The sequence below is a fragment of the Oncorhynchus tshawytscha genome, linkage group LG23 (genome assembly GCF_018296145.1).
Source record: "Oncorhynchus tshawytscha isolate Ot180627B linkage group LG23, Otsh_v2.0, whole genome shotgun sequence".
In the NCBI taxonomy this organism is placed as follows: domain Eukaryota; kingdom Metazoa; phylum Chordata; class Actinopteri; order Salmoniformes; family Salmonidae; genus Oncorhynchus; species Oncorhynchus tshawytscha.
In genome coordinates, this window is record NC_056451.1 from 21916063 (window position 1) to 22044691 (window position 128629).

Genomic DNA, 128629 nt, shown 5'->3' on the forward strand with positions numbered 1-128629 from the left:
AAATGTCACGTCTTTCCTACAGTCAACAGAACCATTAGTGGATAGTACATCATGCAGACGTTCCATTGTAAACTAGGGGCCAGTATTAGGGGCCACAGTAAAGGATGGTAGATTATGGGTTATGGAAATCATTGGAATGACTGTATTTTCCATACAGGTTACCTTGCCTATCAACTGTCAGGGAAATCAGGGGTATAGTTAGCATTGACAGTGGAGTCAGATGAAGCAACCATTTAGACACCGATTTCAAAATCCTAGATTGATAGGATCATTGAGAGATGGGTGTGGTAGCCAAAACAATCCCTCCCCAATAAATCAACAGTAGGCTACTGTACTTCATTCTTTTCATAAAATACTTCATTTTTATTTTCTCCTTTTTATCAAATTCCCAAAACATACATACATTCATTCACATTTGCAAAATAATATGACAAAGGAAATCATCACATACAATGAAAAATGTGCATAAAGAATTTATACAGATGTGCTCAGTCAGTTCAGTTCAAACCAAGCCAGGTGCATCTCTCATGTCTATACTCAACATGACAGCAGAACCATTGTCCGTCTATCTCACAGGGCTTCACAACGCATCCCTGGGAGTGGACATCACATGTATGATTGTCTAATTGTCTTCCTACGGAGTCTGTCACTATTATTTACACTGAAATAAATATTTTCACCTAGAACCACAAGACATTTTGCTAGTTTTCTTCCAAGGTAATGTTTTAAAAAAAAAATCCCAGTCCAATTTCCAGTGCATTATTGAGAGAAGTATATTTAAAAACAAAGAAAAGCTACTATGTCGGATATAGTATTTTTGTTGTGTAAGGCACATATCAAGTCATATACAGCGTGATCTAATAACAGTTCAATCATGTTGTGCTCAAGAGAGATTACAAATCCTTATATTAAATAAATGTAACACTTAGTTCGTTAGAAAGTCAGTAGAAATAAGCAACAGCAAATCAAGGGCCATCTAGAACAGATTATTAGTCTTATCATCAACTGCTGAGAGGACTCCTGAGAGGTATACTATATTGCTTCCATATACAGTTTCTGTTATAAAGTATGTGTAAAGACAACTGAATGTCAAATACTCACTCTCTTAACAACTAACAACTCCTTTCTCCATCTTCAGTAGCACGGCAAACTGTAGTTATCACCAATATATTCTCATCTTTGACACTATTCTTGATGAAGCTTCCCAGAGTCTAGGTAATTGTTCTCATATACTGTACAGTACATAATATAAATTTACAGATTCTCTGGTTCAGTTGATTTAGCAGCTGTATAAAAGTTATCTGTTCGCAAACAGCAACTGTAGCAGAAGATTACATAAAAAATTTAAATATCTTTGATGTACAAAACACTAAATAAATACTAAATATCCAGTATTTTTTTCCTTGTACAGAAAACTGTCCCTATACGCTTACGTCATAACTTTGGGAGCGTTTCCTACACAGCCTGCGGAACCACACCCAGTAGAGGAAGATCATGAGGAACCAGTAGCAGACGTACGCCACACAGCCGTAGATCAGAAACCTGGTCTCTAGGACCTTAGCCGGCGTGAACCAGCCCTTCTGGCTCTCCTTGTAGATGGTGTAGCAGGACCCGCCCAGCAAGATGGCCGCCCACACCGACAGAGGCAGCAGGGGGATGTAGTTCCCAACCATCTTGCGGCGGCCTGACGTGCCCCAGCTGCTCTTGTTCATGGTGATGATGGCAAAGTACTTGGCGGGCAGCAGGCTGGTCATGTAGAGGGCAGAGTAGAGAGACATGAACACCATGACCAGGTCACGGCGCAGGATGCAGGCATAGGCTGCCTTGATCAGGCCGATGAGCTGGATGCAGCAGAGGACCCAGAGGATGTCCCACAGGGTGCCTGTCCAGAACAGCTGGATGATGGTGGCCGTGACGAAGAAGGGGAAGACACCAGAGACGATGGACTCGTAGGTCATCCATAGGTGGTGCTTGTGCCACCACATGGCGTTGTAGAGCCACTCACGAAAGTAAGATTTGGTCCAGCGCGTCTGCTGGTTGAGCCACCGGAGGAACTGGCCTGGCGTCTCCGTGTAACACTTGGAGCGGGCTGTGTATCTGAGAGCAGAGGATAGATGATGATGAATGAGTCTATTATCATCTTATCTCCAGTAAAGTGTTGTGCTTCAGTTTATTTGTGTATGAGGATTATGTGTGAAGAAATGTATACTCACTTGGTGGCATAGCCCATGCTGAGCATGCGGTTGGTGAGATGTCTGTCATCCCCAAATGTGCAGTGAGTCCCCAGGAACTTCTGGTTGTACCAGGACTCTAAGAACTGCTGGAGGAGGTCATTCCTGTACAAACCTGAGGATGAAACCAAATAACAAATAACAAATAACCAATAACAAATAACCAGTAACATAAAGAAGAGAAGCAAGGTTATGACTCATGTTTATCGCGGTCACAGGAAAGTGTAATTTCCTTACCCAGGGGGCCGCTGATGCAGGAGACACAGTTGAAGAAGGACTGGCAGGACCTCTCGATGTTGAACGCCATCCAGTAGCGCAGGCTGCTCATGAAGCTGATGTAGGACTCCTTGAGATTGAGGATCATCACGTCTCCTCCCACTGCCCCATATTTCTGGTTACTTTCCAGAACCTTACACAGCTCCACCGTAGCCAGGGGGTCTAGCTTGGTGTCAGAGTCACACACCTGGAGGAGAGAGAGAGAGAGAGATTAAATACAGTATTTCCCTAATCTCAAGAGCCAAACAAAGAGATGTAAGTAAACTCCTCACCTGTATGTAGTCCACCGACAGTCCCAGTGCCTTGAAAGCTGTGTACATCACCTCCCTCTTTCCACCCCACTTCTGCATGATGCACACACACCTCCTGCTGTTGATCAGATCCTCCACCTCCCTCCTCTGGGGGTCCTCTCCCAGCCCATAACTAGCATCCCCGGCAGGGCCTATCACCCCGGGGATGCCCCCCTCCTGGGTCTGGGTGGGGTCCCATGTGTGGTAGTTGTTCCTCCACACGTAACAGCCAGGATCCTGGTCTGCAAACACCTCCCTGAACATCTCCAGCATGTAGAGGTCGTCCTCTGAGTTCCCATCCACCACCATGATGACCCGCAGCAGCTCTGGAGGGTATTTGAGGGCCCGAATGGAGTTGAGGCACTCACGCAGGTATTCTGGGTCTTCCTGGTAGGCTGAGATAGTGAAACCGATGGTCTTGGTGAATGTGCAGGCCTTGCTTCGGGCCCTCATGCGGCGGTGCTCCACGAAGGCGAAAAAGCTTTGGACCAGGACGTGTAGCCCCAGCAGGAGGCCATAGAACCCAAAAGAGATGATGCCGTTTGGGGAGGTGGCCAGCTGGAAGCCCTGAACATAGGCCCACACCATCACCCCCAGCACCACCAGGGCAAAGAGGAATGTCAGGATGGCACGGACTATCGAGCCCACCCGCCTTAGTAACGGTTTCAGTTCCATTTTTCCCCCTTTAGATACCTGTTGTCAATCAATGAAGATGAACATTGAAGATAAATATATTGAAACAGGAACAAATAGGCTAAATTAAAGATTAAATTTCATTTATTGAATTAAGTGAATTGATTGAAAAAGGCTAATCATTATTTCAAGTATTATTATGGCAACAATACGGGGTCTACAAAATGTATTTGAACCTTTAGGATTGCTTATTATAAGATAGAAAAAAATATGTGGGCCTCATTATATCAAGTAAGTTCTAGATAACTATACATACCAAAGACATCCTACCACAAAAGCGTTATCATGAAAAAATATATATATATTTGTTTTTATTTGACCCATCAATCTTCCAAAGATGTCATCAAGAAGTTACCTTGTTTCTTTGTGACGTAGGCAATGTACCGCAAAACGAAAATGTATTTCTAATGGTAAAAAAACAACAACAAAAAACATTTCGATTAAAAATGTATAGCCTTACCTGCCTTTGGTGCCAAATGACTCCACTATTGAAATGCCCCTTCCTCTCTGTCTCCTACTCTCTACTCTGGCAACTTGCGTGAAGTTCGATTACTTTATAAACTTGAGATGCTCCAGATGCTGCCAGATGTGAGCGCACATACAGTGGCCCAGAGCAAACCATCATAGGTATAACGCCCTTAATACTGGGCTTGTGAGTCAGCACGTGCTGCGTCAAAGTAGAAAATAGGTCCATAGTGAATTCGCCAAATGTAAATCAACAGGGATTAGATTTACTCCAGTAAAAGTAGTTATGTGCGTCCATTTTATAGGAAAATCCGTATGTTGGATTTCCTTCAGGAATGCACCATTTTGTAAATTTCTAATAATCACAATTTTGACTCAAATATGTCGCACTGTCAAATATATGCCTTTTGTCAAATGTATCTAATACAGGGTAAACCTCCATAATGACCACAGTAATCCTGAAAATGAAACTATTAGGCTTTCTGTTTGTGTTGTCGACAAAAAAAAGATTGATCTTGATCAATTGTAGGCTACTTATTTACAGTTATTTTTTAAATACAGGCATTAAGATATTATTCACTTAACTATTGAATAGAGTAGAATAAAATAGATTATCCTACTTAATTTTTCCCATAGGGAACTTGTGGCATTTGGATTCGACAATAAATACATAACAACACAATTGGCACAAACCAATTTGGCACAAACCACTTATACAAGATCAACCAAAAACCACTACTCTCGTCTCCACCATACATTTCCATTGAGGAATATTGCATCACAACTACCTTGTCCCTGACCAGTCACTGCCCTGATCTGTCAAGAAGTTGAATGATGCCCTCTGGTGGCACTATAATAACCCTGCATCCTTTCTCTTGTACTGAACATTGTCAGGCAATGCCAGCCACAAGGCTAACAAATGTATATTCATCACCACACATGACTGTTGCATAGAGATGGGCACATCAAGCAGTGTTTATGACCATATGACCATATCTTATCTCATGGATCAACCTGAGGGTCTTTGTTTTGGTTCAGTGACAGTGAAACATGACATACTGTAATACTGCCTCAGTCATACATATTCCTTGGTAAAGAGGCTGAACATACTACAGTAAAACCATGGGAGTATTTGACATTGCCTTGTTTCCAAAATGGTGGTTTGGAACTCGGGACCCAATGGTTAATCACCGCTAACTCTGCTCGGGTTGCAGACCCCAAATATATTGGTTTTATTTGTGGTTTTGCAAGGGTCACAAGGAAACGCCAACAGCCTCAGAGAGCAAATAACTTGGGAACCACTACCATATGTATTTTGGCAGGTTTAATATCGATGACCTCGAAAGACCTAGCTGCAGTGGTTTATAAAGTACCTAATTGTCATACTTGAGTCAAAATAAAGATATAGTACCTTAATAGAAAATAATGACTCAAATAAAAGTGAAAGTCACCCGGTAAAATACTACTTGAGTTAAAGTCGAAAAGTATTTGGTTTTAAATATACTTAAGTATCAAAAGTAAAATAATTTCAAATTCCTCATATTAAGCCAACAAGTCGGCATGATTTTATTTTATTGACGGATAGCCAGGGGCACACTACAACACTCAGACAGCATTTACAAACGAAGCATTTGTGTTCAGTCAGTTCGCCAGATCAGAGACAGTAGGGATGACCAGGGATGTTCGCTTGATAAGTGCTTGAAATGGACTATGTTCCTGTCCTGCTAAGCATTCAAAATGTAACAAGTACTTTTGGGTGTCAGGGAAAATGTATGGAGGATAAAGTCACTTATTTTCTTTAGGAATGTAGTGAAACAAAAGTCAAAGTTGAATAGTTGAAAAATATAAATAGTAATGTAAAGTACAGATATCCAAAAAAATGACTTAAGTAATACTTTAAAGTATTTTTACTTAAGTACTTTACACCACTGCCTAGCTGTCCATTCTACTTTATTTAACCTGACTACATCTTTAAGGACATAGAAATGTGTTGTCGAGATCGTTGAAGTCCCACACCCATAGCCACCGGCACTGTTGTGACGAATCCACACCCCTCAGGTCAGACCCAAATAGGGTGCCTCAGGCCACAGGGCCAACAGAGCCCTTGGCCTGGTCACTATGATGTCATGGTGAAGGGTGTGGTACTTGGGGTATTTTGGATGGTTGGTGGACTTGACAAATCTGGCTATTCTACCGTATTGTGAGAATATTCCCCACACTGGAAGACGGACTAAGACCATAGTCTAAATGAAATATGTATCCTTTGCTTCTCTTTGCTAGACATGATTTGTTTTTTGATGATCGCTTAAGATTGATCAGGGTATAGCCAGCAGAGGGAGCCAAGTGTTCAGTTTTTACCTCTTGTACCCTCAAGCTAGCACCTTCACGATAGCTCAAAAACCCTATGATGTCACTCAACACAGACCAAACGATAAACCAGTCAATAAACAGACACACTTTATTTGATATTGTCAGTTCAAATGGTTAATTCCATGACATCAGGACCAGCCTTTGCTACTTAGCCAGATGCAATGACACGTAGTTGCAGACTTCTGTGTAGACACCAGGCTTCTTCCTGAGAGCACAGCCATGACCCCAGGACACAACACCCTGGAGCTCCCCATCACACACCAGAGGAGCACCAGAGTCACCCTGAGAGGTGGGGGGGTAGAGAGTAAGAAAGAAAGTGACAGAGAGGAAGATGGGGGAGGTGATGCGAGAGATAAAGAGAGGGCGCAACAAGCCGGAGTGACAGGACAAGATAGCGAGATTCAGTGACAGAGCAAGATGAAGAGAGACAAGAAAATATATAACCAGAGATCAGTGTGATTGCATCATGGTAAAAACTGTGAAAACAAGAAGGTGAAATATATGAAGAAGTACAGTACAGACCTATTCTGTCAGTTACCTGGCAGGAGTCCTTGCCTCCCTCCATAAAGCCAGCACAGATCATGTTCTCAGTCATCTGGAAGAAATAGGCTTCCAGGCAGGTGTTACCAGTCAGGAGGGAGACTTCCACACACTGCAGTGTATCAGGGTACCTCACTGGAACAAGAAAAGACGCAGACATATGCTTCTACATCTGCACTGCTTGCTGTTTGGGGTTTCAGGCTGGGTTTCTGTATGGCACTTTGTGACATCGGCTGAAGTACAAAACGGCTTTATTAATACGTTTGATTGAATTTGATTGACATGTAACAAGGCATTAAAACTTTCCATTTGAAGAAAATCAGAAGTGGAAAACTTGGAATTCTTAAAAGACACTCTGTTGTCCTCAGCTGTTAACTGTTTATAACAAAGGCAAATCAAATCAAATCAAATGTTATTTGTCACATACACATGGTTAGCAGATGTTAATACGAGTGTAGCGAAATGCTTGTGCTTCTAGTTCCGACAATGCAGTAATAACCAACGAGTAATCTAACCTAACAATTCCACAACTACAACCTTATACACACAAGTGTAAAGGGATAAAGAATATGTACATGAAGAGATATGAAGTAGTGATGGTACAGAACGGCATAGGCAAGATGCAGTAGATGGGATCGAGTACAGTATATATATATGAGATGAGTAATGTAGGGTATGTAAACATAAAAGTGTCATAGTTTAAAGTGGCTAGTGATACATGTATTACATAAAGATGGCAAGATGCTGTAGATGATATGGAGTACAGTATATACATATGAGATGAGTAATGTAGGGTATGTAATGGGCTTGATTACCAACCACGACGAGAAAGCGTACAGGGAGGAGATGAGGGCACTAGGAGTGTGGTGTCAGGAAAACAATCTCTCAATCAATGTCAACAAAACAAAGGAGATGATAGTGGACTTCAGGAAACAGCAGAGGGAGCACCCCCCAATATTTCCGTAAACACACCAGCCAGCTGGTCTGCGCATGCTCTGAGGACGCGGCTAGGGATGCCGTCTGGGCCAGCAGCCTTGCGAGGATTAACACGTTTAAATGTTTTATTAACGTCGGCCACGGAGAAGAAGGGGGCGCAGTCCTTGTTAGCGGGCCATGAAGGTGGCACTGTATTATCCTCAAAGCGGGCAAAGAAGGTGTTAAGTTTGTCTGGAAGTGTGACGTCGGTGTCTGTGACGTGGCTGGTTTTCTTTTTGTAGTCCGTGATTTTGCCACAGACCTTGCCACATACGTCTCATGTCTGATCCATTCAATTGCAACTCCACTTTGTCCCTGTACCAGCATTTTGCTTGTTTGATTGCCTTGCGGAGGGAATAACTACACTGTTTATATTCAGCCATATTCCCAGACCTCTTTCCATGGTTAAATACGGTGGTTCGAGCTTTCAGTTTTGCGCAAATGCTCCCATCCATCCACGGTTTTTGGTTAGGGTAGGTTTTAATAGTCACAGTGGGTACAATATCTCCAATGCATTTCTTAATAAACTCACTCACAGAGTCAGCGTACAAATCAATGTTGTTATCTGAGGCTGACTGGAACATATCCCAGTCAATCTTGAAGCGTAAATTCTGATTGGTCAGACCAGCGTTGAATGGTTCTAGTCACTAGTACATCCTGTTTGAGTTTCTACCTATAAGACGGAAGGAGCAAGATGGCGTCATGGTCAGATTTGTCGAAGGGAGGGCTGGGGAGGGCTTTGTATGCATCGCGGAAGTTAGAGTAGTATTGATCGAGTGTATTACCCCCGTGCGTAGTGCAATCAATATGCTGATAGAATTTAGGTAGCCTTGTTCTCAAATTTACTGTCTTAAAATCCCCAGCTACAATAAATGCAGCCTCAGGATATATGGTTTCCAGTTTACAAAGAGTCCAGTGAAGTTCCTTGAGGGTCGTCTTGGTGTCTGCTTGAGGGGGAATGAACACAGCTGTGACGATAACTGACGAGAATTTTCTTGGGAAGTAATTTGGCATTTGATTGTAAGGAATTCTAGGAATCGTTAATCATGAAGCATACACACCCGCCCTTACACTTCCCAGAGAGGTGTTTATCTCTGTCGGCGCGATGTATGGAGAAGCCTGGTGGCTGACCCGATTCCGACAACATATCCCGAGAGAGCCATGTTTCTGTGAAACAGAGAATGTTACAATCTCTGATGTCTCTCTGGAAGGCAACCCTTGCTCGAATTTCATCTACCTTGTTGTCAAGAGACTGGACATTGGTGAGTAGTATATTCTCGGGAGCGGTGGGCGATGTGCACGTCTACGGAGCCTGACCAGGAGGCCTCTCCATCTGCCCCTTCTGCGGCGCCATTGGATTTGTTGGATTTTCTGTATGTTAAGGTTTACCCATTTCATCGAAACAGTTCTACAACAGTTGTGGTCTAAAATCCGAATGGACCGTTAAACATGATATTACAAAGGGCAAAGCATAGCATTCTAGATTAAATTGGGATTTTAAGGCCTACACCACCAGAATGTTCATAAAATAAAATAAAGTGTAAAAAAAAACATTTAATTATTTTTGAAATACTCTAGCACATAGTAACTCTGAAGTCTGCACTTACGATTTGTAGCAGTAGGCAGCAGAGAGCACCCATTCACTAGAGAGGAGGATCCTTCCACAGAGGTTGTACCCTGTGTACAGAGACACCTGGTAGGGAACAGAGTTCTTCCTGCTCTCATACCCTCCTACAATCGTGTCGTCCTCCTCAAGAGCAGCTAAAATTCAAAGGGAAATTAAAAATAAAACAAAAGTCTGATTGAGATTAATGACGTCTTAGGTTTTTCATCAGAATCCACTGTCAACATCAACCAGCAATTTCTTATGTTACGTATTCTGTTATGTATTCTTTCTTATGTTATGTATTACAGTACCAGAAGAATGAGAAGTTTCATGTTCTTGTTTCAGTCTGTTTTGCTGACAGGATCAGTGTGTCTCCCCTCTCTCTTTTTTTCTTTTCACTCCTCTTATCGCACCTGTTTCAAGGACTTTCTTTATCTCAATTTGGAGCTCAACTTGTACCAATGACACTCTTGGGGAAAATACCCCCCCCACCCCCCTCAGTTGGAGTCACTGATAATAACATAGACATGTCATGCCTGCATCTAATCATATCTTGCTGTAACTACCTTACTGATGCATGTGTAATAGTTAGACTCTAACTATTACTCATGCATCAGTAAGGTAGTTACAGCTATATATGATTATATGCAGGCATGACTTGTCTATGTTATTATCAGTGACTCCCACTGAGGGGGTGGGGTGGGGGGGGTTATTTTCCACAAATAAGGGAAAATAACTAAAGGGTTTGTGGTGAAACACCAAAGGGATCTCCCCTGTGTCCCTTTTCCCCCTATATCCCCACCTGTCTTTGAGCCTCCAGAAACATCTGAACTACCTGACTGGACACAATCACCTGAATCTGCCACCAGCTCACCTCCTAACTCAACCTCACAGTACCAAGAAACTCCCACTCCACCCCTCAACGACTCCTCTGAAGAATGGGAAAAACTGTTAGACTCATTGTTGCTAGAGTAATAGGCTCTGTCATAAACAGAGGCCTATATGTGCACTGTAAGAAAAGTATTTCCTCATTGTTGCTAGAGTAATAGGCTCTGTCATAAACAGAGGCCCATATATGCACTGTAAGAAAAGTATTTCCTGTTGTGAGATGTGTCATCACCCTTTCTGCTCTGAGGCAATGGGAGGAGCAGCGGATCGGGTGCAGAGAATCAAAAGGTATATAAAGAGACATTTGCCATTACTTTGGCGCTGACATCTTGAATTCTGAATTCATTTAGACAACCATTTGACTTTGGGTAATTGCCACCTGACTCCAATCTCTTACAGATTCTAACTTGCTGGAACTTGGGCTCTTGCCGTTTAGCTATTGGACAGTAGTTTTGTCGTCAGAGTGCCTTTGGCCTGGCAGAATCAGGATGCAAAATATCTTAATTGATTGAGCTCCTCATCCCGGCTAGGTATTTCTCGCCACAGACACTGCGGTAGCTCAGCGGAGAACCTCTGATCTCTCCATCGCTCCAACGCTGGAGGCTCCAGACTGGGAACTGTCGTTGGAGGCTCCGGACTGGGATCCCTCGCTGGAGGCTCTAGACTGCAGACTGTCGCTAGAGGCTCTGGACCGCTGACCGTCGCTGGAGGCTCTGGACCGCTGACCGTCGCTGGAGGCTCTGGAACGCAGACTGTCGCTGGAGGCTCTGGACCGCTGACCGTCGCTGGAGGATCTGGAACACAGACTGTCGCTGGAGGCTCTGGACTGCAGACCGTCGCTGGAGGCTCTGGACTGCAGACTGTCGCTGGAGACTCTGGACTGCAGACCGTCGCTGGAGATTCCGGACCTTGGATCGTCTCTGGAGGCTCTGGCCTGCCGACCGTCGCTGGAGGCTCTGGACTGCCGACCGTCGCTGGAGGCTCTGGACTGCCGACCGTCGCTGGAGGCTCTGGACTGCAGACCGTCACTGGAGACTCCGGACCTTGGATCGTCTCTGGAGGCTCCGGGCCATGGCTCATCACTGGAGGCTCTGGGCCATGGATCATCGCTGGAGGCTCTGGACTGCCGACTGTCGCTGGAGGCTCTGGACTGCAGACCGTCACTGGAGGCTCCGGGCCATGGATCACCACTGGAAGCTCCGGACTGGGAACCGTCGCTGGAGGCTTTCTTCTGAAACTCGTCCGTCTATTCTTGTTCTGAGAAATGAAGGCCAAGAAATTGCCAAGATCTCGTACAACCCTGTGTACTACTCCCTTCACAGAACAGCGCAAACTGTCTCTAACCAGAATAGAAAGAGGAATGGGAGGCCCTGGTGCACAACTGAGCAAGAGGACAAGTGCATTAGAGTGTCTAGTTTGAGAAACAGACACCTCACAAGTCCTCAACTGGCAGCTTCATTAAATAGCACCTGCAAAACATCAGTCTCAATGTCAACAGTGAGGAGGATGCTGGCCCTCTAGGCGGAGTTCCTTGGTCCAGTGTCTGTGTTCTTTTGCCCATCTTAATCTTTTATTTTTATTGGCCAGTCTGAGATACAGTGGCTTGCCAAAGCATTCACCCCCCTTGGCATTTTTCCTATTATGTTGCCTTACAACCTGGAATTTAAATTGATTTGGGGGGGATGTATCATTTGATTGACACAACATGCCTACCACTTTGAAGATGCAAAATATTTTTTACTGTGAAACAAACAAGAAAAAAAAAAAAAAAAGAAAACTTGAGCATGCATAACTATTCACCCCCCAAAGTCAATACTTTGTAGGGCCACCTTTTGCAGCAATTACAGCTGCAAGTTTCTTGGGGTATGTATCTATTAGTTTGGCACATCTAGCCACTGGGATTTTGTCCATTCTTCAAGGAAAAACTGCTCCAGCTCCTTCAAGTTGGATGGGTTCCACTGGTGTACAGCAATCTTTAAGTCATACCATAGATTCTCAATTGGATTGAGGTCTGGGCTTTGACAAGGCCATTCCAAGACATTTAAATGTTTCCCCTTAAACCACTTGAGTGTTGCTTTAGCAGTATGCTTAGGGTCATTGCTCTGCTGGAATTACAACCTCTGTCCCAGTCTCAAATCTCTGGAAGACTGAAACAGGTTTCCCTCAAGAATTTCCCTGTATTTAGCACCATTCATCATTCCTTCAATTCTGACCAGTTTCCCAGTTCCTGCCGATGAACATTTTTTAATAATGGATTTAATGGTACTCAGTGGGATGTTCAAAGTTTAGGATATTTTTTTATAACCCAACGCTGATCTGTACTTCTCCACAACTTTGTCCCTGACCTGTTTGGAGAGCTCCTTGGTCTTCATAGTGCTGCTTGCTTGGTGGTGCCCCTTGCTTAGTGGTGTTGCAGATTCTGGGGCCTTTCAATACTGAGATCATGTGACAGATCATGTGACACTTAGATTGCACACAGGTGGACTTTATTTAACTAAGTATGTAACTTCTGAAGGTAATTGGTTGCACAATATCTTATTTAGGGGCTTCATAGCAAAGGGGGTGAATACATATGCAGGCACCACTTTTCATTTTTTGTATTTTTTTAAACAAGTTATATTTTTTTCACTTCAGCAATTTGGACTATTTTATGTATGTCGATTACATGAAATCCAAATAAAAATCGACTTAAATTACAGGTTGTAATGCAACAAAATAGGAAAAACACCAAAGGGGGTGAATACTTTTGCAAGGCACTGTCTGTTTTTTTCTTTGCAATTCTGCCTAGAAGGCCAGCAACCTGGAGTCACCTCCTCACTGTTGACGTTGAGACTGGCGTTTTGCGGGTACTATTTAATGAAGCTGCCTGTTGAGGACTTGTGAGGTGTCTGTTTCTCAAACTAGACACTCTAATGTAATTGTCCTCTTGCTCAGTTGTGCACCAGGGCCTCCCACTCCTCTTTCTATTCTGGTTAGAGAAAGTTTGCTCTGTTCTGTAAAGGGAGTAGTACACAGCGTTGGATGAGATCTTCAGTTTCTTGGCAATTTCTCGCATGGAATAGCCTTCATTTCTCAGAACAAGAATAGACTGACGAGTTTCAGAAGAAAGTTCTTTGTTTCTAGCCATTTTGAGCCTGTAATCGAACCCACAAATGCTGATGCTCCAGATCCTAAACGAGTCTAAAGAAGGCCAGTTGTATTGCTTCTTTAATCAGCACAATAGTTCTCAGCTGTGCTAACATAATCGCAAAAGGGTTTTCTAATGATCAACTATCCTTTTAAAATGATAAACTTGGATTAGCTAACACAACGTGCCATTGGAACACAGGAGTGATGGTTGCTGTAAATGGTCCTCTGTACGCCTATGTAGATATTCCATAAAAAATTATCAATTTCCAGCTAGTCATTTACAACATTACCAATGTCTACACTGTATTTCTGATCAATTTTATGTTGTTTTAATGGACAAAAAAATTGCTTTTCTTTCAAAAACAAGGACATTTTTATGTGACCCCAAACTTTTGAACGGTAGTGTACATCATTCAAAGTGTCACCGAATAGTTGGAAATGAGTAACAAACTCCAATGTGAATATGACAAGCAATATATATAGATTTTTTACAGCATTGAAATTATGTTATCTTGTGAGTGGAGCAGGAGATGACTAATAAACAACAATATTACAATACTATTTCCATGACCACAACAATCATGTTCAACTGCAGTGCGTTGCCAATCAGAATGAAATCAAACATTCATCATGAAACAGCATTTGGGTTAACTCTGTGGTATGTGGAATGATAATGCTATTGATGATGGTGATTGTAGTGTACCTTTCCATCCCTTGAGTGTATGTTGTGCAGGACAGTGTTCCTCAATCCTCTGAGGAGGGATTAGTGAATTCGCAATTTTCCATTGTGACTTCCTGCAGTCGTCATTCATTTTAGATATAGTGAGGCAAAAACGTATTTAGTCAGCCACCAATTGTGCAAGTTCTCCCACTTAAAAAGATGAGAGAGGCCTGTAATTTTCATCATAGGTACACTTCAACTATGACAGACAAAATGAGAAAAAAATTCCAGAAAATCACATTGTAGGATTTTTAATGAATTTATTTGCAAATTATGGTGGAAAATAAGTATTTGGTCAATAACAAAAGTTTATCTCAATACTTTGTTATATACCCTTTGTTGGCAATGAAAGAGGTCAAACGTTTTCTGTAAGTCTTCACAAGGTTTTCACACACTGTTGCTGGTATTTTGGTCCATTCCTCCATGCAGATCTCCTCTAGAGCAGTGATGTTTTGGGGCTGTTGCTGGGCAACACGGACTTTCAACTCCCTCCAAAGATTTTCTATGGAGTTGAGATTTGGAGACTGGCTAGGCCACTCCAGGACCTTGAAATGCTTCTTACGAAGCCACTCCTTCGTTGCCCGGGCGGTGTGTTTGGGATCATTGTCATGCTGAAAGACCCAGCCACGTTTCATCTTCAATGCCCTTGCTGATGGAAGGAGGTTTTCACTCAAAATCTCACGATACATGGCCCCATTCATTCTTTCCTTTACACGGATCAGTCGTCCTGGTCCCTTTGCAGAAAAACAGCCCCAAAGCATGATGTTTCCACCCCCATGCTTCACAGTAGGTATGATGTTCTTTGGATGCAACTCAGCATTCTTTGTCCTCCAAACATGACGAGTTGAGTTTTTACCAAAATGTTATATTTTGGTTTCATCTGACCATATGACATTCTCCCAATCTTCTTCTGGATCATCCAAATGCTCTCTAGCAAACTTCAGACGGGCCTGGACATGTACTGGCTTAAGCAGGGGGACACGTCTGGCACTGCAGGATTTGAGTCCCTGGCGGCGTAGTGTGTTACTCATGGTAGGCTTTGTTACTTTGGTCCCAGCTCTCTGCAGGTCATTCACTAGGTCCCCCCGTGTGGTTCTGGAATTTTTGCTCACCGTTCTTGTGATAATTTTGACCCCATGGGGTGAGAGCTTGCGTGGAGCCCCAGATCGAGGGAGATTATCAGTGGTCTTGTATGTCTTCTATTTCCTAATAATTGCTCCCACAGTGGATTTCTTCAAACCAAGCTGCTTATTGCCTATTGCAGATTTTGTTTCTGGTGTTTGGTCTTTTCTTGGCCTGGAGTTTGGAGTGTGACTGTTTGAGGTTGTGGACAGGTGTCTTTTATACTGATAACAAGTTCAAACAGGTGCCATTAATACAGGTAACGAGTGGAGGACAGAGGAGCCTCTTAAAGAAGAAGTTACAGGTCTGTGAGAGCCAGAAACCTTGCCTGTTTGTAGGTGACCAAATACTTATTTTCCACCATAATTTGCAAATAAATTCATTAAAAATCCTACAATGTGATTTTTGGGATTTTTTCTCTTTTTGTCTGTCATAGTTGAAGTGTACCTATGATGAAAATTACAGGCCTATCTCATCTTTTTAAGTGGGAGAACCTGCACAATTGGTGGCTGACTAAATACTTTTTTGACCCACTGTAAGTGTCATGTTGAGGTACAGAAACAAACACAAGTTCTTCATTTGGAGGGACAGTTTGTTCGTTTCATGACACAATGTGATTTCACAAGGTTGTCTCCTGAACGTTTCAGCAATCAAACACAAATGAACATCCAATTACATGTTATTGACATGTAATCACATTATTTGTTGATGGTTCATGATCACAGATTATAGAAGAAAATACAACAAACAAACAAACCTTAGATGTAGATTTTTAAAGCTTGCTGGAGATAATACAGAAAATAGCCTGCATGAATATAGTCCAGCTCACTTTACATGCCTCTGAAATAGTATTATTAACATATCTAAAATATCTATCCTGAGTCAATTACTTCAGGATAGTAAGACGTAGACAAAACTTCTACTACAGTGTGTGCCAAGGTGTTTACCAGTACTTAAAAGGGTGCATTTAGCCAAACCCTGTGATTATATGCACTTATGGCTTAAATATAACACACTCCCATCCAGCACAGGCAAGTTGTTCTCTTCATTTGCTGTTTGTCGCATATGTTATGTTTTGGAGAATAATGCCTCATTCATACTTCTCCTCCTTGACTATGTTGACATTGATGGATGGTTTCTCAACTGGATTATTTTCGATACAGAAAAAAAAATTAAAAAATAGAACTACAGCTGAAAAACTACAGCTGCATATTGTTCGGGCCAGTCAAATAGCTCTATCAGACTTTAGATTACAACATGGTTCTGTCAAAAGTTGGGTTGGGTGTATCACCTTTCACCAGAATCAACCAGCAACAACTGCAGCACCTGCAAAATTATACAATTTTTCAATAAGCAGGAAGTAGTGCTTTCCTCTTCTGACAGCAAAGGTGAAAATGTGTGTAAAAAGTCTTATTTAGTCACCCGACATGGGAGTGCACACAGTGGTGTCCACACTGTACCATGTGTCACCCAGATGGGAGTGCACACAGTGGTGTCCACACTGTACCATGTGTCACCCAGATGGGAGTGTACACAGTGGTGTCCACACTGTACCATGTGTCACCCAGATGGGAGTGCACACAGTGGTGTCCACACTGTACCATGTGTCACCCAGATGGGAGTGTACACAGTGGTGTCCACACTGTACCATGTGTCACCCAGATGGGAGTGCACACAGTGGTGTCCACACTGTACCATGTGTCACCCAGATGGGAGTGTACACAGTGGTGTCCACACTGTACCATGTGTCACCCAGATGGGGGAGTGTCCACACACCATGGTGTCCACACTGTACCATGTGTCACCCAGATGGGGAGTGGTGCACAGTACCATGGTGTCCACACTGTACAATGTGTCACCCAGATGGGAGTGCACACAGTGGTGTCCACACTGTACCATGTGTCACCCAGATGGGAGTGTACACAGATGTGTCCACACTGTACCATGTGTCACCCAGATGGGAGTGCACACAGTGGTGTCCACACTGTGCCATTTGTCACCCGACATGGGAGTGCACACAGTGGTGTCCACACTGTACCATGTGTCACCCAGATGGGAGTGTACACAATGGTGTCCACACTGTACCATGTGTCACCCAGATGGGAGTGTACACAGTGGTGTCCACAATGTACCATGTGTCACCCAGATGGGAGTGTACACAGTGGTGTCCACACTGTACCATGTGTCACCCAGATGGGAGTGCACACAGTGGTGTCCACACTGTACCATGTGTCACCCAGATGGGAGTGTACACATGGGAGGGGGTCCACACTGTACCATGTGCCACCCAGATGGGAGTGTACACAGTGGTGTCCACACTGTACCATGTGTCACCCAGATGGGAGTGCACACAGTGGTGTCCACACTGTCCCATGTGTCACCCAGATGGGAGTGTACACAATGGTGTCCACACTGTACCATGTGTCACCCAGATGGGAGTGCACACAGTGGTGTCCACACTGTACCATGTGTGGGAGTGCACACAGTGGTGTCCACACTGTACCATGTGTCACCCAGATGGGAGTGCACACAGTGGTGTCACTGTACACTGTACCATGTGTCACCCGACATCAGAGTGTACACCGTGGTGTTCACACTGTACCATGTGTCACCTGACATGGAAGTGTACACAGTGATGTCCACACTGTACCATGTGTCACCTGACATGGGAGTGTACACAGTGGTGTCCACACTGTACCATGTGTCACCCAGATGGGAGTGCACACAGTGGTGTCCACACTGTGCCATGTGTCACCCGACATGGGAGTGCACACAGTGGTGTCCACACTGTGCCATGTGTCACCCGACATGGGAGTGCACACAGTGGTGTCCACACTGTACCATGTGTCACCCAGATGGGAGTGTACACAGTGGTGTCCACACTGTACCATGTGTCACCCAGATGGGAGTGCACACAGTGGTGTCCACACTGTACCATGTGTCACCCAGATGGGAGTGCACACAGTGGTGTCCACACTGTACCATGTGTCACCCAGATGGGAGTGTACACAGTGGTGTCCACACTGTACCATGTGTCACCCACAGTGGTGTCCACACTGTCCCATGTGTCACCCAGATGGGAGTGTACACAGTGGTGTCCACACTGTACCATGTGTCACCCAGATGGGAGTGTACACACAGTGGTGTCCACACTGTACCATGTGTCACCCGACATGGGAGTGTACACAGTGGTGTCCACACTGTACCATGTGTCACCCAGATGGGAGTGTACACAGTGGTGTCCACACTGTACCATGTGTCACCCAGATGGGATGGTGTTCACAGTGGTGTCCACACTGTACCATGTGTCACCCTGTACCATGTGTCACTGTACCAGACATGGGAGTGTACACAGTGGTGTCCACACTGTACCATGTGTCACCCAGATGGGAGTGTTCACAGTGGTGTCCACACTGTACCATGTGTCACCCAGATGGGAGTGTACACAGTGGTGTCCACACTGTACCATGTGTCACCCAGATGGGAGTGTCACACAGTGGTGTCCACACTGTACCATGTGTCACCCGACATGGGAGTGTACACAGTGGTACACAGTGGTGTCCACACTGTACCATGTAAAACCCGACATGGGAGTGCACACAGTGGTGTCCACACTGTACCATGTGTCACCCAGATGGGAGTGCACACAGTGGTGTCCACACTGTACCATGTGTCACCCAGATGGGAGTGCACACAGTGGTGTCCACACTGTACCATGTGTCACCCGACATGGGAGTGCACACAGTGGTGTCCACACTGTACAATGTGTCACCCAGATGGGAGTGCACACAGTGGTGTCCACACTGTACCATGTGTCACCCGACATGGGAGTGCATACAGTGGTGTTCACACTGTACCATGTGTCACCCAGATGCCCGCTTTCTTGGGGCTCCCGCAAAACAGAGCTCACTGGATGTGGTCAACAGGCAGAGGAAAAGCAGCAAGAAATATGTCACAGTCCTCTCTTATGCTGCCTGAGGGGGCTATTGACCTTGACAGTGGGCCAGCGCCGCTGCTCACATTTTTTCCACAGCCCTTTTAGTCCGACGAGGGACAACAACCCTTATTCTCCTCTTCCTCTTCACCATTAGGGGCTAGCTCCTCCTCATCCTGTTTCACCCTCCCAACCCTCCCTACCCATCCATCCCATCCCTACCCATCCAACCCTCCCTCCCCCTTTCTCCCAGATTTGCTGGGACACAGACTGTCAGATGGTCCTCTGCCACAGATCTGTATGGCACATGTCCCCTTCATCTTGTATGATGTCAATCTCTGCCATGTTTGATCATTCTGTGTCTCTTAGGTCTGCCTAGGGGGGCTGGCATTGTGGTTGGAAGTAGGGACATACTGTACAGTGGGGCAAAAAAGTATTTAGTCAGCCACCAATTGTGCAAGTTCTTCCACTTAAAAAGATGAGAGAGGGGCATGCTTTGGGGCTGTTTTTCTGCAAAGGGACCAGGACGACTGATCCGTGTAAAGGAAAGAATGAATGGGGCCATGTATCGTGAGATTTTGAGTGAAAACCTCCTTCCATCAGCAAGGGCATTGAAGATGAAATGTGGCTGGGTCTTTCAGCATAACAATGATCCCAAACACACCACCCGGGCAACGAAGGATTGGCTTCGTAAGAAGCATTTCAAGGTCCTGGAGTGGCCTAGCCAGATCTCAACCCCATAGAAAATCTTTGGAGGGAGTTGAAAGTCCGTGTTTTCCAGCAACAGCCCCAAAACATCACTGCTCTAGAGGAGATCTGCATGGAGGAATGGGTCAAAATACCAGCAACATTGTGTGAAAACCTTGTGAAGACTTACAGAAAATGTTTGATCTCTGTCATTGCCAACAAAGGGTATATAACAAAGTATTGAGATAAACTTTTGTTATTGACCAAATACTTATTTTCCACCATAATTTGCAAATAAATTCATAAAAAATCCTACAATGTGATTTTCTGGATTTTTTTCCCTCATTTTAATTACAGGCCTCTCTCATCTTTTTAAGTGGGAGAACTTGCACAATTGGTGGCTGACTAAATACTTTTTTCCCCACTGTATATAAGGAAGTGGTTTGGGTTAGTGACGATCAGCTCTTTCATTTGTGTGGTGAAATGTTTTGGAGAAAAGTAACGGGTTTGTGCGGTGAGGGGAAGTTTGGCAGTCATTTTGACTCTAAAACAAAATTCCTGACCCCTCCATACGACACTACAGCCTGATTTCCAAGCAGCACCGCAAATAGATCAACAAACGTTGGCGGTTATAGGACAGAATATTCACATTGTGTGTTGGCTTTATGTCTTCAAGACAACTGGAATGTTATGGGAGCTCCAACAGCTCTCTGCGACATCGTAAGGCTTTCACTCCCTCAACAAACAGATTTGGGAGATGTAGAAAAGCAATGAGCTCACATTTCCCCCCTTTCGACAGCTATGGACACACAGGGTGAATCACAACATGGCTGTGAGCTATGTCATTAGTTTTTCACTACCCTTGGGCTAGGCAATAACACCGTGAATTTAGCTTGGCTCTCTCTTGTTGATGCCACACCTTCTCAATACAGCTGTTGTGAATAATAAAAAACCCAACCCCAGCCCCACCTCCCTCCCCCACATTTCACCACCCTCCCCCAACCTCTACCCCCAAAAATGGAGTTCTCCTCAATTTTTGAGTTCCCCTCAAACTCCTACTGGTTGTTTTACATGCCCAAATTGGTATTTGTGCAGCCCGGCCTAATTACAAGTTTGGTTGGTGAATCAAGAAGTATGGCGAAACATGGTCTGCGAAAGCTTCCCTCAAACTATAGCTTAGGTATAGCTATTAATATCCCCTCCAGACACTGTCGTTTTGAACCGCTTGCTACAGAGCTGCACAGAATGATTAGAGAGCAATCAATTAGAATAATACTTCCAACAATAATAACCAGAGAGATAAGTTGTTATTTTAAAGGCAAAATATATGACTTAAATACAGTATTTCATCTGGTCCGGACATCAGTACAAAGAAATCTACCAGAAGTGTAACATATGGACCACCTCAAGATTAGATAGGCACAGATGTAACAGTGCATTCCTTGAGGATAAATCAACAGAGAATCATTTCCCTTATTGCTTTGAACTGTCCCCAGCAGGGCGGAAATAATTGTTTATGTCCCAGTGTCAGAAATCTCTCCTGTGGTGAAAGGTGCAGACGCTGAATACTTATGCATGAGTGAAAAAAGACAGTGATACAAGAGACATGAGTTCTCCCACACACACAAATGAGGATGTTGCTCTGGCTCAAAGCAGAGGTTGACACAGACATGTGCACACACGCACACAGCCACACCAGCACATGCGCACACAACCACACTAGCACATGCGCGCGTACACACACACACACACACACACACACACACACACACACACACACACACAAGGGGCCTTCATTCTCTTCCCCTTCACATCTGGTCTTTGGTAGTGTGCAGAGTTCCTGCGTGATATGTTCACTGGCTGGGCATACAGTTTGGGTTGGGTAAACACTAGCTTTTGGGTTTGATTGCGTTCAAGCAATGTGCAGACAAGTGTCTGGAATGCAAATGCTTTGGATAGTCAATGACGACAAGCACCTGTTGTGGAAAAATATTGACTCAAATACTTTTCAGAAACCAGAGCTTGTGAATTCAATTAGACTTTATCACAGAGAGCAACAAAGCCGAGTTAGTTCATGAAACAACTGAATCTTCATTCTTAGTGCTGGGTTTTTATACAGTCTTCCCTTTGTGACGACCCTCCCACTCTGTCTGCTGTATTCTCTCTCTGTTATTTCCTTATTAGGATGCTGGTGGGCGGAGTTGGGAGGGTCGTCAGCTACATGGGAAACACCTGGGCCCGGTGTCTCCCAGGATAAATACACCACTTCCCCATTCATGGAGGAGACTCTCTCCATGCAGACACCTTTATGGATTTTGTTGTGTTTCTTGGTGGTTTTTGGGTTGTTTGTGACAACATCTTTCAACACCCTGCATTATCACATTCATGCATGCAAAACACTCACTTACACTACTGATTACACACACCATTGTGTATTTTCCTTAGTTGCTTTAGTTAATAAATCTATCTTTTGTTACTCCTTATCTCCACGTTGTCTCCCTTTTGTTACGGGCTTTGAGCCGGTTCGTGACACCTTACATAACGTCATCACCACATTTTCAGAATCTTGTCTTACGTAGTTTCCATCCTCTTATTAGCTCAGACATTGGGGCATAGATTCTATTGGTGGCATGACATGCATACCTCTTAGCTAATGTTCCTGTCCAAAGGTCTTCACAAGTTCAGACTGACTTTGTCTTATGTATGACTAACCCATGTGCGTGTCCAGTAGACTTCACAAGATCAGATATGGCCCAGACCAGACACATCTTCTTAGTCTACCTTGCCTCATCTACACAGATTCTGCTTACGTTCTGTTTTTTATGTCCAATGTGTCCAATGGTCAATTCAATGTTGGTCCAGCTTTGTACACTCACATGGGCTTCAGCCTTCACTCTGCTTACACATGTCTAATATTTAAACTTATTTTTTCTACTTCGAAAAGAACAGTACATGTACTGAGAATCATCAGATGACTGAAATCTCAAACACACCCAGCAGTTTTGTGCCGAGTCAGAGTGTGTATGTGTGCCATGGAAAAATGTCCAAGAACCTGGTTAGACTGTAACTATGTACTGTTTTGGCAGAGTGAAAGTCCAAACTCTTCCCACGTTCAAACACACACACAAGAGACACCCACATCAAAGCACACCTCCAAGACCCAAGTCTCATTTCCTAATGAGGAGAATTGAAACCGAAGTTCAGCCCCCTTAAAGGATCAGCATAAACTCCTTCTGGTTCCCAAACTCTAGGTCATGATCCAAGTCCAACATCATACTGTCTGCCAGCACTTGTTTAAACACTTTGGACAACTTTCAGTGGACATGGAGAAAGGTCCACAAAGCATCGGCCAAAATTCACAACCGCCCTCCCCCACAGATGTATGCTTGTGTGGTGTGGGTGTAAAATGAACGGTGGGGGGGGACAGTGGGAGGAAAGGAGCCGAATTGGATGTTGATCCAAAGTTCTGTACTTCCTCTCCTTTGGACTGTGTTTGTGGCAGGGCTCGGCTCACAGTTCCTTGGGAAGAAGAGACAGAGGCGGAATCTGTAATCTCAGCAGTCAGCACTCACCCTCCTCCCCGTCTACAGCTTGGACTGATTATGATATTCCCATGTTCCTCTCCCCTACGGTTTAGTTCAGGTGGTTTGTTGAGCAGAGGAGGACACATGTAAGCTACACACAGTACTTCAGGGCTGATCTCTTCTCCCTGGCCTGGTCTGGATTATGTGTGGGTGGGTCTATGGATGTGTGCACTGATAAATCTTATGTGTGATTCACCCCATTTCTGTTGTTTTAAAACATGAGGTTTCTGTCTCATCATTCTAAGCGGTTGTGAAAGAGAGAGATCATAATATTTAGAGAGTGACCCGCCACCAGCTGAATTTCACCCTCACTTGACCAGCACAAATATATATATTTACACAAGCAATCCATACAGATTGGATGAACACAGTGGACATGTCTCAATTTCCCCTCTGGGATTAATAAAGTATTTCTTATTTTATGTGATGTTATCTACAGTACGTCAGCATACTTTGTCAAAGAATTGCGTCTTTCCTCAGAAATAATATGCATGCAAATAGTTAGGGTTCATGTCAAGGTTAGCCTTAATTCTCAATGAGAATTCATGTTGTGCTGTTCTGCACTGTAATGTTCAAACCTAAAAATGGTGAGTCAGTTGTAAAGGCTTAAACATGAACATGAATCAAGTTTCACTGGGTTTGTTTTACAGTGAAATGCCTTTCTTGCAAACTCGATACCCAACAATGCAATAATCAATAACAATTGAATACTAGAAAAAACACACTAGAAATAATATGAAATATGAAGAACACAATAAGTAACTAAATACGCATACTATATACAGGGTCAGTTCCAATACCATGTTTGTGCAGAGACACTGGAGTGATGGAGGTATGTATATGGGTAAGGAGACGAGGCAGCAGGATATAAGATAAACAGAGTAGCAGCAGCTTGTATGTGAGTGGGTGTGCGTGTGTAGAGTCAGTAGACATGTACAGTGCACTCGGAAAGTATTCAAATCCCTTGACTTTTTCCACATTCTGGATTAAACAGTTGTTTCCCCCTCATCAATCCACATCACAATACCCCATAATGACAAAGCAAAAACAGGTTTTTAGAAATGTTTGCAAATTTATTACAAATTTAAAACTGAAATATCACATTTACATAAGCATTCAGACCCTTTACTCAGTACTTTGTTGAAGCACCTTTGGCAGCGATCACAGCCTCAAGTCTTCTTGGGTATGACGCTACCAGCTTGCCACGCCTGTATTTGGAGAGTTTCGTTGTCCTGTTGAAAGGTGAACTTTTGCCCCAGTCTGAGGTCCGGAGAGCTCTGGAGCAGGTTTTCATCAAGGATCTCTCTGTACTTTGCTCCATTCATCTTTCCCTCGATCCTGACTAATCTTTCAGTCCCTGCCTCTGAAAAACATCCCCACAGCATGATTCTGCTTTCACCATGCTTCACCAATAGGATAGTGCCAGGTTTCTTCCAGACTTGACACCTGGCTTTCAGACTAAAGAGTTCAATCTTGGTTTCATCAGCCCAGATAATCTTGTTTCTCATGGTCTGAGAGTCCTTTAGGTGCCTTTTGGCAAACTCCAAGCAGGCTGTAATGTGCCTTTTACTGAGGAGTGGGTTCCGTCTGGCCACTCTACCATAAAGGCCTAATTTATGGAGTGCTGCAGAGATGGTTGTCCTTCTGGAAGGTTCTCCCATCTCCACAGAGGAACTTTGGAGCTCTGTCAGAGTGACCACTTGGTTATTGGTCACCTCCCTGACCAAGGCCCTTCTACCCTGATTGTTCAGTTTGGCCGGAAGGCCAGCTCTAGGAAGAGTCTTGGTGGTTCCAAACGTCTTCCATTTAAGAATGATGGAGGCCACTGTGTTCTTGGGGACCTTCAATGCTGTAGAAATGTTTTGGAACCCTTCCCCAGGTCTGTGCCTCGACACAATCCTGTCTCGGAGCTCGAAAGACAATTCCTTCGAACTTATGGTATGGTTTTTGCTCTGACATGCACTGTCAACTGTGGGACCTTATATAGACAGGTGTGTGCATTTACAAATCATGTCCAATCAATTGAATTTACCACAGGTGGACTCCAATCAAGTTGTAGAAACATCTCAAGGATTATCAATGGAAACAGGGTTTGAATACTTATGTAAATAAGGTATTTCTGATTTTTATTTTTTATACATTTGCAAACATTTCTTAAAAAACCTGTTTTCGCTTTGTCATTATGGGCTATTGTATGTAGATTGATGAATATTTTTTTACTGACATCGAGAGAGAGGTTGTTGCTCTGGCACCACACTGCCAGGTCACTGACCTCTTCCCTGTAGGCTGACTCATTAACCCGGGTGATCAGGCCTACCACCGTTGTGTCATCAGCAAACTTGATGATGGTGATGGAGTCGTGCGTGGCCACACAGTCATGGGAGAACAGGGAGTACAGGAGGGGACTAAGTACACACCTCTGTGTTGAGGGTCAGTGTAGCGGAGGTGATGTTGCCTACCCTCACCACCTGGGGTTGGCCCATCAGGAAGTCCAGGATCCAGTTGCAGAGGGAGGTGTTCAAACCCAGAGTCCTAAGCTTGGTGACAAGCTTGGAGGGAACAATGATGTTAAACACTGAACTGTAGTCAGTGAACAGCATTCTCACATAGGTATTCCTCTTATCTAGGTGGGTGAGGGCAGTGTGGAGAGCAATTGAGATCGCGTCACCTATGGATCTGTTGGGGCGGTATGCAAATTGGAGTGGGTCTAGAGTGTCTGGGATGGTGGAGTTAATGTGTGCCAGCCTCTCAAAGCACTTCATGATTACAGAAGTGAGTGCTACAGGGCGGTAATCATTGTGGCATGAAGCCTTAGAGTTCTTGGGGACAGGAATGATGGTGGTCATCTTAAAACATGTGGAGATTACAGACTGGGACAAGGTGAGGATGAAAATTACTGTGAATATGCTTGCCAGCTGTTATGCGCATGCTCTGCGAACGCACCCTGGAATACCGTTGGGCCTCGCGGCCTTGAAGGTGTTGACCTGATTAAAAACCTTTCTCGCGTCGGCTGCGCAGAGCGAGATCACTCAATCCTCTGGGTTGGTGACGCCTGGCATGATGTTGTTGTCAAAGCGTGCATAAAATACATTGAGTTCGTCTGGTAGAGAGGAATCATTGGGCAGATCACGGTTGGGTCTTCCTTTATAATCCGTAATGAACTGTAGCCGCTGCCACGTGGTCGTTGGAGACTGTGCAAAATTATTTCACATTATTCCTATGTTGTCGTTGTTCTCGTTTTATGACTCTGCGGAGGTCATAGCGGGACTTCTTGTACTTATTCCTGTCTTTGGCCGTAGACTCAGGGTTGTCTACAACATTTCTGTGTTTAGTTTAGTGCCAACTTCGTGTTTATCCAGTGCTTTGAGGTGGTTAGCTCGTCAATGTTATCGGTGGAGTCTTGAAACATATTGCAGTCAGCGATAGCAAAGCAGTCCCATAGCATAATCTTTGATTCTGGTGAACATTTCTCAACAGAGCAAGTCACGGGTACTTCCTGTTTGAGTTTCTGCTTGTAAACAGGAAGCAGGAGTATGGACTTATGGTCTGATTTGGCGAATGGCGGACGAGGGAGGGCCGTGTATGCTTGCTTGTGGGTAGAATAGCAGTGGTCATTATCACCCCTCATGGAGTTGAAGATGTGTTGATGGAAGTTGGGCATCACGTGTTTTAGTGACGTGGAAATAAAATCACCAGTAACCAGAAAAGCAGCCTCTGTTTGTAGGTCTTCTTGCTTGTTTATAGCCTTGTACAGTTTGTTAAAGGCCGGTTTGTTTTTTATCTTGTCCTGAGGTAGAATGTACACAACAGTCACGATAACAGCTGAAAAGTCCCTCGGGAGGTAGAAGGGTGGGCATTTGACAAGCAGGTATTCCAAGATGGGTGAACAGTGGGTCAACACTTCCACCGCTCTGGAGTTAGCACATCAGTTAGTGTTGATGTAGAGGCACCCCCCTCAATTGTCGGCGCCATCTCGCTAGTGATACCCTGGGTCACAGCCCCGCCCTGTGCAACTGGGTCCTGGATTTTCTGACGGGCTGCCCCCAGGTGGTGAGGGTAGGAAACAACATCTCCACCCCGCTGATCCTCAAAACTGGGGCCCCACAAGGTTGCGTTCTCAGCCCTCTCCTGTTCTCCCTGTTCACCAATGACTGCGTGGCCATGCACGCCTCCAACTCAATCATCAAGTTTGATGACGACACTACAGTGGTAGGCTTGATTACCAACCACCATGAGACGGCCTACAGGGAGGAGGTGAGGGCCCTCGGAGTGTGGTGTCAGAAAAATAACGTCACACTCAACGTCAACAAAACAAAGGAGATGATCATGGACTTCAGGAAACAGCAGAGGGAGCATCCCCCCATCCACATCGAAGGGACAGTAGTGGAGAAATTGGAAAGTTTTAAGTTCTTCGGCGTTCACATCACGGACAAACTGAAAGGGTTCACCCACACAGACAACATGGTGAAGAAGGCGCAACAGCTCCTCTTCAACCTCAGGTGGCTGATAAAATTTGGCTTGTCACCTAAAACATTCACACATTTTTACAGATGCACAATCGAGAGCATCTTGTCAGGCTGTATCACCGCCTGGTACGGCAACTGCTCTGCCCACAACCGTAAGGCTCTCCAGAGGGTAGTGAGGTCTGCACAACGCATCACCAGGGGCAAACTACCTGCCCTCCAGGACACCTACACCACCCGATGTCACAGGATGGCCAAAAAGATAATCAAGGACAACAACCACCCGAGCCACTGACAGTTCACCCCGCTATCGTCCAGAAGGTGAGGTCAGTACAGGTGCATCAAAGCTGGGACCGAGAGACTGAAAAACAGCTTCTATCTGAAGGCCATCAGACTGTTAAACAGCCATCACCAACATAGAGTGGCTGCTGCCAACATACAGACTCAAATCTCCGGCCACTCAAATACATTTTATAAATGGATTTAATAAAGGTATCACTCGTCACTTTAAGTAACGCCACTTTAATAATGTATACATATCCAACATTACTCATCTCATATGTTAATACTGTATTCTATACCATCTACTGCATGTTGCCTATGCCACAAAGCCAGCGCTCATCCATATATTTATATGTACACATTCTTATATATCTCTTTACATTTGTGTGTATAAGGTAGTCATTGTGAATTTGTTAGATTACTTGTTAGATATCACTGCACTGTCGGAACTAGAAGCACAAGCATTTCGCTACACTCGCATTAACATCTGCTAACCATGTGTATGTGACCAATACGATTTGATTTGATTTGATTTGATTGACCCGACTCCACTGTCCTGTCCGCCCGGTGAATGGAGAATCCATCGAGTTGGATAGCCATGGAGGGTATCTTGTCCGAGAGCCATGTTTCAGAAAAGCAAAGAATATTGTAGTTTAGAGAGTCCCGTTGGTAGCATATCGGCGATCCTATTGTCCAGTAGAATGGAGGGAAGAGGTTGCTGGTTTTCCCTTCGCCTTATTCTCACCAGGACCTGTAACTCCGACGTTTCCTCTTGGGTAGCCCGAAAATTGAGTCGGAATTAAAGAGAGAGCCCAGGGCAGATGAATTGATGTTAAAGCTAGAATTGGGATAAGTTTTATTTAACTAGTCAAGTCAGTTAAGAACAAATTCTTATTTTCAATGACAGCCTAGGAACAGTGGGTTAACTGCCTTGTTCAAGGGCAGGGGCAGAACGACAGATTTGTACTTTATCAGCTTGGGGATTTGAACTTGCAACCTTTCGTTACTAGTCCAACTAGTTACTAGTCCAACACTCTAACCACTAGGCTACGCTGCCAATCTGATGTTCAAAACAACAAAATAATCACAAAATAGCTAAGTTGGGTCAGAGTTTGTAAAATAGTGGTCATCCAATACTGCACCATCTTTCTTTAAGATGTAAGTGAGTGTAATATGCCGTGATGGTCAATGAAAACATAAAATTTGACCATAGAAGTAGTAGTTCATGAAGGTTCCTGTCAATGAATGACTGCTGGTAGATCAATTTTGGACATTCTTTTACAACGTGTTTAAGGGCAGACATCCAATATGCAAAACTACTAAAGAAAGTGTCAAAAGGTCAGCGGAAGCAAACGTTATAAAACACCACAAAGTCCACACTAATCAGGAAAAGGTGAATGACAAAATGACACATTCGCAGCTGGCCTAAATATTAAGATTTTAATCACACAGAGCAGACAAGGTGATAAAATATATGCTTTTCTATTGTAACTTGATAGTAACATTTAGCTTTTAGTGCACTTGTGTAATTCACTCATCTCAAATCAAATCAAATCACATTTTATTTGTCACATACACATGGTTAGCAGATGTTTATGCGAGTGTAGTGAAATGCTTGTGCTTCTAGTTCCGACAATGCAGTAATAACCAACGAGTAATCTAGCTAACAATTCCAAAACTACTACCTTATACACACAAGTGTAAAGGGATAAAGAATATGTACATAAAGATATATGAATGAGTGATGGTACAGAGCGGCATAGGCAAGATGCAGTAGATGGTATCGAGTACAGTATATACATATGAGATGAGTATGTAAACAAAGTGGCATAGTTTAAAGTGGCTAGTGATACATGTATTACATAAAGATGCAGTAGATGATATAGAGTACAGTATATACGTATACATATGAGATAAATAATGTAGGGTATGTAAACATTATATTAAGTAGCATTGTTTAAAGTGGCTAGTGATATATTTTACATCAATTCCCATCAATTCCCATTATTAAAGTGGCGGGAGTTGAGTCAGTGTGTTGGCAGCAGCCACTCAATGTTAGTGGTGGCTGTTTAACAGTCTGATGGCCTTGAGATAGAAGCTGTTTTTCAGTCTCTCGGTTCCCAGCTTTGATGCACCTGTACTGACCTCGCCTTCTGGACGATAGCGGGGTGAACAGGCAGTGGCTCGGGTGGTTGTTGTCCTTGATGATCTTTATGGCCTTCCCGTGACATCGGGTGGTGTAGGTGTCCTGGAGGGCAGGTAGTTTGCCCCCAGTGATGCGTTGTGCAGACCTCACTACCCTCTGGAGAGCCTTACGGTTGTGGGCGGAGCAGTTGCCGTACCAGGCGGTGATACAGCCCGACGGGATGCTCTCGATTGTGCATCTGTAGAAGTTTGTGAGTGCTTTTGGTGACAAGCCGAATTTCTTCAGCCTCCTGAGGTTGAAGAGGCGCTGCTGCGCCTTCTTCACGATGCTGTCTGTGTGGGTGGACCAATTCAGTCTGTCTGTGATGTGTACGCCGAGGAACTTAAAACTTGCTACCCTCTCCACTACTGTTCCATCGATGTGGATAGGGGGGTGTTCCCTCTGCTGTTTCCTGAAGTCCACAATCATCTCCTTAGTTTTGTTGACGTTGAGTGTGAGGTTATTTTCCTGACACCACACTCCGAGGGCCCTCTCCAAACAACGGAGATAAAATAACCTGTGTATGACGTAGGTCTGGGTGTTCAAAATCAAAGGAATGATAAAAGAGGAAGTTGCTTATAAGAAAGTGACCTTTGCTGTTTGCATAAACTCTTAGTCCCATTGTATTTTATATCACACATCTGTATTATTGTATGTGACACAATAGATTCTTTAGAAGAATGTAAAACAGTAAAACAGGCCCTTGACAGTAAAACAGGCCCTTGACAGTTACTGAGTAAATGCTGAGAATGGGGTCAACTTGATACTGGAGTTTCTTGGTAATTGTGCCTGAATGTAGCACTATATATTTAGCAAATATACACATTAAAAACAAAGACTACATAAAGTATGGCCATTTTGTGATGGATCCAGACAACAGGCTTAGTCTGTGTCACCAGAGCTTCTGGTTTCATTTCTAAAATGCAGAGGCAACATTATGCCCATAATGTCCTGTTCAGGACTTTAGTGGACACAGCAATAGAGGGAGTAACCTGCCATTTGAGAGAGCTGTGGTGGCCGCACCAAATTACTGGCAGATGCTGTGAGTTGCTTGTCACATGCTCGGCAGTGCAGAGAGGAATATAAAAACATGCACACTACCGTTCAAAAGTTTGGGGTCACTTAGAAATGTGCTTGTTTTTGAAAGAAAAGCACATTTTTTGTCCATTAAAATAACATAAAATGTATCAGAAATACAGTGTAGAAATTGTTAATGTTGTAAATGACTATTGTATTTGAGTGTCTAGTTTGAGAAACAGACACCTCACAAGTCCTCAACTGGCAGCTTCATTAAATAGTACCCCCAAAATACCGGTCTCAACGTCAACAGTGAGGAGGCGACTCCGGGATACTGGCCTTCTAGGCAGAGTTGCAAAGAAAAAGCCATATCTCAGACTGGCCATTAAAAATTACAAATGTAACATGGGCAAAGACACTGGACAGAGGAATTGTGCCCAAAAAGCTAACATCCCAGTCACCTCCTCACTGTTGACGTTGAGACTGGTGTTTTGCGGGTACTATTTAATGACGCTGCCAGTTGAGGACTTGTGAGGTGTCTGTTTCTCAAACTAGACACTCTAATGTACTTGTCCTCTTGCTCAGTTGTGCACCGGGGCCTCCCACTCCTCTTTCTATTCTGGTTAGAGACCGTTTGCGCTGTTCTGTGAAGGGAGTAGTACACAGCGTGGTATGAGATCTTCAGTTTCTTGGTAATTTTTTGCATGGATTAGCCTTCATTTCCCAGAACAAGAATAGACTGACGAGTTTCAGAAGGAAGTTCTTTGTTTCTGGCCATTTTGAGCCTGTAATCAAACCCACGAATGCTGATGCTCCAGATACTCAACTAGTCCAAAGAAGGTCAGTTTTATTGCTTCTTTAATCAGAACTACAGTTTTCAGCTGTGCTAACATAATTGCAAAAGGGTTTACTAATGATCAATTAGCCTTTTAAAATTATAAACTTGGATTAGCTAACACAACGTGCCATTGGAACACAGGAGTGATGGTTGCTGATAATGGACCTCTGTACACCTATGTAGATATTCCATTAAAAATCAGCCGTTTCCAGCTACGAAAGTAATTTACAACATTCACAATGTCTCCACTGTATTTTTTAATTGATTTTATTTTATTTTAATGGACAAAAATTTGCTTTTCTTTAACAAACAAGCAAATTTCGAAGCGACCACAAACTTTTGAACGGTAGTGTATATGTCCAGATGTTGATTCAAACAGTCAACACAGAGTTATTACACTGAACCTCAAGCAAACATGAGCTCACCCCACAAAGAGAAGGTGCCTGACACTGTTCCTGGACACTTGGCCAGTCAGCAACAGAACATAGGCTAATTCACTCACATAGAGCTACACTGAGTGTACAAAACATTCAGAACACTTGCGCTTTCCATGACATATACTGACCAGGTGAATCCAGGTGAAAGCTATGATCCCTTATTGATGTCATTGTTAAATCCACTTCAATCAGTGTAGATGAAGGTATGTAGACAGGTTAAAAAAAAAGACATATACTTTTAAGTCTTGAAACAATTAAGACACGGATTGTGTATGCATGCCATTCAGAGGGGGGATGGGCAAGACAAAAGATTTAAGTGCTTTTGAATGGGGTTTGGTAGTAGGTGTCTTGCGTACTGGTTTGTGTCAAGAACTGCAACCCTACTGGGTATTTCACGCTCAACAGTTTCCTGTGTGATCAAGAATGGTCCACCACCCAAAGGACATCCAGCCACCTTGACACAACTGTGGGAAGCATTGGAGTCAACATGGGCCAGCATCCCTGTGGAATGCTTTCAACACCTTGTAGAGTCCATCCCAGAAGAATTGATGCAACTCCATATTGGGAAGGTGTTCCTGGTATACTCCGTGTATATTGTTGATAGGACTAATTGCAACCTAAAACATCTCAACAAACTATGCTGAAAATCACCAACAAATCTATAGATACTCCAATAAGCTATTCAAGTTTGAATGTACCCATAGAAACACCCATTTGGCTTTCAACCATAAGTGGATAGATTGTAGTTAATGAGGTAATATTGCAGCATATTCACTTAGTTTAATAAAGACCATTTCTACCCTCATAGGAAATGGCAGAATTTGATTTGGTTACAGATTCCAAAGCACATTTCCCTATTTCTCCTCCACCGCATGGAAAAGCAAGCGTTCCTTGGTTTTGTGCTGCGTTCATGTGCTAGTCGAAACTAGGACACTTTGAAACGTACGACTTGCTATATAGTTGTAGTTATACACGTGCAGTGTTCAACGAATCAGTTTCCTGGTTCCGAATAGCATGTCAACGCGGCATATATAGCTTGATGCCTGTGTCAAAATGTCAATGAATTTTGTCATTGTGGGTAAGCCATGCGTTGCTCTACACACAAACACTTAGCCAACAAACATTGCGTAAAAATGTATATTTGTTACGTGTTGAATTATGTGTTTCTTGCACAGAATGTCGATATTTTCATTCGAAAATCATTTAATGTGAAGTGGATCTTACAACTTTGTTTTCCAGCGGAACATATGAAGAACTGACGTCACACACTTCAAGATACTTCAGTCTGCGCCCCTCCTGACTACAGCAGTGTAGTCGAAGCCGTTTCGTGCCAGACAACGTCCTTCAAGTCCTTCAAGCCGTTCGCCTGTTCTGATTTGAATATACACGTTATTCAAGGTATGTCTATAACATTTTTCACCATTCATTGGAGTAATCAGTTTACATTGGTATTTGTAGGCTTCTACGTCAATAGTTGAAGGAATAGAACAATATAAATTCTGTACCATCCCTTTTAAAAACTTTGCGAATAAACAGACTACCCGAGCAAAAGTTACATTCATATAATTTGTATGTGTAGCTTGTCTTATGATCATGCTATACCAGTTGAGGGTAACATTAACTTATTAATAACAAATAATTGGGAAGAAATGCTATAATAACGGTATGAATTGTGATTTTAAAAAAATACTGAATTTGACAACAAATTTGAATAAACAATACTAAATCAATAAATTACTCTTACAGGATAAATAGGTAACTTAAACAGTGCATTTAATAGGCATATTACGCATTATCCAACTAGATGAGAAATATCAACTGAATTACATTTTATTTTTCATTCTATATGAAAAACATTCCTACCTCATTCCACAGTTCTATTCCATAGTATAGAAGATTGGCTGTGAAACTCTGAACAAATTGCTCTCCTTAATTACTCACCAAAAAAAACGAATATAGAGTGCACGTTCTTGACTTTTATAATGATCTTGGGGTTTCCAAAAAATTCTACCTTTGTGGCTTGTGAGGGTAAGTTAAAGAGAAATTAAAGATTGCATTCATTCTACAAGTACTGCGTTCTGTGATGGATTGCACTACAAAGGCGGACAGGCTACACTGCGAAATACATATCTCACTTACCGGTATATATGGGGATTGGGCAACCAGCTTTGCACATAATAGGTATTTTTGTTCAGATCAACTCCTCCAACATTCTCTCAATATTTTAATGTAGAGTAAAATTTCACATTATTGCACAATACATTTTTTTTGCTAAATTCATGCATTATCGGCACATTTAAAGTGTGTCAGTGAACTGTAGGGGATGTAAATAAGAACAGCAAGTAGTGGGGGGAATCAATTGTAAGGCAGCATGCCTGAAGAGTGGTGAAGGTCATTTATCCAAACAATAGAACAACATACTAAATATTAAAATATTAAATGTTTTTTTATGCAGATTAGACAACTTTGCACATAATTAATTTACTGCATATTAACAAACTGTCATCTTCCCTGAAAATAAACCAAAAAAATGTCTTTACCCTCTCAGGTTCTCAAACACAATGATGGCCTTAACCACAACTCCTTTGTATCCTGAGATCTGGACAGAGCTGTCTCACAACGACTCATCGCCAAGCAACTCGACAGACGACTATGAGGACTACCCTGACGACCACGCAGAGCTCCGGCAGTCCCTCAACATCATGTCCCTCCTCGTTTACTGCCTGGCCTTTGTGCTGGGGGTTCTGGGAAATGGACTTGTCATCTGGGTGACGGGATTTAAGATGAAGAAGACGGTCAACACGGTGTGGTTCCTCAACCTGGCTGTGGCCGACTTCCTTTTCACAGCGTTCCTGCCTCTAAGCGTGACCTACACAGCCATGGACTTTCACTGGCCTTTCGGCAAGTTTATGTGCAAGCTCAACTCCACGATCAGCTTCTTCAACATGTTTGCCAGCGTCTACATCCTGGTGGTCATCAGCATGGACAGGTGTGTGTCCGTTGTGCGCCCTGTCTGGGCCCAGAACCATCGGAACATACGCAAGGCATCCTATATCAGTCTGGGTGTCTGGCTGTGGGCCCTGGTCCTCAGCTCCCCCTACTTTGTCTTCCGGGACATCGGGGCGTCCTACAAGAACAAAGAAATCGTCAACTGCTTCAACAACTTTGCTTTCTCCGATGACTATGACACAAAGGAGGTGGCAGAGCTGCGAGTATTCCGCCATCAGGCCATGATCGTCACCCGCTTCCTGCTGGGCTTCGTTGTGCCCTTCGCCATCATCGTCACTTGCTACGCTGTCATCATCCACCGGCTCAAGAGGAACCGCAACCTGGCCAGCCACTCCGGGCGGCCATTCAAGATCATCGCCGCCGTCATCACAGCTTTCTTCCTGTGCTGGGCCCCCTACCACATCATGGCCCTGATCGAGATGGTGAACAACGCGGCCGCTGAGTTCAGCTACACGTTAGACCACGTCACCACCATCGGGGTCCCCATAGCCACCAGCCTGGCCTTCCTCAACAGCTGTCTGAACCCCCTGCTGTACGTGTTCATGGGCCAGGACTTCAAGGAGAAGCTGCGCAAGTCCATTCTGACGGTTCTGGAGAGTGCCTTCACCGAGGAAGTGTCAAAGTCCAACCACACCTACACAAACTCTGGACTCACAAGCCGTAGCAAGGAGAAGTCCTATTCTGATGCTGAGGTATAGGGTCTTATATTATAATGAGAAAAACTTTATTGACCACACAATGTGGAAATTTGACTTTGGCTTTACGATAACATGATTGACATCCTTAGAAGCAAAGAAAATACAAACATTAGAAGCCCCGTATCATCAAGGTAATTCAATATTGTTTTCAAACAGCTCGATACTTAGTTTAAGGGAAAGTTTAAGGAAGATTTCAGAATGTGAATGCTGAGCATGTACTCAGTTTTAACAAGGTACATCTCCAGGACTGAATTCAAATCAACAAGTTTGATTTCAATAACCTTTTGTGACTCAGAAATGATGGGGTCTGTGAACACATTTCAGCACTGTTTTTGTATGGGCAATACAGTTACTAATGAGAATGTTGAAAGTGGGGTAGACTGATAATAAAGAATACTGGATAAGATAAGAATAATTTGTATGATACACACATGTCATTGTTCAAGCTGAAGATATAAATTGTCTGTCTTTTCATTCAAAGCCACTTTTTGTACATACTTGTTTTTGTTAAAATGAGGCTAATATTTAACAAAGAGACTATTTTCTGTGATTTAAACGTGTATTGTTTTATTGAAGGAATGTTGTTTTTCCTTAATACTTTGAAGTATATGTTTGCATTTGTATACTTTTTTATGTTTGTATGACGTTATTAAATGCTTGAATAGACGACTACTTATTCATTTCTATTTTCCAGAAATCTCCAGAACGCATAAGCATCTCTGCCACATGGTGGCAGCAAAGCTCTGTCACAGTTAGACAGAATAAATGGAAATGTAATGTTGAAAATAAATCACCTTTGGCTCATGTCAAAAATACATCCCCATCTATTTAAGATTATCAGTGTCTTGTTTTTTAAATTACAGATTGGATATCAATTCATACTGTATTGCTTTGACCTGTCCAATGTTATTAGATCAATGAGGGAGGAAGCAATTAACAAGTTTAACCTTTTTTTCCCCAACCATTCCTCTTACAATTGAACTTCATGCATTTGCAGCTTTAGAACAATAAATGTTTTCATGATGATGATGATCATCATCACCACCACCATCATCAACAACAATGTAATCTAATTGAATATAACTTGACTTGATCAACTCTTTAATCCTTTCACATTTTGTAGAAGTTCAACTTGCTACAGGCAAGATATGATGGTGTCCTTCAAGGTAGCCTGTTTTTATAACTTCAGTCAACCTAGCTATATTTCTGCTTCAGTAGGGTCAAGGCTATAACTGATATTTTGGCCACAATGTATCACAAGAATAATGGTCAGCCCAGCCACAGTGTATGAGTCTACAGGACAGACTGGTGAAATAATAGCTTATGGAGTGGTCATGAGGTGGGAGTAAGATGGGGGGACAGGAAAACATTGAGAAAAGTGGAACACACTTTTGTAGTGTATGTGGACACCTGCTCGTCAAACATCTCATTCCAAAATCATGGGCATTATTATGGAGTTGGTTCCCCCTTTGCTGCTTAAACAGCCTCCACTCTTATGGGAAGGCTTTCCACTAGATGTTGAAACATTGCTGCAGGGACTTTCTTCCATTCAGCCACAAGAGCATTAGTTAAATCGGGCACTGATGTTGGGGATAAGTCCTGGCTTGCAGTCTGCGCTCCAAATCATCCCAAAAGTGTTTGAAGGGGCTGAGGTCAGGGTTCTGTGCAGGCCAGTCTTTGTTCTTCCACACCGATCTAGACAAACCATTTCTGTATGGATCTTGCTTTGTGCACTGAGATATTGTTAGGCTGAAACAGAAAAGGGCCTTCCCCAAACTGTTGCCACAAAGTTGGAAGCACAGAATCGTCTAAAATGTCTTTGTATGCTGTAGCATTAAGATTTCCCTTCATTGGAACTAAGGGGCCTAGCCCGAACCATGAAAAACAGCCCCAGACCATTATTTCTCCACCACCAAACTTTACAGTTGGCACTATGTATTTGGGCAGGTAGCGTTCTCCTGGCATCCGCCAAGCACTCAGCAGTCCCGTTCTGTGAGCTTGTGTGGCCTACCACTTTGCGGCTAAGCTGTTGTTGCTCCTAGATGTTTCCACTTCACAATAACAGCACTTACAGTTGACCGGGACAGTTCTAACAGGGCAGATATTTGACAAACTGACTTGTTGGAAAGGTGGTATCCTATAACGGTGCCATGTTGAAAGTCACTGAGCTCTTCAGTAAGGCCATTCTATTGCCAATGTTTGTCTATTGAGATTGCATGACTGTGTGCTCGATTTAATACACCTTTCAGCAACGGGTGTGGCTGAAATAGCCGAATCTACTAATTTCAAGGGGTGTCCACAGACTTTTGTATATATAGTGTATTGTAAGTAAATTTGGAATGGGGACAAGCACAAACCATCTGGAAGATCGATGAAGGAGAATATGGCGGACAGGAATAAAAGGAGAAAAGTGAAACATGTTTTGAATGAACATGGAAAGGTGGATCACATAGAACTTTTGGAAGAGCTACAGAAGGAAATTGAATGTGATCAGTGTGAGGATGAATTAACCGCGGTGGCAGGTGCGGTGAAGAACACAGAGTTTGATCATCATCGTGATTATGACAAAGAATTCTTGCCCAGTGGAGTGAGATTTTTGGAGAGAATGGATCCTTGCCTTCTGGCAGATCCATATGTGGTGTCAGGTTGGGTGGTAAAGAGGTTGGGGAATGTTGGGTCAGTTAAAGTGACTTGAAGTGGAATCGTGCAATTTTTTTGCGTTCCTGCCTTCCAGAGGGAGCGTGCGCTCTGCACGACTGGGGACAAGAACTGTGACATGTTTTCCTCTCTGGAACAGGGCGCCGTTAAAAGGAGTGATAACTGGAGTGGCGTTAAGTACTAAGTGGATCAACTGAAGTTGAAGATTCGTTTGGTGCTACACAGAACCGTTGGAGAACGCGTTGAAACAAAGAAGACACTGTCTGTACTACTGAGTGTTGATGCAGAGTTAAGATTGATTTTTGCAATAATGGAACGTAAAATTACAGAGTATAGATGTTCTGGTGGCAGCTGCTGAGAAGCACTTGGATGTACGAGATTTTACTGCAGAAGAGTTAGAGATGTTTTGAGCGATAGTTTCCTCTACTCCCAGGCTGCTGGGCCCTATGTAGGATCAGATAGGTCCAATGTAGTGGAGTAGTGGTGAGGTTGTAATGGGTTTGTTGGTAGTGCAAATTTTCCCAGTGTAATAAATTCATCCTACATAATAGTAGGGTGATACACAGCCATTATAGTAGGTGGCGGCATTCACCTATAATATTTGTTTGCGAACGGCCATAATACCGAAGAATAAGAAGAAGAAGAAGAAGAAGAAGAAGAAGAAGAAGAATGGCTGGTGGTCTCCGCCCCTTTCTTGTAATTACTATGTAGAAAAAATGGGAAGAACGAGCGGGGAACCGGTGGATACAACACGATTCGCAATGTAACATAAGTGGAGCGATATAACGAATGGGCAGAGAACGTCTATACTAATCGGACTTTAGAAATGTGGTAAGTACATTCCAGAGTTCGATCCGATACAAGGTATACCTAACCTTGCTAGCTAGCTTTATGAACGGTTCGATAGGCCTCGCGCAATCTACGCTAGCTAACGTAGTAGTCGCGGTGGCATCATTGTTGCGCAAAAAAAGCGAATAATTGAGCTAGCTATCGTGCTGCTGTCAGCCGGTTGTCTCCTTGCAAGGCATTTCACGCACACATGTTCGCATTTCGTTTAAATACATACTTTTTTTCTTTCTAACTAGCTAGCTAAATAGCTTTTGCAGAGTTGGAGGCTAGCAGCAGCCCGACATTTTGTTGGTATCAAGACAGCTGTCACGATGCTTTAACTCTGGCTCTACACACGCAGAGAATAGCTAACTGACTATGGTAGTATTGCCATTGGCCAGACTGTCATAATGGTAATCTAGTGAAATTATTTTATATATCCAAAAATATAGTTGGTCATACAGGGTTGTGAAAGGTACCCCGTTTAGATTATAATACGCTAGCTAGTTAGCCAATTTATTCAAAATGGACACTTCGAGTGTATTTTTGTGTATGGATAGCTAGCTAACTGATTTAAGTAGCTACATATTTTAAAAATCTCTAACATCTCCAGCGTTTTCAAATGTTAATTACTTATTTTTATTAACTATATAAAAGTCCTCATGAGCTGTAAAATTAGCTATTTGATAGAACCCAACCGATATGGCATTTTTGGATCTGATTTTAGAATGGAAATGTTCACAATAACCAATACATCTGCCAACATTTCTATTATTATAACGTTAGCTGGAATAAAACATGTAATTAAATTCTGTAGGGATTGTGCTTAAAACAGCTCTACAAAGGTACTCATAAAGCTGATTTCATAAATTGTGAGGAAAGAACAATGTAAGCACCATATAACATTTAGGAGCACCTGAAAGACACTTTCTATGTTTTGGCATTTAGCTATGTTTTCATCGATTGTAGGGCTGTAGACACTGAATTCTGGTAGTTGTCACTTGAAAGGAAAAGCTTAAATGAGCATGGTTACATGCACACTATGATTATTGTGGCTAGTCATAGTAATAGTTTGTTTTAAAACAATACATTTCTCAAATCCTGTTTACATGGACACTGAAATCAGGCTACCTGATGGGACTCAAATAAATGCAAAAAATTGCTAATAAAAATAAATGTTCTAACACCGTGACAGTGATATTTTTGCAAAGCCTATTTGATTCGGATCAAATGCACATCTGGAACGCCGATTTGAAGCTTGTTTACATGTCCTAATAAATCGAAAGATTGCTCAGAAAACCAGATGTTTTAATTGGTGAATGCTTACTTTGATTTTGACCATACGCCAATTAAGATAAGCAGATACGTTTTGAGTTAGGTCAGGGTTATGGGTAGGGTTTAGCGTAGGGATGTCCCAAGGATACCAGGTAACACTAATCCTCAGTGAACGGTGTCAAGTACTCTGACACAGCTAGTTAGCTGACTAGCACTCGTCAGGGAAATGGGGGTGGCGAAACATGAATATGGACCAGTCCCTGACAAGTGACAACCCATACATTAAAATATAGCTACCAAGCGCTACTTTGTAACATGCTATATCGTTTGTGCCTATGAAAACATTTGGATGACAGAGCATGAGGAATACCCTTTGCAAAGATGAAATACAGTGCATTCGCAAAGTATTCAGACCCCTTCCCTTTTTCCTTATTTTTTTACATTACGGCCTTGTTCTTAAATGGATTAAAATAAAAATCTACACACAATAACCCTTAATGACAGTGAAAACAGGTTTTTAGAAATGTTAGTAAAATATTCTAGAGATATAGAAAACCTTATTTACACAAGTATTCAGACCTTTTGCTATGAGACTCGAAATTGAGCTCAGGTGCATCCTGTTTCCATTGATCATCCTTGATGTTTCTACAACCTGATTGGAGTCCACCTGTGGTAAATTTAATTGATTGGACATGATTTAAAGGCACACATGTCTATATAAGGTCCCACAGTTGACAGTGGATGTCAGAGCAAAAACAAAGCCATGAGGTCGAAGGAATTGTATGTAGAGCTCCGAGACAGGATTGTGTTGAGGCACAGATTTGGAGAAGGGTACCCAGCAGCATTGACCTTCCCCAAGAACACAGTGGCCTCCATCATTCTTAAATGGAAGAATTTTGGAACCACCAAGACTCTTCCTAGAGCTGGCCTCCCGGCCAAACTGAGAAATCGGGGGAGAAGGGCCTTGGTCAGGGAGGTGACCAAGAACCCGATAGTCACTCTGACTGAGCTCCAGAGTTCCTCTGAGGAGATTGGAGTACCTTCCAGAAGATAACCAACTCTGCAGCACTCCATCAATTAGGCCTTTGTCGTAGAGTAGCCAGACAGGAGCCACTCCTCAGTAAAAGGCACATGACAGCCCGCTTGGAGTTTGCCAAAAGGAACTTAAAGGACTGACCATGAGATAAAAGATTCTCTGGTCTGATGAAACCAAGATTGAACTCTTTGCCCTGAATGCCAAGTGTCACGTCTAGAGGAAACCTGGCACTATCCCTGTGGTTAAGCATGATGGTGGCAGCATCAGGCTGTGGGGATGTTTTTCAGCGGCAGGAGACTAGTCAGGATTTGAGGCAAAAATCCCCAAATACCGGTGTGCCAAGCTTGAGGCATCATACCCAAGAAGACTTGAGGCTGTAAACGCAGCCAAAGGTGATTCAACAAAGTACTGAATAAAGGGTCTGAATACTTATGTAAATGTGATATTTCAGTTTAATACATTTGCAAACAATTCTAAATGTGTTTTTTGCTTTGTATTTAGGCAGTATTGTGGGTTGATTAAGTGGGGGAAAATAATGTAAGAAATTTTAGAATAAGGCTAACTTAACAATATGTGGAAAAAGTCAAGGGGGCTTAATACTTTCCGAATGCAAGGTATAACAGACATATTTTCATGGGCTTAACTAAAGGGCTGTAAGGTTACCACTGAGTTTAACGTTCTCAGAACGGCATTTGCTTCACATCCATTGTTTGTCACGACACCCACCCTTCCATGGCACTTCACGTAACAGTATATTGCCGGTGTGCATTTTGGCACTTTACTGAGCTGGCAAGCTTCTATCTATTCAGCACTCAACCGTAGACGCAGTAACAGTTTGTTCACACTAGTTCACTGTCCTCCCTGACTGGTTTAGTTGTGTTGGGTGATATTGTCCAGTCTTGCTGTAATTCACCAAAGCAAGTTATCGCTCGCCATAAGCCTATGTAAAGAGCTCCCTCTTCAGGACAAATAATAAAATGCAAAAAAAGTAATTCTATGAAGAACTGTTTTTTAGTTTATTTTTTGTTGTTGAATTTGACCCCCTTTTTCTCCCCAATTTCGTGGTATCCAATTGTTAGTAGCTACTATCTTGTCTCATCGCTACAACTCCCGTACGGGCTCAGGAGAGACTAAGGTTGAAAGTCATGCGTTCTCCGATACACAACCCAACCAAGCCGCACTGCTTCTTAACACAGCACGCATCCAACCCGGAAGCCAGCCGCACCAATGTGTCGGAGGAAACACTGTGCACCTGGCAACCTTGGTTAGCGCGCACTGCGCCCGGCCCGCCACAGGAGTCGCTGGTGCGCGATGAGACAAGGATATCCCGACCGGCCAAGCTCTCCCAAACCCGGACGACGCTATGCCAATTGTGCTTTGCCCCACGGACCTCCCGGTTGCGGCAGGTTACGACAGAGTCTGGGCGTGAACCCAGAGTCTCTGGTGGCACAGCTGAAGAATGAGGTGTTTTAACGGTTTGTGCTTACTTTGCTTAGGATCTTACGCTGATTTAGATAATCAGAGTAAAGTGTTTACATCACTAATGCAAAATTCTGAGTATTGCCATAATCAGTTTAATGTTGTCATTAGTTGGTCCGGGACGGTACATTTTCGCAATACTCATTGGTATCAAACACGAAGCAGATTTAATTTCTTTAGGAAGACAGCCCTAATGTTGCAAACAAGCATGATTATGTTGTCATTGAGTCACATTTATTTATTTTCCAAGTTATAGCACATTGTATTTCACATACATCAGGTTTTTAAAGGACCAAAGAGTTTGGTCTGCTTTGTGTTTTCATTTCTGCCATGGAAAAAATATTGCGATAGTGTTATTGTGTCAGCCCTAATTATTAGTGTGCATGTAAATGTACTCCATGGTTCTCCTCACTTTTGTCAAGTGATTTTTACAAAATGTAGTTGGCTAGCTAATTTGGATATGTCTCTAAGACACACACAGGCCTATGGGAAGCTGCATTTTCCTCAGCGTAGCTACTGTATATGCATTGGTAATCTGTCATTGCTAACATCTTCCATCTGCATTATTCATAGAGCGGGTACTAAGCTAAGGTTGATGTTAAATGATTGTACTCGTATGCAATGAAGCCCAACAATTTTAACGTAGCCTAATAGTCTAGCTAGGTCATTTGTGGAACTTTAACAATGTAACATGTTTTTTGTAAAAAAAAAACAGCCAGCCACCAAGCTGCTAGCTATGTAGTGTGAGAGAAAGTCTATGGAAATATCCCGACGTGAACGATAGAAGTAATGTGACATGCAGCCAAAATGGATGTGTGCATTTGCCACACTCAAGGGACACAAATGTTGTCATGGACCTGCTGAATTTCTTTACTCTGTGTACGCCATAAGTGTCCCGTTTACCTCACTGTGTAAAGGTGCTGTAAAGCACAAGTCTAAATGCCTTGAAGATTTTGAGGGTGCCCATACTATTCACTTTAGTTGTGGGGAAACTTGTTGAACGACAACTTTTTTTTTACTACAAAAAGTGGACTTGCATGTTTTTACTTCTTTTTAACCCAGTTTGATGCATCATTTTAATCATTAGCATGTCCATTTCCTACAAATCTCTGAAATGTGTTAGATTTTTTACACTTTTTTTTATTTAATCTTTATTTAACTAGGCAAGTCAGTAAAGAACACATTCTTATTTTCAATGACGGCCTAGGAACGGTGGGTTAACTGCCTCGTTCAGGGGCAGAACGACAGATTTTCACCTTGTCAGCTCGGGGGATCCAACCTTACAGTTAACTAGTCCAACGCAATAACAACCTGCCTCTCTCTCGTTGCACTCCACAAGGAGACTAGCTTGTTACGCGAATGCAGTAAGCCAAGGTAAGTTGCTAGCTAGCATTAAACGTATCTTATAAAAAAACAATCAATCATAATCACTAGTTAACTACACATGGTTGATGATATTGCTAGATATTATCTAGCGTGTCCTGCGTTGCATATAATCTGACTGAGCGGTGGTAGGCAGAAGCAGGCGCGTAAACATGAATTCAAACAGCACTTTCAGGCGTTTTGCCAGCAGCTCTTCGTTGTGCGTCAAGCATTGCGCTGTTTATGACTTCAAGCATATCAACTCCCGAGATGAGGCTGGTGTAACCGAAGTGAAATTGCTAGCTAGTTAGCGCGCGCTAATAGAGTTTCAAATGTCACTCTGAGCCTGTGGTTGTTTCCCTTGCTCTGCATGGGTAACGCTGCTTCGAGGGTTGCTTTTCCTGTTGTCGTTGTGTTCCTAGTTCAAGCCCAGGGAGGAGCGAGGAGACCGACGGAAGCTATACTGTTACACTGGCAATACTAAAGTGCCTATAAGAGCATCCAATAGTCAAAGGTTAATGAAATACAAATGGTATAGAGGGAAATAGTCCTATAATTCCAATAATAACTACAACCTAAAACTTCTTTCCTGGGAATATTGAAGACTCATGTTAAAAGGAACCACCAGCTTTCATATATGCTTTCAAGGAACTTAAATGTTAGCTTTCTTACATAGCACATGTTGCACTTTTACTTTCTTCTCCAACACTGTTTTTGCATTATTTAAACCAAATTGAACATGTTTCATTATATATTTGAGGCTAAATTGAAATTTTTGTATTATATTAAGTTAAAATAAGTGTTCATTCATAATTGTTGTAATTGTCATTATTTAAAAAAAAATTAAATGGCCGATTTAATCTGTATTGGCTTTTTAAGTCCTCCAATAATCGTTATTGGCGTTGAAATATCATAATTGGTCAACCTCTAATAGTTACTGTCACATTAAACTTGATCACTCATCAATCCTTACTAGGTGTGGTGAAACCTTATCAAAATGGTTGACCTGAGGGTATTGGAAGCAAACTAAGGTTTCGATCAAGGTTACTGTTTGTCTGCTCTTTTTTAGGCCATTTTGATAATAGGAGGAGCTAGTATCTGGACAATATAGGTGTGTCAATTGTCTCCATCTAATTTGAAGGTGACCTAATTAATTTGTTTCAAAAGTGTCAGCCTTTCTAACAGAATTGAAAGCCGATATAGTAGCGATTTGGCAGCGCAGGAGAGGCTTGGCAATTTGTAGAATCCAATCATTTGTTCCAACTCATGGTGTTATAATTAAACTGTTATAATTAGTCAGGACCAGCACCTGCCCCATATGTTTGGTAAAGTAGTAACTTATTTTTTCTCTTTTTCACAGTTCTGACCAGACAAAGGAAGAGTTCTACAAAACAAGGTGCTCATGAAGAATGGAACTAACCATGTCTAACTTTGATCATTGAACACACCCTAATGGATTACGTAAGCTCCGCTGAACCAGATGTTGATGCCTTCATCTGCACAGAATGTGGGGACGGCTTCAGGCGCTACCTTGACTTGGTTAAACACATTACTGTTCATGAACGACTCAGGACACATGAACAAACAGATTCGTTTTCCCTTGACAGTTTACCCAATGGGTTTCAAGTTCCCCGTGAATATGCTCTCCATGAAAACGGAACTTTCATAGTGGTTGACAGATCTGGACCATCAAACAACCCATCTTCAACTCCTTCACCTTATCAGAATTCAAAGACCATTGTACTCAAAACTAAGCCAGCAAAAACTGATCTACGTGTCAACACAGTGTCTCACTCCCAGTGCCGCAGTGTCTCTCCTCTAAAACAGTACCGATGCGAAACATGTGGAAAATTGTTTAACAACCAGCTGAGTTTACAACGACATCAACAGTATCGTAATTTAGAGCAAGGTTATAAGTGCACCTTGTGTTGCAAGATCTTCACAGATAAAGAGAGGCTAAGGGAACATCTCCAAGAACATGCCCATGAAATATTTTACTGCTGTGGTCAGTGTGGAAAACGCTTCCTGAAACAAGAGACCCTGTATGCTCATCAAAAAGAGCAGCATGGATCGCTGGGGCTCAAACAAATGGGGTCGTCAGATAATGGTACAGAGAATATAATACAGAAAACATATCCCTGTAAGAAGTGTAAACTGTGTTTTTTCTGGCTCTCCGACTTGCAGAGCCACTTACTGAGTCATTCCAAAGACAAACCATTATCTGTGAACTCTTCATCCAAAATCGAGCAACAGTCTCAGAAAGATGAGCTATCACATACCATCGAGTACAGTGACAGCACCCCTACCGATGTGACTAAACAGTACAGCAGCGGCACCCCTACTACCGATGTGACCAAACAGTATAGCAGTGACGCAACTGTTGATGTGAAGACCCACAATGGCAAATCTGATTCCAAAACACCATCCTCTTTCAGACCATACCGCTGTGGTTTGTGTGGAGATCGCTTCCAACAGTTAACAGACTTGAAGGAACATCATCTTACCCATCAGACACAAGAAGAAATTGACAAGTTAAATAAGGATTCAGAGTCACAAAGAGTTGTAAAAAGGCGGCGAAGGTATACTGGCATTGAGTGCATCGTAACAAAAGCACCTGCAAGGAAGGGAGGAAGGCCCCCACTTTATAAAAAAGGCTCTGGGACAAAATTGCATCCATGCAAGCACTGCCACCGTGTATTCAGTCACTCTAGTAGTCTTTCTCGGCACAATAGATCCCACAAGGGGACTCTTCACACTTGTGTTCTCTGTGGGAAACATTTTCCACAACGCTGTGATGTCCGGAGGCATATAGCCATGTATCACAAACCTGAATTGGAGAAGAAGCCAAGTCTTAAGTACTTGGCATTGCATTCTAAACCAGATGGTGGTTCCCAATTGAATTCTGATGTGTTGGAACAGAATGCGTCATCTGAAGGAAAACCCAAGAAATCTTTAGACGGTGTTGTAACAGAATTGGACAGTGACAATGGTGACGATCAACAAACCACATCTACTGGAGAAGTGTTCGCTGCTCCTAAGGCACGGAGGAACTACAAGTGTGACCAATGTGGGAAAAAGTTTGGGCTGCTGTGTGTGTACCAACGGCATTTGCGGTACCACAAAAGGGAACCGGGTAGTGAAATGGTTAAGTGCCCTCGCTGCCCAAGTCGCTTCCGGAGTTCTTCTGCTCTAGGGCGCCATCTTGAGATTCACCCAAGTCAGTCAAGCGGGGAAACGGACATGGAAGGACGGGCATCTCCCACTGCTGACTCCAATCCAGACCTGGACTCTGACCAAGACAATGCAAAGGATTTAGTCGGTCATGGGGACATTGACGATGTCAAGGGTGGGAATGGTGAAAACATTGGTCCAGCAGAGGTGCTGTATGAATGCACTGAGTGTACAGAGACTTTTTCTTCCTTGCAGAAGTTTCTGAAGCACCAGAGTTCTCATGGGTCCGATAACCTTGGATAATGGAAACTGTATGCATGGTATTTATATCCTGAGGTCCGAACCCTAACTTGAGATCGATGCACATACCACAAATTGTTGCACTGTTATGCAGACCTCAATTCATGATTTACGGAAGTCCGAGTTTCTTGCACATGTCTCAAGTTAGGATTCTTTCCTTGATGATGGAGCAGTTAACAAGTGTTTTATGCTATGAATTGAGTAACTACAACCAGTATGGTTCTTGTGGTGGGTGGGTCATTAATTCTGAACTTTGATGTAGCACTGCATAGATCAAGATGGTGACTGGGAATTACTGAGATTTTTTTAATGTATTTTCTACGTTCATGTGAATTTGAGGTCCGTTTTGTATCAATGTTTTAGATTGTTTTGGTTACTTCCAGTTAAACCTTTGACATTACCCCTGGAAAGGCCATGGTGTGGGAATAATGCCTTAATATGCTCTGAGAGCATTATTGAAGCTAGTAGTCGAGCACAATTTGCTAAAGACGAAGTGGAAATAACGTTTTTGCAGATAGATTTGGACCCATGCAAAGCGTTAAGGTGGTCTGAGGTGTCAATGACTGTCCATTTTGTAAAGTAATTAGAAAAGTTTTTTTGCAAGTGCAATTCCATTGGGATTTTGCTTTAAAACAATTTAAGATGTTATTTATTTGCATTTGCCAAGTCTTTACAACCATGGTGTCTTTCTCAAGATCAAAAAAACCTGTCAAGGTCAGATGTTCCCAAACTACCAGACCAGGAATGTTTGTATCATTTTGAAAGGCTTTCTCATGCATCTTTTCACTATATTGTGGTCTTGTCTCTCAATTCACTTAATGGTTCTGTTATCTAGATTAGTGGTTCCCAATGAGGGGTACTTAGCCTATCCACAGGGGGTACTTGAGACGACTCATGACACCATAGGTCTACTGGTAAAATGCACATGGGGGGGTACTTCAGGGGTTGTCTGGGCAGAGCAAAATTCAGTTGGTGGTACAGTAACCGAAAAAGATTGGGAACCACTGCTCTAGATATTTTCTGCTGCCAGTCCTCCGGGTGGCCACTGATCTGTTCACATGATCAGCATGTTTTTCCATAAGGCACGACAAAGTCCAGTGATTCCAATGCAAGCCACATGTAGCATTGTGATGTAAATTAACATTTTCAAATGGTACTGTTGCTTCCTTTATTGCCTACCAAACGAGAACACATGCATTGGCCCTGATTTTATGTTAATTTTGTGCCATTAAAGTTGAAAGAAATGTATATTTTCCTAAAAATCAAATGATTGACCTATTTAAATGACCATCCAGTCATGGTTTTCAACTAATGATGAATGTAATAAGGTGGAAATGTCAGTTTTGTGACTTTCCAACTCGTGGTCAGCTAGATCCTTTTCTGCCCGTACTTTGTGTTGCCTACACTGAAATATTCTTCCTACACAAGTTATAGAAGCACCATGTCTGGGATCCATAGGATGATGGTTTATATCAATTATATGTAAGATGGGATGTAGTTTCTCAACTATAAAGAAACATCATGGCGGGTTCAGACTTTTAAATTAATCTGTGTCCCAAGTGTTGAACACAAGAAATTCAGTAGATCAGACTTGTTCAGAATCATGTAGCAAGGACAGAGGTGTCTTTGGGGGAAAAAGAAAATTGCCTCTGACAAATGTGCTCTTGTTCCCAGAAACTTCTGCCCAAATGCTCAGAGAGTCTGGTGGATCAGCAAGTCAAACTTGGCCTTTGTTAGCCAATACAGAAAAACCGGGAGAAACTCAGTGCATAGGCATTGGTTCAATCTGCTTAATCTACCAAACAATCATCTCCCACAAACACTTCCCCATAACCTCGCAGTCATGTGATTCGCTCAAATTAAATGATGACAAATACTTTACTCAAGTCACTATTCTAGAATGTTATGGTCACTCCCACTAAGGACAACATTGAATCGTTCATATCCCAGGCTTAGATGCACTGTGCGCATTAGCCTGGGGACAAGGTTATGACCAGTGTCACTGTCCTTTGTACTGGTCACTCCTATTGTGCCTTTCCTTCACCTGGCAGGTCTCCCTAGGGCTGCTTCCCGATTCCTGACCCTTCTCCCGGAAGTGGGCACTGCCGTCTATACAATGGAAACTAATGCTTACACTAATCCAATGCCTTGAGGGAGCATGAGCAAGTGCACACTTCGGTGAGAAAGGTAGAGGATCGGATTGTATCCAATGGCCCAATCCAAAATCGACCCCAGACCCTACCTCCTATGCACTTTTGGGGATTTGACTGGTGTTTGCAACATTGAAACTTCCACCTAGCTCATCGGTGAGCAAGTGGAGCTATTGCCATATTGCTTACAGAGCGTTGGACTAGTAACCGGAAGGTTGCAAGTTCAAATCCCAGAGCTGACAAGGTACAAATCTGTTGTTCTGCCCCTGAACAGGCAGTTAACCCACTGTTCCTAGGCCGTCATTGAAAATAAGAATTGGTTCTTAACTGACTTGCCTAGTTAAATAAAGATAAAATAAAAACAACTGTCAAATCTCCACAAGTGCGTGGGGTCGATTTGGGATTGGGACAATGTGCGCATGATTTAGCTCGCTGGATGGGTGGAGTTCACACTTTACACCAAATTGAGTGGTTCCAAAAGTGCATACTCAGTCAACAGGGGGTGCTCAGCTTAAGTGAGTGCATTTAAGCTCAATTTATTGGTTGTGTTCCCTGTTGACTGAGTATGCACTTTTGGAACCATTCTATTCTGAGCAGAGGAACATGGCAATTCTTTCCACAGCCGCGAAGGTCTGCGCACATGACTCATTGACATACCGGATTAAATACAGTCCTGGAGCATTACTTATTGCTCCACAAAAGCAATGTCCTGTGCAAAGCAAGGGAAACCGCAACACTTTCATGATAGCCTCTACTAGTGCACCACCAACTAGCTAGTGATTCCACATCGGCTACATAAGTGTCCATGTAAAGGACGTCATTCTGCTTGCTAAATTCCTCCTGATTAGGCTTGTACTGAGGCTCAGACCACTTACTAGCCTTCCTGAAGTGTCTTACCAGTTGGTGCCATGCAAAAAATGAGCTATTTGCAGGCAGAAGTGGGGACACTTCAGGCTGAAGAGTAATTTTCACACATGCCCAAGTGCTACGCCCACCCATCAAACTTACTCAATAGTGACCCCAGTGCAACTATAAATCTGGGTCACGGAACCATTGTAAAGGATGTCATGCTGCTTGCTTAGCGAGTACCACTTTCGCCTTATTTGGCTCACACGAGGCTCAAACCCAGGATATCTACCTTGCAAGCACACGTGATGCCCTCCTGAAGTGTCTTACTAGTTGGTGCCATGCAAAAAGATAGCTATTCGCTGGCGCAAGTGGGGACAGTTCAGGCTGAGGAGTAAGTTTCACACACCCCCTAAATCCACAAATTAGACTTTCACGTAAATCATTCATTAACACCAATGGGAGACTTACAGAGAAATTTGTTTTAAGGGTACGGATCTCAAGGCTGAGTAAGCTTATTTACTTCTCTACAATCATTGGTTAGCTTGTACGAACTTTGAGACCTGTCTTTACACCGAAGACCAATCGGTAATGAGTCAAGAATGCCTTGGGTTTTCTCCACATGATCAGTCAAAAGCACACTTCATTCCAAGAAGCTATGCTGATCATCATGGACGCACCCACTTTAACTTGCTGTACACAAATTCAATCAAGCTGTTTCATCCATAAAATGATGACAGTTTGCTTGCAGGCCTGTCTCTTTTAAAAAAAAATGTTTTTTTACTGACGTTACATTTATTTGGGTCATTGTTCCTCACGATGTCCACACTCAAGGGAAATGCTGACCTCAGGGTTAGAGCAAAAAACAAATGTGGATAGCAGTTCTACAGCACGATGGCCACCTACTGGTGACGTCATGCACTGTGCATTCTATGATTAGTGTGAAAAGTGCATTTGTTACTTGTGTTGACCACGACATCAGCATCTCCCATCTTACCTGCCTCGTGTTATTTGTCCAAAAGACACATTTGTCATTGAACCTCTTACAGATCCCCCCTTGTTCATGAATATGTCCAATTTGTGGCCTTGTCAAACCAGTTTCTAATGATAGATTGACTCGATTTGTTTCTTCTTAAATCACCCGTAAATAGCATATTGGTTTGCAGAACCATGCAGTCCAAACCATCTCAGGTCATACCACTGGCTATCAAGTTTCATTGGAGGTGCATATAGTATTACACAATTCCTATTGTTTATGCCATACTGGCCCTCAATTTGTATCTTAGGGAGAGAGTCTAGTTTTACTGGCCAAACCCAATAGGCTTAGTTCTTAACTGGATTGATTTGACAGAAGAATGCTTTACATTAGGGGGTAGCTTAGTTGTTGGTTAAAGAGTGGTGTGTACAGGTCCTTGACAACCCATGATGTTCTCAACCCTTAATGTAGACTTTTTATCTTATCAATAGCACCATTCCAACCTATTGCTTGGTTAAATATTGTGGCTTTGCAGTTGGTTTTGGAATAAACATACCCCAAAAGACAGTGAATAGCAGTAACTGGTCTATAGTAAGGCACTTGCTCATAGATGACATGAGTGGTTTCTCTTTTTTGTACAAATTCAACTATAGGTTTGAAATACTGTCCTTACCAGGACATGGCACGTCATTGTGGTATTTTACTTCACTGGTATGATGTAAAGTGGTGCAGTTGCTGGAGCACATAAAAAAATAGCCACCATTTTGTCCTCCAGTCCTTGATTCTTGCAACTAAGATGGTGGCCACGAGGCAGAAGCAATCCAGGGCAGACCTAAAGCAGGCAGACTGCTGATGTTGTTCAGCTATGTAGGCCGATTAACCTAAAGGGCTGCTCTGAAATTGAGGTGGGTTTCCACATTACACATTGGTTCATAACAACACAAGTGAGCAGAGCAACACAGGACATCAGAGTCGTCGCCTGCACTGCCTGCTTTTGAGTGAACGGAGTCATGGCCCTCCGCAGTAGCAGCGGTCGTCCTGCACGCATAGCGATCACACAGAAGCCTTGATGCACGCGGCAGGATGTGCGCAGAAGCTGTACTGCGCAGCCATAGAACGTGTAGGGCGGGTACTTACAAGGTTCTCTTTCCTTTTCATTGGTTCTAATAGCATAGAGTCATAAATGTTCCCGGGGTTCGGGCACATTGTGTGATTCGATAAAGAGAAAAACAAGAAAAAAAGACATTTCTGAAAAACGACAAAATTATCAATATGGTTGTTGTGTTCACGGAAATGTCTAGCTAGGTAGTTACCTAAAGCATCGTGGGACCGTGGACAACAACAGGAGTCCGGACGGCGGCACGCAAAACTGCATTGCCTGGTGAGTGCGGTTCTGAATTGAGTTCTAGGTTAGAACCATTGTAGTTTGTATGGTGGTAGCTAGTTAGCTAGCCTGCCCGGAGGCAGTAGATGACAATTGCCAAGCGAACACAAGCACATTTTAAGCATTGCAAGGGATGCCAATATTTCGAGTTATTTTGTTTATTGAGTGGTTAGTTAAATGCATGCTTCTTCAGACATTCTCTGCTTTCTCACGACATGGCTGGGGCTTCACCCCTATCCACTGGGCACAGACCATACGTCAATTCAGCGTACATTCCACGTTGGTTGAACGTAATTTCAATGAAATTACGTGGGGAAAAAACGTTGATTTAACTAGTGTGTGCCCAGTGGCAGTGGGTACGGTCTAACGTTATTGTAGTTGCTAGAGATAGTACATTAGCAATTCAATATACAAACCTACCAGGGGTATGGTATATTAATTACGACGATTCTGTTGCAATACGTTTGAAACCGTTCACTCCAACTCAACATTTTTCAACTTCAGTTGGTCCATTTCGTTCCGTTTGGTTCTTTAACGGTAAACTGTTTCCGTTGCAAGACGTAATGAATACACCCCCGGATGGCACATTGACGTGATCTGTAACTAGCCAGGTAATTAAATGCATGATATCATGCATAGTTAACGTTAACCGGCACTCAATTCCTAATTCTGTGTATTGTTAAGCAGAGAATAGCTAAATCAATTTACTTAGATCTAGTTTCTCGTTTCCTCAATGTTTGGGAGATGGGCATGGGTACATGTTGAACTGTGCAACCCATTCAGGTACGTGTGTGATGGAAATACTGCTACACGTGGGCTATTGTAGGAAATTCCATTTAATTTTGGCAGTAAACAACCTCATCTGATTCTAGACAAATGATATTGTATTTCTGCATGTGAAAAGCTGAAACATCGCTTTGTTGTCACCACACAGGGTAACTAGGGTAGGCCTAGTTACTAATATAAGTATGGCATTATGCCATATTTATTGGCGTTATTGATGTAATGATGCTAATGTAAGGAAATCAAACACCCCTGCCATTATAAAATTGTGTTTTTGAGTATGCAGCTTAACTCAGATATTGCAGATACTTTCAGGCTGCTTTTCTGCTGTTACCAGTGTTAAACTAGTTGTCTACACCTTGATATTATACTAGGTAAATTGTTTCCATAACTAGGACTGACCATAAGGACTTGTGAAGAGCAGAATTAAAAACCTCTGCATGATCAAGACCTATGCTTTGTACGATGTTAACCATCAAATGTGTTCACAGCCATTTATGTAAATGACAGCTGAAAAGTACCAGTGGCCTAACTAGATGGAAACAAGTCTGAGGCTTTTGTGTAAAACACTGGGGTAAATCCTCATTGGAAATGCACTATCAGTGCTTGGGTGACACTGACCATATACACTGAGTGTACAAAAGATTAGGAACACCTTCCTTATATTGAGTTGCAGCCCCTTTTGCCCTAAGAACAGCCTCAATTTGTTGGGGCAAGGACTCAATAAGGCGTCAAGTGTTCCACTGGCATGCAGGCCCATGTTGACTCCTAGTTGGCTGGATGTCCTTTGGGTGGAATACCATAATTGAAACACACTGGAGCGTGTTGAGCGTGAAAAACCTAGCCGCGATGCAGTTCTTGACCCACTCAAACCGGTGCGCCTGGCACGTACTACCATACCCTGTTCAAAGGTACTTAAATCTTTTGTCTTGCCCGTTCAACCGGTGTATTTTCGTCTTATACGCAGTGGTGAATTTAGAATGTACATCTTGGTGGGGTACACATTTTTTTTCAATGCATGCCAGCAAAGCCACTACAACACTAAACAATGCATTAATTGCACAGAAAGCTGTCCCAACACCTTACCACCGCTATACCTGGCTATTAGCGGAGCCTTGTCTATCAGCGATACAGTTCATTCAGCCTTTAAAAAAAACATAGCTAATATGGCTGATTTGCTTAACCAGATGTGGTTTCTACTGACAACTGAGATGTACAAACCATGGAATAAAGGGACAACGAGCGGATAAGAGGCACTCCGTAATTGCAATTTAAGACATTAATGAGCGAGCTAGAACAGATGTAGTCAACTATTTGTTCTGCATTTTTGAAATGTACAGCATCAGAATGCAGAACATGTGCTGTTCTTAGTGTTCTCCCTGTATACCAAGTCAGAATCGCAGGATAAATAGGGGGTATATAAGCAGACAATGAAATCGCTTAGAATATTTGATGATTACTTTTCTCTAAAACAGGCTATAGGCTACATGTGCACCACCAAGTCTGAACAGTAGGTGAAATTAAGAGGTGGTTAATATACCAACTTATGGGCTACTAACAGGTTACTACACAACATACACTTAGTATTACTTTCTTAGCCACAGTATACATATCTCCCTGGAATATTACAGAATTTATGCAGCAGCATACAATACATTTTTGGACTCAATTTGTTGCCCTGTGCTCACTTGAACAGGAAGATGGCACAGTGGTCCTTCGCGGGCAAATTCTGTCATCAAAGTCTAGTGTTGTCTGGATTTATGGTGTTCCCAGTTGACTTGAAGCACAAGGTTGAATCATGACGTTAGTGATCTTCAGGTTGGAGCTCTAGAGCATTACTTCCGGCACCGACAGAGATGGCCGCCTCGCTTCGCGTTCCTAGGAAACTATGCCGTATTTTGTTTATTTACGTGTTATTTCTTACATTGGTACCCCAGGTAATCTTAGGTTTTATTACATACAGTCGGGAGGCACTACTGGATATAAGAGCAACGTCAACTCACCATCATTACGACCAGGAATACGACTTTCCAGAAGCGGATCCTGTGTTTTGCCCACCACCCAGGACAATGGATAGGATCCCAGCCGGCGAACCAAAACAACGGCGCCGTAAAAGGGGCGGACAAAGCGGTCTTCTGGTCAGGCTCCGGAGACAGGCACATCGCTCACCGCTCCCGAGCATACTACTCGCCAATGACCAGTCTCTTGACAATAAGGTTGATGAAATCCAAGCAAGGGTAGCATTCCAGAGAGACATAAGACTAACTTTCTTTGCTTCACGGAAACATGGCTCACTCGAGACACGCTATCGGAGTCAGTACAGCCAGCTGGATTCTTCACGCATCGCGCCAGCAGAAACAAGCATCTTTCTGGTATGAAGAGGGGCGGCGGGGTATGCCTTATGATTAACGAGACGTGGTGTGATCATAACAACATACAGGAACTCAAGTGCTTCTGTTCACCTGACTTAGAATTCCTCACAATCAAATGTCGACTGCATTATCTATCAAGGGAATTCTCTTCGATTATAATCACAGCCGCATATATCCCCCCCAAGCAGACACATCGACCGCCCTGAACGAACTTCATTTGACTCTACGTAAACTGGAAACCACAAATCCTGAGGCTGCATTCATTGTAGCTAGGGATTTTAACAAGGTTAATCTGAAAACGAGACTCCCTAAATTCTACCAGCATATCGATAGTGCTTCCAGGGCTGGTAAAACCCTGGATCATTGTTATTCTAACTTCCGCAACGCTTATAAGGCCCTCCCCCGCCCTCCTTTTGGAAAAGCTGACCCCGACTCCATTTTGTTGCTCCCCGCTTCCAGACAGAGACAAAAACAGGAAGCTCCCGCGCTCAGGTCTGTTCAACACTGGTCCGACCAATCTGATTCCACGCTTCAAGATTGCTTCGATCACGTGGATTGGGATATGTTCCGCATTGCGTCAAACAACAACATTGACGAATATGCTGATTCGGTGAGCGAGTTCATTAGCAAGTGCATCGGCGATGTCGTATCCACAGCAACTATTAAAACATTCCCAAACCAGAAACCCGTGGATTGATGGCAGCATTCGCGCAAAACTGAAAGCGCGAACCACTGCTTTTAACCAGGGCTAGATTAGGTTAGATTGTTAGATGTTATAATTTATGATTTGATAGAGCAGTCTGACTGAGCGATGGTAGGCAGCAGCAGGCTCGTAAGCATTCATTCAAACAGCATTTTTGTGCGTTTGCCAGCAGCTGTTTAGGCTTGAAGTCATATCAACTTCCGAGATTAGGCTGGTGTAACCGATGTGAAATGGCTAGCTAGTTAGCGGGGTACGCTCTAATAGCGTTTCAAACGTAACTCGCTCTGAGACTTGGAGTAGTTATTCCCCTTGCTCTGCATGGGCAACACTGCTTCGAGGGTGGCTGTTGTTGATGTGTTCCTGGTTCGAGTCCAGGTAGGGGCGAGGAGAGGGACGGAAGCTATACTGTTAGATTGGCAATACTTCACTGGCAATGTTTCATTATTTATTTGAGGTTAAATTGATTTTATTGATGTATTATATTACGTTAAAATAAGTGTTCATTCAGTATTGTTGTAATTGTCATGATTACAAATACATTTTTAAAAACGCCCGATTAATCGGCATCGGCTTTTTTAGTCCTCCAATAATCGGCATCGGCGGTGAAAAATCATAATCGGTCGACCTCTACCTAAAACGCCCCATAATTCAATTTGCGATGGTTGTACATCCACTAGAAATGTCAGCCAAAACGCATTCGTTTTTACATACACTTGTAAGTAGATTAGAAGTTGTGCTACTGATGCACATGACGTTACAAACGCATCGTAAAAGTAAGGATGTTTTTGTTTGGTTAGCTTTCCCCGACATCACACTTATATATTTGTAATTGTTCATTTACCTGATATCGTCAGATGGCTAGCATTTAGATGTCAGAGGATGAGTTGTCTTCTAGCAAAGATTTGAAATGCAGTCATAATTGACTGTTGTGCATATAAAGCACACACAACAGCTACCGGTTGTACCATCATGACTGAAACAAACGTGGGACGAAATGGTGACACATTTCTGGGCATGGGTCCATTGAAAATTCATTCATTCTTCCCTTGCCCTGCAAGTGTCAACTCATCATACGTCATGATATGTCATCAGAAGTGTTAACTTAATTTGAGGGCTGAGGGGAGAGGGTGTGTCTTTTACGTGTTTGAAATGCAGCCAATGCATGCCTCAATGTAGGGTTCAGTTGCAGCTCCGTCTGGCAGACGCCCCTATGAGAGCAAGTGCACAAATTTGAGAGCAAATAGTTTGTTGCAGAAAGTTACATTTTAACAGGCTAGAGTATAGGTCTGGGGAAATACATCAGTTATCTCTTTTTTTTTACTTTTTTTTTTTTTACTCTGCCTGGAAATCCTTATCTCTGCTACAGATTGAGTTGCTATGTTTTCTCATGGAGGCTTCACCGTTCAGAGGAACATTTTTGCATTTTGGGCACGGCATGAGCTGTATTTACTAATGTCTTGTCTGGGATAATGTGGACCAACCAGAGTTCCGATGCAACAATTGTTTGCTTACGGAGGACTAGGGAGAAGAAGTGGGTACTCTTAGCAAACAGATTAAGAACTTGCACAATATACTGTGGAAAGCATGCCTCCTCTACATCTCAGGCTGGATGTCGTTCTGATGTGTTGTGAATATCAACTCATTGACTGAATGGCTAATGCCTTCAAGGGGCCCCTCCCCAAAGAAGTCTCCCACTCTCTTGGAAAATGCAGCAGTACTGTCACTTCTGGTTGCTTTAGCGGATGATACTGTCAACATTCCTTCTGCGTAGGCCAATTGGAGGGAAGCAGGATGTGGGACTTATTGGGCGTTGGGAAGACCGACCCAAATCCAGTTGTCGAACATCTTTGCCCTCCTGGCTTCGGAGGTTCCAGTGCTATCGTCCCCTATCTGGATTCCTTCCCAGGGAGATTCTGCCCGGGCTCAGATCACCGGACCTCAATGGTGTCTGATGTACCGACTCCTCGGTCAGCCACAATGGATTTTATAATCGGCAGCTCTATGGTGAGAAACATCTCGGTTCCCGGGGGGGAAATCCTGGGGCTCGGGTACAGGACATTTTACATGGGTGCTTTGTGCCGTTTTACACCAGAAAAAGGGGTCTGTCACTGTCGTAGTTTGTGGGATTTAATGATATTAGGATGGCTAGCTCGGAATGTCTGAAACCGGATTTTTCTAACTAATAGGAACTCTGAAAGACACGTACAAGCGTCCAATCTTTTCAGGCCCAGTGCCATCACTAAATCAGGGCATGGAAAGATTCAGTAGGTTGCTGGTACCACATGACTGGCTTACGACTCGAGTTACTTTTCTGCATTACTTTTAACACCTTTCGGAAACAGAATATGCTCTACAGAGAGGATGGGGTCTATCCAAATGATCTTGGTGCCTGGACCCTGTCCTCACATTTCAAGGATACGCAAAGACCTTGACTAATCACTCCAAGTCCCACTCAGGTAATCCCTACCATAACAATACTGATTTATCATACTGCAGTCCCTCAAAAGGGAACCCTTATTGACTATTTTTAACCCAAGTCCTCGCTCGAGGCATAGATACAATCCTTCAGTTCAAGACAATCTTGTACCTATACCAATTCAAACCAATAGTATGGTATTTTAAAATAAGGGGTAGCCAACTGATCATAGCATGCTTGTATTAGAGACTCCATCTGACCTTTTAAATCCTACAGCTGTGGTTATGAATTAGTTCATGTAAATACCAGAAGTTTTATTTAAAATATAGATTAAAAAAATAATAATAATCTGGCTACTCAATCTAATGTGGACATTCTGGTAATTTCTGAAAATTGGTTGAATCAGCTGTGCGTGTGACTAGTGATGCACCGATATGACATTTTTGGCTGATACCGATATCCAATATTTTCCTTGACAAAAAAAGCAACATACTGAATTTAAATGTGACTCTTTTTTTTTTTTGCGGCCTTTTAAGCATTCTGGGACAGTTAAATAGTTAACACACACACATGGACGCAGCGATCTAAGGCACTGCATCTCCGTGCAAGAAGTGTGACTACAGTCCCTGGTTCGATTCCAGGCTATCTCACATCCGGCCGTGATTGGGAATCCCATAGGGGGGAGCACAATTGGCCCAGCGTCGTCCGGGCCGTCATTGTAAATAAGAATTTGTTCTTAACTGACCTGCTTAGTTAAATAAAGGTCACACACCCACACTGACCAAAAAGTTATTTTGTTGGCATTTATGTATGTCCCCATTACCAGTAAAACATAATCAAAACCTATTTCTTTCACTTACTTGCTCTGCTGTTTGGTTGTTCAGGCGTTTCATTCTCAGCCAGGATTTCTATAGAATGCCGTTTAGGTCTTTGCGTGTCAAAAAAACATACACGTCAAATAACACTATTTGACCAATCAGGACCTGAATATGACTTCACATCAAATACATTTTATAACGTAGTTATTACACATTGATTCCACTCACTCGTATTTTATATGTCACAACGATTTGTCGATACCCATGCTATGATGCTGGTAAAGTTGTCTCGCGCACCTACAGTGCTGGTCATAAAATAAAAAAGCTAGCTTGCTCATGAATGCAAACAATGTAGTTCTTCCCCAAAAACATAGCTACTGAAACAGATTGTTGTTTTGCTATTGTTAGCTAGCTAACAATATAGCTAGCTAGGTGTCATCTAAAATAACCCTAATAATAACCCTAATAACCCTACCCTTACAAGACCGTTCTTATTTGATTAATGGTTGTCGGACCCATCTGTGAAGCTAGCCACAATAGTGGACTTTGTGGTTAGCCTTAAAAATAAAAGTATGGCATAATTCTACTTTTTGTATTAATTTGCATCACTGTCAATGACACTTTTATTTTGAAGGCAAACTGCAAATGGCATTTATTGTGGCTAGCTTCACAATATAACCTGTCCGGTCGAGCCTCACTAGCCAGATGAAACTAGCTGGCTGCTTATAATGTTAATTTTGGGCAACCGGGTTAAGTAGCTGGCAAGCTACTTATTGTCATGAACTGAAGTTCAATTTCAATAGGCGAACAAGTGGCAACCTAGCTAATACTTACTTACAAGGATTCCTAAATCATTGCTAAGAATAATGAAAATGACTGTTTTCAGGCTGGTTGTATTGGTGTTAGCTAGGTACCAGGCTAAAGCTAGCTACCCTAGAAGTTGCGGTCAAAGAAATTGAAGCTTTATTACCAACGCGGTATTGTAAACACATCGTTCGTGGCCGGTGTTTGCAGACTTTTTTTGTGTACAGCTTTGACGGTCCTACTGTATCTTTTTTGACACGCAAAGACCCAAACGGCATTCCATAGTATGTATGTCGTGAAGCTAATAGCAGTGACGCTATTGATGTGTAACTCCGGTAGGGCAACATCTGAAAAATAGCGCACTTGGTAGTGTGTACCGGAGCTCAACCAGTCAGCGAAAGCCAACATCACCCACGACAGAGAACGGTTGATTGTCAAGGGCAATGAAATCCATTATTTTGGCTTTAATGGATTTCGCCGTTGCGTTGTCTCGCTGAAATTTTCTTACTCTTTCAAATGCCTGCTCGATCCAAGATTTTGTGGGAGGAATGCTGTGTTGCATGTGTAGAGCAAAATTTTACTTGGCGTCATTACGTCCTATCCCTACGTTATATAGGTATGCATGGTAGCTTTGACATCGGTTTTTAACATCGCTGTTAAACTAGACATCAGGCCGATACCGATGTTGACATTTTTAGCTGAGAGAGAGAGAGAGAGAGAGAGAGAGAGAGAGCTCAATTGTTCAGCAGTCTTTTGGCTTGGGGGTAGAAGCTGTTAAGGAGCCTTTTGGTCCTAGACTTGATGCTCTGGTACCGCTTGCCGTGCGGTAGCAGAGAGAACTGTCTTTGACCTTCTTTTTGGTTCCTTCCTCTGACACTGCCTAGTATATGGGTCCTGGATGTCAGGAAGCTTGGCCCCAGTGAAGTACTAGGCTGTACGCACCACCCTCTGTAGCGCCTTACGGTCAGATGCCGAGCAGCTGCCATACCAGGCGGCGATGCTCTGGTGCAGTTGTAGAACTTTTTGAGGATCTGGGGACCCATGCCAATTCTTTTGAGTCTCCTGAGGGGGAAAAGGTTTTGTTGTGCCCTCTTCACGATTGTCTTGGTATTTTGGGTGGATTTTCCTCAGGTTTTCGCATGCAATTCCATTTCTGTTACAGTTTTAGAAACTTCAGAGTATTTTCTACCCATGCTACCTATTATATGCATTTCCTAGCTTCTGGGCCTGAGTAACAGGCAGTTTACTTTGGGGACATCATTTATCCGAACTTCCGAACACTGCCCCCCTAGCCCTAAGAGGTTTAAATGGACCAAAAGCGTTCCAACACCCTGCCTTTACTGAGCCATCTTACGTTGTTGTGCAGCATTTAGGTCTTTTGCCTCTTCTTTCTGGAATTCTCTCAGCAGGTGATGTTGATGAGATGAGGATGCCCTGAGGAAGTTTAAGTTTCATTGTATTCATCACTTCAGCATACTCTTCTGACAGATTGGCGCACAGGACAAACTAATGAATGATGCAGTAGTAAGCTGTGAGATCAGGGTTGTCCTCATTCAGCAGTGCCACAGCTCCTCTCTCTTCCTATCATGGCAGGGGCCCCGTCTGAGGTGATAGACCACATGTTTTAGATCTATCCTCTTTCTCAGCATCTCCTTTATGGCCATGTATATGTCCTTTCCGCTTGTATGTGACTCGAGTGGTGACTTCAGAATTCCTTCTTCTCTGTGTGGTGAACTCTAACATTCACCAGAAGCTGGGCATTATCACTCACATCAGTAGATTCATCAACAGCTAATGCTATGCATGGATCACTCTGAATAGCTTCATTATGCTGCAATAATACATCCTCTGTTAGTATTTTACTCTTTCTTGCTGTTGTTGTAGGTGACATTGGGATTTGCTTGATCTTTTCACCGTCAAGTAAAGTTTCAGCAACAGCATTCATGCACTCCATCACTCCCCTGACCGATCATACTGGGCTTTGAGTTTGTTTATTTTGCGTGCCCTCACCTCGGACTGCTGTGGATATGTTTGCTCAAAAGATCTGTGCTTTGTCTCGTAGTGGCGCTTCACATTGGCACTTTTTATTAGAGCCGCGGTCTCTGAATATATCAGGCAGTGTGGTTTTACACTCGCTGCAGGAAGGATAAAGGCATAATTTGTCTGTCCACTCCTCTTTGAAAGCTTGATTTTTCTGTATCGTCTTTCCTGACTTTTGCGCACGCCATTCTATAATTTCTCCTCTCGCTTTTGCTTCTCTCGTTGTCTTGCTCTCTGACGTCAGTCTCCTAACATGCATTGTAAACATTTGCTTTGGTTGAGTTTCGTGATGTGATTTAAATAACGCACGTGCTTGGACAACACAGAGTAGTATGGGGCGCTGTCTGGGACCTTCCCAGCTGGGCTGAGCCAGCACAGTATGTGCACATTGAGAAAGTTTTGCTTCATCAGTATTTCATTTAACAATTATTTATGAGATGTGTCGAGGTCCAGGTAGAACCTTCACTTGGTCCGACCAAGGTCCGCCAATTGTGCACCTCTGCTATAGGCTGTGTCATCATTATCGGTGATCAGGCCTACCTCTGTTGTCGTCAGCAAAACTTAATGATGGTATTGGAGTCATGCTTGGCCACGCAGTTGTGGGTGAACAGGGGGTACAGGAGAGTACAAAGCATGCACCACAGGGGCCCCAGTGTTGAGGATCAGCGTCATGGATGTGTTGTTGCCTACCCTTACCACCTGGGGCGGCCCATCAGGAATCCAGAATCCAGTTACAGAGGGAGTTGTTTAGTCCTTAGCTTAGTGATGAGCTTTGTGGGCACTATGGTGTTGAACACTGAGTTGTAGTCAATGAATGGCATTCTCACATAGGTCTTCCTTTTTTTCAGGTGGGAAAGGGCAGTGTGGAGTGCGATTGAGATTGCGTTATCTGTGGATTTGCTGGATCTGAATTGCTATCTTAAGTATGGTAACTGAACAACTAATTTGGGGCTGTTTTTGTATTTAATAAAAAAGCATTGTACTTTTACCCCTTTTTCTCTCCAATTTTGTGACATCAAATTGGTAGTTAGTCTTGTTCCATCGCTGCAACTCCCCTACGGACTCGGGAGAGGTGAAGGTCGAGAGCCATGTGTCCTCCGAAACACGACCCTGCCAAGCCGCACTGCTTCTTGACACTGCTCGCTTAACCTGGAAGCCAGCCGCACCAATGTGTCGGACGAAACACCGTCCAACTGACGACCGAGAGTCAGTTTGCAGGCGCCTGGCCCGCCACGAGTCGCTAGAGAGCGATGGGACAAGGAAGTCCCAGCCAAACCCTCCCCTAACCTGGACGACGCTGGGCTAATTGGGTGCTGTCTCATGGTTCTCCCAGTCATGGCCGGCTGTAACACAGCCTGGGATCGAACCCGGGTCTGTAGTGACGCCTCAAGCACTGTGATGCCTTAGACCGCTGCGCCACTCGGGAGGCCTATGGCGGAATTTAAAAAAATGTTTTGTATTAATTGGAAGATGCCAGTGACAATTGCTCTGCGCTAAACCTGACTCGGCTTATTTTGAGAAGTACTCAAGATAAATATGTTGCTAATGGGGTTTTCCCACTGGATTTTAGTGACCATTGTCCAGTTATCATTGTCAGATGTGAAAATGCATACATCTAAGCCTCATCATTACTAAGAGGCAGATTTGTGGACTAAAGTCACAAGACTTGGACTCGTTTGAGTTGACACTCGACTTGATAGAAAATTACTTGACTTGGAGACTCGACTTTGAATTGAGACTGACGAATTGAAATTATCTGGCCAGCATTTGTAATGTTTTGTCGCTCATTTTGTGGCAGTCTTTTTGGATTACTCTACACGTAGCCGGAGTATCACCTTTGCAAAAACAAGTGCAACAGATTGGCTAGTGAAACGCACACTCTGATTGGACCGGCAAACTGTCAACTTATGTCGGGTGAGCTAGCGAAAAGATTTTTAATTTGCTGTACAGGTATAGGATCGGGTGCAGCGTAAACGTCAAATTGTGGGGAGGGGGGATTACCATAAATATTAGAGGTCGATCGATTATGATTTTTCAACGCCGATAGCGATTATTGGAGGACCAAAAAAAGCCGATGCCGATTATTTATTTATTTGTAATAATGACAATTACGACAATACTGAATGACCACTTTTATTTTAACTTAATATAATAGATAAATAAAATCAATTTAGCCTCAACTAAATAATGAAACATGTTAAATTTGGTTTAAATAATGCAAAATCAAAGTGTAGAAAGGTAATTTTGCAATATGTGCCATGTATGAAAGCTGGTGGTTCCTTTTAACATGAGTCTTCAATATTCCCAGGTGAGAAGTTTTATGTTGTTATTATAGGACTTTTTCTCTCTATACCATTTGTATACCTTTGACTACTAGCTATACTGTTACACTGGCAATACTATAGTGCCTATAAGAACATCTAATAGTCAAAGGTATATTTTTTCAGGACAAGATGCTAGAATATGCATATAATTGACAGCTTAGGATAGAAAACTCTAAAGTTTCCAAAACTGTAAAAATATTGTCTGTGAGTACAACAGAACTGATGTTGCAGGCGAAAGCCTGGGAAAAAACAATCCGGAACTGCCCCATATTTTGAAAGCGCTGCGTGCCAATGAGTCCTCATTGAGCTGTGAATGTGCTATGAACCAGCTTACGCATTCTACGTATTCCCCAAGATGTCACCAGCATTGTGACATAGTTTTGCGCATTTATGTTGAAGAATACCCGTAGGGGGCTACATTGCGCAATGCAAGTCACAGCCTTTGGTTTTCTTGCTCCACATGTTTGGCAATGGGCCGAATGTATTTTAGTTGACTGTTTTGTGCATATTTATGTTTGTCTGTGCAATTTGTATTATGCTGTATTTTATTTGGATGACATCTTTCTGTATTTTATGAAATTGTATATGCAGGGCTCCCTTGTAAAAGCCACACTGGTCTTAACGGTGACTCCCTGATTTAAATAAAGTAATAAATTGTGAAGAGAAATTATTGGCAGGTTTCAACTCTAAGCAGGAAGTCACACTGTGTATGATAATGGCTAAATTTAAGATTTGCTTTGCTTACTGGGACATTAGTGTAATTAGCCATATGCAAAGATGCTGTGTATGCAATCCACCTGTTGCTCTTGCTGCGGGCGATTCCCTGATCCACCTCTACGCAGATGACACCATTCTGTATACTTCTGGCCCTTCCTTGGACACTGCTATCTAACCTCCAAACGAGCTTCAATGCCATACAACACTCCCTCCGTGGCCTCCAACTGCTCTTAAACGCCAGTAAAACCAAATGCATGCTTTTCAACCGTTCGCTGCCTGCAACGCACACCCGACTAGCATCACCACCCTGGATGGTTCCGACCTAGAATGTGTGGACACCTATAAGTACCTAGGTGTCTGGCTAGACTGTAAACTCTCCTTCCAGACTCATATCAAACATCTCCAATCCAAAATCAAATCTAGAATCGGCTTTCTATTTCGCAACAAAGTCTCCTTCACTCACGCTGCCAAACTTACCCTAGTAAAACTGACTATCCTACCGATCCTCGACTTCGGCGATGTCATCTACAAAATGGCTTCCAATACTCTACTCAGCAAACTGGATAACAGTTTATCACAGTGCCATCCACTTTGTTACTAAAGCACCTTATACCACCCACCACTGCGACCTGTATGCTCTAGTCGGCTGGCCCTCGCTACATATTCGTCGCCAGGCCCACTGGCTCCAGGTCATCTACAAGTCCATGCTAGGTAAAGCTCCGCCTTATCTCAGTTCACTGGTCACGATGGCAACACCCACCCGTAGCACGCGCTCCAGCAGGTGTTTCTCACTGATCATCCCTAAAGCCAACACCTCATTTGGCCGCCTTTCCTTCCAGTTCTCTGCTGCCTGTGACTGGAACGAATTGCAAAAATCGCTGAAGTTGGAGACTTTTATCTCCCTCAGCAGATGTTTGAAATTGGTATCTGAGCAGCTAACCGATCGCTGCTGCTGTACATAGTCCATCAGTAAATAGCCCACCCAATTTACCTACCTCATCCCCATACTGTTTTTATTTATTTACTTTTCTGCTCTTTTGCACACCAGTATCTCTACCTGCACATGTTCATCTGATCGTTTATCACTCAATTGTTAATCTGCTAAATTGTAATTATTCACTCCTATGGCCTATTTATTGCCTACCTCATGCCTTTTGCACACAATGTATATAGATTATTTTTTTCTACTATGTTATTGACTTGTTTATTGTTTACTCCATGTGTAACTCTGTTGTCTGCTCACACTGCTATGCTTTGTATTGGCCAGGTCGCTGTTGCAAATGAGAACTTGTTCTCAACTAGCCTACCTGGTTAAATAAAGGTGAAAAAAAATAAAAAGTGATAAAACATCTGAAGATCTGCAGTAAAACACGCTTTACTGTATGAGGGTGACCGTAGTTTTGTTTCACAACTGTCCTAATTTAACTAACGGCTCTACTTAACCCTCCAGTGGTAATCAACCATAGCCTTAGTGTGGGTTTTGTCTTTGAGTTGTGTGAATAAGTTACCTACGTTTAATTCTCACCTGATGGGAGTTTAGTTACAAATGTAAAATGTCATTGTGCCTCAGGGCAGGGTTTCCCAAACCCAACATCGAGTAGGCCTACTTTCAAACATTTCACTTAGGCTATTTTATCTACCTAACACTTTGATCAATTCCAGTAGCTCAACTAATCATCAAGCCCTTGATTTGTTGAATCTGGTCAGCTAGTACTGGAATAGACCAGATAAGGGGAATAGCTGGGAGAGGTTTAGGAAACGCTACCTCTGTCATATTACGGAGTCTACCCAAGAAGAAGACTATGACCCTGTCCAGAAACAACCCTCTACCTACCCCCTAGGTCTGAGAGCAGCCTAGCTTATCAAAGGGAAACATAAATTGCACCCATCCGTAACCTTCAGAAGTGCCTAAGCTCTAGGGGGTATAGGGTTGTGCCCCCATTGAATTGGTGGAGGCATGGGCTAGTATACCAGTAATTTCCTTTTCAAATCAGTGAAGGGAAGTGAACAACTGCACGCACACATTGGGAGAAAGGAGAGAGAAATGGTGCATTTGGAAAGTATTCAGAACCTTTACTCAGAAATTTGTGGAAGCACCTTTGGCATTGATTACAGCCTCTAGCCTTCTTGGGTATGACGCTACAGGCTTGGCACACCTGTATTTGTGGAGTTTCTCCCATTTTTCTCTGCAGATCCTCTCAAGCTCTGGCAGGTTGGATGGGGAGCATTGCTGCACAGCAATTTTCAGGTCTTTCCAGAGATGTTTTATTAGGTTCAAGTCCGGGCTCTGGCTGGACAACTCAATGACATTCAGAGATTTGTCCTGAAGCCACTCTTGTGTTGTCTTGGCTGTGTCCTTAGGGTCATTGTCCTGTTCTAAAAACCTGTTTTTGTCCTGTTGGAAGGTGAACCTTCACCCCAGTCTGAGGTCCGAACCCATCTGGAGCAGGTTTTCATCAAGGATCTCTATGTACTTTGCTCTGTTCATGTTATCCTTAATCCTGACTAATATCCCAGTCCCTGCTTCTGAAAAACATCATCACATTCAGGCCAAGGAGTTCAATCTTGGTTTCATCAGACCAGATAATCTTGTTTCTCATGGTCTGAGTTATTCTGGTGCCTTTTGGCAAACTAAGTGGGCTGTCATGTGCCTTTTACTGAGGAGTGGCTTCCCTCTGACCACTCTACCATAAAGGCCTGATTGGTAGAGTGCTGCAGAGATGGTTGTCCTTCAGGAAGGTTCTCCCATCTCTGCAGATGGACTCTGAAGCTCTGGCAGAGTGACCATCGGGTTCTTGGTCACCTCCCTGACCAAGGCCCTTCTCCCCTGATTGCTCAGTTTGGCCGGGCAACCAGCTCTCGGAAGACTCTTGGTGGTTCCAAACTTGTTCCATTTAAGAATTATGGAGGCCACTGTATTATTCAAATCAAATGTTATTTGTCACATGCGCCGAATACAACCGCTGAAGACCTTACAGTGAAATGGTTACTTACAAGCCCTTAACACTTATTTCTATTATAACTGCATGGTTAGTTAAGTAAAAAAAATGGATCAATAAAAGTATCAAATAATTAGAGCAGCAGTAAAATAACAATAGCGAGGTTATAAACAGGGGGTACCAGTGCGGGGGGCACTGGTTTGTCAAGGTAATTGAGTTAATATGTACATGTAGGTTGAGTTAAAGTGATTATGCATATTTAATAAACAAGAGTAGCAGTAGCTTAAGAGAGGGCAGGAGGGGCAATGCAAATAGTCTGGGTAGCCATTTGATTAGCTGTTCAGGAGTCTTATGGCTTGGGGTAGAAGCTGTTAAAACCTCTTGCGTCTACCTGAGACGCAGACGTCCCATCTAGGCATCTGGAAATGCAAATGCGTTACGCCAAATGCTAATAGCACTCATTAAAACTCAAACGTTCATCAAAACACACATGCAGGGCATTGAATTAAAGCTACACTCGTTGTGAATCTAGCCAACAAGTCAGATTATTAAAATGCTTTTCGGCGAAAGCATGAGAAGCTATTATCTGATAGCATGCAACACCCCGAAATACCTGAAGGCGATGTAATAAAAAAGAATTAGCGTAGCCGGCGCTACACAAATAGCAGAAATAAAATATAAAACTTTCATTACCTTGGACGACTTCTTTGTTGGCACTCATATGTCCCATAAACATCACTATTGGGTCTTTTTTTCGATTAAATCGGTCCATATATACCCAAAATATCCATCTATGGAAACTGTGTGATTCAGAAAAAAAACACTGTTTCGAAACGCTACGTCATTTTTTTTAAATTAAAAAAGTCGATGATAAACTTTAACAAAACACTTAAATACTTTTGTAATCCAACTTTAGGTATTAGTAAACGTTAATAATCTATCAAATTGATCATGAGGCGATGTGTATTCAATAGCTCCACGTCTTCAAATCATCTTCCGAAAACTCACTTCCAAAACTTCCTGCTGGAGACCGGATGGAAAGTGGTCTCTCTTCCTCGCTTGACCAAGAAATAACGAGAAGGCATTTGGCAAGAGTGGTGACATCGTGTGGAAGCTGTAGGACTTGCAATCTCGGCCCCATTTAATTTCGTGCCCCTTGAACAATACATGCAAGTGGCGCATGGATATTTTTTTCAGTGATCAGTTTTTCTTGCGCTTTTCGATGAAACAGACGCTCTGTTATAGTCACAGCCGTGATTTAACCAGTTTTAGAAACGTGAGAGTGTTTTCTATCCACACATACTAATCATATGCATATACTATATTCCTGGCATGAGTAGCAGGACACCGAAATGTTGCGCGATTTTTAACAGAATGTTCGAAAAAGTAGGGGGTGGGGATCAACAGTTAAGAAGCCCTTTGGACCTAGACTTGGTTCTCTGCTACCGCCTGCTGTGCTGTAGCAGAGAGAACAGTCTATGACTAGGGTGGCTGATGTCTTTGACAATGTTTAGGGCCTTCCTCTCACACCGCCTGGTATAGAGGTCCTGGATGGCAGGAAGCTTGGCCCCAGTGATGTCCTGGGCCGTCTGCACTACCCTCTGTAGTGCCTTGCGGTCAGAGGCCAAGCAGTTGCCATACCAGGCAGTGATGCAACCAGTCAGGATTATCTCAATGGTGCAGCTGTAGAACCTTTTGAGGATCTGAGGACCCACGCCAAGTCTTTTCAGTCTCCTGAGAAGGAAGAGGTTTTGTCATGCCCTCTTCACTGCTGTCTTGGTGTGATTGGACCATGATAGTTTGTTGATGTGAACACCAAGGAACTTAACTCTCAACCTGCTCCACTACAGCCCTGTTAATGAGCATGGGGGCGTGCTCGGTTTTCCTTTTCCTGTAGTCCACATTGTCTTGATCACGTTGAGGGAGAGGTTGTTGTCCTGGCTTCACACGGCCAGGTCTCTGACCTTCCTAAAAGCTGTCTCATCGTTGTCGGTGATCAAGCCTACCACTGTTGTGTCATCTGCAAACATGATGATGATGATGATGATGATGGTGTTGGAGTTGTGCATGGCCATGCAGTCATGGGTGAACAGGGAGTAGAGGAGGGGAGCACACAACTCTGAGGGGCCCCGTGTTAAGGATCTGCGTGGAGGATGTGTTGTTACCTACTCTTACCACCTGGGGGCGGCCCGTCAGGATCCAGTTGCAGAGAGGTGTTTTGTCCCAGTGTCCTTAGCTTAGTGATGAGCTTTGAGGGCACAATGGTGTTGAACGCTGCTGTTCATTGACTACAGCTCAGGTGGGAATGGGCAGTGAGGAGTGCAATAGAGATTGCATCATCTGTTGGGGCGGTATGCAAATTGGAGTGGGTCTAGGGTTTCTGGGATAATGGTGTAAGAATGGCTTTATAAATAAATTTGATTTTTACATCAGCTGATATCTCAAAGTGCTGTACAGAAACCCAGCCTAAAACCCCAAACAGCAAGCAATGCAGGTGTAGAAGCATGGTGGCTAGGAAAAACTCCCTAGAAAGGCCAGAAACCTAGAGCGGAACCAGGCTATAACAGAACATGGCCAAGATGATCAAATGTACATAGATGACCAGCAGGGTCAAATAATAATGATCACAGTGGTTGTCGAGGGTGCAACAGGTCAGCACCTTAGGAGTACATGTCAGTTGGCTTTTCATAGCCGATCATTCAGAGTATCTCTACCGCTCCTGTTGTCTCTAGAGAGTTGAAAACAGAAGGTCTGGTACAGGTAGCACGTTCGGTGAACAGGTCAGGGTTCCATAGCCGCAGGCAGAACAGTTGAAACTGAAGTAGCAGCACTGCCAGGTGGACTGGTTACAGCAAGGAGTCATCAGGCCAGGTTGTCCGGAGGCATGGTCCTAGGGCTCAGGTCCTCAGAGGGAGAAAGAAAGAATTAGAGAGCATACTTAAATTCACACAGGACACCGGATAAGACAGGAGAAATAATCCAATATATAACAGACTGACCCTAGCCCCCCGACACAAACTACTGCAGCATAAATACTGGAGGCTGAGACAGGAGGGGTCGGGAGACACTGGCCCCGTTCAACGATTCCCCCGGACAGGGCCAAACAGGCAGGATATAACCCCACCAACTTTGCCAAAGCACAGCCCCCACACCACTAGGGTGATCTCTTCAACCACCAACTAACCATCCTGAGACAAGGCCGAGTATAGCCCACAAAGATCTCCGCCACGGCACAACCCAAGTGGGGCGCCAACCCAGACAGGAAGATCACGTCAGTGACTCAACCCACTCAAGTGACGCACCCCTCCTAAGGACGGCATGGAAGAGCACCAGTAAGCCAGTGACTCAGCCCCTGTAATAGGGTTAGAGGCAGAGAATCCCAGTGGAGAGCGGGGAATCGGCCAGGCAGAGACACCAAGGGCGGTTCATTGCTCCAGTGCTTTTCCGTTCACCTTCACACTCCTGGGCCAGACTACACTCAATCATAGGACCTACTGAAGAGATGAGTCTTCAATAAAGACTTAAAGGTTGAGACCGAGTCTGCGTCTCTCACATGGGTAGGCAGACCATTCCATAGAAATGGAGCTCTTTTGGAGAAAGCCCTAAGCCATAATTCTAGGGACAGTTAGGAGGCCTGCGTCTTGTGACCGTAGCGTACGTGTAGGTAGGGGGATATAGAGGGATATACACTGCTCAAAAAAAATAAAGGGAACACTTAACAACACAATGTAACTCCAAGTCAATCACACTTCTGTGAAATCAAACTGTCCACTTAGGAAGCAACACTGATTGACAATAAATTTCACATGCTGTTGTACAAATGGAATAGACAACAGGTGGAAATTATTGGCATTTAGCAAGACACCCCCAATAAAGGAGTGTTTCTGCAGGTGGGGACCACAGACCACTTCTCAGTTCCTATGCTTCCTGGCTGATGTTTTGGTCACTTTTGAATGCTGGCGGTGCTTTCACTCTAGTGGTAGCATGAGACGGAGTCTACAACCCACACAAGTGGCTCAGGTAGTGCAGCTCATCCAGGATGTCACATCAATGCGAACTGTGGCAAGAAGGTTTGCTGTGTCTGTCAGCGTAGTGTCCAGAGCATGGAGACGCTACCAGGAGACAGGCCAGTACACCAGGAGACGTGGAGGAGGCTGTAGGAGGGCAACAACCCAGCAGCAGGACCGCTACCTCCGCCTTTGTGCAAGGAGGAGCAGGAAGAGCACTGCCAGAGCCCTGCAAAATGACCTCCAGCAGGCCACAAATGTGCATGTCTGCTCAAACGGTCAGAAACAGACTCCATGAGGGTGGTATGAGGGCCTGACATCCACAGGTGGGGGGTGTGCTTACAGCCCAACACCGTGCAGGACGTTTGGCATTTGCCAGAGAACACCAAGATTGGCAAATTCGCAACTGGCGCCCTGTGCTCTTCACAGATGAAAGCAGGTTCACACTGAGCACATGTGACAGTCTGGAGACGCCGTGGAGAACGTTCTTCTGCCTGCAACATCCTCCAGCATGACCGGTTTGGCGGTGGGTCAGTCATGGTGTGGGGTGGCATTTCTTTCGGGGGCCGCACAGCCCTCCATGTGCTCGCCAGAGGTAGCCTGACTGCCATTAGGTACCGAGATGAGATCCTCAGACCCCTTGTGAGACCATATGCTGGTGCGGTTGGCCCTGGGTTCCTCCTAATGCAAGACAATGCTAGACCTCATGTGGCTGGAGTGTGTCAGCAGTTCCTGCAAGAGGAAGGCATTGATGTTATGGACTGGCCCGCCCATCTGGGACATCATGTCTCGCTCCATCCACCAACGCCATGTTGCACCACAGACAGTCCAGGAGTTGGCGGATTCTTTAGTCCAGATCTGGGAGGAGATCCCTCAGGAGACCATCCGCCACCTCATCAGGAGCATGCCCAGGCGTTGTAGAGAGGTCATACAGGCACGTGGAGGCCACACACACTACTGAGCCTCATTGACTTGTTTTAAGGACATTACATCAAAGTTGGATCAGCCTGTAGTGTGGTTTTCCACTTTAATTTTGAGTGTGACTCCAAATCCAGACCCATGTGTTGATACATTTGATTTCCATTGATAATTTGTGTGATTTTGTTGTCAGCACATTCAAATATGTAAAGAAAAAAGTAATAAGAATATTTCATTCATTCAGATCTAGGATGTGTTATTTTAATGTTCCCTTTATTTTTTTGAGCAGTGTATATGGCATGACCAAATAGAAAAGATGGGTAGGAGCATGCCCATGTAATGCTTTGTAGGTTAGCAGTACAATCTTGAAGTCAGCCCTTGCCTTAACAGGAAGCCAGTTTAGAGAGGCTAGCACTGGAATAATATGATCACATTTTTTGGTTCTAGTCAAGATTCTAGCAGCCGTGTTTAGCACTAACTTGTGTTTATTTAGTGCTTAATCAGGGTAGCCGGAAAGTAGAGCATTGCAGTAGTCTAACCTAGAAGTGACGATCTTCATTTTTGGACAAAGTTTCTGATCTTTGCAATGTTACGTAGATGGAAAAAAGCTGTTCTAGAAACAGTCTTGATATGTTCGTCAAAAGAGAGTTTAGGGTCCAGAGTAACGCAGATGTCCTTCAGTTTTATTTGAGACCACTGTACAACCATCAATATTAATTGGTGTTGATATGAGCCATGACCAGCCTGTCAAGGCACTTCACGTCTACAGATGTGAGTGCTACGGGTCGGTAGTTTAGGCAGATTAACTTCGTGTTCATGGGCACAGGGACTATGGTGGTCTGCTTCAAACATGTTGGTATTAGACTGTCAGCGACAGGTTGAAAATATCAATGAAGACATTGGCCAGTTGGTCCACGAATGCTCCAAGTACACATCCTGGTAATCCATCTGGCCCTGCAGCTTGGTGAATGTTGACCAGTTTTAAAGGTCTTACTCACACAGTCGTCCGGAACAGCTCATGCTTTCATGCATGTTTCAGTGTTACTTTCCGCGAAGCGAGCATTTAGGTAATTTAGCTCATCTGGTAAGCTTGTGTCACTGGGCAGCTCGCAGCTGTGTTTCCATTTGTAGTCTGTAATCGTTTGCAAGCCCTGCCGACGAGCATCGGAGCCGGTGTAGTACGATTCAATCTTAGTCATGTATTGACGTTTTGCCTGTTTGATGGTTCGTAGGAGGTCATAGCGGGATTTCTTATAAGCTTCCCAGATTAGAGTCCCGCTCCTTGAAAGTGGCAGCTCTACCGTTTAGCTCAGTGCGGATGTTGCCTGTAAATCCATGGCTTCTTGTTGGGTTATGTACGTACGGTCACTGTGGGGACGACGTCATCGATGCACTTATTGTTGAAGCCAATGACTGATGTGGTGTACTCCTCAATGCCATCGAAAAAATCCCGGAACAGATTCCAGTCTGTGCTAGCAAAACAGACCTGTAGCTTAGCATCTGCTTCATCTGACCACTTTCTTATTGACTGAGTCACGGTGCTTCCTGCTTTAGATTTAGCTTGTAAGCAGAAATCAGGAGCATAGAATTATGGTCAGATTTGCCAAATGGAGGGTGAGGGAGAGCTTTGTGTGTGGAGTAAAGGTGGTCTACAGTTTTCTTTTTCCTCTGGTTGCACATTTAACATGCTGGGAGAAATGAGGTAAAACAGATTTGAGTTTGCCTGCATTAAAAGTCCCCGGCCACTAGGACTTACGCCTCGCCTCGATGAGTGTTTTCCTGTTTGCTTATGGTGGTGTACAGCTCATTTAGTGCGGTCCTAGTCCCAGCATCGGTTTGTTGTGGTAAATGGACAGCTACAAAGAATATAGATGAAACACTCTTGGTAAATAGTGTGGTCTACAGCTCATCATAAGATACTCTACTTTGCGCGATCAAAACCTTGAGACTTCCTTAGAATTTGTCTACCAGCTGTTGTTTACAAATACACAGACGGCCACCCCTTGTCTTTCCAGAGGCAGCTGTTCTATCCTGCCGAAAAAGCGTAAAACCCGGCAGCTGTATGTTATTCATGTCGTCGTTCAGCTACGAGTCGGTGAAACAGTTTTTAATGTCCCGTTGGTAGGATATACGTGATCGTAGTTTGTCTATTCTATTATCCAATGATTGTATGTTGGCTAATAGGAATGGAGGTAAAGGCAGATTACTCAGTCGCCGTCGGATCATTACAAGGCACCCAGACCTGCTTCCCCGATATATCTTTCTCCTGCGAATGATGGGGATAAGGGCCTTGTCGGGCATCTGAAGTAAATCCTTCACGTCCAACTCGTTAGCCCCTGTAGGGTATGTGGGACGCTAGCATCCCACCAGGCCAACTTCCAGTGAGATTGCAGAGCGTCAAATTCAAATGCAGAAATACTCATTATAAAAATTCAGAAAAGATACAACTATTTTACATTAACTTCTTTTGAATCCAACCACTGTGTCAGATTTCAAAAATGCTTTACGGCGAAAGCATACCTTACAATTATTTGAGAACATAGCCCAGAAGACAACCATTACAAACAGTAACCAGCCAAGTAGAAGAGTTACACAAGTCAGAAATAGAGAAAATTAAATCACTTACCTTTGATCTTCATATGGTTGCACTCAGAAGACATTCATTTATTCAATAAATGTTCCTTTTGTTCAATAAAGTCTCTTTATATCCGAAAATCTCTGTTTTGTTCGCATTTTCTAAAGTAATCCACAGGCTCAAACGCAGTCACAACAGGCAGACGACAAATCCAAATTGTATCCGTAAAGTTTATAGAAACATGTCAAAAGATGTTTATATTCAATCCTCAGGTTGTTTTTAGCCTAAATAATCGATAATATTTCAACCGGACAATAACGTTGACAATATAAAAGGTAAACAAGAAAGGCACTCTCTCGGTCACGTGCATGAAAAAGCTCTGACACGGCAGGGTGCACTCATTCAGACTGCTCTTACTCGCTCATTTTTTAGAATACAAGCCTGAAACAATTTCTAAAGACTATTGACATCTAGTGGAAAGCATAGGAACTGCAATTTGAGTCCTAAGTCAATGGATACTGTAATGGCATTGAATAGAAAACTACAAAACCAATGACAAAAAAACTACTTCCTGAATGGATTTTTCTTGGGTTTTCACCTGCCAAATCAGTTCTGTTATACTCAGACATTATTTTAACAGTTTTAGGTACTTTAGAGTGTTTTCTATCCAATTATATGCATAACCTAGCTTCTGGGCCTGAGTAACAGGCAGTTTACTTTGGACACGTGTTTCATCCAAAATTCCAAATGCTGCCCCCTACCCTAGAGATGGGTAACTAACTTCTTATCCGGTGAAATTGCAGAGCGCGAAATTCAAACTCCAGAATTATAAATATTTAACTTTCATAAAATCACAATTATAATACATTACAATACGCTGTGTCAGATTTCAAAAGAGGCTTTACGGCAAAAGCACACGATGAGATTATTTGAGGACAGCGGTCCCCGCATACAAAAGCATGAAAAACATATTTCAACCAGGCAGGTGCGCCACAAAAGTCAGAAATAGTGATATAATAAATGCTTTACCTTTGATCTTCTTCTGTTGGCACTCCAAAAGGTCCCAGATACATCACAAATGGTCATTTTTTTTCGATAATGTCCTTCTTTATATCCATAACTCAGTTTAGCTGGTGCACTTCAGTCAATAATCCACTGTTTGCCTCCTTCAAAATGCATACAAAATTAATCCCAAACATTACTAATAAACTTTTCCAAACAAGTCAAACAACGTTTATAATCAAACATTAGGTACCCTAATACATAAATAAACAACATTTAAGACAGAGAATCGTTATAGTCTTTACTGGAGAAAAATGCCAAAGAATGCACGCTGCGCTCTCTTCCACGCGCTTGGAAACACTACTGCCAAAATGGGAGCCACCTAGAAAAACTACAATTTCTGGCTAATTTTTCCAAAAACCAGCATGAAACTCTTTCTAAAGACTGCAGTTCCTAGAGCTTCCACTAGATGTCAACAATCTGGGAGGATTTTGCCTTGTAATAAAAGTGACCGCCATTGAAAAAAGTGGTAGGCTGAACATTTATTTGGGGGATGGTTTGTCCTCGGGGTTTCACCTGACATCAGTTCTGTTATACTCACAGACATAATTTTAACAGTTTTAGGTACTTTAGAGTGTTTTCTATCCAATTATATGCATAACCTAGCTTCTGGGCCTGAGTAACAGGCAGTTTCTTTGGACACGCGTTTCATCCGGACGTGAAAATACTGCCCCCTACCCAAGAGAGGTTAAAGAAAAACTCTTCCAGTATGGGTTGAGTAATCGCTGTCCTGATATCTGGGAACTCTTTTTGTTCATTAGAGACAGTGGCAGAAACATTTTGTACAAAATAAGTTACAAATAACGTAAAAGAAACCACACAGTAGTACAATTTGGTTAGGGGACCGTAAAACGTCAGCCACCTTTTCCAGCGCCATTCTTCAATTATTTTCTCGGGGCCCTTAAATGCTGTGCCTTGATACAATCCTGTCTTGGAGCCCTATGGACAATTCCTTTGACCTCATGGCTTGGTTTTGCTCTGACATGCACTGTCAACTGTAGGACCTAATATTGACAGGTGTGTGCCTTACCAAATTATGTCCAATTAATTGAATTACCACAGGTGTACTCCAAGTTGTAGAAACATCTCAAGGATATTCAATGGAAACAGGATGCACCTGAGCTCAATTTTGTGTCTCATAGGAAAGGGTCTGAATACTTCTGTAAATAGGGTATTTCTGTTTATTTTTTATACATTTAAAAAATGACAACCTGTTTTTGTTTTGTCATTATGGGGTATTGTGTGTAGATTTAAAGGGGGGGTGGGGTGATTTAATCCATTATAGAATAAGGCTGTAACGTGACAAAATGTGGAAACGGAGAAGAGGTCTGAATACTTTCCGACTGAAACTGTAGCTTTTGGGTTGTTTCTGGACATTGCCATCTTATTATTGCTCTTAGCTGGTAGATCTCTCTAGTAAAGACTATGACGGTGTAGCCTAATACCCCTTTCTCTACCGTGCCAACCAAGATTGTACTTTGCTGGCTTAGATATTTTCTTTTCACATTGTCCTTTCCAGCACAGTTCCAACAACTATGGTGGATGCATAATCAGGCCGGCAAAGTACAGCTTGGGTACAGGGCTCCACAAATGCTTCTAAATTGACTACCCTACCTCCACCAAGGAAAATATCTGCAAACTGTGGGGAAAATAAACCGTGCCTATACTGAGCCAGAGGAGTTTGTGAATTTGAAATCCTTTTGTATTTCGACTCATGAACCTCTGCAAGCTCTGTTCCAATGACATTGGCCCGTTCAGAAATGGTTATATGTAATGACGTCCTGACTTGGTGTTACTTTCTATCAACAAAGTTTGAAGACCAATTTTGATTACCTTTTCTGTTTTATTTTCTAGCTTCATGGGTAAATGTAGCCTTACCCACATCAACCTGGACCCCATACACACATGCTAAAGCAGGTGGTGAGTATTTGGTCCAATTGTTTTGCATGCAGAGACAAACGTGACAAGAAATGTAGCCTAACGAATGTAGACATTTGCCTTAATCTTGATATGGTGTACTCTCCTTGTACAGCTAACATTTGATCACCAATACCCACTTCTTCCAAGGTATTTTAATGAACTGTATGTGGTATCAGTGTGTGCGATATTCAATATCTGTCATGTATATGTATTCTCTTTTCAGGATTGGGTTTTGGAAAACAGTGTTCCCAGGTCACCTGTGGAGGTCGAGCATGGCTCAAGGATTTAACACTTGTTTTCGGAACCTTCCGCCATTGTCGGCGGATTCAAGGACTTTGAATGTGCCTTTGGATTCTGAAGATAGTTTGGCGCACCACCTTGAAAGCCTCATTGAACATAATGACCTTTCCAACACCGTGGTTTCACCGGAAAACATTTCCTCAGACTTGAACTTGAGTTCAAACTTTTTCTCAAATTCCAATACTAGTTCTGATTTTGTACAACATAAATACTATGATGACGTCGTTTGGCAAGATGAGGGTCAACCAGTACATCATGAAGGTCAGTTTAATCACACAAGCAACAGCCTCTTTGCCTCAGCTAGAGCAGCCAGTTCAAGTAATTGCCTCTCAACTTCAGGTGCAGACCTAAACCCCCATGATCTTAAACAAGAATGTGACTTATTGAACCCTTCCATTCCAGTGGACTACTCAGATGTTAGTAGCTGCTCAGAGTCCAATGTTGACAGGAAAGGGCCTTCTTGTGAAATGTTAAAACATGGTTCAAATGATTCTCCACTGGTTGCAGATGACGAGAAGGAAAATGAATGTGCATGGAAGAGCCCAAAGACCAACACAGGTTCCCCAGAAAGCATGTCTACAACAGAGAGTGAGGTAGAGGAGGTTCAAGATAAACGACCAGAAAAGGAAAAGGAGACATTCATGATGCAAGAGAATAAATACTCAGAGACCTCCGGTGCTCCAGAAAGCCTATCTGTTTCAGAGGACGAGGGAGAAAAGGATCATCTGGATGGAGAAGCACATGAGAAAGATGAGACTTGCATGGAGCAAGATGATCAACACACAGACTCTCCCTCAGGTGGCGAAAAAAGTTTGACTGCCTCAGTGAATGAGAGAAAAGAGGAACTGGATGATGAAGCACAGAATGCGGAAGAGGGATGCATGGAGGAAGAGGATCGGTACTCAAATGTCAGTAGCCTAGAGGGCCAAAATGAAGGAACCATTGTTCGCGAGAGCTTTAAAGAGGAAGAGCATTCATTATCCCAAGGAACTATGGACTCGCAGGGTATCGATGCATCCAATGCTCAAGATTCTGCTCACAAGCTGAATGATAATACCTGTGCCTTTGAATATCAGGATTCAGTTAATGATAATGACTCTTTAAAGGTTGCTGGTCAAGAAAATGGCAAAAGTTCCTCTGTCATTTGTGGATTAGGCCTAGGGGGTAGCAATCAAACGTTTGAGTCTTGTTTGGAATTCCCTGAAAATCAATCGCTGAAAACTAGATTTCAAGAGATTGTTGGTAGTGGCACTCAAAGTACAAACTCAACCTATGAGGAAAGTGCAAGTGATTCCATTCGTGGAAGTGGAAGGAAAGAGGATCACAGTAGCTTTGATTTTTTGGAGCGTTGTTTAGGTCTGAACAACTTTGGAATTGAACAGAAGTCCTGTATTGAAAATGAGTGGCTAAGACCTATCGATGAGTCAAATGTATCGTCTTGTTTGGAAGAGGACCAGGCATCCCAACAGAACCTAATGCGCCATATCGAGCCACCAGACCTTGTGAGAGCTGGTCTTGAAAACACAAGAAAGACATTTCATAAAGTATTCACAGCAGATGATGAGCAAGAACCCCCAGTGCTAAGTGAATGCTACGGTGAACCATTGTCAAGAGAAGATTGTATGAGTGACACCGAGGGTAATCAGGAAAGGGGGGAGACCGGGTGTATTGATTCAACTGAGTTGAACCAGGGGGGAGGAGATTCAACTATTGATAACATTGAAGACGAGAGGGATTTTGAGGACCAAGCAGCTCAGTTGAAATCCTCACTGTATATGAGGAAATGCATGCACCCTATTGTACTGCTCAGGAACTCTGAACTAAAAAATGACACAGGTGGGGCTTATCAGTGTGCAGCATGCCAACAGGCTACACAAAGTATAGACCATCTAATTGAGCATCACCATTGTAACCACTCTGAGAACAAATTAAATTTCTGTCAGACCTGTGGTACTTACATGACATGTGATTCACTAGCCAAGAAACATCAGTGTGGTATTATTGATGAAAATGCACAACTCTCTTCTAATATGAAACCCCAGAAGAGAAAATCAACCGGGCATGCTTTTCACAAATGTAGATACTGCACACATACATTTTACAGACTCTGTGATTACAACAAGCATGTGCAGAGGCACTCGGGTAGAACTGAACACAAGTGTCATAGGTGTGGCTGTAACTTTTCACAATGTCGTAGTCTGAACAGACATTTACGTGAAAAGAAATGCCAGCGTCGAAGTTCACAAGTTCCTGTTAAACAGATTCAAACAACCCCACGTATCAGCATTTACAAAAAGGGAACTGTACATCCATATGTCCTCCCACCAAACAGCCCATATGCCAATCTTCCAGATTGTTTTGTGAAACTAGTGGACATTTGCAAGGAGCATGTTTGTCGTCTTTGTGGGAAAAGCTTTGCAAGCAGTGCAAAACTCTACAAGCATGGATACAATGTACACCATACAAAAACCAGGTCATATAAGGTTCGGCCTAAGTGTCAGAACACATACAGGTCATATAAGTGTCAGAAATGCCTGATGACATTCAATTATTCAAGCAATTTTAGCAGGCACAAGAAAAGATGCAAAGGAGCTGAGATGAATGAGAAATTCAAGTGCCCTCTTTGCCCACGCCTTTTCAAATATTCCTACAACCGGTCCCACCATTTGCGTGAGCAGTGCATTAAAGACTTTACACAGGGAATCTCAGGGAAAGTTGACATGAAATTTCGATGCCCCTTCTGCACCACCACCTTTACTAATGCTTCTAACCGACATAGACACATAAGACTGGTGTGCCTCAAGGAATATATACACAATGAGACTTCAAGGACCAAAGCTGAACGGCAGGAAAACATGGCCCAGAAAGAAACACAAAAGCCGCCACTGAAAACAGCGCTGAATCAAAATGAGCCGGGTCTCAAATGCAACTACTGTCCGGCCGTTTTTGCTCATTCTTCTGGAAAGTACAGACACATGAGGAAACATAAGTTGTTTGAAAACACTGGAAAAAAGATCAAGTTCAGGTATTCAAACATAATTCCAATTTCTAACAAGTCCAAGGCTAGTATTGAGGAGCCCAAAGACGGTCCACTCTCCAGTGAAGTCAGCAGCCAGCCCTTTTCCTGTCTCTTCTGTGGAAAATGGTTCAACACTTCATATTCCCTGAAGAAACACATCTGTAGTATGCACATGGGTGACAAACCATATCGCTGCCTGGAATGTGGAAAACGTTTTGGGAAAGAAATCCATCTTGTTGCTCACAAAAAAGTGCACCAGCGAAGGATACAGTGTACTGTTTGCAAGAAGATACTTCCTACCATTGGGGACTTGATTCAACACAGGCAATCTCACATCAAAAAGGGCATGCTTCAGTGCCCAGACTGCCCATCGCAGTTCCAGTACCCAGTGTATCTTCTTCGACATATGGCATCACATCACAAACTTCAGCAAGAGCAGCCACTCAAAGAGAAAAAACAGAGGCACCCCTCAAAACATGAGCTGCTTGGGTCCTTGCCACCAGTCAAAGAGCAGGAAGAGGGAGAAAAGCTGGGGTGCCCCATATGCCCAGAGGTCTTTCACAGTGGCACAGAACTGAGTAGTCACTGCCTAAACCATGTATCGGAGTCCTCTTCAAGTCAGTGTCCGTTTTGTAAACGCCTCTTCTCTTCCCGCACATCTTTGGTGCGTCATATACGCATTCATACAGGGGAGAAACCATTTTCTTGTCAGAGTTGTGGAGAATCTTTTCGTCGAAAAGAATATCTCCAGTTGCACCAAGAAAAGTGTCCAGGTCCACAAAGCAAACAAGAACTGCCCACTATCAAAGAAAGTGAAGATGTCTCATCAAAATCTTTGGTGACAAGAATAAGGAAAGTATACAAATGTTCATACTGTCCTCGGGAATTTGAAAAATTGCCCCGTTTATTACTGCACCACAATGGCCACATGCAAAATACAGTAACCCCCTGTCCAAAATGTGGTAAATGTTACAGACAAAGGCGCAAGTTACATGAAAGACTTTGCAATGGCTCAAACATAAAATCTATAGAGCCAGTGAGCACTGTCTGGCATCCTTGTAGGAATTGTGGGAGGAAGTTTTCAAGAGATTATAATCGAGATGTCCATGAGAGGATTTGCAACTCTGTAAAGCCCTTGCAAAAAAACACCAGCAATTCTGGCAACTCAAACATGCATCCTTGCAGGAATTGTGGAAAGTACTTTACAAGGAGTGATAATCGGAATTTCCATGAGAAGACTTGCAACTCTGCCAAGCCCTTGCAAAAAAACACCATAGAAATTAGGACCAGTAGCAGGGACAAGTTGCAGCACAAATGCCCCCACTGTCCAAGCAAGTTCAAGTACAGAAGTTTTCTCCTGAGACATATTGGGTCACACACTGGAGAAAAATCATATCCATGCATGCACTGTGGTCACAGCTATGGAATCCAATCACGATGCTTACAGCATGAAGCTTTCTGTGATGGTGTTAACAGACAAAAGCCACCAAGCGCCAGCCTTGGTGAATATAAGTGCAATATCTGCACAAAAATCTTCATGAAATCCCGAAACTTAAGGCGGCACATCCTAACGCACACAGAGGTAAAGCCATATCGCTGTAAGGCCTGTGACAGCTGTTTCTCCAGACATGATCATCTAAAACTGCACCAGAGTCGCTGCAAAGGGAAAAGACAACGTTTAGAGGTTCGCATTGCCAAAATTAGTCTTGCAGATGTTGGAAGGGGCTGGCAAAATAACCTGAACATTACCGATTCAGGAAAGCAACAAGGGTTTGACTGCAGCATATGTTCAAAGATCTTCCCCTCTCACAGCATTATGTCCCGACATATTGCCATGTCACATGCTATAAGAACCGTCAGTTCATTTACTCATGAAAAATCACTTAAGAGACATATAAACATTGGTGCATGTCAAAGATTTTACGCAAAAACAAAGCTTTCAGAAAAGCTAAATGTTACAAGCCCACCATCTAGAGAGACAAACCGACTTCTACAGAGGATCCAGCTGCAATATAAAGACAAACGCAAATTCAAATGTACCTTTTGCCCTCGCCTTTTCAAAAGTGGTGAGCAATTGAGGGTGCACACCCGCTTGCATACAGGGGAGAAACCTTTTGGATGTTCTAATTGTGGTGAAAGATTTATCCGTAGGGACTACCTGCAGCGCCATTTGAACAGGTGCAAAGGGGAACCTCTTGACAGAGTGCTTTGTGACAGATGTGGCAACGTATTTTCGCAAGACGAACTCGAGAACCATCAACTGACATGTGTTGTCAAGTGTAAATCACCTGCCCGTAGTCGAACTGAGTCCACTACTCGCAGTCCCCCAAAAGGGTTCTCCTGTGCTAATTGCAGTGCCCGCTTCCTGCTGTTCTCACAGCTCCAGCAACACTTTCTCAACACGCATAGAGACACTCCAACAAATCAGGCTTCACCTCTACAGGAGCAGTTGTCTAGCATGGTGAACATAAAAGAGGAGCCTATGGATGAAGGATATGGTGACACTTGGCAGAATAGTGATAACAATCTCATGCTTGATCAAGACAGTGATCCAAACGATATGAGCAAACCCATCAAATGTCCACAGTGCAACTTGCACTTTGGAAATAAGGGTGGATTTTCCAGACACATGCGTACACATTTAGGACAGTACCCATTCAACTGCAAGAAATGCAATAAAGGCTTTTGGAACAAAAACCTATGTCGGAAACATGTAAGGAAATGTAGACTTGTAAAGGTCACGAAGGAAGAAGTTAACACGGACTCTGTAATTACCTCAGAGCTGGATCCTACTCTTAAAGAGACTGTCCTAGTCTTCAACCAAGGTTACAAAACAACAGGCACTGGGGTTTTGCAGACTAATTTCTCCTGCAAAGATGACTTGAAGGATTTAACACTGCAGAATTCCTCTGGAAATCAAGGCAAAGGAAGATCTTCCCATGATAGAAGACATAGTGGTCAACAAGTCCCAGGCAACAAGTACCAGTGCTCAGAGTGTGATAGAAGTTTCACAGATGGGCTTCTGCTCATCAGCCATTTAGAGGACCATGGGCGTGAGGAGCTAGAAAGAAAAAAGAAATTCTGCCAGCCTTGTGGTAAGACGTTTGCTAATCCTTCAGACCTAGCAAGGCATATGAGAGGCCACTGGAATGAGAAGATATTTTCTTGCCCACAATGTCCACAGACTTTTCCCTGCCCTTCTGACCTTGACATCCATAGAACTTGTCATGACTCAAATAGACCATTTGTCTGCAAAGAGTGTCAACAAAGGTTTTGGACTAGTCAATCTTTAGAAAACCATCAAAGCCAAGCTCATTCAAAAGAACTAATTCATACATGCCATGTCTGTAACAAGAACTATTCAATCAGAAGTTCACTTGTTAAACATATTAGGATGAAGCATCAAACCCAGAAGAACATGGATGTTGTTATCCACGTGAAGGAAAAGGAGACTGCAGTGCAAGAGAAATTTGACATGGACGTTGATATGGATGGAGGAAGTAATGCAAGTAATGATGAAGATGAAAATGATGCTAATGAGGACAATGACTCTGACTCTGCAGACTACTTCCCCTGCCATGTCTGTGGGAAAACGTTCACCACATCAGAAAGCCTTGAGGATCACCAACGCTGTCACCTCGGTGAAAAACCTCATGAGTGTGCAGAATGTGGCAAATGTTTTTTCCAGGCAGGGCAACTGCAACAGCACCTTCGGAGCCACAAGTCTGAGTATCAGTGTCAAATATGTGGCAGAGGCTTTGTCTCACTCTTTGCCTTACGCAAACACAAGCATACTCATGGAAAGAGCCGTCAACACCGTTGCTCCAAGTGCCCGCTCAGCTTCACAGGGCCCTCGCAGCTGGCAGAGCACATGGGCACCCACCGCGATGACAATTTCCCTTGTGATATATGTGATCGCACATTCTCCTGCAAGATGAGTCGGGCAGAGCACCGGAAAATCCACACTGAGACAGAGGATGTTCCACCAGAGAGGACTGCATCCCCCTCTCCTACTGCCTCTTCCTCTACAATGAAACACCTTCAATATCGTTGTGGGGTTTGTAATGAACGTTTCAAAGAACCAGAACAACTGTCTGAGCATGGGTGCATGGCTGCCAGAGAGCGACCTTATTCATGCCATGAATGTAATAAGCATTTCTTGCAAGCGTCTCACTTAAATAAGCATGAGCTCAGTCACTACCAAATACCACAATCATACGTGTATCGGTGCAATCAATGCCACATGAGTTTCAACTACCGTCACAATTTTGTCAGTCATTTAAATAAACACGGTGACGATGAGGCTGCAGCAGAAGCTCTGAAAGGAGGCTCAGTGACAAATGCTTGGGAAACTGTTTCAGAGAAGAGAACAATTTACAAATGCCCAATTTGCCCTCACAGGTTTGCTCATGCCATAGAATTGGCAAGTCACCTTTCAATACACTCAGAGAACACATTTGCTTGCAGTGTTTGCAAGTTGACATTTCCCAACAAAAGCAAGCTTGAAGAACATGAGCGGAGCCATCTGACTGCTGCAACACAATACGAGTGCACTGAGTGTGGTCAGAGCTTCTTGGGCAGTGATTTCCCCCAGCACCACTGTGCACGTCGGCAACATGCTGTTATAGACCATGAACGCCCACATCTGTCTAATAGACAGTCAATGGAGGAAGCGCTGGATGTTGGGGAGGACTTCTTTAATTGTACTGTCTGCTTAATGCGATTCTCTTCTCGCGGTAGTCTCCAGCAGCATCTAAACAAAGAGCATCACAATGAACGGCCATTCAAGTGCCAGTCTTGTGGAAAGACCTTTGCTCTGAAGAGATATCTCAGAGACCATGAGCGAAGACAACATAAGTTTGGCACTGAACGAGCCCACCCGACATACAAAGCCACAGACAGTGAGAGCCAGTACAAGTGCTCAGTTTGCCCTAAAACATTAACCTCGGCACACGACCTGTCATTGCATATGAAAGTGCACACCGAACAGGAATCTGGAGGAGACCACCGTTGTGACATGTGCTACAAATCATTCAGTCGACTGTCTCTTCTCAGGCAGCATCAAGAAAGTCATGTTGGACAAGTTGTATATGAATGCACAGAGTGTGACAAAGCGTTTGCTTTCCCACATCTTCTAGAGGAACATCAAATGTCTCATGCTGCTGGACCATAAGTATTTTTCCCACCCTCAAAAACCTCCCACTTAACTAAATGTAAAAAGACAAGCTTGACAATGGACATAGAAAAGACCTCCTGCCTCACTGATTGTGTTCAATTATCCAATGAACTCAGTAATGTCATAGAATTTTTCTTTTTCTGGTTCTGTTTGCAGTCAACAAGCAATTTTATGTTCACACTTCCATCTTAATCGTTTAAAGTTTTTGATTGGCTCACAAGATGCTTAACTGTGTTTTACCCCATGTCTTCTCAAATGTTTGGCCTACAACCTGGTTCGTGGAAAGGTTTAGATTATATTTACAGATTTCCTCCTATTTTAACATTTTATATCTGTTCAGAACTGCAGTTCATTGATACTATTACCTTTCCATAGAGCACTAATTTGTAATAATCTCAATGTTCAATTGTATATAGTTGTTTAAATGTCTTATGTGCCCTGAATGCAATTATAAAAGTTTCAGTTCACATTACACAAAGTGAAATGTAAGCTTTTGACAATGGAATAAATTCCTGACTCTGAAGAAGTGGAATGGGCTGTCATTGACAGTTTTAGGAATCCATATTGACCAGTTACTCTTTTTTTTTCTTCTGCTTGCTAATCCATTACTCTGCCTAACCTTCTAAAGATATTATCACTTAGACTTTAATAATGACGTGGGATACTTTTAGCCATGTATGATCCATGTAGCTCTTCTAAACATCTGAAAACTTTCCTAATCTAAAACTACAGCATTGTATATTATGTAAATATTACATGATCGTAAACCATTTAAGTATTTGACATGAAATTGACCGTTGTTGTAAGCTATTCATTTTCCCTGTGTTAGAATGTTTATCATTCATTCAAATGCCTTAAATATGTGTTTTGGATGTAGTAGTTCAAGGGCAACATTTGTTGACATTTTTTTCCTTATTGGGTGTTACTTTTGTATGAATGGTGTTTCAATCAAAAGACATTAAACAAAATAAACCAGTCAACTGGTCATCTGTTGGATTCTTATTGATAACTTTATTTTTAACTGAGTGTATGATTTGTCTTTTTGATTATAAAGTAAGAGGATCTTGAAACTGTAGTTGTCACAAGCAAAATAATGTTTGCTCATGCATTGGTTTTATATATATATATATATATTTATTTTTAGGTTGACTTAATTAGATTTTACACTACATCTTTTGGAAATTTGAACAGGTAAAATCAATTTTTTATTTCAACTTTATTTAACCAGGTAGGCAAGTTGAGAACAAGTTGTCATTTACAATTGTGACCTGGCAAATTGTGCCATGCCCATGATACATACACTGAGTATACAAAACGATAAGGAACACCTTTCTAATATTACGTTGCACCCCCTTGCCCTCAGAACAGCCTCAATTTGTCAGGGCATGGACTACAAGGTGTCAAAAGCGTTCCACAGGGATGCTGGCCAATGTTTCTATGGGAATCCCAATAATAGCCGGATGTGATACAGCCTGGATTCTATCAAGGAGGTACTATAGTGATGCCTCTTGCACTGAGCTGCAGTGCCTTAGACCGCTGCGCCACTCGGGAGACCAAGTGATACACACGGAAAACTGTTGAGTGGAAACACTCGGCAGCATTGCAGTTCTTGACACACTCAAACCTACCATACCCCGTTCAATGGCACTTAAATATTTTGTCTTGCTCATTCACCCTCTGAATGGCACACATGCACAATCCATGTCTCAATTGTATCTGGGCTTAAAATCCTTTAACCTGTTTCCTCTCCTTCATCTACACTGATTGGAAGTGTATTTAACAAGTGACCTCAATATGGGATCATAGCTTTCACCTGGCTGGTCTGTCATGGAAAGAGCAGGTGGTCCTAATGTTTTGCACACTGTAGATTTTCTGTCCATCTGTCTAATCAGTGATTGTGACAAAGGTTGTGTTTGTAACATATTCAAACAGTTAATGGGGCAATTGGCAGTTGCTACATACATTTTTGGATTAATGATACAGTGCCCTCAAAGTATTTATACTCCTTGACTTATTCCACATTTTTTTGTTACAACCTGAATTAGAGGTCGCCCGATTAATCGGAATGGCCGATTTCAAGTTTTCATATCAATCGAAAATCTGTATTTTTGGGCGCCGATTTAAAAAAAATATATATATTTTTTTTTATACCTTTTAACTAGGCAAGTCATTTTAGAACACATTCTTATTTTCAATGACGGCCTAGGAACGGTGGGTTAACTGCCTCGTTCAGGGGCAGAATGACAGATTTACCTTGTCAGCTTGGGGGAACCAATCTTGCAACCTTACAGGTAACTAGTCCAACGCAATAAGGACCTGCCTCTCTCGTTGCACTCCACAAGGAGACTGCCTGTTACGCGAATGCAGTAAGCCGAGGTAAGTTGCTAGCTAGCATTAAACTTATCTTATAAAAAAAACAATCATAATCACTAGTTAACTACACATGGTTGATGATATTACTAGATATTATCTAGCGTGTCCTGCGTTGCATATAATCTGACTGAGCATACAAGTATAAGTATCTGACTGAGCGGTGGTAGGCAGAAGCAGGTGTGTAAACATTCATTCAAACAGCACTTTCGTTCGTTTTGCCAGCAGCTCTTTGTTGTGCGTTAAGCATTGCGCTGTTTATGACTTCAAGCCTATCAACTCCCGAGATGAGGCTGGTGTAACCGAAGTGAAATGGCTAGCTAGTTAGCACGCGCTAATAGCGTTTCAAACGTCACTCGCTCTGAGCCTTCTAGTAGTTGTTCACCTTGCTCTGCATGGGTAACGCTGCTTCGATGGTGGCTGTGGTCGTTGTGTTGCTGGTTCGAGCCCAGGGAGGAGCGAGGAGAGGGACGGAAGCTGTAATGTTACACTGGCAATACTAAAGTGCCTATAAGAACATCAATAATCAAAGGTTAATGAAATACAAATGGTATAGAGGGAAATAGTCCTATAATAACTACAACCTACACTTCTTACCTGGGAATATTGAAGACTCGTGTTAAAAGGAACCACCAGCTTTCATATGTTCTCATGTTCTGAGCAAGGAACTGAAACGTTAGCTTTCTTACATAGCACATGTTGCACTTTTACTTTCTTCTCCAGCACTTTGTTTTTGCATTATTTAAACCAAATTGAACATGTTTCATTATTTACTTGAGGCTAAATTGATTTTATTGATGTATTATATTAAGTTAAAATAAGTGTTCATTCAGTGTTGTTGTAATTGTTATTATTACAAATATATATATATTTTTATTTCACCTTTATTTAACCAGGTAGGCTAGTTAAGAACAAGTTCTCATTTGCAACTGCGACCTGGCCAAGATAAAGCATAGCAGTGTGAACAGACAACACAGAGTTACACATGGCGTAAACAATTAACAAGTCAATAACACAGTAGAGAAGAAAAAAAGGGGGGGAGTCGATATACATTGTGTGCAAAAGGCATGAGGAGGTAGGCGAATAATTACAATTTTGCAGATTAACACTGGAGTGATAAATGATCAGATGGTCATGTACAGGTAGAGATATTGGTGTGCAAAAGAGCAGAAAAGTAAATAAATAAAAACAGTATGGGGATGAGGTAGGTAAAAATGGGTGGGCTATTTACCGATAGACTATGTACAGCTGCAGCGATCGGTTAGCTGCTCAGATAGCAGATGTTTGAAGTTGGTGAGGGAGATAAAAGTCTCCAACTTCAGCGATGTTTGCAATTTGTTCCAGTCACAGGCAGCAGAGAACTGGAACCAAAGGCGGCCAAATGAGGTGTTGGCTTTAGGGATGATCAGTGAGATACACCTGCTGGAGCGCGTGCTACGGGTGGGTGTTGCCATCGTGACCAGTGAACTGAGATAAGGCGGAGCTTTACCTAGCATGGACTTGTAGATGACCTGGAGCCAGTGGGTCTGGCGACGAATATGTAGCGAGGGCCAGCCGACTAGAGCATACAAGTCGCAGTGGTGGGTGGTAAAAGGTGCTTTAGTGACAAAACGGATGGCACTGTGATAAACTGCATCCAGTTTGCTGAGTAGAGTGTTGGAAGCAATTTTGTAGATGACATCGCCGAAGTCGAGGATCGGTAGGATAGTCAGTTTTACGAGGGTAAGTTTGGCGGCGTGAGTGAAGGAGGCTTTGTTGCGGAATAGAAAGCCGACTCTTGATTTGATTTTCGATTGGAGATGTTTGATATGAGTCTGGAAGGAGAGTTTACAGTCTAGCCAGACACCTAGGTACTTATAGATGTCCACATATTCAAGGTCGGAACCATCCAGGGTGGTGATGCTGGTCATGCGTGCGGGTGCAGGCAGCGAACGGTTGAAAAGCATGCATTTGGTTTTACTAGCGTTTAAGAGCAGTTGGAGGCCACGGAAGGAGTGTTGTATGGCATTGAAGCTCGTTTGGAGGTTAGATAGCACAGTGTCCAAGGACGGGCCGGAAGTATACAGAATGGTGTCGTCTGCGTAGAGGTGGATCAGGGAATCGCCCGCAGCAAGAGCAACATCATTGATATATACAGAGAAAAGAGTCGGCCCGAGGATTGAACCCTGTGGCACCCCCATAGAGACTGCCAGAGGACCGAACAGCATGCCCTCCGATTTGACACACTGAACTCTGTCTGCAAAGTAATTGGTGAACCAGGCAAGGCAGTCATTCGAAAAACCGAGGCTACTGAGTCTGCATGATAAGAATATGGTGATTGACAGAGTCGAAAGCCTTGGCAAGGTCGATGAAGACGGCTGCACAGTACTGTCTTTTATCGATGGCGGTTATGATATCGTTTAGTACCTTGAGCGTGTCTGAGGTGCACCCGTGACCGGCTCGGAAACCAGATTGCACAGCGGAGAAGGTACGGTGGGATTCGAGATGGTCAGTGACCTGTTTGTTGACGTGGCTTTCGAAGACCTTAGATCGGCCGATTTAATCGGTATCGGCTTTTTTGGTCCTCCAATAATGGGTATCTGTGTTGAAAAATCATAATCGGTCGACCTCTAGCCTGAATTCAAAATGGGTTAAATGTATACATTTTCTCACCCATAATGACAGTGAAAACATGTTTTTAGAAATGTTTGGCAGTTTATTGAAAATGAAATACAGATCTCATTTACATACAGTTGAAGTCGGAAGTTTACATACACCTTAGCCAAATAGATTTAAACTCAGTTTTTCACCATTCCTGACATTTAATCCGAGTAAACATTCCCTGTCTTAGGTCAGTTAGGATCACCACTTTATTTTAAGAATGAGAAATGTCAGAATAATAGTAGAGAATTATTTATTTCAGCTTTTATTTATTTCATCATTCCCAGTGGGTCAGAAGTTTACATACACTCAATTAGTATTTGGTAGCATTGCCTTTAAATTGTTTAACCTGGGTCAAACATTTTGGGTAGCCTTCCACAGGCTTCCCACAATACGTTGGGTGAATTTTGGCCCATTTCTCCTGACAGAGCTGGTGTAACTGAGTCAAGTTTGTAGGCCTCCTTGCTCGCACACGCTTTTTCAGTTCTGCCCACGCATTTTCTATGGGATTGAGGTCAGGGCTTTGTGATGGCCACTCCAATACCTTGACTTTGTTGTGCTTAAGCCATTTTGCCACAACTTTGGAAGTATGCTTGCGGTCATTGTCCATTTGGAAGATCCATTTGCGACCAAGCTTTAACTTCCTGACTGATGTCTTGAGATGTTGCTTCAATATATCCACATCATTTTCTTTCTCATGATGTCATATATTTTGTGAAGTGCACCAGTCCCTCCTGCAGCAAAGCACCCCCACAACATGATGCTGCCACCCCCGTGCTTCACCGTTGGGATGGTGTTCTTCGGCTTGCAAGCCTCCCCTTTTTCTTCCAAATGTAACGATGGTCAATATGGCCAAACAGTTCTATTTTCGTTTCATCAGACCAGAGGACATTTCTACAAAAAGTATGATCTTCGTCCCCATGTGCAGTTTGCAAACCGTAGTCTGGCTTTTTTATGGAGGTTTTGGAGCAGTGGCTTCCTTGCTGAATGGCCTTTCAGGTTATGTTGCTATAGGACTCGTTTTACTGTGGATATAGATACTTTTGTACCTGTTTTCTCCAGCATCTTCACAAGGTCCTTTGCTGTTGTTCTTTTGATTGATTTGCACTTTTCGCACCAAAGTACGTTTATCTGTAAGAGACAGATGTGTCTCCTTCCTGAGCGGTATGACGGCTGCGTGGTCTCATGGTGTTTGTACTTGCGTACTATTGTTTGTACAGATGAACGTGGTACCTTCAGGCATTTGGAAATTGCTCCCAAGGATGAACCAGACTTGTGGAGGTCTACTATTTTTTTTTGAGGTCTTGGCTGATTTATTTAGATTTTCCCATGATGTCAAGCAAAGAGGCACTGAGTTTGAAGGTAGGCCTTGAAATGCATCGTGCCATCGTGGATCCACTTTTAATTTTACATCTGTTTTGTCTTGTTTTTCCACACCTGGTTTCAATTCCCTCATTTACTTGTTGTGTATTTAACCCTCTGTTGCGTGGGATTGTTTATTGTAGTGCTTGTGAACGTTCCCCGTGAGCGCACGGCAGGTTATTCTTGTGCCCATTTATCTTGTTGTTCTGGATGCCGTTGGTTTTGCTTAATAAATCTCCGGTTATTACCCAGTTCTGCTCTCTTGCACCTGACTTCTCTGCCGCCAATTACGCACCCCGCTACAGAATCCCAAACATATGGGAGTCAGTAGGAGCAGGTGCCCTGGAATAGGGGTGGAGGAGCGCGTCAAGGAGATCGCGGCGATGCTCCACCATCTCGACGCCGCCATGGACCGCGTTGTTCAAACCATGAACCGCTGGGAGAGACAGGGAGTTCCTCCAGCTCCTCGACCAGCACAACCGGGATCTCCACTCCTCTCCCCCCCTTCACCCGGTCCCAGTGGGATTCGTCTCGCCCTTCCCCGGGAGAATGACGGGACGGCTGCACTCTGCCAGGGTTTCCTTTTGCAGCTCGACCTCTTCCTGGCAACCGTCCACCCAGGCTCCTTCGGGCTGTGAGAAGGTGTTCGCCTTCGTCTCGTGCCTCTCTGAAAAAGCCTTGGAGTGGGCCAACGCCTTGTGGGGAGAAGGAGATGCGGCGCTGGATCATTTCGAGGATTTCTCAGAGAGCTTCCGGGCAGTCTTCCACCACCCACCCGAGGGTAGAGCGGCGGGTGAACATCTCTTCCATCTGAGGCAGGGGACGAGGAGCGCCCAGGAGTTCGCCATGGATTTTCGGACCCTGGCCGCCGGCGCGGGATGGAACGATAGGGCCCTAATTGACCACTATAGCTGCAGTTTGCGCGAGGACATCCGTCGGGAGTTGGCCTGCAGGGACACCACCCTCACATTTGACCAGCTGGTGGACCTGTCCATTCGGCTGGATAACCTGTTGGCTACCCACGGTCGTCCAGATCGGGTTCTGTCGGTTCCATCCCCCAGCACCGCCGCTCCGGTGCCCATGGAGCTGGGAGGTGCTGTGCATAGGGAGATTGGAGAAGGTTCCCTCTCGTGCACCATCTGTGGCCGCAGAGGTCACACTGCCGGTCAGTGTCAGGTTGGTTCCTCTGGGGATCGAGGCAGCAGGCAGGGCACGCTGGCGTCATCCCAGGTGAGCCGGTACCATTCTCTCCCATAGCCCTCTGTTGCAAACATGTTTTTGTATGTTACTTTTCCTGAGTTTTCCCCGCATTCCCAGCATGAGGTGCTCGTCGATTCAGGCGCGGCTGGGAATTTTATAGACAGATCGTTCTCCCTTAATTTAGGGATCTCCATTGTTCCTGTGGCTGTGCCCTTCCCCGTTCACGCCTTAGACAGTCGACTATTAGGGTCAGGGTTGATTAGGGAGGCCACCGCTCCTCTGGTTATGGTGACACAGGGGGGGTCACAAGGAGAGAATCAGTCTCTTCCTCATTGACCCTCCTGCATTTCCCGTGGTGCTAGGCCTACCCTGGTTAGCTTGTCATGACCCCACTGTTTCTTGGCAACGGAGGGCTCTCATAGGGTGGTCGCAAGAGTGCTCGGGGAGGTGTTTAGTGGTTTCCGTTGGTGCTACTATGGTGGAAAGTCCAGACCAGGTCTCCACCGTGTGCATTCCCCCTGAATATGTCGATTTGGCTCTCGCCTTCTCCAAAATGAAGACGACTCAATTACCACCCCATCGACGGGGCGATTGTGCGATAAATCTCCTGGTAGACGCTGCACTCCCAGGAGTCACGTGTCTCCCCTGTCATAGGCGGAGACGGCAGCTATGGAAACATGTCTCCGAATCCATGCATCAAGGGAACATTCGGTCCTCCACTTCACCTGCCTCCTCGAGTTTCTTTTTTGTGAAGAAGGAGGGAGGTCTGCGCCCGTGTATTGACTATCAAGGTCTAAACCAGATCACGGTGACCTACAGTTACCCGCTACCTCTCATTGCCACAGCGATTGAGTCAATGCACGGGGCGCACTTATTCACCAAACTAAATCTCAGGAGCGCTTACAACCTGGTGCGTATCCGGGAGGAAGACGAGTGGAAGACAGCGTTCAGTGCAACCTCAGGGCATTATGAGTACCTCGTCATGCCGTACGGGTTGATAAATGCTCCATCAGTCTTCCAAGCCTTTGTAGATGAGATTTTCAGGGACCTGCACAGGCAGGGTGTATATTGATGAAATTCTGATATACTCCGCTACACGCTCCGAGCATGTGTCCCTGGTGCGCAGGGTGCTTGGTTGACTGTTGGAGCATGACCTGTACGTCAAGGCTGAGAAATGCCTGTTCTTCCAGCAGTCCGTCTCCTTCCTAGGGTACCGCATTTCCACCTCGGGTGTGGAGTTGGAGAGTGACCGCATTTCAGCCGTGCGTAATTGGCCGACTCCCACCACGGTAAAGGAAGTGTAGCGGTTCCTAGGGTTTGCCAATTACTACTGGAGGTTTATCCGGGGTTTGAGCAGGCGTTACGTGCAGAGCCTGCTCCCCTCCAGTGTCCCGCTGGGCAAAAAATGGTCACTGTCCCAATACTTTTGGAGCTCATTGTAAATGGCTAATTGAAATGCATGACTTAAAAAAATTCATGTGCCGTCTGTTGTCCGTGACTGGTTGATCTATTGGGCCCACACGTCACCCTCCTCTGGTCATCCTGGGATCGGTCGGACGGTGCGCTTTTTGGTTGGGAAGTAATGGTGGCCTACCTTGGCCAAGGACGTGAGAGTTTGTTTCCTCCTGCTCGGTGTGAGCTCAGTGTAAGGCTCCTAGGCACCTGCCAAGAGGGAAACTACACCCCTTACCCGTTCCACAGCGGCCTTGGTCGCACCTATTGGTGGATTTTCTTACCGATCTCACCCCCTCACAGGGAAACACCACGATCCTGGTCGTTGTGGATCGGTTCTCTAAGTCCTGCCGTGTCCTCCCTCTGCCCGGTCTCCCTACGGCCCTACAGACTGCGGAGGCCTTGTTTATGCATGTCTTCCGGCACTACAGGGTGCCTGAGGATATAGTGTCTGATCGAGGTTCCCAGTTCACTTCGAGGGTCTGCAAGGCGTTCATGGAACGTCTGGGGGTCTCGATCAGCCTAACCTCGGGGTTTCATCCCGAGAGTATTGGGCAGGTGGAGAGAGTGAACCAGGATGTGAGCAGGTTTCTGCGGTCTTATTGCCAGGATTGGCCGGGGGAGTGGGCAGCGTACGTGCCCTGCGCCGAGATGGCTCAGCCACTCCTCCACTAACCTCTCCCCCTTCCAGTGCGTACTGGGGTACCAGCCAGTTCTGGCGCCTTGGCACCAGAGTCCGACCGAGGCTCCTGCAGTGGACGACTGGTTAAGGCGCGCGGAGGAGACATGGGACACTGCCCATGTTCACCTCCAGGGGGCCGTGCTGCGCCAGAAAGCCAGCCCAAACCGTCACTGCAGTGAGGCCCCAGTGTTCGCACCGGGGGACTGGGTCTGGCTCTCGACCCGAAACATGCCCCTCCGCCTACCCTGCTGGAAGCTGGGCCGGGCCCGCAGTTTGTGGGGCCATTTAAAGTCCTGAAGAGTGTGAACAAGGTTTGTTTTCGGTTACAGCTTCCCCCCGATTACCGTATTAACCTCTCGTTCCATGTGTCTCTCATCAGGCCGGTGGTAGTTGGCTAGCTCCAGGAGTCTGAGGTGCTGGAGGTTCCTCCGCCCCCTCTGAACATTGAGGGGGCCCCGGCGTACTCCGTTCACTCTATACTGGATTCGAGGCGTCGGGCGAGGGGCCTTCAGTACCTCGTGGAGTCGGAGGGGTACGGTCCGGAGGACAGGTGTTGGGTTCCGGTGGAGGACGTGTTGGACCCTTCAATGCTGCGGGAGTTCCACTGGATCGCCCTGCGCCTCGCCCTCCGGGTCGTCCCAGAGGCCGGCATCGGCACGCTGCTGGAGCCGCGCGTCAATGGGGGGGGGTACTGTCTCGACTTCCGCCAAAATCGGGTCCACTCCTTAATAAGGCGGCGCCGGTCTTCTCGCCATCGTCATTCCACTTTCATTTTCCATCTGTTTTGTCTTTTTTTTCCACACACCTGGTTTCAAATCCCTCATTTACTTGTTGTGAATTTAACCCTCTGTTCCCCCCATGTCTTTGTGTGGGATTGTTTATTGTAGTGCTTGTGCACGTTCCCCGTGAGTGCACGACGGGTTATTCTTTTGCCCATTTATCTTGTTGTTCTGGATGCCGTTGGTTTTGCTTAATAAATCTCTGGTTATTACCCAGTTCTGCTCTCCTGTGCCTGACTTCTCTGCCGCCAATTACACACCCCGCTACAAATTATGTCAATTAGCCTACAAGAAACTTCTAAAGCCATGACATAATTTTCTGGAATTTTCCAAGTTGTTTAAAGGCACAGTCAACTTAGTGTATGTAAACTTCTGACCCACTGGAATTGTGATACAGTGAATTATAAGTGAAATAATCTGTCTGTAAACAATTGTTGGAAAAAATACTTGTGTCATGCACAAAGTAGATATCCTAACCGACTTAACAAAACCTATAGTGTGTTAACAACAAATTTGTGGAGTGGTTGAAAAACGAGTTTTAATGACTCCAACCTAACTGTATGTATTCACAACCCTGAGTCAATACTTTGTAGAAGCACATTTCGGCAGCGATTACTGCTGAGTTTTTCTGGGTACGTCTAAGAGATTTCCACAACGGAATTGTGCAACGTTTTCCCACTATTTTTTTCAAAAGTCTTTAAGCTCTGTCAAATTGGTTGTTTATCATTGCCCGACCACCATTTTCAAGTCTTGCCAAAGATTTTCAAGTAGATTTAAGTCAACCTTATAAGTAGGCCACTCAGGGACATTAACTGTCTTCTTGGTAAACAACTCCAGTGTAGATTTGGCCATGTGTTTTAGGATATTGTCCTACTGAAAGGGGAATTCATCTTCCAGTGTCTGGTAGAAAGCAGATTGAACAAGGTTTTTCTCCAGGATTTTGCATGTGCTTAGCTCTATTTAATTCATTTCTTTATCCCGGAAAAACTCCCCAGTCTATTAACAATTACAAGCATACGCATAACATGATGCAGCCACCACAATGTTTGAAAATATGGAGATTGGTACTCGTGTTGTATTGGATTTATCCCAAACAACACTTTGTATTCAGGACAAAAGTGAATTTGCTTTGCCACATGTTTTGCAGTATTACTGTAGTGCCTTGTTGCAACCAGCATGCATGTTTTGGAATATTTGTATTCTGTACATGCTTCCTTCTTTTCACTCTAAGGTTATTATAGTGAAGTAACTACAATGTTGTTGATCCATCCTTAGGAGAAAATTATCACAGGCATTAAACTCTGTTGTAACGTCACCATTGGCCTCATGGTGAAATCCCTAAGCGGTTTTCTTCCTCTCTGGCAACTGAGTTAGGAAGGACGCCTGTATCGTTGTAGTGACTGGATGAATTGATACACCTCCAAAAGTGTAATAACTTCACTATGCTCAAAGAGATATTCAATGTGCATTTTTTTTCTTTCCCCCATCTACCAATAGGTGGCTTTTGCGAGACAATGGAAAGCCTCCCTTGTCTTGGTGGTTGAATCTGTGCTTGAAATTCACTTCTCGACTGAGATACCTTAAAGATAATTCTGTGTGGGGTACAGAGATGAGGTAGTCATTGAAAAATAATGTTAAACACTATTGCACATAGTGAGTCCATGCAACTTACACTGAACAAAAAAATATAAAAGCAAAATGAAATGTTGGTCCCGTGTTTCATGAGCTGCAAAAATTATCCCAGAAATGTTATTTCTCTCATTTTGTGTACAAATTAGTATACAACCCTGTTAGTGAGCATTTCTCCTTTGCAAAGATAATCCATCCATCTGACAGGTGTGGCATATCAAGAAGCTGATTAAACAGCATAATGATTACACAGGTGCCCCTTATGCTGGGGAAAATAAAAGGCCACTCTCTAAAATGTGCAGTTGTGTCACACAACACAATGCCAAAGATGTCTCAAGTTTTGAGGGAGTGTGCAATTGGCCTGCTGACTGCAGGAATGTCCACCAGAGAGAATTGAATGTTAATTTCTCTACCATAAGCTGCCTCCAACATCATTATAGACAATTTGGACCTCCACATCCACCCAGGACCTTCACATCCAGTGCCCCAGCCCAGTCATGTGAAATCTATAGGTTAGGGTCTAATTTATTTATTTCAATTGACTGATTTCCTTATGTGAACTGTAACTCTGTAAAATTGTTGCATTTGTATTTTTGTTCAGTATTTATCTACATACAGTACCAGTCAAAAGTTTGGACACCTCATTCCAGCATTTTCTTTATTTTTACTATTTTCTACATTGTAAAATAATAGTGAAGACATCAAAACTATGAAATAATATATGGAATCATGTAACCCAAAAAGTGTTCAACAAATCCATCACTCTCCTTCTTGGTCAAATAGCCCTTACACAGCCTGTTTTGAGTCATTGTCCTGTTGAAAAACAAATGATAGTCCTACTAAGTGCAAACCAGATGGGATGGCGTATCGCTGCAGAATGCTGTGGTAGCCAAGCTGGTTAAGTGTGCCTTGAATTCTAAATAAATCACTGACTGTCACCAGCAAGCACCATCACACCTCCTCCATGCTTCACGTTGGGAACCACACGAGGAGATCATCCGTTCACCTCCTCTGCGTCTCACAAAGACACGGTGGTTGGAACCAAAAATCTTAAAAAAGGACTCATCAGACCAAAGGACAGATTTCCAACGGTCTGTTGTCCATTGCTTTTGTTTCTTGGTCCAAGCAAGTCTCTTCTTATTGGTGTCCTTTAGATGTGGTTTCTTTGCAGCAATTTGACCATGAAAGCCTGATTCACGTAGTCTCCTCTGAACAGTTGATGTTGAGATGTGTCTGTTACTTGAACTCTGTGAAGCATTTGTTTGGGCTGCAATCTGAGGCTGGTAACTCTAATGAACTTATCCTCTGCGGCAGAGGTAACTCTGGGTCTTCCTTTCCTGTGGCGGTCCTCATGAGAGCCAGTTTCATCATAGCGCTTGTGTGTTTTTGCAACTGCACTTGAAGAAACTTTCAAAGTATTTTACATTTTCCAGATTGACTGACCTTCACGTGTTAAATTAATGATGGACTGTCGTTTCTCTTTGCTTATTTGAGCTGTTCTTGCCATAATATGGACTTGGTCAAGAAATTCCACAAATTAACTATTAACTTTTAACAAGGCACACCTGTATATTGAAGCTGGTTGAGAGAATGCCAAGCGTATGCAAAGCTGTCATCTAGGCAAAGGGTGGCTACTTTGAAGAATCACAAATATAAAATATATTTTGATTTGTTTACTACATGATTTGGTTACTACGTGATTCCATATAGGTTATTTCATAGTTTTGACGTCTTCACTATTATTCTACAATGTATAAAATAAAGAAAAACTCTTGAATGAGTAGGTGTGTCTGAACTTTTGACTGGTACTGTATTCCTGTATTGTATACATGTATTCTGACTGGAGAGTAAATCATAATCAAATAAAGACCAGAAAAGAAGACCCCCTTTGCTTAACAGGTGGGATACAACTTCCAATGTGTTGACAATCTTTAGCCATAACCATTCAGGCCTACAACATTGTCTATTTTAAATGGCAGTAAAAACACATCTCAATAGTAAATATAAAGCGCCACAGTTTCAATGGTATATTGTGCAGGGATTACATTTGTCAATGCAGTGAGTCGCCATCAAATTGAAGTACAAAAAGTAGGTTAGAGAATAAAGTTATAATATAGAAACTTACATTAAACGACGTTTTTGACCTGAATAATTATTTACAGTTATCGTCAGTATGCCATTATGAGTTTGGGTTTATCCCTCTGACTCCGAGTCGAAAGTTGGCAGAATGTTATAAAAATTCTGCAGTCTGCTGCCCAGTTCGTTGGGAGGATTTAGAAGAAAAAAAACTCCCCCAGAGCGACTGGTTACGTTCCAGTCCGTTTATAATGTAGCCACGCTGCGCAGATGATCAGATTTGACAAGACCATGAGCCACAAAGACAATACAAGTGCGCGCGACTGGTGATGAAGACCACCTGGAACGCACCCATTTTTGCTACAGCTGTGCAGCAGCACACATCAACCGAATACACGACCTGAACAGCAGCGTGGCTGCAAATAATAATTCTCAAATATGCAAATTAATCGGTATTGAACGAAAGTAGCCGTGGATGATACAACATACTGTAATAAATTAAATTACTGATGGTAAGTTTCCTAAATATATTGTCTTTGTCATTGAACGACGAGGACATTTCAGAATGGCATACCTAAATCGTGCTTTCTGACGTTAGCATTTTCCCACATCTTGTCAATATGTTAATTTGACCTGTTATGCGTAATAAGCGAAACTTTCACAATCATCTGGAAGAATTGTATTGAAAGATGTCGGGTAACATTAACGTTACCTAATCACATTATGGTGTGTTGTTAGCGAGGCTAGCTAGCTGGCAAGCTAGCTGGCTTTTGTTCACTACACTAACGTTTTCTTGGACATCATCAATGCGTGTTTGGTTTTTTTGCTAGGTATTTTTTTTTAACTACACACGGCACATACATATGTTTTTGTTAGCTAGCTGTAGTTTAAAAACAGGTCACTCATTTCTGCAACTAGTTAGCTAATGCAATGGTTGATTGTGTGGCTAACATTAGCTAGCTAACGTTACGTCTTCCATCGTCGAATTGAATTGCGCTACCAAAAGCTCGTGGCATTTCTAAACTAGTAACGATATACCTGCTTAGTTTCATTGTTCTGTACTATATGTACTTTTCAAAACACTTCGCTAATTTGACAATTTATTAGACATTTAATGGATTATTATAAAGCTATAGATACCCCACCAATATGGCGTGAAGTGCGGTTTTGCTACAAAAACAAATGCCATTGCAATCATGCATGCTTTTTTTCTTATTAGCGCGCTCTTGTCAGGTGCAAAGTTCATAATTTTAGGGAAGTCGATAGATTTTACTAGATTGTGTTGATGTGCAGTAAATCAGATGCATACATTTCTTTCTTTCAGGGCCCAGCGTTTTTCTTGACTTTTGCATAAATATCCTAAAATAATGATTTGATACACTATTGCTCCATATAGCATATACCGTCTAACCCCGTATCACCTGAAATCCACATAGCACGTTGGGGGCGATAAAAACAAGAGCCCCGTTCATGTTAAATGATAGCTGAGTGGCCAGGAACGTTAGCGAAATGTCCACAAAGGGCTGCGCAATTCGGGGAGTTCCTGCATGTGGGCATTTCTGTATCTGCAGAAATCCCTCTTTATACTAATATTGGTAACATTTTAAACTAGGACGGGCGGGAAAGAGGGCCGCTCCTGTACAGTAGGTGGTCATAATGCACAATAGCAATAGCCAACGGCTAGCTACAACTGTAGACCGTGTCCTTCTACCCCGCCTGTCGGGCACTATTTTTTTCAGATACGTTAACTACAACGAGGGCGTGTATTTGGCACGCGGGAGCAAAGGACACTTGGCTAGTAAGGAGGTCTCCGGTACACAGCAGACTCCGGTATACCTACCACACGACCGGGGGGAACAGTTATGTTTTTAACGACGGTGAGGGCAGCTATTATCAGAGTTTATTTCCCTTTTTTAGTCACATTCAAGTGTCACACAAGCATGAAGATGTCTTTCTCAAATGCAGGAACCAATGGGATGTGGGGGTGCGTTACTGCAGATGGGCTACGCAATTTCATGAATATTCATGAGTATCGACATCACTCTGACCTCCTACCAAAACAGAAAACATGGCGGATCTGAAACCAGTAGTAACCACCAATTTCAATGAATGTTAACATAAAATGTAAATATGAATCTGACCTTCCCACGCCCCAATAACGTGGAGGGCATGCTAGCTAGCTACAGTGTGATTCATATTGTAACGACCCTGGGTTTATAAGCGTGGAAATCGGCTCTGCTGCACGAGCCTGCTTTTGCGGCACAGTCGATAGTAGCGCGCTGGGCTAGAAGGTCGAGACCTGCTCCCTTCTGTTTCATTACATTGGTGTCAGAAGTGGGATCGCAGTCTCCCTTGGAGGCATGGGTAATGTAATGAAACAGCAGGGAGCAGGTCTCACCCTTCTAACCCGAAGTCCAGCGCGCTATCAACTGTGCCGCAAAAGCATGCTGGTGCGGCAGAGCCGATCATCTGTTTTCTTCTAAAAACAGCTCAGTTAGCTAGCGAGGTGCTAATTTGCGATGCCAGTTAGCTAGACTCGGGAGCTCATGGGGACAGGGGTTTCAGGAGCCAGCGGGTTAGATGCGTTTCCACCAGTGTTGGCTGGTGGGAGGAGCTATAGGAGAACAGGCCCATTATATTGGCTGGAATTAACTAATGGAACGTAATCAAACATGCGGTTTCCATATGTTTGATGTTTGAAACTGTTCCATTAATTCCATTCCAGCCAATACAATGAGCCTGTCCTCCTAAAGCTTCTCCAACCAGCCTCTGGTTTCCACCATGGGAAACAACTGGCTACTAGTTTTTCAGCCAAATATGTTCAACTCATAGCTAGTTTGTCCAGTGACCACCTCGCATATGCCGCCCTCGGGGTTATGTATGGTATAAAGATTTGGAATTTATTGATAGACTACAGTAGAGTAATGACGTGTATCACCCGCAGTTAGTGCATTTCACTTAAGCTTTTTCAGTAGCACTTGGAAATGAAACATCATTGCCAACTATACACATTGGAGAGTTATAATGTTGCAATCACTAGGCAGCCAATAGTATATAGGAAACTGTTAACAATAAGCCACCTATATCACATGACACAAGTCACCAACTGTTGATAGTTAACATTTCAATAAACAATATTTATTTACATCATCCAGTGGAACTGTAGAAAGAGTGAGATGTACACAGAACAAAAATATAAGCGCAACATGCAACAATTTCAAAGATTTGACTGGGTCGCCGTATATCAAAGGATCAGCCAATTGAAATAAATTCATTAGACCCTACCGCCCTAATCTACAGATTTCACATGACTGGGAATATAGATATGCATTGGTTAGTCACAGAACTTTTTTTAAAAAAATAGGCCATGGATCAGAAAACCAGTCGGTGTCTTGTGACCACCATTTGCCTTATGCAGCGAGACACATCTCATTGGCATAGAGTTAATTAAGCTGTTGATTGTGGAATGCTGTCCCTCTTCAATGGCTGTGCGAAATGCTGGATATTGATGGCAACTGGAACATGCTGTTGTGCAAAGTCGATCCAGGACATCCCAAACTTGCTCAATGCGTGACATGTCTGGTCAGTATGTGGGGTATATTCAGAGGTGGAAACTTAATGTGGGAATGTACAGGAATATATGGGAATTAACAGAAATATGCAAATTAATATTAATATTGTTTAAATGTAGATGTTTTTTTGCATTGGATATATTTACCATATCATATGGAGAAGGAAACAAACCGTTTACCATAAGTAGACATAATTGCAAATGATTAAATCCTTCTAATAGAAAAAAAAGCAACAATTGTTACGAATTTCACTTTAATTAATTAACTCTTCACATGGGATGATTTCACTGAACAACAAAAGGGAATTTTGAATGATCATCGCATCTTCCAAAAACGTTTAACATACATCTGTAAAATGATAGTCTAGAAACTAAAGCTTCAGTTGTCTAACTCTCAGGCTTCCATGTCTTCTCCCTGGACCTCCTCAATGTCCACCTCTTGAACATCAGACTCTGAGGCCTCATCCACACGGTCACTTTCCAACCTTGTTGAGGATGTCTCGTTGTCATGCTCAAAAAGCCTCAAATTTGCCCGGGTGTCCACCAATGTTTTCAACCCTTGTATTGGTCAGCCTGTTGACTGCTTTTGTCTGTTCCCAAACAAGACCAGTTGCGCTCTGAGGCGGCTGATGTTGGTGGGATTTGGGGGGTGATGGAGGCAACAGGGGAAAGAGCCTCAGATCCACAAAGCCCCTTCCACCAGGTGGCTGATGAGATATGTTGGCACGACTGCCATATTGCATCTCCATCCCAAAGCCCTTGCTTAGAAGTGTACTTTGCCAGACTGCCAAGAACCGTGCCCTCATCCAGGCCAAGGTGGTGAGACACAGTAGTGATGACACCATAGGCCTAGTTGATCTCTGCACCAGACAGGATGCTCTTGCCAGCATACTTGGGGCTTAATCCAGCCGCCGTGTCAGATTTCAAAAAGGCTTTACGGCGAAAGCAAACCATGCGATTATCTGAGGACAGCGCCCAGCACACAAATGCATAAGAAATAATTTTCAACCAGGGAGTTGCGACACGAAAGTCAGAAATAGCTAAATAATATATGCCTTACTTTTGAAGATCTTGTGTTGGCACTCCAAAAGGTCCCAGTTACATTACAAATGGTCCTATTGTTCGATAAACTCCTTCTTTATATCCATAAAAACTCAGTTTAGCTGGCGCGCTAATGTCAACAATCCACTCGGTTTCCTTCCTTCAAAATGCATACAAAATTAATCCCAAATGTTACCAATAAACTTATCCAAACAAGTCAATCAATGTTTATAATCAAACCTTAGGTACCCTAATACGCAAATAAAAAATACAATTTAAGACGGAGAATCGTTATTGTCTTTACCTGAGAAAAATACCAAAGAACGGGAGCCACCTAGAAAAACTACAATTTCTGGCTAATTTTTCCAAAAACCAGCCTGAAACTCTTTCTAAAGACTGACATCTAGTGGAAGCCCTAGGAACTGCAACCGGGCACGATTTCGCCCTGTTATAAAAGTGCCAGCCATTGAAATCAGTGGTAGGATGAATTTTTTGGGGGGGTGGTTTGTCCTCAGGGTTTTGCCTGCCATTTCAGTTCTGTTATACACATTATTTTCACAGTTTTATAAACTTTAGAGTGTTTATCCAAATCTACCAATTATATGCATATCCTTGCTTCTGTGCCTGAGTAACAGGCAGTTTACTTTGGGCACGCTTTTCATCCGGACGTCAAAATACCACCCCCTATCCCAAAGAAGTTAAGGCAGAAGTCTTCACGCTTGTTGATGCATTTCAGAACTGCGGTTTCCTCTGCTTGGAGCAACAGTGACGTGGGCAGGGCAGTACGGATTTATTCTCTTACATCTGCAAGCAGAGTCTGAACATCAGCCAGGATGGTATTGTCTCCCTCAATCCGTGCAATGGCTACTGCTATAGGTTTCAGGCTGCTTACCACTCTCCCAAAATACATCCTCCAGGAGGATCCTCTTGATGGGGCTGTCCATATCGGCAGACTGAGGTGGCCATTTCTTGGAGACACCTTCCCCTCCAGGAGACTGTCAAACATGATGACAACACCACCCCAACGGGTTTTGCTGGGCAGCTTCAATGTGGTCCTCTTATTCTTCTCACTTTGCTTGGTGAGGTTTATTGCTGCTATAACTTGATGACCCTTCACATACCTAACCATTTCCTTGGCTCTCTTGTAGAGTGTATCTGTTGTTTTCAGTGCCATGATGTCCTTGAGGAGCAGATTCAATCCATGAGCATCACAGCCAATTGGTATGATGTGGGGGTAGGACTCCTCCACTTTAGACCAAGCAGCCTTCATGTTTGCTGCATTGTCTGTCACCAGTGCAAATACCTTCTGTCGTCCAAGGTGAGTGATGACTGCCTTCAGCTCATCTGCATCATAGAGACCAGTGTGTCGCTTGTCCCTTGTGTCTGTGCTCTTGTAGAATACTGGTTGAGGGGTGGAGCTGGTGTAATTAATTATTCCTTGCCCACGAACATTCGACCACCCATTAGAGATGATTGAAATAGTCTGCTTTCTCTATGATTTGTTTGACCTTCACTTGAACTCTGCATCTAGAAAATTAGTAGATAAAGCATGTCTGGTTGGAGGGGTGTATGCTGGGCGAAGAACATTCAGACATCTCTTCTAATACACATTGCCTGTGAGCATCAGAGGTGAATCAGTTGCAAACATAGCTCGAACAAGACATTCATCAGCATTTCTCTGACTACGTTCCTCCATTGAGTCAAATACATTTCTGATTCCAGGAGGACCATGAGCTGTTGCTATCGATAAGGTGTCTGATTCGTCATTTTCACCTTGAATAGAAGTGGAGGGACTTTTGTCAGAGTTTGCTTGTTGTGAGTGTTGAGGGAACTTTATTCACTTGGCCAGATGATTCTGCATCTTTGTTGCATTCCTCACATTTGATTTGGCACCTTGTGTATCCCACAAAAAAGGTTCACTGTTAAGCTAACTTTTCTTTTATGCATTTAAGCAAAATTACCAAAATTCCCGGGCTTAACTTGCCATTTAATCTATCAGTATGTAAGCCATGGAAGAACTGGGACATTTTCAGCTTCCAAGAATTGTGTACAGATCCCTGTGCCATGGGGCCGTGCTTTATCATGCAGAAACTTGAGGCGGATTAATGGCACAACAATGGGCCTCAGGATCTCGTAAACAGTGCTGGAAAAAGTATCCAATTGTCATACTTGTGTAAAAGTAAAGATACTGTCATAGAAAAAGACTCAAGTTAGTCACCCAATAAAATCCTACTTGAGTAAAAGTTTGAAACTATTTGGTTTTAAATATACTTAAGTATCAAAAGTAAAGGTATAAATATTTTAGAAATTCCTCATATCAAATCAAAGTTTTGTCACGTGCGCTGAATACAACAGGTGTAGTAGACCTTACAGTGAAATGCTTATTTACAGGCTCTAACCAGTAGTGCAAAAAAGGTATTAGGTGAACAATAGGTAGGTAAAGAAATAAGACAGGCTACATACAGACACCGGTTTGTCAGGCTGATTGCGGTAGTATGTAGATATGGTTAAAGTGACTATGCATATGATGAACAGAGAGTAGTGTAAAAGAGGAGTTGGCGGATGGGACACTATGCAGATAGCCCGGTTAGCCAATGTGGGGAGCAGTGGTTGGTCGGCCCAATTGGAGGTAATATGTACATGTGTGTATAGTAAAAGTGACGATGAATATCATAAACAGAGATTACCAGCAGTGTAAAAAGAGGGGTTGGGGGGGGCACACAATGCCCGGATAGCCATTTGATTACCTGTTCAGGAGTCTTATGGCTTGGGGGTTAACTGTTGAGAAGCCTTTTTGTCCTAGACTTGGAACTCTTGTACTGCTTGCCATGTGGTAGTAGAGAGAACAGTCTGTGGCTGGGGTCCTCTGAAATGTTTTGAGTGATTCTGTCATACCCTGAACTGCACTGTAAAACATGGAAATTAAACTGGGCATATGCCCAGAACATCATATTTATTATTATTTAGTGCAGGGTGAGAAATATAAACCAAACATTCACACTCAAATATTTGTTTGTTTTTACCTTGTTAAATGTTGAATGTCAACTTTTTATAATTTCATAGCTTTATTTTTCTTTTTAAAAATTATTGCAGTTATGAACATATGCAAGATTGTTCCCTCATTCATTTAAATGCTAAAAGTGAATTATTATATTCCCTTTACAGGAAAAGTCACAATTATGGCAGTCCCTGTCTGAGTGTCTCTCTGTGTCTCTGTGTGTCTCTCTGACTCTCGCTCTGTCTCTCTGTGTGTGTGTGTGTCTCGCTCTCTCTCTCTGTCTCACTGGGTGTGTCTCCCTCTGTGTCGCTCTCTCTTTTAGCAACACAATTACTTGTGTTGAGTGTGAAATCAAAGTTTGTCACGTGCGCCGAATACAACAGGTGTAGACCTTACAGTGAAATGCTTATTTACAGGCTCTAACCAATAGTGCAAAACAGGTATTAGGTGAACAATGGGTAGGTAAAGAAATAAAACAACAGTAAAAAGACAGGCTATATACAGTAACAAGTCCATGTAGCCATTTGATCACCTGTTCAGGAGTCTTATGGCTTGGGGGTAAAAACTTTTGAGACGCCTTTTTGTCCTAGACTTGGCACTCCGGTACTGCTTGCCATGTGGTAGTAGAGAGAACAGTCTGTGGCTGGGGTCTTAGACAATTTTTAGGGCCTTCCTCTGACATCGCCTGGTGTAGAGGTCCTGGATGGCAGGCAGCTTAGCCCCAGTGATGTACTGGGCCGTACGCACTACCCTCTGTAGTGCCTTGCGGTCAGAGGCCGAGCAGTTACCGTACCAGACACTGATGCAACCAGTCAGGCAGGATGCTCTCGATGTTACAGCTGTAGAACCTTTTGAGGATCTCAGGACACATGCCAAATCTTTTCAGTCTCCTGAGGGGGAATAGATTTTGTCGTGCACGAATCACGACTGTCTTGGTGTGTTTGGACCATTCTAGTTTGTGGTTGATGTGGACAACAAGGAACTTGAAGCTCTCAACCTGCTCCACGACAGCCCCGTCGATGAGAATGGGGGTGTGCTCAGTCCTCCTTTTCCTGTAGTCCACAATCTCCTTAGTCACATTGAGGGATAGGTTGTTATTCTGGCACCACCCGGCCAGGTCTCTGACCTCCCTATAGGCTGTCTCGTCATTGTCGGGGATCAGGCCTACCACTGTTAGTCTGCAAACTTAATGATGGTGTTGGAGTCATGCCTGGCCATGCAGTCGTGGGTGAACAGGGAGTACAGGAGGGGACTGATCACGCACCCCTGGGGAGCTCCAGTGTTGAGGATCAGTGTGGCAGATGTGTTGCTACCTACCCTCACCACCTGGGGGTGGCCCATCAGTAAGTCCAGGATCCAGTTGCAGAGGAAGGTGTTTTGTCCCAGGTTCCTTAGCTTAGTGAGGAGCTTTGAGGGTACTATGGTGTTGGACGCTGAGCTTTAGTCAATGAATAGCATTCTCACATAAGTATTCCTTTTGTCCAGGTATTACGTAAACCAGACGCACAGTTGTCTTTTTTTACGGACAGCCAGGGGCACACTCCAACACTCAGACATTTATAAACAAAGCATTTGTGGATGTTATCTTGATAATGTGTCAATTGAACCATTTTCTGTCCTGCTCAGCATTAAAAATGTAATGTGTACTTTTGGGTGTTACGGAAAATGTATGGAGTAAAAAGTACATTATTCTCTTTGGGAGTATAGTGACTTAAAAGTTTTAAAAAGTGTTTAAGTACAGATACCCCAAAAAATGACTAATGGAGTACTTTAAAATGTTTTTACTTAAGTACTTTACACCACTGCTTATAACGGTATCTGTGCATTCAAATTACCATCGATAAAATGCAATTGTGATCGTTGTCCGTAGCCTAATCCTTCCCATATCATAACCCCACCGCTACCATGAGTCACTCTGTTCACAACATTGACATCAGCAAACCGCTCGCCCACACTACACCGGCCCACTGCCGTCTGCCCGGTACAGTTAAAACCGGGTTTCATCCATGAAGAGCACAATTCTACACTTTTTCCATGGAGCAGAGAATTTGTTTTGCAGTTTTATGGCTTCTCATGCTATTCTACACATTTTGCCTTGAGGCTGAGAGAATTTGAGTTATATAGATATTTTCCTGTAATTGTAAACCTTTTTGTAGATGAGCCTCGCATGGGTGTGTTCTGCACCACTGATCCAGTCTTTATACATGAATCATATCTATTAACTTAAAGGTGCATTCCAGTCTCCTTTTCACCTAATTTGTTACCTGATTTACTGAACAAACGACTCATCTCAATAGGTGGCCCAGGTATCCTCATGACATCAGTGTAGCTGAAGTGTTATGGTGTATATTATATTATCATTGCTGAGATTGAAGGAACCAATGTAATTTGGTAAATAATTTCAGAAATGAAGTTATGTATATAGATATATACACACGCATACATACAGTGGGGCAAAAAAAGTATTTAGTCAGCTGCCAATTGTGCAAGTTCTCCCACTGAAAAAGATGAGGCCTGTAATTTTCATCATAGGTACACTTCAACTATGACAGACAAAATGAGAAAAAAAATGCAGAAAATCACACTAGGATTTTTTTATGAATTTATTTGCAAATTATGGTGGAAAATAAGTATTTGGTCAATAACAAAAGTTTCTCAATACTTTTATATACCCTTTGTTGGCAATGACAGGGGTCAAACGTTTTCTGTAAGTCTTCAAGGTTTCACACACTGTTGCTGGTATTTTGGCCCATTCCTCCATGCAGATCTCCTCTAGAGCAGTGATGTTTTGGAGCTGTTGCTGGGCAACATGGACTTTCAACTCCCTCCAAAGATTTTCTATGGGTTTGAGATCTGGAGACTGGTTAGGTCACTCCAGGACCTTAATGCTTCTTCCGAAGCCACTCCTTCGTTGCCCGGGCGGTGTGTTTGGGTTGTCATGCTGAAAGACCCAGCCACGTTTCATCTTCAATGCCCTTGCTGATGGTAGGCTTTGTTACTTTGGTCCCAGCTCTCTGCAGGTCATTCACTAGGTCCCCCCGTGTGGTCCTGGGATTTTTTGCTCACCGCTCTTGTGATCATTTTGACCCCACGGGGTGAGATCTTGCGTGGAGCCCCAGATCGAGGGAGATTATCAGTGGTCTTGTATGTCTTCCATTTCCTAATAATTGCTCCCACAGTTGATTTCTTCAAACCAAGCTGCTTACCTATTGCAGATTCAGTCTTCCCAGTCCAGTGCAGGTCTACAATTTTGTTTCTGGTGTCCTTTGACAGCTCTTTGGTCTTGGCCATGGTAGAGTTTGGAGTGTGACTGTTTGAGGTTGTGGACAGGTGTCTTTTATACTGATAACAAGTTCAAACAGGTGCCATTAATACAGGTAACGAGTGGAGGACAGAGGAGCCTCTTGAAGAAGAAGTTACAGGTCTATGAGAGCCAGAAATCTTTCTTGTTTGTAGGTGACCAAATACTTATTTTTCACCATAATTTGCAAATAAATTCATAAAAAATCCTACAATGTGATTTTCTGGATTTTTTTCCTAATTTGTCTGTCATAGTTGAAGTGTACCTATGATGAAAATTACAGGCCTCATCTTTTTCAGTGGGAGAACTTGCACAATTGGTGGCTGACTAAATACTTTTTTGCCCCACTGTACACACAGTGTGTGTATCTAAACTTTATGTTGCTTGGATTGAGTTGAGATTCACACATTTTACAAATTGTTTGAGGAGATACTTATTTTCCTGACAAATGTGTTCTCTTTATTTTTCAGGAAACTGACAACCCAAGATCAGCCAGTTGAGGACACCTGAGCCCCCCTTTGTACTGTGACTGTCTTGTACCACAATGCTTGGCCTTCAGGGAAGCACCTCATCCCCTAAAATGTATCGCTGTGTGGCTTGTTCAGCCACCTTTACTGGATTGGCATCCTTGTTGGTGCACCAAGCTTCTCATGCAGTTCAATATGACAAGCAACCACCACAATCTGAGAAGCAGCCTCTCTGCACTCACTGTGGTGAAGTGTTTTTAAACAAGGAGCTCCAAGACCAGCACTGCTGCAAAGCACTACCTGAGACCCCGGCTCCCTCTCTTTTTATCTGTGATTGTGGGGATGAGTTTCAGAACTTTAATGAAATGCTAGAGCATAAAAGATCTCATGTCTCAACCCCCCAGCAGCAGACCCAGACGACTGATGCCAGATATTCGGGCCAAGAAGAATCCAGTCTGGTTGAACCTGTCCAACCAGTCTCCCCTCAGCCAATCCTTAGCCAAACCATTTTGGGCCTCGGTCCCCCCTCTCATCCCTCACCCCTATCTCCTGTCATTCGTAGTTCAATTCTCCCACAGCTTAATAGCACATCCACTGTTCCTGAAGTCTATACAAATAAGGGGTTTATTGCCCTAACCAGACCTCCAGAGCTGAACAACCTCCCTCCAGGTGCAAGTGAGCAAGAATTACAGCCTGATGGGCTTAACCAACCTGAGAACATCTCTACTGCACAGGAACCCTCGCCACAATCCATCCAGGATGAGACTCCTGAGGATGCAGACTGTCCCGTTACAAGCGGTGCATCTTCAGATGATGCCGGCGCACCTAAGAATGAGACAATAATGAAGTTGATAGCAAATGCCTACATGAAACGTTATCAACCTGCTCAACACTACCCATTAAGACACAAGAGACTTGTGGTCCCCAAAAAAGAGCTTATACCAGTGGAGGTGATGTCACAATCCAAACACACAGCAGCATCCACACCAGGGCCCTCTATTGGCCAGTTAAGACACCTGCTTACAAAGTCTGGTGCAAAGACAATAGCCCGTCCATCTGGCAGTAGTGGTATCATATCTTTGACTCAGACCTTCTGCCCTGTAGTAGTTCTTGAGACCCGTCAAAAGCTTATTGATTCTAGAAATAGGGCCACACAGGGGAGATATCAATGTGGCCGCTGCCGAAGTGTTTTTCAGGACTTGGACAGCTTGACAGTGCATCATGCCTTACACAGGAAGGAGATAGTGAAGTGTTGTCGTCACTGTAAACAACTGATGATTGGAAAACCACCCCTTCCAGACAACCACATCTGTCCCCTGGCTCCCCACCACCTTACCTCAGTGGGGAGTAAATGCCACTCTATCAAAAAGACTGCATCATTCCAGAAGCAAAAGAAGCAACAACCGCAAAGAAGCTTCCAAAGTGTTAAAGCTAGGACGCCTTACTTTTGTCAAGTGTGCAAGCACAACTATGCCCGTAGGTATAATCTCAATGTGCACAAGTGTCAGGGGCCACCCCATCCTCCTCAGCATGCCTCCAACTCTGCCCTGTGCAAAAATACTGCATTTGGGGAAAACATTAAAGCAAGGGAGCCTGTCACAGGTGTCAACCAGAGGCCTCTAATCTCCAAAAACACCGGTGTGGGCACTGACAGCACTCGTCAGATAAAGGAGGAGGCGATTTCTGCAGAATCAAGGCCATATCCACAGTTTCCTGATTTGCTCTGGTCCGGTTCACCTAAAAGCTTCTCATCCTTCTATCCTGAAGTTGCCAAGCATGTAACACCAGGAGAAATTGATTCAGGATCTGCAACACTACAGCAAGGAGATGGTGAAGGGGACAACGCAGCAAGTAGTTTTAAACAAGAAGGTAAAGATGGAGAATGGACAATGCCTTTAGATGATTCTGAGATTGACGTTCTGATTGAGGCAGTAGATGCAGAAGACGACGATGATTTAATGCTACAAGAACCTATTTCTCAGGGTCATGTCAAGTCCACAAAGGATGGCGTGCCTTATTTCATAAAAGATGGTGCTAGACGTTTTCCCTGCTATAGATGTCAGAAAACGTACAGTCGAGGGTGCACATTAAAAAAGCATCAAAGGCTGTGTGGAAATAGGTCATTTCTGCCACAATCTACTTTTCGGGCGGTAGCACAGAAAGTTAACAAGGGTCAATTCCAATTTGATTGCTATGTCTGTGGAAGGAGCTTTAACCGCAAAGATAACATGCTGATTCATAGGAAGAAGTGCCAGTTAAGTAGAACCATGGCCAAGAATGATAATGGACTTTTACAACAGGGCATATCAGCAGCCCAGGCACCGCAACGTCTCGTGGCACAAAGTAGTAAAAATCTGGAGGATAATGGGGAAAATTGGGGTATTATGTCATTGCCCAATGTTCTTCCCAGGAGAGTGACGTGTGAGTGTGGGGCAGGCTTTACTTCCCCACGGCTCCTCCTAGAGCATTTGCAAAAGCATGCGCAGGAGGCCTATACATGCCCCACATGCGGTGAGACACTGAGTTCCTGGGCAGACTATGAAGTCCACCTACAAGTACACATGCAGCCTCGGCACCAGATGTATGGTGGAATGCAACAGCAGCGCTCTCCACCTCTACTGCTGAGGTTTCCACAGCAGCCACGTCAACGTCGGCAGCCCCTGCCAAAGCAGCGACATACGCCTCCGCAACACTCTCTACCAGCACAGCGCCCTCAGCCAAATCAACAACCTCTGCGGAAGCCTAGGAAGCCACAGCCGCGCTGTGTGTGCATACGATGCAGCAACACCTTTTGCAGTCGCGGCGCGCTGCTAAAGCACCTCTCCTGGAATCGGTGTAAAGGTGACAGAGGAGCTATATCAGCAAAGGCAAACCACTGTTCCCGATGCAGCATGGACTTCCCCAATGGCCTCAGCCTCAAGTTTCACCAGCTAAATGGAATGTGCAAGCCTGCCTTCAAGCCCATGCGTTGCCCTGTGTGCGTGCGCTGGTTTGGCACTGTGGAGGGACTCCAGAAACACCTGCAAACACACGACCAGACCAACTCGTTTCGATGCCTCATCTGCCAGCGCCTCTATCCCAGCCTACGGTCACTGAAAGACCACCGCAGAAAGGTCCATTGCATTTTGTCTGGAGACACAGCGCAGGTTACACAATGAGAGTGAATACTCTGAAAATCATAATCCAACAGAACATGTATGAACAATGATTTTAGCTAAATGTTTTTGCAAGATCTGTTATTGATTTGAGGGATTAATTGTCGTGTGTCACCATATATAATCATTATTGTACTATTCTACTTTGATTCTATTTTCACTGTCTCTCAGTAGACTTTTCTTGCTCACTTGAACCTATTTTCATGGCCATAGTTGTAAACTGTTGTATTGTGCTGTAAAATGCAATGATGTTCTTAAAGGGATACTTTGGGATTTTGGCAATGAAGCCCTTTATCTACTTCCCCACTATGAAGGAAGTTCGAGGGAGTTACTGTAGACTTCGTCATGCGCTAATGCTAGTTAGCAACTTCCTTCAAACTGCATGCAGAGGTATAAAAATGGTATCGACATGTTAATCGGACTGACTCTGGGAAATAAATTGAAGGGCTTCATTGCCAAAATCCTGAAGTATCCCTTTAACTCCTCAGCCATTATTAAAATGTACCACTTATTGTTCAAGTGCTCTTTTAGGTTGTGAAAAAACATTGATGGTTATATCTTAGTGTGGTAGCTATCAGTGCATTTGGGACAAAACTATTTGTAAGTGAATATACACTACAAAGTATGTGCACACCTGCTCGTCGAACTCCTCATTCCCAACCATGGGCATTAATATGTAGTTGGGGGTACCAACTACATATTTGCTGCTATAACAGAATCCACTCTTCTGGGAAGGCTTTCATGTAGATGTTGGAACGTTGCTGAGGGGACTTGCTTCCATTCAGCCACGAGCATTCGTGAGGTCGGGCACTGATGTTGGGTGATAAGGCCTGGCTCGCAGTCGGCGTTCCCATTTATCCCGAAGGTGGTCGATGGGGTTGAGGTCAGGGCTCTGTGCAGTCAAGTTCTTCTACACCGATGTCAACAAACCATTTCTGTATGGACCTCGCTTTGTGCACAGTGGAATTGTTATGCTGAAACAGGAAAGGGCCTTCCCCAAGCTGTTGCCACAAAGTTAAAAAGCACAGAATCGTCTAGAACGTCTTTGTATGCTGTAACGTTACGATTTCCCGTCACTGGAACTAAGGGGCCTAACCCCAACCATGAAAAACAGCCCCAGACCATTATTCCTCCTCCACCAAACTTTACAGTTGGCACTATGCATTGGGGCACGTAGCAAACCCCCGATTTGTCTTTTGGACTGGTGATCTTAGGCTTGTGTGCGGCTGCTCGGCCATGGAAACCAATTTCATGAAGCTCCCGACTAACCTTTCTTGTGCTGATGTTGTTCCAAACTGCCTCTAGAAGCTTGGTAGTGAGTGTTGCAACCCGAGGACAGACAAGTTTTATGCGCTTCAGCACTCGGTGGTTGCGTTCTGTGAGCTAGATGTTTCCACTTCACAATAAAAGCACTTAGAGCCGCCCTGGTCAACTGTAACGGCAGACATTTGACAAACTGACTTGTTGGAAAGGTGGCATCTTATGATGGTACTACTTTGAAAGTCACTGAGCTGTTCAATAAGGCCATTCTACTGTCAGTGTTTGTCTATGGAGATTGCATGGCTGTGTGCTTGGTTTTATACGCTTGTCAGCAGCAGGTGTGGCTGAAATAGCCAAATCCATTAATTTGAAGGGCTGTCCACATACTTGTGTGTATATATTTGAACACTTACACCAAAACAAATGTATAGGAAATAGCATGTAGTGTGTTGCTCCTTGATTTAATAAAGCCCCATTCAGAGATGAAAGGTTTGAGTTGATTGTTGTCACTAACCAGGTTTCCAACCATTTTATGTGTATGAATTACCTGATGCAGAAATATATTCATGACAGGCCTGATGGAAACAGCAAATGTATTGGTAAAATGTCAAAATTTCGATAAAAGAAAATATGCCACACAAGTTAATGCAATGGAAACCTTTTGAATGTTAAATGTATTTGGTACATGAAAACGTAAGTATTTTTTGCTTAAGTGGGGTCCTATTAGTTTATCACCCAAACGGTTGAACGCTACCATACAAAGTGTACACGTCGACCTTACCGACTTCAGAAGAGTCTCGACACTTGTGGTGTTTGAGACTATCCCGTTTCCAAAAAGTGGTCATAGTTGTTTCGGTCAAACCGTTCAGACTCCACAGAAGTTTTTGTGAGAAGACCTGTTTTCGGGTTGTCTCATGGTCTGACAAACGGTACTCAAGCTCTTTCACTGCAGATGTGGAAGTGCGACCCTAGGGGATGCGGTGAAGAAGAAAAAAACCATCTAGTTTAAACTGACTTTTGATGAGGATTTAAAATTACAATAAATGTAATTTAGATTAATGCAACGGTGCGTCAGTCGACTCTAGGGGGGCTAATGTCAGTTTTTGTGTGTCACGAATGACGTAAGCGGTAAAGGCTATATACTATTTACAGAATCTTCCCATATTGAAGGCTTTTACTATTTGGTGAAATGTAAATGGGTCACAGGGGGACTGACTGGTTAACCATTAAGGCTTAAAAGTTGTTTTTAGGAATGCATGTCTGATAATGAATATGTTGATAATTTGAACATTTGCCTTTTTCCTAGCGTCGTACAAACCATCCTGATCTCAGGAACTTACATTCTGAGTAGCAAAACGGAATGTAAACTATGCTTGTAATAGGCTAGCTTCCCTCTTCCCTTCATTCACTCATTACCAGACTCAACCAGAGATACTAGATATAATTACACGATGCTTGCCTCTGCCCTAACAATGAGATTCGTTGTCCACAGAGTGGAACAGCGGCCTGTCAAGCTCCCGTCTATTCTCTTTGGATTGGTGGATTCAACTCGTCACTTTAATATAATTTTGAATATTCAATTAGGGGTGTTGACGTCAACCGTCTGTCTTCAATGGAGATTGAGATGCTATGCTGCCCTCATAAATATACATAGTCTCAAATTTCACTAGGGATAACTTCACAGTTGCCGGGATGTCCTTGTGCGTCTCACTTATGTCGTTACACTTTTTACAACCTAAGCATTACGAAACTTCTATTAGATCAAGTTAACCTCACGTATCAAAACAGCTATTAATTTTATCTTGACTAAATTCGACACTCATTGACTCCAAACAAAAACAACTCCCTTGCTTTATAATTCATGTTCTGTGGACAGATTTTGGGCGGAGTAAACCCTCTCGCTTCGCCTCTTCATCTTTGACTCAACTAAATCAACTTGCATACTCCAACCCGACAGGCGGCAGTGTTATATTGCATTTGGAAGTTTACCCGCCAACGAAACGAAGTAAGTTGTATTTTCCACCTCGCTGCCGCGGATGCGTTCCAAAATTCAGCCGATAAGCTTATGAAATATGAATAAAGCCACGGAGCAATATTATAGCAAAGTTACAAATGTCCGAATGTGGACAGCATGTGGACAGCAGTGACTCGCCGGTGTAAGGTAATGCTGCTAACGTTAGCTAGGCTAGCTATGTTTTGGGGATGGATAGCTGACGCTAGCTGGCTATACGAACAAACATTTCCTAGGCTGGATAGCTAGCTAGCAACATAGGTATATATAACAAATATAATTACTCGTATCTATGTATTATTAAGCTTTAGTTTGCAAATTGGGTTTAAAGCTTTTGAACACCCGTTGGTCCAAGAAACAAAGACCCCCAAATGTGGGCCAGCGCCGGGCTTGGGGTGACGACGTTTCATAGTGATTTACGACCACGGTGTTAGCTAGCTACATAGTGAAATTATCAATATCACACTACTTAACAAGTTAGTTATTTAAGTCTAAAGGCTAGCACGCCCTACAGCTACCTAATGTTGTGTTGCTGAATTATGTGCCCTGCTTTTTTATGTAATACTTCCCTGTTGATATATAATTTGTGATCAGTACAGTTGAACAGGCTTTCTAAACGATTATCCTTTCGTTACCTTAGACACTCCAGAGAGGCCCTATTCTACATGAATCATCGCATCGAGGACAGGTCAAGATGCAAAAGTGGAACAATGTCAAATGGGAAAGGGAGCTTGGCGATGGTGGACCCCCCTTTTGCTTTAGTTGTGAAAGGATCTTTCCAGACCAAATCTCATTTCATGACCACTTTTGTCCTGCGGCTGGTTACATCTGCTCCTGTGGAACAGAGTTCTCCATGTATGTTGATATGATGGACCACAGCGGGTTACATGAACCAGGCCACACTGTAATTAATTATAGCACCGTAAAGAAGGAACAATATCAGAGGGAGAGAGAGTACAAGGAGCAGCTTTCAAGGCTGGTATTGACGGTGGGGCAGGGAAGCTGGGCTAAACCTGGACTGACTCCGATGCTATCGGCCACTATGCCACGACCCACAAAGCCTCCACCTGGTCCAAGAGCCCCAACAACGGACCTCTGGCACCAATTCCAGCCAGTGGTGTTGGTGGAGACCCTGCGCAAGTTTGGAAGGACAAAGCCCTACAGGTGTGCCTACTGTGAACTGGGCTTTGCAACAAAAGACTTACTCGTATGGCACCACAACACTCATGCAAGAAATAAAGTCCATGGCTGCCTGCAGTGCGGGGTTCTCCTGCTCAGTAACAACAAGTCACCACAGCCTGGCCACCACCAGTGTGGATCATATCGGGCAACTCCTGAAACCAGATTTACCACTGCCACAGTGCTGAGTAACAGGAAACAGCCTGTGGGGAAGGCTCAGAAGGTTGTCCAGCGTCCGCACTGTCCTGACCCGTTCAATGGGGAGCTGCAGCTAGGGATGCATATGGTCTCACAGCAGCCCGTTCCAGGGACTTCTGGAACAAAATACTTGAAGTGTAGAGTTTGTCAGGAGCCCTTCCAAACTGTCAAGCTGCTCGAGAGGCACCGTTGCACAATGGCGGCGTCCTTTTTTGCACATGAACTGGGTCTAACGTCTGGCAAACAGCTCAATGGTCACAGAAAAGGGAAGGAGGGGACCAGCCCATACTCCTTTCCTCGAAGGAATGGTGACAAGGAGCTGGCGTTCAACATTCAAACTTCAGCGAATGTAACTGTATACGACCACAAGGCAGTAGGCCCGGATAGGGGTACCGGGTTGTCTGCCATTTCTGTAAAGACTGAGGTTTCAGACGATGACTGTTTTGTGATTGAGGATGCGCTTTCGTGCTAGTCGGAACTAGGAAACTCTGAAATTTCCGACTTGCTGACTGGTTGAACACGGCACGTGTATAACAACCAGTTAGTAAATCGGAAATGTCTGTGTTTCCTTGTTCTGACTTGCACGTGAATGCGGCATAAAAGCTCATTCACCAAACCAAGTCAGCTGTCATACCAACAATTAACCTCTTCCCTCTCAGTACTACAGACATGAACAGTGCAAAAAGCATTCCCAATGTGAACCCTCTGCATTTGCAACAGACAAATGTCTTCTATGGGTATGGGCCCTTTTTGTAAGGTACCAGTTTAACTCTAATCTAACTACTCAAAATACAACTAATCTGTCAGTAGCCTAGGTATTTTATTTTTTATCAATTGTGTGTTTGTCAAATGATATTGAAAATGTTACATGCAGTATCAAATCAATCTGTATGGTTCATATAACCACAAACATTGAAGGAAAGTTTGTCTTTTGAAAATGCTGGGTTTTTTTTTTTTATTGTTTTTTTTTACAGTAACTTGACTGAACTTGGTATAAGCAGCATTGGCCATATCACAAGAACATGTTGGTTCTTTTTAGCCATTTCTGTGGTCTTGGAATAAAATATTGTTTTGTTTCCGCTCTCTCCCTTTCCTTTGTAGCAACTAAGGTGTAATGATCTGTGTGTTTTTCGTATTTCAGGGACCAAAGCAATAGCTGCAGCCATAAGTGATTGCTGGAAAAGGCTATACGGACACTCCTGACCTGCAAAACATTTTTTTTCTCCAGAGATAAATTGTGTTACGGTTAGAGGTAGGGTTAAGGTAAGAGACAGTTTAAGATTTTGGTTAGTTGTTTTACAAGCCAGGGTCTCTTTTATAGCCTCTGCCAAGAGAGCATGATGGAAATGCAGATCATATATTCACTGATGACTTGGGATAGTGCTCAGACATAGTTTGTCACTTGTGAATGCACATAGCACACAAAAATAGGGGTTTGTTGTCTTTAGAATATTTTGCTATCTCATGAGAATTTTATAGGCACAACACTGTTTGCCAAAAAAAAACTTTCTTTTTATTTTACACCAGTTGTCCACCTTTGATGAGGTAGGTAGGTAGGCAGGCCGCGACGCCATTTCCGACCTACCGGATGTTGAGTGAGGAGAAAAAACAATTGAATCACGAATACAATAAGCTAACATTTCAAATTATGGCACACAACACTGTATCTGAACGTTGGCGAAAACATCAATGTTATGTGCAATGCATTATTTATAAATATTGATATTTGTCGGGTTTGGACTACAACACGGTATGTTGACATTAGCTAGCTAGTAGCTTTCATCATGTCGACAGCTATCTAACTGGTGGTTCGAGGACAAGTTTGCACTAAACACATTTTTGGGTGAGTAACTGCGAGTGTTAGGTTAGCCTATCTTGCTATTGCGTGCATGTTTCTTTAGCTAGCTAACTGGAGCTAGAGCATGTTTTCCAACATGTCGGCCTACCTGCAGAATTTCGTTGTAGCTATCGTTAGTTGACAGCTACATACAGTGCCTTCAGAAAGTATTCCCACCCCTGACTTTTTCCACATTTTGTTATGTTATGGCCTACATTGAAAATAGATTCAATTGAGATTTTGTCACAGATGGAAAGCCTAAATAGGTTCAGAGTTAAAATGTGCTTAAGTCACATAAGTTGCATGACTCACTCTGTAAAATAATGTTTAACATATTTTTTTGAATGACAACCTCATCTATTGGTAGATGGGTAAAAATGGTGAAGTTATTAATTAACACTGGATGGTGTATCAATACACCCAGTCACTACAAGAGACCAGAAGTCCTTCATAACTCCCAGTTGCTGGAGAGGAGGAAACTGCTCAGAGATTTCAACATGAGGCCAATGGTGACATTAAAACATAGTATAATTGCTGTGATTGGGTCAACATTGTAAGTTACTCCCCAATATTAACATAAATGAGAGTTGCAATAAGGCACTAAAGTAAAACTGCAAAAAATGTAAAGAATTTACTTTATGTCCCAAATACAGTGTTATGTTTGGGGCAAATCCAATACATCACTGAGTACCACTCTTCATATTTTCAAACATGGCGGTAGCTGCATCATGTTATGTGTATGCTTGCCACCGGCAGGACTAGAGTTTTTTTTTTTGTATGTTAATAAAAATAAATGGAATAGAGTTAACACAGGCAAACTCCAGAGGAAATCCTGGTTCAGTCTGCTTTTCCAACAGACACTGGGAGACAAATTAATCTTTCAGAAGGACAATAACCTAAAACACAAGGCCAAATCTACACAAGTTGCTTATCAAGATGACATTGAATGTTCCTGAGTGGCCTAGTTACAGTTTTGACTTAAATCGGCTGCAAAGTCTATGGCAAGACTTTAAATAGACTCTCTAACATTGATCAACAATCATCTTGTCAGATGTCAGAGCCTGAATAATTATTTTAATTGTAAATATTGTACAATCCAGCTGTGCAAAGTTCTTGAGCAGGTGAGTCAAGCTCATTCACATGGAGGTCCTAGTGCCTGCTGGATTTTGTTTTTTACTTTCAATTAAGTCCTCGACAACCAGGTGAGGAGCTCTTTATTAATCTGTGACCTTAATTCATCAATCAATGAAGATTGAAAACCTGCAGACGTTTGGCCCTCCATGGAATGAGTTTGTCCACACGTCTCAGAGACTTCTACCCAGAATGACTCACAGTTGTAATCGCTTCCAAAGGTGATTCTAATATGTTTTGGCTCAGGTTTTAGAATAATTATAAATTGAAAAATTCAGTATTTCATTTTCAATAAACATGTTTTATTTTATCATTAGGGGTGTGAAGGGTGAGCATTTTTTTTTTATTTTGAATTGACTCTAATAGAACAAAATGTGAAGGCATTGTAGCTAGCTGCCTACAGGGACAGAGGAATAGATTGTTGGGAATTCCCGTAGCTAGTTCTTTTCACTTTGGTTGATCACTGGATGTCAGACAGCCTCAAGGGGTTGTGGTGCCTAGAACCTATCAATTTGATTCCAAGACATGGAAGCACTGGGTGCAACATTTAAACCCAACAAGAACAACACTACATCAGTGTGTGAGTATGTGAATGCATGTAAGCTGTTTGGTGAGACAATTTGAATGACAGCATGGGGATAAAATGTTGCCCAGGCTGCTAAATCTGGTGCGAAAATACAGATGCAAAATGTAGTGGGACCAGTGGTATATGGTTGTTAAATTATTATAAAAAAATGATTTCAAGTCAGTGGCACAGCCCCATCCCTGTCTTGTCCCAATCTATAGAAGGGGGTGTTCTTGGCCATTCTTGCCAGGGGCCCCACGGGGTGGGGGGATTGTGTTGTTAGGGGCCCTAGAAAGACTAACATTTCTGCGTGCAAAGGGGAAGTAAACTCAAAATACAACATAACATGACCGTTAGTTCGTTAAACCAAGACAGTTTTCAATGTTATGATGTAGAATCACGTGGCTCAAACCTCTGTTTCTTCTGTTTAGGTACCTGGGGACAGTGGTGGGGGGTTACCTGACTAGTTTGTGGTTGAAGAGGAGACACGTGATTTGAACAAAAGCTGGATGATCGTTCTTGCCTGGGCTGTTATTATTGGAAGGATCTACGTTGAACATTTATCTTTTCCTCATCAGTCCCAGAGACACCTAAAAATAAAGACAAGTATTAAAAAAATAGCATAAGAAAGTCACTAATGCATGTTGGAAATAGTAGCATCTTGTTACTTGTATCCCAGGCTAGAAAACTCCATCCCTGAATCTAGATTTAATGAAATTCTCTTCCCCTATGTTTGGTTTGATAACAGAGCAAGAGACTGACTGACATGGGAAGTAAAATTTCGCTTCAGTAGAGGAGTCGTGATGAGGAAACGTGTCAGCCTTATCTGCTGCCCATAGCAACCCCTCTAAACCCTTGCCTGCCCTGACTAACGAGAAACCTGTAACTGCTGATACTGGCAATGGAGATGCTACTGTTCTAATGTGTCCCCTTTCAGGGTATTTTCATGTCTAGAACTGTATCTGATACAATATACCCATATATTTGTGCGTATGTGCTGAGTTGTGTTTCTATATTTGATTATGAAAGCTAAGACCGGCGCAAAAGAAAAGTATTAACGCATTATACCCTTTTTTTTAATATATATATATATGTTTTACAGCCATCTGAAGAGAAGATCAGCAAGGAGGTTGACAACTGCCATAACATGCCCCCAATGAAGGAGCCCTTACAAAGACTCCAACTACAGAGAGAAAGTAAAAGCCAACAGAACAAAGTGGTAGCTGAACCCTCTGACACGGTCACTACCAGGTACACCTGTTTTACGGTTGTCCATCCTAATTCCAGAAAGGTAAACTCTGGTGACATTAATCACAGAAGAAAGCTTCACAAAGACCCAGGCAAATATGGAGAAAATGCATGTTAATTCACCTGCTACTGGTCATGCTAGAACTCAATGTGAAAGTGCCAATCCTGAAGTGCATTTATCACTTACTGGGAGTGAGCAAACATTGAACTGTATCACAAAAGAGCTGGTGGGTGTAACAAGGCCAGCAGCAGTAGATGTTGTTAGGAAACGGGGTCGCTCACAAGAAGGCAAAGATGCTGCATACTGTGCTACAAACAGTGGAGAGTTCTTCTCATCTGAGCACTGCAGAATCAAAGGATTGGAGTGAAACAATGTCTGACAGAGCGAATGCTATTTCCTTTTACTACAAACTGTGTAGAAAACAGGGATGACACATCTCTCAGAGCTATTGAAACAAAAGCAATACTCTAAACTGTGAACCAAGCAATACAGCGGTGTCTGTTCTGACTTGTCCCTAAGACCATCAACCAGCTGAATCCAGCCCTGTGGCTATCTCACCCTTGGAACCAAAAGGAAAAAGGGACGACCAAAGGGTCGACCAAGAAACGACCAGGAAGAACCATGAACACTATTTCAGTGCAACAATCCCATGTAACAGAAGAAAACATTGTAATTAAAAAGGAACCTGATGAGATGCTATCTGGAAAGGAAAGGAGAGGGAAACATTGGTCATCAGCCTGAGGAAACTCCTGTTGAGCCTAAACACAGAGTAGGACGACCACCAAAGAAAACAACACTCGTGAGGCAGTTTGCGTTAGCACAGAGAAAATCACAGAGAAAATCATGTTCTATTACAGCATCTGTGAATTCTCAGGATATTACACCACAACATCAGAAGATTGAGACTGACGTTCAGATTATATAGCAAAGGCATGTGTCTGTGTCGCTTAGTCGCGTTGATTCTCAGAGGTAGGTCAAGTGGGACTTTGACATGATCTCTAATGTGAAGTGTGAGGATATTGAAATAGAGCTGGGGGATTTTAATTTCCTGACACAGTCAAATTGTCTCATGTCTTTTCAATGCCAAACTGACACCAGTGTGAAGGTTGAGCCCTGTAATACTAGTTGTGAAGGCACTGAATTCAAAGCCACTCAAAGTTGACAAACGCAGAGTGAACTGCTGGCACTGCTCCCAGAAAGCCATCCCGGTTCGTTTTTGGAAAAACTAAATACAAAAGGAAAGAGGAAAAGGTTCATTGATGCTAGAGGTAGACTCCAAAGTGTGACCTCACAGAGAGATCCAGACACCATGTCAAAGCAGGTCGTGATGAAGGCAAATGGTGATGTTGGAAAGGAGATGGACTGTGGCGAGTCAGCTGGGGAGTATGAGGGCAACACAAATGACAGCTTTTCAAAATGGAAGTAAAGTCAACAGATGAAGGATTTAAGATTTTGCTTGAGAGTCACCAAAATCCTATCGTCACTGATGTAAACATATTAGAAACTATGTCGTATGAGTCCTTTTCAAATCAGATGTCGTACAAGGTGAAGAATTTACAAGTAAGAAAATCAAGAAAGAGAGAGATTATGTGGCGTGAAACTGAATATAACCCAACAAGCAGTTGTCCAAGGCTAGGGGTGACCAAAGGGAGACCAAAGGCAGGAAAAACGTGAGAGT

At 43.3% G+C, this 128629-nt stretch overlaps 6 protein-coding genes across 8 annotated transcripts; 5 read left to right on the forward strand and 1 right to left on the reverse strand.

The window, feature by feature from the left end:
• Positions 1-335: 335 nt before the first annotated feature.
• has1 (hyaluronan synthase 1) lies at positions 336-4104 on the reverse strand. Its single transcript, XM_024385499.2, has 5 exons — positions 3951-4104; positions 2780-3490; positions 2469-2694; positions 2214-2346; positions 336-2097 (listed from the first exon to the last, which is right to left on the reverse strand). The coding sequence occupies exons 2-5, from the start codon at positions 3470-3472 to the stop codon at positions 1422-1424; spliced, it is 1728 nt and encodes a 575-aa protein (XP_024241267.2). The 5' UTR covers positions 3473-3490; positions 3951-4104; the 3' UTR covers positions 336-1421.
• Positions 4105-33964: 29860 nt separating this feature from the next.
• On the forward strand, positions 33965-37106 carry LOC112246952 (chemokine-like receptor 1). Its single transcript, XM_024415576.2, has 2 exons — positions 33965-34131; positions 35282-37106. Exon 2 carries the CDS (start codon positions 35295-35297, stop codon positions 36438-36440), a length of 1146 nt encoding a protein of 381 aa, XP_024271344.1. The 5' UTR covers positions 33965-34131; positions 35282-35294; the 3' UTR covers positions 36441-37106.
• A 2640-nt stretch (positions 37107-39746) lies between these two features.
• On the forward strand, positions 39747-49797 carry LOC112246945 (zinc finger protein Xfin). The gene is made up of 2 exons (XM_024415568.2): positions 39747-39929; positions 46439-49797. The coding sequence occupies exon 2, from the start codon at positions 46531-46533 to the stop codon at positions 48550-48552; it is 2022 nt and encodes a 673-aa protein (XP_024271336.1). The 5' UTR covers positions 39747-39929; positions 46439-46530; the 3' UTR covers positions 48553-49797.
• A 3890-nt stretch (positions 49798-53687) lies between these two features.
• On the forward strand, positions 53688-89775 carry LOC112246944. Its single transcript, XM_024415567.2, has 3 exons — positions 53688-53902; positions 80238-80303; positions 80527-89775. Exon 3 carries the CDS (start codon positions 80576-80578, stop codon positions 88793-88795), a length of 8220 nt encoding a protein of 2739 aa, XP_024271335.1. The 5' UTR covers positions 53688-53902; positions 80238-80303; positions 80527-80575; the 3' UTR covers positions 88796-89775.
• A 13545-nt stretch (positions 89776-103320) lies between these two features.
• im:7147486 lies at positions 103321-118263 on the forward strand. 2 transcript variants are annotated; one of them, XM_024415575.2, is made up of 3 exons: positions 103321-103500; positions 108749-108918; positions 114370-118263. In XM_024415575.2, the coding sequence occupies exon 3, from the start codon at positions 114444-114446 to the stop codon at positions 117522-117524; it is 3081 nt and encodes a 1026-aa protein (XP_024271343.2). In that variant the 5' UTR covers positions 103321-103500; positions 108749-108918; positions 114370-114443; the 3' UTR covers positions 117525-118263. The 2 variants fall into 2 exon arrangements, with proteins under 2 accessions (XP_024271343.2, XP_024271342.2); XM_024415574.2 differs by lacking the exon at positions 108749-108918.
• A 2420-nt stretch (positions 118264-120683) lies between these two features.
• LOC112246963 (zinc finger protein 208) lies at positions 120684-123245 on the forward strand. Of its 2 annotated transcripts, none has more exons than XM_024415587.2 (2): positions 120684-120786; positions 121433-123245. In XM_024415587.2, the coding sequence occupies exon 2, from the start codon at positions 121487-121489 to the stop codon at positions 122639-122641; it is 1155 nt and encodes a 384-aa protein (XP_024271355.1). In that variant the 5' UTR covers positions 120684-120786; positions 121433-121486; the 3' UTR covers positions 122642-123245. The 2 variants fall into 2 exon arrangements, with proteins under 2 accessions (XP_024271355.1, XP_024271354.1); XM_024415586.2 differs by having other exon boundaries at positions 120738-120942.
• The last annotated feature ends 5384 nt before the right edge of the window (positions 123246-128629 follow it).

Coding starts and splice junctions, on each gene's coding strand:
- has1 (XM_024385499.2), bottom strand. CDS start 3,472: ATGGAACTGAAACCGTTACTAAGGCGGGTGGGCTCGATAGTCCGTGCC. Junction 2,695..2,779: donor TGTCGGTGGACTACATACAG/GTGAGGAGTTTA, acceptor TCTCTCCTCCAG/GTGTGTGACTCTGACACCAA. Junction 2,347..2,468: donor CTGCATCAGCGGCCCCCTGG/GTAAGGAAATTA, acceptor TTTCATCCTCAG/GTTTGTACAGGAATGACCTC.
- LOC112246952 (XM_024415576.2), top strand. CDS start 35,295: ATGATGGCCTTAACCACAACTCCTTTGTATCCTGAGATCTGGACAGAG.
- LOC112246945 (XM_024415568.2), top strand. CDS start 46,531: ATGGATTACGTAAGCTCCGCTGAACCAGATGTTGATGCCTTCATCTGC.
- LOC112246944 (XM_024415567.2), top strand. CDS start 80,576: ATGGCTCAAGGATTTAACACTTGTTTTCGGAACCTTCCGCCATTGTCG.
- im:7147486 (XM_024415575.2), top strand. CDS start 114,444: ATGCTTGGCCTTCAGGGAAGCACCTCATCCCCTAAAATGTATCGCTGT.
- LOC112246963 (XM_024415586.2), top strand. CDS start 120,913: ATGTGGACAGCAGTGACTCGCCGGTGTAAG. Junction 120,943..121,432: donor CAGTGACTCGCCGGTGTAAG/GTAATGCTGCTA, acceptor TCGTTACCTTAG/ACACTCCAGAGAGGCCCTAT.